Source organism: Cygnus atratus, chromosome 2 (genome assembly GCF_013377495.2).
Source record: "Cygnus atratus isolate AKBS03 ecotype Queensland, Australia chromosome 2, CAtr_DNAZoo_HiC_assembly, whole genome shotgun sequence".
NCBI lineage: Eukaryota > Metazoa > Chordata > Aves > Anseriformes > Anatidae > Cygnus > Cygnus atratus.
The window spans coordinates 98041921-98186099 of record NC_066363.1 but is presented as its reverse complement, the minus strand read 5'-3'; the positions used below and the strand labels follow the sequence as shown (position 1 = coordinate 98186099).

The window sequence follows — 144179 nt, the reverse complement described above, 5'->3', positions numbered from 1 at the left end:
ACATTTTACGATACTGATTCACATATCTAGGCCCTACTTGAGTGAGTAATCCTATTGGCTTCATGAGCATGAGCAGAACATTGGCCTCAACGACAGGAGCAGAAAAACGCTGCCAGAAGAGTAATGGGATCAGATCCTAAAACATCTAGTGATGAGTTATCATTAAAAATAAAAATATGAATGCTTTTTTTGAAAAGGAATTGCAAATTTCTGTGATCCAAAAAGTGGGTTGAAAAACACATATAGCACTCAGGTAGATTCGGTTTCTGATAGGCCAGAAATTCCATAAGAACAGCATCATTTACTCCACTGCCTTTGCAAAAACAGCATGAAATCTTGGCTTACCTCTCTTTTTATTTTTTTTTTGCCTAATTTCAAGTGTACCAGACCTCCCTACGATGTCGAGGTTCACTCGATGCTTCACTATCATCAAATATTGGGGTGTCTCTGATCTCTCCTGCAAATGTATTTCTCTTAAAAAAAAAAAAAAAACTGTTAAAATGCACCAACAGATTGAAACTCAATCACAGGGACCTTCACAACAAACATAAACAGCTCCTCCTGAGGCTCACACATCACTGGTCCTAGCTTGCATCTGTCCTGCCGCTCTCCATTTTATTTCTCCATGCTGCCGCCTGCACTTTTCAACTTCTTCTATCTGTCGCCGAGCCCCTCACTCAGAGACTGCTGAAATCCTTGGGAGCCCATCCAATACCTGCCGTGGGCTTTGGACCCCGCCGCTCAAGTTCTGCCCTGCAAGCACTTAAGGCTTCCCGTGAGGTGCCGAACAACCCCATTAACTAATCTTGTTAAAAATATTACTTGCCAGCCAGCCTTTGAGCCGTTGTGCCTATCGTATAAACGTGTATTTCTCTTACAAACATTCCTGGAAAGACAATCTGGAGATAAGCTGGAGCTGTCTTTTACAAGTTGCTTGTCCTGTTGAAACAATTAGCTTGAAAAGGCAGACTTTAAAAGATGAGGGGTTTGTGCCCGTGAAAGAAAAGCAGTGGCTTCAAAAGGGTGTGATTTATACGAAAGGGAAAAAAATAAAAGGAAGCAGAACAGTTAGGCTCAGTGAGTTTCCATCCTGTAGTTTCCTGATTTTGGTGGGCTACGAAAGACTGCGGCCAGGCTCTATAGAGAGTGCACATTTTAACTCAGGCTCACTAAAGACTGACACGGCAGTCACGAAAGTTCAATTTATGTCTTTCCTCTTCCAAAAAAACAAGCAGCTCGTACGGCACCGTATTTTTTGGTGAGAGACAAATAAGGCAACTGTTATTGCAGGACGTTTAAAATAGATAATACCCCATTTGGAAACCAAGATGAAGTACCCTTCTATCTGGCATAGCCCTGAAACATTTATAGAAAGCCTTTTAATGGAGATTTAGTGCATATATAATAATAACACAGAATTTGATACCCTCTAGGAAAAAACTGCCCAGTGCTCCCTTAACAACCACAATTACCGCACAACTTGTTATACCTAAAGTTAATAAACTGGAATTAAGGTTATGAATAAACTTTATTAACCAGCAGGAGCTGGTGTCTTCTCCCCCTTGTGACTGTCCTACAAGCACTGAAGCCCCTACATTTATCCCTTGTTTTACCTTGCCTGGGGCACGCAGCCAGCCCCCGAAAGCTCTGGCAGTGACTGAAGTGCACTGGGACCGAGCCAAAAAAATAGTAATAATAATAATAAAGTGAAAGGGAATAAAATGGTGTAAGGTAGAATAAAGTGGAATGGAATGGAATGGAATGGAATGGAATGGAATAAATAAAATTAAAATGAAGTTAAATTTAAAATAAAGCAAAACAAAATAAAAAATTAAAGTAGAGTAAAACAAAATAAAAATTAAAATTAAAATAACAAAAGTAAAGTAAAATAAATAAAATTAGAATAGAATAAAATAAAAATAAATAAATAAAAACAAAATAAAGATAATAAAATAAAATAAATAAAATTAAAATAAATTAAAATAAATTAAAAAAAATAAAATAAAAGCAAATAAAAGCAAATAAAATAAAATAAAATAAAATAAAATAAAATAAAATAAAATAAAATAAAATAAAATATAAAATAAAGCAAAACAAAACAAAAAAGGGATTTCTTCTGGCACCCAGCGCTCATCAGCACTTCCCCGGAGCCCCCGGAGGCGAGGAGGGGCGGCCGGGGGCCGGGGCCGGGTGGCTGCGCGCAGCCGAGCGGCGCGGGCGACACCGTGTGGCCGCCTTTGGCAGCGCCCCGCGGGGCTCCGGGGGGCTCGGGGGGAGAACTTTGCCTCTTCGCTGCCTTTCAGGCAGCAGCAGAGGAGAGAGGGAGGCTTGCAGGTGCCCCTTGAGGGCAAGGTGGGCGAGTCGGGGAGAAGTTGGCCGTCTTCTCCCCGCAGAGAAGCCCCGTTTTGGAAACGAGTCGCTCTGGCGAGCGGGAGGACAATAGCACGGCACGGCGCGCTGTGCCGGTGCTGTTTCTGGGTCAGCGTGCTCGTGGGGAGATGGCTTTATTTAGGCAGGGTAGGTGATGATGAGATATCAGTTGTTGGGCCAACAGAATTACAGCGCATGTGGTTTGGGCCTCCGCAAGCCTGTCCTCAATTATTTTTGTTTACTTTGGTGCTGCCCCAAGTCTTTCAGATAGTGTGTCTTCACTCATGTTTTTCTTCTGTCAGGAACAGGCATAAGAACCCAAAAGCCAGGCCTCCTCTGACAGCGCATCCCTGTGCCAAAAAGGCTGAAGCCATTGCAACCGCTGTCAGAAACGAGCTTTCAGCAGGCCCCTGCAAGCCAAGTCAGCGAAATAAAAACAATCCTTCCATTCGTTGCCCCCCAAAAACGCCCGTAAGCTTTGATCTGCCGGCAGGGAAGGCCCAGGTGGAAAGGGAGGGCTGTGGAGTTGTGACCTCAGCTAATGGACCTCCCGCTTCGGAAGCGGTGTAGTACCGCAACCTGCTCTCCCCAGAGGTATTGAATAAACAAACGTGAAATAGTAAAAAGCTTTGTAGCATAGCTGCTCTCACAGGTAGAGGAGGAGGCTGTATGCTTCTTGCTCGTCAGGGTACGTCAAATTGGAGGTATACATAAACATTTTGTGCCTGACGGTGAGTCTCGGGTTAGCCTTTCCCCCTGCTGAACACCATTGGGACATTTCAGGGTTTTGAACACAGGTTTTTTGCACTGTTTTAGCTTCTGTAGGATTGCTGAGGTGTCTGTGTGACCTGAAAAATACGACATGAGATGCAGAAGAATATCTTCCCAAAGAATTGGCTGGTTGCCAGGTGGGATAGTCACAAACATCTGAAATAGCATTAGGAAAGCAGGTTTAGGACACTTTAACCCACCCACGTATCATTTTTATTTATTTATTTGTTATACCTTTATTACGTACAGATGCTGAAATAAATGGATGTTAAATGAGACGTCTGGGACCTTTCATGCATCCTTGGTACAGAGCTGACAAGAATAAAGGTGGAAGACCACCCAAAATCAGGCAGTATTTTCATTGGGGCAAGTGCAAATCAATAGTTGCAGTGGTGGTTGCTGCACCTCTGTGTTCATGCTCAAAGACATTAACATAGATTTTGCCTTGCCAGGTTCATAACCTGTTGCCATTAACCCCGAATGGACCTGGTGGAAGGAGTGTACCCAGTCCTTGGACATCCAAAAGTCACCTCCAGTGGTGGACACCAGAACGTTGTCCAACTCCTGCCGCAGTTGGATCAAACAAAGCACCCAGTGTCCATCAGACTGCTCTATTCCCTCTCTGCTGTTTGACAAGATTTAAGGACAGAAAGGAAGTTGATTTCACTCCAGCGAAATGTATGTTCAGATGACAGATCACAAAATCAGAAACAAGGTCACAAAATAGAAAAATAATGAAGATTATTTATAGGTATGGCCTTTCAGAGCAGAGCTCTTCACTCAAGATACAATGTCTAGGTATATAATGGGAAAGCCATCTCATCTTCAGTTCAGTGTAGAGAAACTATTGAAGTATCTTCTCAAGAAACATGGCTTTCTTCCTGGCTCACCCCTCAATCTAAGGAAATATCTTGAATGTGATCTTAAATCAACAGATACACGGAAAAGAGACCATTCTTAAGCCTCCTAGGAGCCACTGCACCCTTCTTCTCCTCCTCCCTGTGGTTCTCTTTAAAGCAAGAACTATCTGGGGCTAGGAATAATGCAACTACAGCTTTATTTCTGTGGCCCCAGGGAAAAGAGACTTCTTTTTTTCTGAGCCAGTTCAGTTTCACCTGAGGTCCTGTTCACTCCTCCTGCAACATAAATGGATTAAGAGGCTTCTCAGACCTCCTTCACGAATAACACTTTTTCAGCTAGTTGCAGTATTTCATAATCATGTGTCTTAAAAATTAATGATTATATATCAAACCTACACATATATAATTTAACATAAATGATAACACCATAGTTAGCAGCCTGCCTCCAGCATATCAAAGAAGCCAAGCATGACACAAAGAGAGGTTGAACACTGAAGGCTGGAATAGATATCTTAATGTCAAACACAGTTTATTTGTGGGGGAACTTTTAAAACACCTATGCTATGCATGTGTTAAAAGCACATTTGTCATTAATCTCTGAAAACTGGTGCCCACTAGCCTGTGCTACATCTCCTTTTTCTCCTCTGCCATACAGAAAGATTGTAGAGCTAGGATTGCCTCAGCTCTTTGGAAAGGGATTGGTGAAAGCCAGGGAAAAAGACGAGTACTACAAATACTGATGTAGCATCAACACCCAATACCTTTGGTATCGCACACGAAATCACACTGCTACTGTGATATCAGTACCTCACTGCCCCCATGTTATTCTCCATTTCAATGGGCAGTGTGGGAAGAAAGACCACAGAATACGTTCCTGTATAAAGGGCTTGCAAAAGTGTTTTTCTCAGTTCACTGAGAAGATCTCTGAGGAATTGCCCCAGCAGGTCAGTGCCTTCAGAGTGTTAGAGCAACCCTTTCATTTCAGTAACTGTTCCTCTCCTCTCTCTCTGTCTGCCTAAATTTGTGTTCTGGGCTTGAAACAATACCACCATGCATGTGAGTTTTCAGACAATCTGAATGATGAAATCAGCTCCCTATTGATGGATTTGTGGTGAAAAAAATCCTTGATGAGATATGTGCACTTTAGCTCTATCCTTGCCTCAAAGCAGCCAGTTGGTAGTGTGCAAAGTTATCACAATGCAGCTATGTCACTTAATGGCTTACACTGGTCATACAATCCCATTGTTAAGAAACATCTCGATGTACTCATCAAAGGGAGAGCTGCCTATCTCTCCATTAAAAAAAAATCCTAAATGTACACAATGCATTGTAAAAAATTACCAACAAGACATCTAACTCATGACACAGGCTGAACACTAAGTGGGAGAAGATGATTTTAGGAGCTAGTAAAACAGAGTGGAGAAAATATTAGAGCAAGGAGCCTTCCAGGAACCTGGCAAGTCTGTTGTTTTATCCCATTCCCACAGAAGGAGCCTCAGGTGTGACACCTCCTCTGTCAACCCTAAGTGGACATCTTCATGTAAGGAAGTCCCCCAGCTAAAGAAGTCTGTCACCTACAGAGAACTGCATCAGTGAAAGCCAACATACTAAACCTAACTGAAGACTAAATGAAGGCTGGATGACTAAATGAAGGCTGGTTCAGACCACAGAATTACCAACATACAGTTAATACCTCTTGTTTTCTGCACTGGCTTGAGCTTTATTTTATTATTATTATTATTATTATTATTATTATTATTATTATTATTATTATTATCACATTCAAATACCATGTATTCCAAAAGAGTCAAAAATATGAGCAATTATGCCATCTCAGGAAGGAAAAGTCATACACTGTGTCTTGCCAGGTACAAATGAAACCAGTATTGAATTTAACAGAATACAAAGGCAGTCTTAGTTCTATGGATGAGAAAAGTTTTACCAGTTCTCACTCATCTGAGCATTTGGTTTCATATAATTAAACATCCCAAAAGGAGGAAAAAAAAAAAGAAAAGAAAAAAAAAAGGCCTTTGTCACAGTGACAGTTAAGCCCTGACTTAAAACCTTAACCTCAAGTGTGTTCATAGCTGAAAATCCAATCTGGATGACATTTTGTCTTTAACACATGCTATCATAACCTCAAATTAAAGGCAGCACTTACATTGCACCAGGTTAAATCACACACACTTTGGAAACTTTGGCATGTAAAGGAAGCATGGGGCAACATAAAGATGGTGTCAGAACACATTTTCAGCCTTCTTTTCTTGATATCTTGAATTTTACTCAGACCTTCAAGGCTATATACTTTTCATGGCTTAATTTCTGTATTTCCCTAAGGCACTGATGCATATTTACCTGCTAACTATAATAATTCCTTTGAAACTAAATAATTTATAATAGGCATATTATGATCTTTTCAGATTTGTTGTGATCTAATCAGCAAGCACATATTTAGGAAATCTAAAATCCTTTCGGGGCTTTTACTTTGAGACAGGCTAATGCACAATGCATAAACACAAATTCATAATAGTTCACATTTTGGTAAGGTGATCCATTCTCCAAAGCCAGCAAATACATATAATAAAGTTAATTGAGCATTAGCCACTTTTCAAACCTTAATTGCTTAAAAAAAAAAAAAAAGTTTGCAGAAGTGTTTTTGTATATCAAAGACGTTCAAACTGCAGACAAAGAAATGGGATTGGTCAGGTCTGACTGGATTGTCACGTAGGCATGATTTTGAGTTTATACATTTAAGTCAGAATCTAAATGTGTCTTAAAGAAATGATATTTTTACCCCGTTGATGGCCAGACTTCAGGAGTTTGATCACCACATCATGGACCAAAACAAGTTTTCAGTAGTTTAATCATTTTTCCTGTGGGTTGTGTGAACTCTCAAGTAACTCTCAGCCTAGTTCAATGCACCTTTGTTAGCACAACGTCATGACACAAGTCACTACACCACACCATTTCTGCTCAGAAGAGGCTTTCTATAGCAGTACTGTACCAGCCTGAAAGTGCCTTGTTCCTGCTAAGGGATTAGTGCTGATAAATAAGTTACAATAGTAGGGAAAGTAGGAGACAAGTTGGAAAATTTGCTAAAGTAGTAATATGGCAGTTCGATATGATGAATGGCTATATTCATTTCTTTTATGTCATAGGATACAGATTTCATACTTCAGTGGATGAACCTAAGATGTGACTAGTATGAGTCAGAGAAACTTTGTGACTACAATGAGCATGCTTATTACTGTTTACAAAAATAATAAAAAAAAAATTTCTCCCAACATTACCTAGTAAAAACATTTTCTTCCACCAACATTTCATAATTAATCAAAGCTCATACTGTGTACCACCTTACCTTAAACCTCCACTTGCAAAGATCAGCTAATTTGTCTGGCAGTCGTACCATTTTTTGTATATAAACTTGTAATTGTAATGACCACAAGCTGAAGCTTGAAAATGTGAGCACTGCAGACTAAGATGACAGCAGGTAGGTCAAATGAACTCAAATCTTTTAATTCTTTAAAACATCTGTAAACTTTTGGACATTGTCCTCCTTACCACCTTAATCCAAATCATTCTTTTAAAACTCTTCTTCTCAAAACAAACACGTACACAGCACATTATTTATTACTTAATAATTACATTATTATTAGAACAAGAATTTCACACACAAAGGCAGTTGATAAGGTAGATATTTCTCATGACACCAACCAAGTTCTTGGTGAATATTTCCCTTATGTAATGAAGGTTAAATCACTTGGTCAACATGTTGAATTTTAAAAATTAACCAAAAAAAAAAAAATCCTATTTAGTGTTTTGATTTTCCAGAGCTTTAGTGCAAGTGATATATTTTGCCCGTTTAAACCACACTCCATAAAACAGAAGAAAAAACTAAAGCCTTTTCCTTTTTGAAAGCATCTCAGCAGTTACACCATCCCGGACTTCCTTATGAATTAAGCTCCCCCTGGTTGGTTCATCCCTGAGACACCATCCTTAACAAGAATAAAGCAGTGTAGGGAAGGTAGGCAGATTTTGATGCAATGTAAAATTATATGATACTCTTCTGGACTATACCAACACTTAAGTTTTGGGACCGTTGTGAAGAAAATGGGAGAAGAAGAAAAGGATGAGGAAGTAAAAGAAGAGGACTGTGACATGATGGGTTGGGGAGAATAATTTGGAAAAATAAGGAATGCTCCAAGACCTTCACCTATAGCTCCACTCTGATTACCTAGATTTCATGTGTAGACATTGGTTACGGGTGCCTCAGCTTGTGGATGTCTACCTTGAAGTATTTCCTAACATCTCAAGTAAATAAACCATATATCAGGCAAAGGGCCTATCTCTAGTGGTATTAGATCATCCTTTGCTTAAAGCAAAAGACCTTACTCCTCTTGACACTGATAATTTTTCCTGTTTTTTTTTTTCAGTAGGTAGCAACAAGGGCCTCATTAAACCCTAATCCACATGAATTGAAACTTAGATGGACTTTGGGTAAATCCTTCAGAGACAAAATTAAAGAGAGATAGGTAGATAAAGAGAGACATAAAAGCATCTCTTTGTCTGGAATTTGAACTTTCATTATAGACGGATACTTCCAGGCTAAGCGCATAAGCAAATGTCCTCCTCCCCTCATTCTTCTGCGCAGCCCCATGGGACAGGGCATAGCCTAACCTTACTCCAATTTCTCTGTTTTCAACTGCTGAGGGACAGTGAACAGATCAGGAAGCCTGTTATTCCAAATCTGAAATTCCAAGTGCATTACTTGTTCAAATTAAGCCATGTGATACTGTTTTAGTTCATTGATTTGACAACTGTGACATTTAAAACAATGTTTCTGATACAGAAACTGCTGGAAAAGTAAATGAAAAATGTCCCAAAAGCAAACGGTTGTGGAAAGTAAGCACAGCTGGGCCTTAATTCTTTAATAAATTGGAATGAATATTCCCAGAACAGATTTTCAGTATTTAGCCATGTTTTTAAATTGCAAGACTCCTGAACTTGCATGACACCTGGAAAACATACCATCCTTTCTCTCTCCCCAAACTGAGTATTTTAAGAACTTTTCTTGTCTAAGTGGAAAAAAAAAAAAAAAAAGCCTGTAAATTCAAGCATGATTATTCCTATTTTAAGCATAATGTTTAAAGATACAATATGCAGAACTTTGAAATAATTTAGGCATCTAATGGTACAAATATTTATTTACTGAGATTTCCCATAATATCAAAGCAAGTTAAAAGACACCCAAAGGTACCTTTTAAAATGCTATTGATTATCTACTTGCATCTCTAAGAGTCTAGAAAAGATTTTCAAAATCTATGTCATCTTTCCAAGGCCACATGGGGGTCATAGGCAGAGAAGAGCAATAGAAACACCTAAACCACCAATCCTTAGTCCTAGACAAGCTCTTGTAGGATGGGATTTTAGTTCATTCAGCTCTGAATTAATTTTTAATACTGAATGTATCCATGTCTACAGCAACATATAGAGACTTCACAGGAATCAAAGTGTCAGAAAGAAAACAATAGCAAGGAGACACAGATGGGGTGCCCTGGCAAGGCTAGTATTTTGCTCCCTGAGGTAATTTGCATGTATTTACTTACTAATTCAGACTCTATTCCACCCACCTTCTCCACTCCTTTTACTTGTTGCATTAGATGATTAATATTTTTTTTCTCTCTCTCTGTTTTGACCACTTTCCTCCCCATACTTCCCCAGAGTTCTTCACCCGCTTCCCTTCATGTGTTTTCATTCCTCCTAGGTGAAAGAAGAGATTGGCATAGGTTTTTGCACTCTCCCTGCACAATTTGTTGGCCATTCTGTTCTGTCTTCCCCGCTCATCCATGAGGAGTTGAAAAGGGCAGAACCCAAGCAGCACGAAATGGGAGTGAGACTTGTAAAGACAATGAAACGAAATGAACAGACATAGGTAAAATAATCCTAAACCAATGACAGCTCTCTTTATTGTAAAAACCGAGATGATAAAACAGATAGTAAAACTCTTAATCGCCTCTTTACCACACTGTGCAAGGCTGCTGTCATCAGGGTCCTGCAGTCAAACTGTGGCTAGGCTGAGAAGTTTTTTTAGAGTTTCATTCCTCATCTGCAGATTTCAGGAACAAAAGGATTGTTCCTAGGAGAGGAAGTTAAAATTTAAATTGTCCAATTTCTTCCTTAGGCTGGCATAAATCAGAAGTATCAATTGAGTTAGGCTGGTTGGAAAAAGCTCAAAATCTGACCTGCAATCTTTAAAAGAAAATGCATTTCTATTGTACATTACTAGAAAATTAATTTTTGTTGCCTCCATAAGATGACCATAGGCACGGAAGAGAAAATAAAAAGGAACAAAATATTAGATTTATTTCAACGTACTGCACTAGGTCGCGTGGTCTCTTCTTGGAGCATCAATCCATCATCAGTCCAAAAATAAGATCCTCCAAGGCTGCAACAGTCTCCAGCTTTAAAGGAATCCCAAAACTGTGGCCAGAAGCCAAGGGTCTCAACAGCTGACCAGGAATAAAGGGCAGGTTTCCACCACAAACCTGTCAAACCTGAAACATTTCGATGAAGCATTTCAGGTTAAACTAATTTCCCCTTTCTCAGTTTTGTCCTGGCTTCCCTCTGCTGTAGCGATGCCAGAAGATTTCTGCAAGTGAAGAACAGGAAAGCTTGAACCAAAACTTTCCAGTTTTAGATGCAGATGATCTGAGAAGCTATGTCAGAATCTGGCCTGAGTGGGGTTCCAGCTCTTCATTTGCCATTTATAATTTTTTCCCTTGCATTTATTTCAAAAACACAATCTTTCTCCTCTTTTAGTCTTGGATACATTTCATGAACTCAATCCCGACTACCACTCCTGCTGATGCTGACTGCCACTCCATCTATTTCTAAATTAAGGCTAAGAGTAAACTGTAGCATATCTGAGCCAGGCTGGGATGTGAGGGATGAGAGGGATACTGGCAGTAAAGAAGTGACAAGTCAGAGATTTAGGCTCTATACTCATTTTCAGTTTGGGGCAGACCACTCTTTGCCCTTTACCGACAGAAGAGGAGCAAAGTCATCCCTCTCCCTGCCACTCCACAACACAGGATCAGGGGAAGGAGAAGGTATTTGCATGCAGCATCCGTCCACCCTACAGATCCTGGAGCCCACACCACTCCATCCCAGTAAGAGCTCCCCTGGGAGCACAGGGGCTCCAGGCTGCAGCCGTATGTCTGACAGAGCTGGCACGCAAACTGGGATGGATTTGAAACATCTCCTTCTAACACAGGAGAAAAACAGATTAAAACAAATGGGCAACAAGATGGCTAATAGTGCTGGTACAGTCCCTGGCAATAGCAGCTGTAATAGAGTCAGCCTTGCAGCGAGCTGTGGAGTGCTGATGTTACTTTATTCTTAGTAATGATCAGTGTTAACTAACATTTGTCTGCTGAGTGCCTACAGGTCCTTGTCAAGGATCAGGCCCTCACCAAGCCTGGCTCTGAATTCAACCCAATAAAAAGCTGCTGTCCTCAAAGCTTGAAATTGAAGCACCAGTCAGAAAACAGTAAGTGAATTCTGCAGAGAAACAGGTGGACCCCAGGGTAACAATGAGACAAATGTGTGATGACATGGCCTGAAAGTGGCCAAGCAGTTACATGCAAGAGGATAAGAAATGCAGCTAGTTCTGTTAATTTGAAGAGTCCCTTGGACAGTCTATCCAAGTTAAAGTTGCCAGGTCTTTTGATGCTGTTTCAGAGTTCAAGTCCCCCTCCCGGTACACAGCTGTCATGGAGGCGGGGAGGAGGTGGCCTCGCTCTGGAGGTGATGTGAAGTGAATGTGGGAGCAGCAATGTTGATACCTAAGGCTAGCTCTTGGCACACAGTCCATTTGAACTGCATCTTCTAGAAGCCAAACCCAACTTCCCAGGCAGCTAACAAAGGGGATTCATCTTCTGTGCAAACTGGATGCTGCCAAATGCCCACCGCAAACTGAGCAACCGGTCCCTTCCACAGGCGTGTGCTCTTCTGGAAATAGGAATGGCTTCACTGTCTCTGCTGACCAGCTCTGTACCGAAACAGGAAGGGCTCCATACGTGTAATAGGAGCTCAGAGACCACGGTAATGAGTACAGTATAAAAAATGATGGATAGGTGGATGGATAGATATCTCTTTATCATTTCACTGAGCCATCCAGTTTCCCCAGGCACAGAGTACACCCTGGAGATTTGGTTTTAAGGCAAAGAAAGCTTTACACGATGGATTGAGTGTTGTGTAAATATGTAAATAAAGAATAGCTCTTTAATTTTTTATGAGGAGTGCATTTTAAAGCCTTGCTTTGGCCTCCTTACTCAGGCAAAATTGCCACCTGAGAAAATGCCAGTCATACCTGAACAAACATAACTACCATCTGCAAATAAAACATCTGTATTTTAAATTAGCTAATGAAAAAATATTTGGATAATATTAAGAAAGTAAACTTGTACTGAGCATCAGACAAAAAATTCCTGGGGTATGAAGTGCATTAGACTAGGACGACTCCCTTAATAGGCCAAATGCTGCATGCTCACATGCTCAAATCCCAAATAAACAGGCTTTGCACGGGGAAGCCAAGGGGGTTCAGAGGCAAGCAGAGTGTCAGAGCTGCCCTACCACCACGCATGACATGTCTCGAGGCAGTCTGCACAGCGGCATGCAGGGGTGACACCATATAGGGATGAGCTTTTCAGCAACAAGTATGGCACCTAGGCATCCTGAAGATGCTGGGCCCTTGATATGCCTACTGGGCAGGAGTGTCAAGGAAGCCTGAGATGGGATTTTAGCAAGCAAGCTCCTGGACTGGAAGCTGCAGTGCCATGCCAAGTTGGAGGGCTAGTCGCTCCACGCACAGCACTGCCTGCCCTGGCTGCACGGAGGTGCCAGCATGCTCCTGCCTGCCCATCTTCCCCCATCCTGGAGGGATGAAACCAGGGAGGGAAGGGAGTCCCATAAAGCAATAAGCAACCCATTGCCAACAAGTTATGTGAAGAGTGGCTAAGGCAAAGCAATGGACACAACTGGGAACAATCCTGAGCTGGTAGGAGCACTGACAAGATGGTCGTCTCCTAATAGCTCTATTCGCCCTCCAGTGTTTTCAGCAAGATGTGAGAAGTTTCACTGACTGATCACCATCATTCAGAGGAAACCCTTTAAAAAATAAAAATAAAATAAAATAAAAAAATGCGCTCTGATTCTGCTTGCATTATTTGAGAAAAAATCTCAGACCTGTTTTTCTGCAAAAAGTGCAAGGGTAAATATCACCCACTAGGAGCGACTCTGCCATTAAAAACATCCTTGTTTTGTTCATACCACCAAAGACACAGTGTTCTGCCTAAGTAAAGGTCACAAAACAGCAGAAATTTGAATGCTTCTCTCAACATCCCAAGAATTTTCATACAGAGCCTGTAGCCCAACCAATAAACACATATACATACATACGTACAGATAGATGTTTGCACACATGCATGTATATAATGAAGGAGGGAATGTTTCCGTTAATAAAGTGACCTTGTTGTGTGGTGCCACTGTTTAAGAAAGGGGTTATTAATGAAGCCAGCAGAAGTGCAGCCATGTTTGTTAAGGCAGTGAAAACACCCTTTTCCTCTTTTTTTTTTTTTTTCAGCTGAACTGAAACCCGAACACATGATCCACACTCTTGCAGTGTTTAGGTGTAAATAACACTTGGTGTGTACAAAGCTCCCCCTTTCATATTCATTACTGTCATAGCTTTGAAAGGGAAAAAGCAGAGGTCATTTATTAGAGGTTACTTTTCATGCAAAACACCCTGTGGTTGCTGTCATTCAGAACTACTTAGTCTACGCCCTCAGTCATCTATTAGCAGGGCTTCAGGTCATAACCTTTAGTGGCATTTGGAATTCCAGAACCTCTGATTAGTGCAGGATTTACATATCCTTCAGTAAAAAATGCTCAGCTATAGAAATGCATGAAGTGTTGTAAATTTGTTTGGCCTTTTGTCTGGAATACATATGAACTCTGCATTCAAAGTAGGGTGCATTAAACTATATTTGTTATGGCTCCTCTATTAACGTGGCATCAGTTAACCCATTAAAGACAAACTGCCATTTCAACATGGACTCGTAATTGAACACAAAGAAGAGGTGGATGCTGGTGCAATTAATAGGTTCAGGTTACATGAGCAACTGCTAGCACTTCTTTAGGCCTGTTATCTTTTTCTCAAAGAAGTAGCCATGCCAGTACCAAGTTTGATTTAATAGGCTCTGCTGGGATCCATATCATGAAATTTTACTGGAAGGTGAGAGAATACTACCGAGTCGTTACCTCAGCAGATGGTAGTAAGGTGCAACCCATCATGCACCTTTTGGGTTTCAGTAGCACAGAAACATCATTCATTTCCCATACAGGATCAATAGAACTTATTTTTTTGTTGCTGGAATTTGGAAATAAAGCCAAATTACACTGTTCTTCTAACAGAAATGCCATTAACAAGCATTAGCATGACTAATTGGTTGATTTAGTTCAGCAGCAAGGATTTGTCAAAGTTAAAAAAAAAAAAAAAGCTAAGATAGTTTCCCAGATATTCAAGTACTTGGGGCGTTCTTCTGTATTCTCAGGTATTTCAAGGAAAACATTTTTAAAGGGGAATAACATTCACAGTGTGTGACTAGAATCAGTCATTTGTGTATTTGAGAAGACCTCAAGTGAACTGAAGTTCTCTAAGTCATACACAGTGACAGAGCATCTATGTTTTCTTCAGGCAGTGTTGTGACTCTCTTATCTGGATATGAATTCCAATAGTGATAACAAAAGTGGTAGTCTGCTGCAGGGGGGGCTCCTCTATACCATCAAAGAGCTTCACCAGGCTGTCCGACCTTTGAGTTGAATTAAATGACACCCAGAAAACTGTTTAGCCTATGGTCTTCCTGCTGAGGTAATTAATTAGGATAAAAGTGAGGGCTAATACACAGCGACTAGAATACCTATCAGAGATATTTCCACATGTATATTTTGACTTTCGGTGCTTATATGTCCCCTCTCACTAAAGCTTGAGAATTTTTTGCATTAATTTTCAATTATATATACTTAGGGTCTACCTCTTTACACTAAATCAGTGCGTGAGCATTTATATAGGCTGGTGAACAACTTTGGCCCATGATTTCTCCTAATGTACAATCCAATTAAGAGGTGGCATGGTTAACTAAGAAAAAAAAAAGTGAAAAGAGATGAGAAGCCAGGAGACAGGCAATCTCAACATATAACAAGCCAGTGGTTAATGGTTTGAAGCATTACTTTGCACCTACAATTAGTCTCAAAGTCCTGTGTTCAAACAGCAACCTCAGCCACCTCCCTGCCAAATCCAGCATTATTTCTGGACAACTCAATGTTTCATAAATTTAGATGCAAGTGGAAATCCTCAATGTCCTGCAAATATCAAAGTAACACAGTCTGGGATGATGCTCCCTGCATGGACTGAGCTTTGGCAGACTGATCTATGATCAACAACGAGGCCTTCAACTCTGCAAGTGTATGACGTGTCTTAACATACTGCCAGTTGTCCAGTTCTGTAGGTACTCTTTGACCTTCCTGCAGCAAGTTGAGAACATCTGAATGACCTGGTCTTCTGAGTATAAAACTTGACTTTTGATGTCAAGGTTGCACATTGTTTCACGTGAAGGTTGCAGTCCTGGAGGACAGAGGTCAAGTATCTAAATGTATCTTCTAGTTTGACTTAAACTCAGTCATAAAAGGCAGAAAGACTCCACATTTAGATGATTGCTGCAGTGACTCAGAATCAGCCCACCTTCCAGCTCAACAGAAGGACACATCTCACCTTTAAATTGGCAGTGGTGGGGAAAGACTGTCAACACATGAAATGTGCCTGAGGTGACAGCAAACTAGAGGATTTTACTTCAAGAGAGTATTTCAAGGCACCAGAGGGGCTGGAACTGAGGGCACAGATTTGGACATGCCTCAGAAAGAAAACATGACCCTTTCAGAGAATGGTTATGGTTACAAAGGACCTGTAGTGACCATCTGCTCCAACCACCCTGCTCAAGCAGGGACACCTAGGGCAAGTTACCCAGGACCCTGTCCAGATGGTTTTTGAAGATCTCCAAGGAGGGAGATTCCACATGCCCTCTTTGGCTCCGTCTTTCTTACCACAGACAATCAACACCTTTTCAATCGTAAGATACTTCAGGAATCTTATCTGTAACCAGAAGCAGGCCAAAATAGCTATGTAGGAAATGTCATTGTCCTGCAGCATCAGGTCTGACATGGCTACCTTGATTGATGTGGCTTCATAAGTTCCCAGGTTATCAAACTCATCTGGGTGGAATCACATATGCCCCATCTTATTTTACTTTTCATATATCCAACTGAAAAAACAGAAGAAAGGCAGATAGTTTTCTGTTCTGCACAATCAGAAAAGGGTATGACAAAGCCAACAATCACATGCACTCAGGAGCAAAGCTGAGGACATTTCCAATGGGAAACTGAGGTGTAGAATGATCAACCACAGGATACCTCCAGACTGAAAATAGCATCAAGGGTCTAGCCATGTCTCCCATTCATTTTTGAAAGCCTGAAATGCTTCAGGTTCTCCAACACTGTAGTCAGAATTCATAGGAGGCAGGACACTGCCAGGTGAACATTTTTTCTGGTACACCTGACACGGGGAGAGCCTCAAATGCACAATCTCTGCCGCTCTCATCCAGATGTGGCACTGCCCCCGCACACATGAATACCTAGAGTAAACACATTAAAAGTGCATCAGTAGATGTTAAGGTTTTTCTCTAGGGACACAGATGAGAGCTGATTTTCTGTGCTTTCATGAGATTTTGGAAAAAAATTCATCAGTCATCCCCCAATGATAAAAGAAGCTTCATGCATGGGACAATGCTCACCACCCGCAGAATAAGAGCCCTGGGGGACATATCAAGGGTAGGGGAGGATTAATAATGGGAAACAATGAAAAGTAATAAAGAATAGAGAGTAAGAAGCAGTAAAAGACGTGGAGGCATGGGATCAAAGCAGTAAAACCACTTTGAAAGCAAACTCTTTCTCACATGGCTAGCTGAAAAGAACAGATGGCATACGGACACCCCTTGACTTATATAGCTGTTTGTCAGCATAAGTAAGAAGGCTAGCCTACAGATACCCCTGAGCCTGATGATTTCTGGCTGCCTGTGGCCCATGCGTTTATTCAAAGTTCAAACGGGCAAAGGGAGCAGCACCCCAAAACAGAGATCTTTTTTGGTGATATGAAGAATGCGGACTGGAATGACACCACAAATTCTGCTCCACAGAGGTCAGTGATGGAAAAGATGGCTAGCTCCAATAATTTGTAAGGGAATTTGTTTTCTTGTACTTGTTCAGCAATTAATCCTCATTCATCAAAGTTTTTGCACTAATTTTAGACCATTGGACACCAACTGATCTCCAGCCCACCTTTAGTTAACCTGGAACAAAAATATCTTGCTAAAATGAGCCTCAAGAAAACCGTCTGTTTACACAAAAATCAGAGAATGCTCTGTCATCAACTTCAGCATGAGAACACTTAATCCAATGTTGCACAGTTATAAATTTTATAAAAAATACAAATTTAATTTAGGTATTATTCTATTAAGATAAACACAGTGATCTCTTCCTCAGGTAAATCCTCTACCCTTCAACTATTTTTCTCAAATCCTAGTTATATAAAACTACAAAAATCATGAGAATATTTTATACTGAGCATGAAGTGCTGCTGTGGAGGCCAGAACTGCAAAGAGTTGCCTCCAGTTCACTACCATGTCCTATCAGCTACACATTTGTGGTGTACAGGACACCTACTGGGATTTAGTTAGATGAGGAGTTTTTAGCTTCTTATGGAACAGTAATGTGGATCAAATACTCTCATCTAAACAAATAGAAATATATAGAATTAATTACAACTCCAGCCAACTTTCTACCATAAGTGAAAGTGTTGTGTTCATATATACTAATACACATTTATCCATATACGTGCAGATTTTGGTGGATTACTCTGATTGCTTGCCTTACAGCTGCAGCATTTTCACTCTGTTTAAGAACGCTGTGACCTTCCCCTGTATAACAGACTATGAATGCAAGAGCAGAAGATGCTTCCATATGTTCTCCCCTGTGCTTTTCCCTCCTCTGCTTCAGCACTCCCCCACATCCTGACACTTGCTCAGACACAAAGGCCTGATTTTTTCCTACTTCACAGGTTAGCTCAGTTTATTACACCACCATTCCTCAAAATTCACCACCGCTGTCTACGTCTGTACTACCTCCGCACTACAGCGCCTTCAAATCTAACTGTGCTCTGTCTTAGGTGGTTGTGCACTGACCTTATCAACTTGCCTCGGAACAATAATTATAAACAGCTATTTAAACCCCGGATTTATTTAAAAAATGAAGTGATCAAGTGAGCACAGCATGACCAGGGCTCAGGAAACCTGTTTTTTTATGCTTGACTCTCTCACTGACTGGGTATTAAGACTTCAGGCAAGTTACTGAGTTTCTCTTCAGTGCTCAGGCATGTCTCTCTTTAAACTTCACAGTCTCAGAGACAAGGACTGGCTTTTACTCCACATTTGTAAAGCGAGTGACACAGTAAGGCCTTGTCAGCAGCTGAGATCTGTAGCTATTATGGTAATACCGCAAGCACTGTTAACATTTTATAATCAAATACTGTACTGCAAATGTATTTAGCACCCGATAGCCAAATAACGTAATAGGTCCCTGCCACATAATCAAGGTTAGATTTCACTTAAAACAATAACACTAAAGGAGGCATTCGAGTATGGAAGCTGGGGCAGGCACGAGGTACAGCTTCTCTGATATTTTGCAGGCTTACTCAATCATTTCCCACCTGCCATCTGAGCTGCCATGGTTTGACTCAGTTGCCCTCCCAGCAGACCAGCAAGCACATGCATTTAGCAGTGTTGCAACCAGCAGCAGCTAATGATCTGCGGGGATGATTAGCACAGTGCATGGGTAGCAAGAGTACTTCTGCCTCAAAGAGGCATTGTGTAGGAATATCCTTGCTCAGGAGGTGGCTGAGAGTGAAGTTGCTCAACATGCTGGGTTCAGGTGGGACCCTGCTGGTGCCCCCTGCAAGGAGGAGGTTGCAGGAGCTGCACCCGCTGACCCCACCACAACACTGAAACCTGCAGCAGAGAGGAAGGAGGGGACAAACGCCAAGTGCCTGATTTCTTAGGAAGGTGTATTTGTACTCTGTAGGCACGCGCATATATTGCTGAGCATGGTTGGGGTCTAAACAGTTCGTGTGTGCTGATTTTTGCACTTGACTCAAGCTGTTTGGTTCACTTTTGACATATCTTAGCCAAATTTTTTTAACACTATCATGTGACACAAAGTAAAAAAAAATCCCTGTTGAGCTGTCTCTATCAGAAGTGTCTGCAACCCTCTGAACTTTCCCAGTAAAACACCCATGAGAAACACAATAATGCCATTTTTAGGCATTGTCTCATTTTCCAGTTGTTGGTAATGGACACACTGTGCCTTAGCTTGTAATGATACAGCTCTCCATGTGTATAGGTCTCTGTTCTTTCCAAGTGACATCTATGCCAAAGTAGGTCTTTTTTTTTTTTTTTCCTACAGCTGAAAAAAATCTATTAATAAGACACTTAGCTGAAACTTATTTTATCTCAAAGAGGTGAGAAGAATTATTGCAAAAAATCCCATAAATATAATGGTGATTTTTAATAATTTTAAAATATTAAAGAAGCATTTGATTTATAAGGAAAATCAAATAGTAATAATAGTAATAATAATAATAATAATAATAATAATAGCGACAACAACAACAACAGCAACCTATTCTGCACTGGCTTCGGTCTTTCTGTATCATAAATTCCTTAAATTTCTTTTAGCTGTAGATATGGCTCAGTGAAATATCTTCTGAAGCTTCTTGGGGGAAAGAATCCAGCAAATCCAGCCAGAACAATCTATTTACATACTGGATATGTGCAATTCAGTGCTGCAGGGACTGAGACTGCCTGGTGAAGACTAAGAGAAAACCTCTAGTCTAACATGTTGCCATAAATGACCATCTGAAGGCTTTTCCAGAGAGCAATCCTTGATAACAGAGCTGAGACAGTGGGTGGCATTTCCAAACCGGGAGATGTCATGGTCTCATCTCGATGGACTCCAGCAACATGCGGTTGATGGGAGAATGCCCTGGAGTCATTACTGAGTCATTACTGGGTCACATGTGACTGTCTTAAATTCTACCAGTAATAAACTGGTAATGAACCTCAAAAGATATAATGAAGTCATTTTTGCTGTGCCCTACACTCCCCGCTGTCCCAGACTGCATGTCAAATGTTCCTTGGCTGGAAGCTTTCTATGAACCAGAGTCGTTTTGAAGGTCTGCTACCCACCAAACCTCCTTTTCTGCCTAATGGCAACACACACAGCTACCATATTTGAGCAAACAGACAGATGCTGTGCTGTGCTTATGCCTCCTTGTTTCACTACTCACAAAAGCAAAGCATACCAAGAAAAAAAAATCCACCCCCTATTCAAAAAAACAAAACAAAAAAAAATCAATGCCCAGGAATTGTCACCTTTTGTTTTCCCATTATTATACCCATCACAATATGAGTGACTGGGAGGTGAGGATGGGAGAAGAAGGAGGAGCAAATATTTCAAAAGCTCCTGGCCAAGCTGTCTGGAAGACATCTCATACCTGGGAGGGACAACATTCATGTATGAACAGCTACTTAATCCCTGTACCCACAGAAAATTGGAAAAGACTCTAAAGACTGAGGCCTTTCTGTTGGTTCCTATTGAAAGCCCCTGTTTTGGCAACCAGCCAAGTGAGCCTAAGTTGATATATATCAATTCCTTTTTACCTTGCCCCTCTCTCCACTCCCTCATCACCAGTTTAAACTGGGAAACAGTCAAATGTTTTTCTTAGGCCCGCAAGTCTAATTCTCTGTAGCTGGGTAAGGTGTGGGTTGTTTTGTTGTTGTTTTTTTTTGTTTTGGTTTGGTTTTTTTGTTTTTTTTTTTCAGTTGAAAATGCCTAGTTATGTGTAACATATGGACCTTGTAAAGGTGTCTATGTATTAAAAGTAAAACAGAAAAATGAAAGAATGAAGTTTATTATTTTGTACAGTGAAGTGGACACTCTGTATGGCTGATTCTTGAGTTAAATGAGTTTTCCAATAAAATGTTTAGTCTTTCATTGAACAATTATTTTAAATACTTTGCCACCAAGAAAGTAAGGCAGTGTAAGTTTTATGAACATATTTTTTTTTCCTTTCACGGAAACATTTGCTTGACTGATCCCTTATAGTTCCAGAAACAAATATGAGTGCATTTGCTTAAAATAACAAAACCACACACAATACTTAACTCATTAGGATGATTTAGCAGTGGTTCAGTATTTCTCTTGGCTGAGTGCTCTGGATGAAATCCCATGTATACAGTCTTGTATTTTACACCCCTACTTTTACTTCAGGTTATACAGTAATCTCTGTCAGACACCATGCCCCAAGTAGTATAAAAAGATAGCTGCTTATGGAATGTTCCTGTCAAAAGGGCATGTGCAAAAGAGATTTTTAAAATTAAACTTGTTTAATGCATTATACTTTATGAGTGTTGGAGCAGAGAATTAACTGAGATAGTAAACCCATATTGCCCACCACTTAGAAGATAAACACAGTTGCTGAGCAAAGGCTACATTCACAACGATTTGGCAAAAATTTGTCTCAGTTCTAGAAAATCTGCATCAGGCTGTCCTCTTTTCATGACTAACACGTGTAGAAATAAAATCTCTGAAACAAAAATTTAGTTAAAAGAAATCTCATAAAATATATTAGTACAATCTCTATGAGTATTCCTCTATACCAGACTTTTATTGGCTTCCCTATTTATATGCCAAAATAATCCTTTGTGAGATTTCTCTTTAAATATCTTGAAGTTGTGCACCTCTGGTTGGTGGCACTCATTCTTAGTATCCCTGCAGTACGAAGGCAGTTGATGATAGCCTAAGTATCATGTATTGAGTGTTGCTCCCCAAGATTTTCTATCTAAAAGTCACCTAATGCAATAGTGTGACCCCATTCTCAGCTACCAACTGCTCAAGACCTGCTCAAGGTACTAATATGTGACTTTGTCTTGGGAAAGGTGACAGAACCTCATCCTAAAGAGGAACATGTCCCATCCCACCATTCTTCCCCAGATATGTTTCTTGTTGGCTTCATTAGAACTACAGGGGACCTTCTAATTTTTCTGGTCACATTTTATTGTCCTTTGATTATTAGACATTACTCTGCTTTTGTCTGTTTTGTTACTGTTGTTGTTGGTTGGTTTCGCTATTTCAATAAATAAAATGTAATAAAAAAATGGCCAAGGATGAGATATGTGTTGAAAATCAATTTATCCTTTTGTCAAAGTAATTTCTAGCTGGGGATGGTAATTTCTTTGTTCAGAGCAGATATAGGACTATTGTCTTGGCCTTCTAAATTGGTACGCCATACCCCATGCTGCCTGCAAGTATCAGTATGGAGCTATGCACAGTAGATGCTGAATATACTATGTAATGGAGGTGTCCCTGTCTAACAAAAACTAACTTTTTTTTTTTTTTAATGGAAGAGAAATAATGAGACAACCGCACGGCATTTTAGTCCACATTTCTCTATTTCCTTCCCATAAAAGGTCTCAAAGAAATGCAAAGCACCATTGAAGAGTTCAAAGACATACCTCAGAATGTGACTGCACATTCAAGGCATACTGACATATTCAAGACTGGATAGCTCTATTGGAGAAAAAGAGAGAGAGAGAGAAGAAAGAAAAGGCTCAGCATACAAAATACAATACACAATATCTGGTTCTACTGTGTGAGACTCACTGCATTCATTTTGCTCACTGAGAAAACTGGGTCCCAGAGTATAACACATACAATAAATCTACCCCATTTTTCCATAGGAGCTGATTTCTAGAGAAGCTAAAAATTACTTGGTGTAAATGATGCAGAGGCTGATGTAGCTGAATTTATAAATTAGGTTGAAAAGTTTGACATGCTGAATTAGATTATACCATATAATGCATCACTAAGTAATTGATATGTACATTATGTGCAAAGAAAGCCCCGCTAACTCAAGTGTAACTTTTTTTTCATTATTGTGTAACTCGGCCATCGGTTCATTGTCAGTTGAACAAATCTTCAAAAGGAGATTTAGTCCTTTATTAGCTGAATAAAAATACAATTTTCTTATATCCTGGTATTCAAAAATAAAATAAAATAAAGAATAAAGATTTAAAAAATAGAAAATAAATAGAAATGCATCAGAACATTTAAAGACCTTTTCGGAGATCTCATTTTTAGGGGAGTTTTCCCTATATTCATTCAAGAAATGTAAAAGTCCAGATGAAAGATGTGCAATACCAGCAGCAATTGGAGAGGTGATTAGGAATGGACAGGAATGGGGAATGTACGATTTCCCCAGTTAAAAGAAAACATCGTAACATAGAGTTCACAGGGAGGTTCTGGGAGCAGAAGAGAAATTTAAAAAATCCTACTGAAAAGACATCTCAGTTTTATACTAGCTGCTTGGTACACTTCAAGTCTTCCACTGATGATCTGCATTTATTTCAGGGAGATGAGAGCATTTCCCTCTGCAATTACTAGAATATCTGCCCTGATCCAATGCTGATTACAGCACAGGGTCTTAAATCTCTGTAATCTGTCTGAAATGTTATTAAATATTAGATTTCAGTGTGATTTGTTTTCTTATCACTTTACTTGTAACTTTACTGCCATTCACCGCCAAGAGACCTTGAACTGGAGGCTGCTGCTTTAATCTCAATTTGTTATACTAAAATGCAAAATTAAAGAAAAATGAAGAAAGTTGAATATTACCAAGGAATGTGATTGATAACATTGTGTCATTTTTGAGTTTTAATATTATAAACTGAATTTTATGATACTCTACCCTAATAGTGACGTATTTAACATTTTAAGACTGGATATAATAATTTTATGGGGCAAAATGGGTATTGTTAGAAGATTATACAGTAGTACTTTGTCAAATCCTTGTATATTAAATACCAAAACACTATGATAAAATAATGGTAAGAGTCTGACTTCTTCTCAGAGAAGTAAGATAATCCGTCCTTATGCCTCATCTCTGCTTTAAGATCTCCTAAAGGTCTCTGGTCAGCAAGAATTGCAGTGTGCAGCATGTGCCACCATACCTTGGTGCACGGGGGTAATGGACAGTTAGCATTTATGACATCCTGGCTGTTTTAATTTGAAAATGCAAAGTAGGGACATTTTTATATCCTGACAAATTCTACTTTGCTTCCAGGCAATTCCAGTTTGATATATACCCAAAGGACGTATACTAAAGGGAACAGAAATGAGCATGCTTTCAAATAGTACAGGAGCAACCAGGAATGGATCATTTTGTTTTTCTTTATGTATTTGACCATTTCTCAAAAGAAGCATCCTTTCTTCCGTATCACCAGCCAGGCTCCAACTTTCCTACCTCCAAGTTATTCCAATGCATTTCTGGCATGCTGCTGATAATGATGCTTGTTGATTTGTATCATATTTTATTCTGGTGTCCTCCTTCCCCAACCACCATCTACCTTTCTCTCATCCCACCCTTAAACTCTGGAGATCTTGAAATATAAAGGAATTTAAAAATCTTAAACATCCAAATCTGTGTTTAGAGTGAGCAACCTCACTAGAGTGCAGTACGATATCAAGCTGATTATAACATTGGTACACGTGTGTCATGGTCAAGGATGGTGAGGTCCAGAATGGCAACAAAAAATTTTATACATGTATATAGAGGCTTGAAGTAGAAATGCCACAGATTTTTATTTATATAGGTCTCTTTGGAGAGGTAAAGACTGTGAATTCACAAAAATTCAACATTTCAGACCTGTCAAACGAAAAGCGTCAAATAATTGAGGTCTGGGGGAATTTTCAAATCCATTTTAACTATAATAATAATAATAGTTTTTTACTTTGTCTATCCTTAAGTGTGAAAAGACAATCTAGCTACATCTGATGTTCACAAACGGGTTAATTTTAGAGTTGACTGCTCTAGAAAGCGTTACAGTTTTGCCGAACAAGCTCTGGTGCCAGTGATGTAGCACTCCAAGCATGATAATTTATTGCTTAAGTTTGTCATCTCCTACTGGTGAGATCCAGGGAGGAAGTTCTTTCCTTAAACCCTCTTCAGCAAATGCAAGTTCTTACCAGGTGGGTGATTTCCAAGGATTCCCATCCTTGACAAATACCCTAACACCTCCACTGGCTTTATTCTGCTCCCTCCCTGGTTTTTGTGCACTTAAACACATAAAGGGAAACACTTCATTTTAGTCTGTCAGGGATATGATTTTTTTTTATTGTATTCTAAGTTCTAGAGAATCACAGGACAGGAAAACTTCAAAGTAAAATTTAGAGAAATTCAGGGATGCTTATCTATAGGAAGAAAAGTTAGTAGAAGTAGAAGAGTAGTTGGTTTGTTGTATCCAGTTTAAACCTACTAAAAACCTTAGCAAGTATTAAGGACAAACTTCAACCAGGACAGCCTGAGGAAACTAAAATATATTCTCCCTCCACCCATGGGGGATCCTGGGAAGAAATGTCACAACTGTCTCCCAAATTCTGCCTACAACATAATTCCTAAGACATTAGTTTCAAAAAAGCATCTATAATTCAGCCTACAACATTATCCCAGGACTCAGTACAGAATAGAAAAAATATTTAAAATATGCCAGTTTTGTTCGAAGTGAAAGAAAATTCCCTTAAAAATACTTTCAAAACAGAAATTAACAGAAATTACAAAATCAAAAATCTGTCCACATTTATGGAATGAGATGTGAAGTAAAACCTATCTGATCATACTGAAGGAGTATGTGCAGTTTTGTAATGCACAGCAAGGAAATGATGCTGGCAAATTTTCTGTTTTTTGTTGTTGTTGTTTGTTTTGGTTTGGTTTGGTTTTTGTTTTGTTTTGTTTCAGAAAACAAATACCAAAAAAAAAAAAAAAAGAAAGAAAAGTGCGGGTGGAAAAATGAACGGAAAGAGAAGTGCTAGCTTGCAGGGCTCTCTCTAATTCCACCTTTGGAGCTGCCGGCAAACATAAAGAGATGCAACAGTGAGGGAGTGAATGGTTACAGCTATTAGGAGTCACATATTTCACATCGGGCTGACATCCCAGCAGAGCTGCAACAGCCCACAGGTAGCAGCCCTTGGCAGGCACGGCCAAGCTTTGCTGTGCTGATGCCATGGAGCTGCTCCACAGACAGGATGGAGCAGCAGTCCGGAGCCCCTGGACTGGGCTGGGGACAGCATCATGCTGGATTGCACCCTCTCCGCCCAGCATAAGGGCACTGCAGCAAAAGGAAGAGGACTCAGTGTGCAGGACACAGTGGGTTGCTCTGCTAGGAGTGACACTTTCTGACAGATGATTGCTGGGACTTGGCTCACTTCTCTATCAAAATTTATTTATTTATTTATTTTTAATCCACCTAATACATTAGGTAGAATTCTAGCAAAAAATCTGATTGCTTTCCAGCCACATTTCAGCAAAAAGCCCAAACAGCCAAGAGGCTGTCCCCGAGCCCTAGTACCCCAGCAATAATTTCAGGGAACATTTTTATGTTATGAGACAGTTGTGGCACAATGCAGTCATGGTGTTTGGACTTGTCAAAACAAACAAACCATGCTCAGTGAAATTTGTTGCACAAAAGAGCTGAACAAATTACGGGGTAGAAGCAAATGTGGCCACACCATCAGCATTCAAGACCTGAAGGAAAGAGTGGAAACTTTCAGGGTCTGAATGCAAGAGTGGGAAAGCTAATTGAGCACAAATGAAAGGATCTATTACGGCTGAAAGAATAAGTGAGAGTACAGGCAGGACAATACTCTCATTTATGATTCAAATATCCACAGATAGCGTGGAGTACAGCTTTAAACACAATTTACAGCCTTGATTACAAATGACTATGTGCATCAACTTGGAAGGAATGCAAAGACCATGAGCGAGAGAAAGAGCCTGCCTTGTCTAAAAGGAAAGAAAAGGGGATAAGTGAAGGCAGAACTCGGCTGGACAGTCAGAAGCAATTGGAATGTGCAGAATTATGAAATAGCGCTTTTAGAAACCTGAAGATGAACTGATTAGTGGGCAAGAAGGCCCACATTTAAAATAACTGAATTGCCCAGTGATAAGATTATAAAGGGAGATTTATGCTAGATGATAGCAGCGAGATCAGGGGAAAGGGAGTAGCGTTCTATCCCTGTGTCTTCCAAAAGCAAGATATAAAAATATGAATGCGGTAAAAATAATAAGTGCTGGAAGTGAAGAGCAAGGACGGGCTCCTATTTTTATAGAAAGCAGCAGCAGCTTTTTCCCCGAGCCTACAGGAGACCCAAAACTGGTCTCAAACCACGCGAATTATAAATTTCTTTCTACCCAAAAGCTGCCTGTATCCTCACTGTACATTTTTTTAATTCTTAAGCTGTGTGTCCTTAAGCAATTTAACATTTATTCTGTTAAATTGACAATTGCTTTTTTCAAAGATCTTGAAAATTCTAAAAATCTTACAAAATCTCTGGCATAACTTGGGCTGTGTAGCAAGCAATTAATAACAGCTTCTCATGGATGGACACTTGCACAAAACGTAGTGCACCTTCAGGTTGCACAGGTTGTATTTTATCATGCTTTCTATCCTATATCCACCTCAAGCTCCCAAGGATATTACATACCAAAACAGCTAGCGATATTCAGAAAAAAAGCCATCATCTCACCACCGGTCACAACTTCCCAATTCTCCCAGAGCCTGCCTGAAATCAGAAACTCACAAAAAGGCAACTGGTGGGAGCTACAGTTTGGCTACAAGGAGGTATGAACAAGCAGAAGCTAACAGCTGGCTCAATCTGTGACTTGCAGAACATCAGTTCCTGAGCACTCAGCCCTGGGACTAGCTATATGATAAGGATAAGGATGCATTTATCTCCAGGTGGCCCTAAAACGCTCTTTCTTCCATATGGAAACTGCTCACTCAAAGTGGCCTGTGCATCCCTGACTGGTAGGCTTAATTATCAGCAGTGCACCACATGCTCAGGAGTAATACCCAAATTTAAGAAGCCTCCGTTCCCAGTGTAATGTGCAGTAGCCCCTCAACTAAATAACTTCAAGGAACTATACACTGCAACATCCCAAACATCTCTTGCTGAAGACACATCAGAATTGTTTTCTAAAACTCACAGGTAGTGAGAATGATGAAATGTCAGGAACTGCCTCTCCTCCCCTAACTGAGAGCCACGTTCTTCATGATTACGTGCATGGGAGGCTATGACTGTGCAACAAGGAGGAAGGAAAGGAAAGGCATCTGGATGACTAATTCAAGTCTATGGAGACCTCATCTGTGAGCCCGAAAAGTAACCACACGAAAGATAAAACCAAGGTCTCCTCTGCTTTCCTCATCATAACCACTCATTGCAGAGCCAAACAATGCTGGGGCGAGTGTGTGTATTTTTACTTCTTTTGTAAGGGCTCAGCTGGCACCTTAAGCAAGGCAGTTAACATGAATAGCCAAGCACAGTACCATTTCCCCACAATTATTCATTTTTAAGGACATTGTTTTTTAAAAGAAAAGAGAATGAAAGCATGTGCTCCCAGTCTCAGATTGGGTGTGGAAGAAAATAATGGCCACACACTGCTATACAATTAGGTCTGTCTTGGAAAGGAATTATACTGATGTTTTTCTAAGCAATGCCAGGTAGTTTATTCACCAAATAATGAGACACTAAATGGATCTAAAGATTCTTGGCAACTGGTAAGTGCTTACCTTGGACTCCCTATTCCTCCCTTCAAGAAATGGTTTGCTTTTCCCAAGAGTTTCCTTAAGTAGCTCCTCAGCTGTGATTAAAAACAAATAACAGTGGACTGAAGGTTGGTTAAGTTATACTTGTTTAATGATACAGCTCAGGGAACTGTGAATACACATGAGATGTCTCTCATTGATTTAGTAAACAGCTTAAGCTATCGGACAACCTTGTTTTCAAAGTCCATAATTCCCTTAAAAAAATAAAAACAACACCTGTTGTGGTTAAATTGATCTCTGACCAAAAACCTATTAAAAAAAAATCTACATTTTTAGCAAGAACAACAAAAATGTACAATAGTTTTTAACTACACTGCAGGGGAAAGAAATGATCCCAAAAGGAGGCGCATTTCTGGGATCACAAGGCAGGGTTCTCCATAGCTCCGTGTAGAGAACCATGGGAGTCAGGCTCCCACATGTCTTTGAAGGCGAGCAAGACAAGCAAGACAAACCATATCTCAACAGACTTATAGCAGCCTCCCTGCTCCATATCGACTGCGAAGCAGATCTGCTCCATGGAGCAAGAAGAGGGACTTGAGTAGTCCCAGCTCCAACACCTGCCCAAGCCCAAGTGCCAGTCAAGGGCAAAGCTGGGTCAGGTAGTCTGCAGGCACTCCCGGAGTTGTCCTGCGCACTCAGAAAGAGCCCCAGGCTCAGAGAAACATCAGCTGAAGCCTGCTATTAATCACCAGGAAACTGGATGTATCCCAACCTGGCTGTCCCCTTGTACATCCCACTGCTCTGTGCTGCTCTGTCTTTGAAAACTGGAAAGAAAGTGCTCTAGCTCCAAACAAAACTAACCTGAAAACAGTGCACCTCGTATATGTGTGTACACAAAGCAACATATTGAATAAACCTGGGGCTGCCAGGGACTGCTGATGTGGGCTTCTTTGTTTTCTTGGTTGCTGCACATTAACACCTGCATTGGGCCCTCGTGGAGCAGGGTTGAAGCCAAGGTGGAGTCAAGCACTAGCTCCGGAGAGACAATAGCAGCTGAATGTACTGCAGGGGAAAGGCCTCACAGAAATACTTTCATAAATGCCATTTCATAAAGGCCAGCAGATAGTAAATCAATTAGCCAATGACTTTTACTTCTCTTTCTCTTTGTTAATTTAGAGGGCAAAGCACATGATAAAATAAATTAATGATGTAAAAAAAATGCTGTGAATAATTCTTTGCATATGCTTTCTCTTACAAATATTTGGTAGTTAAAATTAGTACTGCTTTGGTCATCTCTGCCCAAAGACCTCTCCCATAGTCATTTCAAGAGATAACTATTCACAGCCAGCAATTCAAAATGTCGTTTATGTGAATACAAATTTATACCTATGTAAAATCCTACATCTCAAGTACAACTGTTTAAGAGTCATCTTCTAGAACATTCTGCATAACACTAAACATGCTGAGCATTGCAAGGCTTCTCAAGAAGAGCTAATTACAATGCTCAAATTAATAGTTGAAGAAAATCTTGAAGCAATGGCTCTGTTGTCATTTAAATATGTGACTACTGTCTTTATAACGTGCAAAGCATTACAACCATTTATATATGCTCCGAGTGATACATCACCAATCTGAACTTAGAGTTTTCCCTTCTTTTGTTCTGGGTTTATAACCTTGCTATATTATCTTCCATAACTCTATAGCTTGCTAATGCATAATTCAAGCCTCTTATTGACAAAAAGTGGCAGAAAGAAAGAATATTTCAATGACACTTTCCCACGCAGATAGTATTGCTTTTACTTCAACTGTTATCATTTCCATATTAAAGCCAAATCTTTTAAGATATATTAAGTATCATTTTCCTTGCTTCCTTGCAGTCGATTCACTGGGACATCTACACCTGTTTACCTCCATCTTCCCAGAATACTGTATTGCAAGTTTTTTTTTCTTTTTCTTTTTAAGATGGGTTTCTTGCTAAAAGAACAAACTTTGGCTAAAACACGATGAGTTAATGTATGACATCAGCTGCATGCTGATCTCTTGATTTAACTAGAGCTTGGCTTCAGAACTGGTGTCACTGTTTCCTCAGATGTGTGTAGGCAGCAGGATCATCGTGTGATCATTCTTCAGTCCTTGTTCTAATTCCTTCCCTTTGCAAAATAAGTATGGAGATAGGCATAGTTTGAATTTCCGTGCGTCACTGACTGGAGGTCAACTTTGTTGATCTATCCTCACATACAGCTATGCAACATGCAAAAATCCCACTTGTGCTGGTGCAGTTGCTTCAAATGCACACAGGAGGGAAGAAGAAGACAGTTTGACCTTTTTCCACATTGGAGAAGGATGGTGAGAACACCAAGGGCTTTTAGTCTTTACTTTGCATTCTTCCAACAGTACGAAAAGTGACAAAGACTTGTAGTCAGGCAGAATAATTAGAAACAACCATTAAAGGCTCTACAGAAACAGTGAAGTATCAAACTGAGCAGGTTAAGATTGGTGAGCTCTTGTGCCTCCACAGACCCTCAGCTCAATATCCTCTTGTCAGAGCATCTTTAGGACATATAAAAAGGACATAACATCTTTCTTTACAGACTGCTGTAGGGCAGGGGGCAGCTAGAGAGAGAGCCTTTGTGGGGAAAGAGCCTCATCACACCCTTTGTGTATTCCCTGCTGTCTGAGGCTCTACATACTGTGCAAGGACCTGTGAGGCTCCTCCACAGCTATCCTACATGTCTACATCTACCTGAGCTATGAAATACTGCTCTCTCCCATCCAAATTGCCCTTGTAGGCAGCCTGGACTCAGTCTGAAGCCAGACCACCTGCCCTTGTGACAAGCAACGTCCATGACCCAGCCAGCATTATTTGTTTGCTATCTTGGTTGCTGTAAGAGCAGAAGCTAAGGACAGACTGAGTGAAACCAGGTGTGCCAGGGCCCATCCACATAGCTGGTAATGCTTTTAGAGCACTGCATTCATCCCCTACGCATTGCACTTCATTTCTCAAAGCAGCAAGACATTTGCCTTAAAGGCAGCTTAAAGGCATTCAAGCAGGTAAGTAAGGTGGGCAGAAGGTGAGTTTGCCCTCAAGCCCAGCTCAGTCACTTCTGCACGGCAACCTACATGCAGCTATACAGCACCTAGCACAGACGGACACCTACCTAAAAGGCCCTTTATCTAATAATGGAAACTGCCATCTTACAAAGGAAATTATTCTGCCAAAAGTAGTAAGAATAATCATCAGAGGGGTCCCTGCAAGACACCTGTACTCCCTGGAGCCACATCTACCAAACGAGCTTCAGTATCACTGTGGCCAAATCAACAATTAACCGAGTTTACAGCCATGATGTTTCTTCCCATGACACGTAACTCCTGCAAGTTCAAATTCCTGAAGCACTACAGCCTTTGCTACAACCAAAATAATTCTCTAAACTTATGAGCTTGTCTTCTTCTAAAAGCTCACAAAGTCTTAATAAAGACTCACTTTCGGCAAAATACTCAGAAAATACAACCCAGGAAGCAAAATTCAAGCGGGTTTAATGGTGTCTCCAGCTGTGTCTCATTTTAAAGTCGCTGTTTATTTAACAGAACCAATGCAAAGAAGAAAGAACCCAGTTACCAAATAATTTAGTGTCATGCTCAGAAAAAGTAGCAGTTTAGGACAGCAACATTTGCTGCTGCTTGAACTATTCCCCTTCTCCTCGCCTCACCTTTAAAGCCATGTAATTTCTCACGTCTTGTGCTCACGAAGGAGAAAAAAATAAAAATGACTTCAGTAACTTTGCAGGGAATTCCTTAGATGTTCCTAACCCTGGATGCACTAAAACTTCCAGCAGCAGTGTAGGAAACGGAGTAGACCATAACCAGTGTGCTGGGAAGTAAATCATCAGCCTCTCCCGCATTAGGTGAAAAGCCTATGTCATTTCTGACACCTGCTCACTATCTGTCCTTCCTGCTACCCTGAACCCTGCAACTGGCAAATTGCTTTGTCAAACATCACGTACAACGCTGAGCAAAGAAACAGATCTATAAAATCATCCATCAGATTATTTTCAGCAATAACAAATGGTGAATTCGCTGGAATTTCCCTTGGGTCTGCTTGGATTTAACCCTAGTGCTGCGGTCAGCCTTGCTCAGGAAGTTCCCACAGGCTTCCTGCATGTCACTCCTGCCCATGAATGACCTCCAGATAAACGCTAGGGAACCCTTATGCTTGCAGAGGGTGAACACAAACTTGCCAAGAGCCTCTCCACAAATCACTGGCCAGAGTCTCAGTTAGTCATCACACATAGGGTCCTCCAAGGAGAGTTGGTACATATCCCCAGCTCAGGAGCTCGGGGCTGCTGGCTCCTGTCAAAGCAGGGATGGTGAGCAACCAAGGACCAAGCACCTCAGCAAATTTCCACATAATTCCTCCTTCTAATTAGCAAATTTCCACAAGTCCTCCACTGCAAAGGGCCCTAGAGCCTTTCTAGTAAACCTACCACTCCAATGTACCTAAGAAGTGCTTAATAATGCATCTGCACCAGGCTTCCTTCAGACTGACTCCGCAATAATGCACTCCAGGTATGCTCTATTTGAAAAGAAAATTATAAGAGGAAGAAAACAATAATTCCCATACTTGTGGCCCGTTTTTGAGCCTTATTTGGAGCACAGCCACACAACTGCTCTGCCATTTGGCAGTAGGGGGGGAGAGGAAACCCCTGGCAGAGGGGAAGAGACTCTCAGCAAGCCCCTGATGTGGGTTCCTTGTCGACAGAAAATTCCCACCGCTCCTCTGGAGGTGTCACCTCCTCCATCATGCAAGCAGCCACGTATGGCTGTGCTCTCTGTGGGGGAAGGAGAGGAACGTGTGAAAAAGGCAACGCTGGGGAAGCAGCAGGCAGCAAAACAGGCATCATTTAACAGTCCTATATCACAACAGTCCCCTAGGCAAGCTGACTGAAGTGACCTCCCATCCCTGGCTCCCTCTTGGAAGAGCAGACACAGTTTTCCTGCAGAAATCAGCACTGCTCTCCTGAAAGCTCATGCTAGAAGCAGGAAATGATGGAGTTTGCGACCTATCGTCACCAAGGGAGATTCCTAGCAGAAGCATGTTTTCTGGAGCACCACTCCAGTACTCTGTTGGCGAGCCACGGGTCTCAGGAAACAGCAGTGGCTCCTTAACTGTCGCAGGCAAGGCACAACATAGCTGTGTCTTAGAAAAGAAAGCTGGATCCTGGCAGTAAAATGAACTGCAGGGCCAGTGCCCCTTTTCTTTTATGTCATACCAGAACAAAGAATACTTAGAATATATATATATATATATATTTTTTTTTTCTCTTGGAAAAATCTTCTAAGATCCCTGTAATACTTAGGATGATGATGATGAAATAAGCCACAGATTTTCACTTATAGAAGGGGAACGTGGGCACCTCACATTTTCTAAACTCTTGAAAGTAACTCACCTTTGTAGATAACACTGATGACATAGGAACAAACAAATCAAGCCATCCATACCAATCTTACATGCACCAGAACTGAAGTTTGTGATAGAAAGGATTTCAGAGAGAGACAAGTGTTTGAAGCCATCTTAATATTGGGTACTTTTTATTAGCTTTGAGCATCCCCAGCTCTTTTATCTAGCATACTATGAGGCATCTTTAAATATGTTATGTTAGAGAATGCTATCTCAATGTACCCTCTAGCAACCTCAAAGGATTGCTGCAGTTCAGCATCTGCTTAAAACACTATGCCTTCTTGCCTTCCTTTTTTTTTTTTCCTTTTTTTTTTTTTTTATTTTCTGCTTGAGGCTAGTCAGAGTCTGCTTGTTTCTTGAAAAGAGCAATAAGCTTTTCAAAACCCCCTGGATATTGCACCCTTCAGCCCAGCCTCAACTACTCGTAATTACAGTCCTAACTGTGGTTCACCTACCAGTCAAGAGAATAAAGATCCAAAAAGGCATTCCCTTATTTTCTGTCATTCAAGCTCACGCCACTAAAGTTTTGCAGAATAACTCACCGAGTTTAAATTTCGTGAGTAATTTCTGAAGACCCATATCCACCACTCTTTTATTTCTCACACTGTTGACTGCAACATTTTCGGCAACTTTTGCACTCAGAAGACTTTGGTGATTCTCCTATGAAACTCTTGTTGCACTCCTGGCTTCTCCTTAGTCCCACCCTCAGTCTTGCCTTTCTCAGATTTTGCCTTCCATCTACTTACGTGAACTTCAGAGGGTCAAAAGTTAGCCCCCTATTTTCACATGCCTTCTCCATTTCTTCTTCCCATAGCCATGAAGGCGACATCCACCTCGGTATTCAAACCTACAAAGCTGGGTCATGCTCATGCTCTCGATCCCTTACCCCAAGCTAAAACCAAATGATCTAGTTTTGTGCCTGCTTCCTACCCCCAACATGTCATCCTTTCCTATCCCTCTCAGTAGAAGTGCCCCTCATTTTGACTAGTAATAGGTGATCATTTTGGAAACAATACTCATTTAGAACACCATAACTACACAAACAATTTTGTTTGCTTGGTTTTTCTCCCATCTATGCTTTGCCCTTTGCCTCCAGCTAAAGGCAACTTCAGGGGAGGATTAGGGTTGGGTTTTAATTCCTCTTTCTCCCCTCCCCCCCCCCCCAAAAAAAAAAAGTAGCACAAATGAAGATCAAGAAAAGAAATTTAGATGTCACTATAGATAAAATTGTAACAATTACAGCCTACCTCAAGACAGCTAAGGTTGTCAACAGATGGTTAAAATGCTTCTCAAGAATGCCAGCATACCCACAGCCCCACAGAAAGCAGCTAACAGAGGAGTACACCTACGCTTTCAATGATTTTTCAATTGTTTTATGCCCTAGCTGTTCCAGAAACAATCATAATTTATAATTAATGAAAAACTAAAGTTGAAGGAATTTTTTATGTATATTAACATATTCTGTTTCCTTTTAGTTTCTCTCTAAACATCGGGATCAAGTACACGCTTGTTTACCTCCATGATCCCAGTGAATCCACTAAAGCTTTGCATCAGAGCATTGGGTTGCACTGAAATATGTGACTGTCGGACACAGCAAAAGAGAATGGAGAAAGCATGAGGGGAAAAAGACTTTGTACAACTCAGTGCTTTGCATGAAACTGCTGGCTTAAAGTTCTGGCTTGCAGAGTGAGCGGGAAATTTGATTTGACATGAAATGCAACCTTTCCTCCTTTTAACCCAACATACTTTATATAGCAGGAAACTAATAAAGAAGTTACCTCTTGCTTCGTTACAGGTCTTCTACCGTGGACTGATTGTTGAAGCAGAAATCCCAAAATGTGCCAATGAATTCTAGCAATCCTGTTGGAGCTGCTGAGGTATACTCTAAGTAGCTTAACACAGGAATACAGCAAGGGAAGAGAACAAAAAAAAACCCTACCAGCTTGGTCATGAACCCATTAAGTATGAAACCAGGCAAACAGGAGGATGCATTCCCATTAGAAGGACATGATTTCATACACAGTGGCTCAAAATGTCATGCATACTCTGAAGTGTCGAGCATGCCAAACAGACATGCGCTCCAAGACACACAGCACCAGGAGACGGCAACGTGTTTAGAGATCATCCTGAACCCGCATGATGTCAAAGCGTGGAAATCACTCAAGTAACAGATTTTCAACCGACAGTTAATAGCAGAAGAGTTTTTTTTTGCACAAATGGAAGATGCTATCTTCCCGAGGATGATTTTCTTAACTAGCTGTTTGCATGTAAGCAGTCTTCTAGAGTATGGGGGTGGCAATTTATGCTTAGTCTTTTCACTAAGTGCTTTAAGTGGTTTTCAAATACAAAACTAAAACTGTTTTGGCTCATCCGTTTTCCATTTTGCACTATGTAATGATTTATTCATAATATTTTTGACAGAAAGAACTTCAGGAATGCAAACAGAATTATCACAATGCGGTAGCTGATTATCTCCACAGAAGAAGTTTCTCCAAGTTTGACTTTCAGATAGCGCAGGTCATATGGGATAGAAAAAGATTATTGCGAAGAGGTCTTTCTTCTGCACTTTAGCTATAATGAAATATACAAAACCAGAAAGAGAGTGAGAGAAAGTGAGAGAGAGAGATGGCAGATACACTGAGAATCTACAGTGTAGATAATCAAACCCTTTATTGTCTAAGTTACATTAGACTTGCAACACCATAAAAACCTGTTAAGAAGAAGAAACAGTAGATTGGTAGAGGTAGTAGAAAGTCCCTGTAACAGTCATAAAAGGGCTTTTACAGGAGTGTGTCATGCCAAAAAACTTATCACGTTGTTTAAAGGAGCTGATCAAAGCCCATTGACTAAATAAATAAGGAACACAACTCAATTTAAATACTAAAGCCTAACTAAAATAACAAATCAATACAATACAACAATAAAGAAGAAAAAAGAAATCATGGGATTCATTTCTGAAAACAGATGGTCTTTAAGGTTGGCTTTCTCCCACCCACTCTTATTTCTTGCTTAATTAAGTGAAAATCTCATTTCTGTGCTATACACAGCATATAATTATTTAAACTGATTTCCCCTACTGTTGTTCTTCGTGTAGCTAAATTATGATTGTAAACTTTGCTGATTAGTACCCTGGTAATGGCAGTGACAGCACTAGCTTCTCTGTCAGATATTTGGAAGAAAAGCTCCAGAAAGAAGCTTTTGGCTCTAAATATTAACTAAGATCTTCTGTATCAGCTCAAAAAAAAATATTGAAAAAAATGAAAGAAAAATTACAAATGTACACTACACTTTCGTGCCATTTTGGGTACACAAGAGTTTTTAATAACTAAAACACAAACAAATAGGCTAAGCAACTAGCTTTGTGCATTCCTGAACTCTCACTCATGAAGAATATGATTCAGAAAAGCAACAAAAAAAACAAAAACAAACAAAAAAAAGAAAGCTAGTGCAAACCCAAAATGATAATCATTAAGCAACACAGCAAAATATTTCTTTTTTTTTTTTTTTTTTTGGTGTACAATGGAATGTGTCTATGCGACCTCCCTCGAAATAACTTCACAGAACAGTTAATTGCAGTCACTTTTAAGCATTTGCACAGACATTCCTAACTACACCAAGACTTACAGAGAACTCTGGTATACATCTGGTGTAATAGTATAAGGAAAAACTAGTTAAAAAATACATAAGAAAGTTAATTTGCATTGTTGCAAGTGTTGCAAAGTAACAAAAACTGTCAAGTAATTAAAAACAAGTAACAAGTAGTATCCAGAACCAATTACTGACTAGATTGTTTTAAAAAAGACCCCCCCAACCAGAACTGTTAGAACAGAAAGATCAAGCTTTTTTTTGTTTTGTTTTTTAAACAAATCTTTGTGTCAGAAGCCCTACAAAAACAGCACTATTCCATTATTGTATTAAGTAAACTGTTGCTCTCACCTGTATTAAAGGTTAGCATCATTTCTGTACATGTAAAATTATTGCTTTTTTGAAAAATATATTTAGCATGCTAGTTTTTTTTTTTTAATCCATTTCCTGCCTTTACAAAATGTTACAATTAAAAAAAAAGAAAAAAACTAGTAAAGCTTTTGCAAAAATTTTCACAGAACATTTTCTTTCAAGGCAGCAGTAACTTTTGATAATGCATAAAATTATATGTGCAAAATCTGAAACTCTCAGAAATATTACCATCACACATAGTGTCACAGCAATAAGAAAAGAAAATATTTATATCTGTGGAATACATTTTTAATTGCTTACACTGCATGGTTTAACAACCTGTTATGTGCCACAACCCCACCTTGAAAACTTGCAGTTAAAGAGTTACTGTAGAAGAGGTATATAAAGCTTTTTTTTTCTTTTTTTTCCTAACACCACCAGTGATCACCAAGTACAAGACATGACACATTATATGAACATTAACCTGCCACCACAAAAGAAGGTATTCATCTTCTCGAAGAGTCACCAGGCCCAGGGAGGACCAGTAGCTGGCCTGCTGGACAAAACGCAGGAGCCTACGGTGCCTTCATCAGGGCCAAGGTACTCCATGCCACCTTCTCCGTTAGAAACATACAGATCAGTGGCGTTAGACAGCTGAGCGCTTGTTGTTTTTTTTTAATTTTTATTTTTTTAACATGAAGACTTCCTTTGTGATCAGGTCGAAGAAAGTAGCCCTGTTACAAAAAAGGTCCTGAGAGTAAAACACAGAAGCCTGTTTTTCTTAGTGTTCAACTAGCTTTTCATTTCCAAAGCAGAATAGAAGCTTTTCTGTGGAAGTGTTTCAATTTCCATATTCACATACTATTAATGGTGCACAGTCAAGAACAAGAGCACTAGAAATGCAAGTGGTCCCCAAACTGTAATGAAACAAACCATTGCAGAGTGACGGTCTTTCTCTTTAGTTCCTTTAATCCTTCATCAAGCATTGCTTTCTCAGCACCGAATGCCACCTTTTCCCTGCACCCCCCCTTCTTCCTCTCTCTCTCTCTCTCTCTCTTTTTTAATTTGCTTTTCAGCATGACAGGCAGTGGCAGTTTCATTAATTAATACTTCTCCAGCCCTCAAATCCACTGCTGTTTTTCAAATGTATCAAATAGTCATTGTGAGCATCAGGGAGGTTTTTGTTACAGTGCTTAACTTCTTCATGCTGTCCAAATCACATAAAGTTTAATTTTTCCAGTGTCTCAAACTTCTCTTGATTAATATAGATGCCTTGTGCTGCCACAGTGCTTGCCAACTCCGCTGTTTATTATAAAGGAAATAAGGAACCATGGGACTGATTAGTACGTCAATTTATATATATCTCGCGGAGCATCTTCATTTATTTTAAAATGATTAACAGCGCGGCGGCACCCCCCTCCTAGCGGAGCGCAGCGCCGTTCCCAATCCCACACGGTGGTGACAAGCAAGGGGATGCTTCGCAGGGATGCTCCACTGCCGGCATCGCGGGGGGCTGCCCCACAGGGCAGGGGCTGCAGTCGAAGGGCAGCCAGGGCGCGGGCTCCTCCGCCGGGGCTCTAGGTTCCCTTCCGGAGAGGCAGCGTGTGGGCGACGTCAGCGCTGGTGTGGTCTCTCCCCTGTAAGAAGGAGAGAGGGAAAAGCTCATTCTCACCTCCTCGCCTTATCCTCTCGCGCCTGCGTCGCTGCTCCCGCTCGAAATGCGTCCAGCGAGCCCTTCTGGCGCTCGTTACCTCGAATTAGCATCACGCGTGTTCGCTTGTTTGGGCCCCTGCAAGGTCTCTGACGGACCAGAAGAGCAAGTGATAGCGTCTGATGGAGCAATGCAGAAACAGTTAAGGACATGGAGGGAAGGAGGCCTCCAAAATGAGGAATTTTGTGCTAGCCAAGAGGGATTCAGAGCTAGACCAGAGTTTCAAAAGGGCTGAAGTTGGAGGTCAGAGAGGCCACTCGGTGAAGGAAAACTGAATTCTTGTGCAGGTCTGTCAAAAGCTAAGAAGGCTTTTTCTTCCCCTTGTCATCTTCCTTTTAGGTTTTTTAGCCAATTTTCATGAATAATTACCACGTGGAAAAAATAGAAGGGATATTCTGAAAATCAAGTGAAATTAAAGATAACATCATGAATAAGTGGGAGCCTGCAGCTCCTGAGAAAAGCTTTAAAATGACATTTAGAACATCACTGTCGGAACAATGCAGTTTACAATCCTGATCCTAAAACAACATGGCAAGATTAATCTTACATAAATGCATTATCCTTAAGCTAAAGTCTTGATGAAGTGAAACAGACCATTTTAAATTAATGCAACATAAAATACGGCACCCATGTAAAATCCAAGCAAGTTTCAAGCTGTGCCTATGGCAGCCCTAGAAATAGCTAAAGAAAGCCCAGCTCTGGTTGACATAATGTATTAAGTGCATCTCTTTTGTTAATAGATTTAGAAAGCTCCTAATTAAACCTGGACCGAGATTCATGACATTTACCAGTCAAAGTTTGGTTTAAGTCGGAAAGATTTGCAACAAAATTAAAGAAAAAAAAAGCTGCTGTACAGACCGCAGTATATTTGAAATGTAGGAAACAGTAACTGAATGAGAGATGTGATAAAACTTCCCTAGTTGGATGCTGAATTTCCTGCAGTAAACTAAGAAAGATGCTTTACATTTTTGCACGGCTACATCATGCCTGAGAGACAGAACCACAGTTCCGAGAGGAGGCATTCATCATTAAAACATCTCGTATCGAACCAGCTCCCCGTACACGGGGGAGCACGGCAGGCTTCCTCCCAGCCGGGGGAGGAGAAGAGGGGAGGGCGGGCGTCTCGCCCCAGTTTCCCTGGGTAAGAACCAAAAAAAGGCAGTAATTCAGGGTGCTTCTTTGGGACAGCTATCCGGTGGGGTGCCAGCAGTGGCTGCTTGCCCTGTGGGTCCAGGCACCACCCGCCCACAGACCATGCAGCATCAGGGGCATGTGAAAGGGAAGATTTTTCTTCTTTCCACCCAACAGGGATCCACAGAGGGGGAGAGGGCTGGGGATGTTCCCCCGTTGGCCACTTTAGCATCGGAGAACTCCTCCTCCTCCACAGGGAGGCAGGTTTTCCTGCAGTGGCACTAGTGAGAGGGAGAGCTGAAGTCTACAGAGCTTGGTTGAAATGCAGCGTTAGCAAATGCGAGTGTGTGGTTTCTGCCTGGAGAATACCAGCGAAAGGAGGACAAAGAAAGCCTCCCAGAAATGGCCTCCCCATAGCGGAGGAGGCTGCAGGTGGGTGGAGGCAAAGGATGTTTCCCTGGGCAGGAGGCTTTGTGTCTGCAAAAGCACACCCAGTGGCTCACCCTATAGGCACCCAAGGAAGTAGAAGGTTCCTCCCCATTTCACCCATTCACAGTAGGGCCAAGGGCGGGTTTTCCAGCAAATCAAACACTACCCCTAAGCCTTTGGTTTTGTGATATGCTTGCATGCACATCAGTTTTTGAACCATCTGATACACAGCTGGATTGAATTCTTCCTGAACTGCAAAATTTACCATTTTAAAAAGTAAGCTTTCGTCACTTCCAGAACTTTAGAAGGAAAAAAAAAAAAAAAGAAGAAAAAAAAGCCCTTTTTGTGTAGATGAAACCTATAGCTTCCATGCCAGAAGCTGTTTTAATTTTGAATTCTGGGGCGTTACACCAGTTAACTAGAAAAAGGAAAAATTAGTCTGTGCACATTTTAATATATTGGGGACAGCTGATCACATGACATGCCATTGAAATAAATTGCAATAATCAGTTTGGAGCATGGACACCTTTTCAGTTTGCTGGCAAGGGGAAAATGCGGAGACAAGACCTACAGCTGCTAATCCTGTCTATAATGCTCCGAAACTGATGGATAGCTAACACATGCATATTACTCGGATTCCAGTACAGCAGCCTCCATGATTCCTTGATTGTTTGCATTATAATCTCCATATGTATGAACGAGACAAATTAGGTTGCCATTTATTTGTTCATTATCTATTATTTTGATTAATGGAATTCTTGTTCTCAGAATAACTATTTAAAAATAACATTTGCAATAATGAGGACTGAACTATTAATCATGATCTTTAGAAGAAACTCCACACGGAACTGGGACAAGACATTTCATATGAACAAATGTCATAAATAGGACTTCTAACAGACAGTGCCAAAATTTCAGATCCAAATAAAAACACCAAGCCAATGGTTTAAATAACTTTTTTTTTTTTTCTTTTTTGCTCCTCCCCTTCTCCCTCCAGCTGCTTTACTGTAGGTGGACTATAAACACACTGGAGGTAACATGTCCCCAGCAAAGGGATCCCAGGTCCCTTTGCAACACAGATTTTTTTCTTGATGGGTTCTTCCAGTCATCCACATTCTGACTACTCACATCATTATCTCAAGGTTGAGCACTAAAAGAAATATTTTTAAATAGTCATAGCAGAGAAAGCTAAACCTCATGGACTCCTCAATGAAGGTGTTATGCTCCTGTGATTCAGAATCTGCTGCACACACCTCTTTTCCATGAACAACGTCCAAAAAGTGTAGTGTCTGTAGTTCTTTCACAGAAAAGGAGGGTCATTGCCTTCTGGCACGTGGAAAGCTTCAGCCAGAAATATCCGTGATACCAACGATTCCCTTTTTTTCCCTAGCTGGTAGCTTTCGCTTGATTTTCTATGAGTAAAAGGATGCTTTTCTGCAGAGGGCGACGGTTAGAGTTTTGGGGGTTTTGCTTGCTTCTCTTGAATAAAAAGCAAATCTGTAGAGAGAACTATGGATGTACAGATGTACTAGAGTGTCTTCGGCTCCAGCACTGTAAATATGCTTCACATATATATATAGGCTCTTAATTAGACAGAACTCTTGTTGCTACTCAGTAAATTATGCCTTCGAAAAATCCAATTACTTGTCCTTTAAAATTTTTAGAGCATATTTTTTGACTTGTCACTGATAAATCATATTTTTAAAGTGGGCCACATTTGTATATGCTTTTAAAAATACAACAGGTGATGTTAAATATGAGGCATGTGCATTAGACACTGCCACCAATGCTGTTACCATTTTGCATGAGCAGGCTACAGGTCAATCCTTGTGCCACTGAATGCACTTGGGAATTGCGCTACTGGCTCCAACGTCACAGAATCAGGCAGTTCCTCTGAAACAACCCCAAGCTTTAGGAGACCTTTGCTTCAAGAGCTGCAGCCCCTTTGAGATTCACACTGGTGCAGGGACCCTTCAAAAAGGGAGCCAGCTTTTGTCTTGCTATGTCTAAGCGACTGGAGTGTGCTTCCGGAATTCATGCTTACTAAATCAGGTCTTTGGATGCTGCTTAGTGTATTCCAAATTAAGATACATATTCATAGTGGATAAGCAAGCTTAATTATGGATATATTGGGATATTTAGCATTTATAAGAATATTCAGAATATTCAGTATGTTTAATATGGCAGCATTTCAAGAGAATCTGCATGACTTTGCACAGATTGTATTGACTTGGGGTATATAATAAGCATTTTTTGACCTTTAGACAAAGAAGACTAAGAAATATTCTAGAGTTCAAGAGAAATTCATCTGATGGATTTTTTTAAGCATTCAGGTAGAAGAGAACACAGAAAACAATGTTATGAAAGAAGTATAAACAAAATGTAGGAAACAAGGTATTTATTTCATTGGTGCTAATGCCAAAGCATGAAATGCAGCCTAATGCTATTATCATCAAAATCGTGTGTGTGTGGAATTCTTCACACACTCCTATAGGTGGCCTGCTTTGCAGTACTGCTGCACACCTGCATCTCCTGTTAGCAGTTCATTACCCTGACGTAGGTTTCCTATTTGGACACCTAAATATAGATTTAGCTGGCTCATTTTTGAAAAAGCTTGGCTGCAGACCCTATTTTTAACATGCAGGAATTAAAATTATTCTCTGAGAAAACTGCTATATAATGCAGCACCATTGTAAGCTACTATGCTGGGGAATTTTAAAAGCCCTACATAACCTTCTTTTATAAAGGAAACCTTTAGAGATGATCTTCCATGACTACTGAAGGGAATGGGGGAACTGCGAAATACTAATGTTAATATTTTCACTCTTTAGCAGACTACTTCAGGGAAGATATTTTACCTGTGAGGAGGAAACATTATGTAAAGCGAATCGTTTCCACTTAACATAAAAAAAAAAATCCTTCTAAAGCTACTGTACGTGCTAACTATTGTTTCTTGCTCAGAGCATGTGCATGGCACTTCTGTAACTTGAACTGACTTTACACTGTAAACTCTCAAGAATAGATCTGTCCCCAATTAAAATGAAATGAAGACAGAGTGACAATGTTTAAAGTGGGAAATAGTAACATTTCCAGAGCGCTGCAGGCATTGTTCTTGGTGCGAGAGCTACTCTCTGTGCTTCTAAAGGTCCCTGCAGCTGCAGGTAGAAATGAATGTATTCCCTTGCTAAAACCCAGGGACCGTGCAGGTGGAGGCTTCTGCGGGAGTGCAAAGCCTGCTTGTGATGAGAACAAGGAAAACAGCAGACAACTGAATAATCCTAACTGACACAGACACCGACAAACTGAGACACAGGCTGATACTGAAGAACAAACAAGACAAAAGAAAGGAAGATATCGCCTGGAAAAGCGATCATACTACAGCTTCTGTGGGAGAAATACTGATTGGGAAGAGACAAAACGATTCACGAGCCGAACCTCTACCCAGTATTCTGCTGTATTGAAAGATGCTGTAATTTAATCAAATACTTTGAAGACAGATTGACATGGACTGTTGTCTGCAACAGCAAACTACATTTGCTGTGGAAGAAGTTAGTCAATAAATTGTGGTGTGGCAGTAGTTTACAAAGACAAGATTATGAGTAAATTTATTGTGCAGTAATACAACCCAAATTACAAAAAGAGTCCATCTGAGCTGCCACAGCATTTTTGGGGTAGATATGACCACTTCAGAAGTTTTCGGAAATGTATTTCCAACTTTGACCTTATATTGTCTTTTAGAGGAAAAAAAAAAGGCAAAAACCAACCAACCAACCAAAAAGAAAAACAAAACAGAACACTGCCTTCAGAACTCAATTTCAACTACATATGAGATAAACCGTGAGCATGAAAAGATGAAAGAGCATTTTCAAGGTGCTTAGGTTTATTAAATCTAGATCATTAAAATGATGAGAACCAAAGAATAGTTGAGCTAGTTTGCAGAGCTGCAGTTTTTCTCCCCGGCATATACTTTTCCTAAGATGGATGTCCTTGCACAATTTGGTTAGGTAAACATCAAAGAGGGCATTTTCAACTAGTTCTCCCATTAGAGCAGAATTTTGCTGTTACTGTCCCACAAAACCAAAAAAAACACTACCCAGAACAACATGAAGTGCTACATCATCTTGAAAACTTTATGAGGAGAGTTGCTGGCCACTCCTACAACCTAACCCCAGGTCAGATAATTCCTGTGGCAGAGGATGAACTCCCAGAGTAGCCTCCAGGGCAGAAAGAAGCAAGCACAACAGAGAAGATGCCAAGGGTCTCCACGAGGGGTGCAGCACGTGAACTAAGCAACGTGGTGAGGATGCTTACTGAATAAGTAGAAACAGCTCCTAAACTTCATGAAGGTGGGACTGATATTAAGCTGCGTTCTTTAAGCACAGCAAAAATCATCTGCAATTGCTTAGTAAGATATGGGAGGGCAGTATGTAAAACTTTTATGTAGTAAAAATTATATTAAAAATATGGATGAAAGCAGAAGGAGTGAATGATGCTGGAGGCAGCTCCAAAATGAAAGAAAATTGCCCATGAGAAGATATGCCCTGAAACCCACCTGCCAAGCTTGACCATGGAGTAGCAAGGTCCACCTTCCTAGGTGTGACAGTAGTCTCCAAAGATACAGGCCATATGAAATTTCAGCTTAATGGTTTTCTACATCACAGCTGTGTCACGTATAATTCAGAGTGCTGAGAAGCATTTGTTAAGACAGGAAACACTAGTCTAGAAAGAGGAAAGCGCACTAACTTGCAGAGTCCACAGGAACTGGAAGATGAGCCTTTCAGAGACTAGGTAGTGGATATTATGGTATGAAGACTCTTCAGAAAAATACAGACTAAGCGTTAATTGCACTGCTGCAGCAGAAAACATATTAGTTGTAAAAGCAAACTATTTGTAAGAATTCTTTAAATACCATCTCACTACTACATATCATTGTGCATTAGCATTATCTATCCCACCCACTCCCCAGTAAGTCAGTAACATGTTTAATTAAACACTAACTACCTGGTCTACAATTAACTGACTCTCTATATAACAGACTTTGATAAAATGTTTAAAAAAATTAAGAGCTAAATATCAAGCAACACCATTATTATTTATACATGTTATAAACCAGTCAGTGCTTTACTGATGAGTATCACTGCGCAACTTTTCCCCAGCTACCACATTAAAAACCAAACATCCAATTAATTGTAAAACATACTTGTTTTGGGGCATCTGCGGAGGTGGTGTGAACTTCAGTACCTCGGAGTCCATTAGACTCAAATACCACTGTGGGAACAAGGGGGCTTGTTAACAGATGAACATTCAAGCTTCGTTAGTGTGTGTACATTATTTGAGACCATTACAGATTAACCACGTTCAAAAAAAGACACCAGCTACTAGCCTGTGGCCGGAAAATACCAATTTACCGTAACACTTACTGTAAGAGAGTGTGCTAATGGCAGCCTAGGGCCACTGCCCTTTTTAATTCAGACTTCAGCGCTGAAGAAAGCAATCACTGACAACATTAATTATCAGACTATGTGTAAAGGGACCCTCTTCTTGCATTACTTACCATTTGGCCTCTGTCATTTTGCATCAGACTGGCTTATGTATGCATCATTCACACTTTTCAGAAAGAGCCCGCTAGTCTCACTGTCTCGTGCAATGCTCAGGAGGTAACGACACTGGTGGCTTTCGCCTCCCCCAGTCTCAACAACAGACTGTGCCAGGTTAAAAACGGCTGGTAGGGATTTCTGATTTTAGGACTGACCAACCGGTCTGAGGAAAATCTCGTTTCCTGCAAAAACGGTCCTGTCAACAGCAATGATGAGGCAAAACAAAGCCTTATGTTCTGCTGAAAGGGGTACTTTGATTTCAATTTGTGCTGGTGGCAACAGAATTCATTAGCATATTCATTTCTGAGTACCCTACTCTCTAATTAAAATAAAACATTTGCAAACAGACTTATCTTAAATGCATTGCAATTTTATGGAGTTTGGGTGGGGATCAGGTAAGCAATATCCGGAGAACAAGAGCAATAGTCGTAAAAATAAAAAACCTGTGTATTAGATTTAGGTATTTGAATTACTGAGGTTAACGTGGTACGTGAAACATAATTCTTGGCATTTTGTCAGCCGGATCTGAAAGAAGGCAAGCAGGAAAGGGAGAAAGCAAGAGCAAGTGTGAAAATATACCTGTGTGGGACCTCTGATGAGTCCTGAGGTGACTGGGTTGGTTAAAGCATTTTCCACATTCCCTGCAGACGCAGTCTCCTTGGCGTGTTTGTGTCCTAAGCATCCCTGTAGTTGATAGGGAGGAAGGGAGGGAGAGAGGGAGGAAGGGAGGGGGTGGTGGGGAGAGGAGAGAAGAAAGTTGAGAAGAAAACATTATGCCAGAAGAAAACATCATTAGTATGTCTAATGTGTCATTATGTGAGGCTACCTTCAGGCCCTGGATGACAACTGTCAGCCTTCATCTAGGCACTGGCTGACAGGCCAGGCACACACAGGACTGCAAGAATGCATAAATTACATTGAATTAAAAAATGCTCCCCATGATGTGCCCGCACCAGGACTGGCATGTCAGGTGTGCGCTTTTCAGAGCAGCTGGATCCACTTTTCAGCCATCACCCAGCTTTGTCAAGCAGTACATCAGGCAAATCAAAGTGACTCCAGCGTGGCGGAGACAAGTCACATGGATAATAGGAAGTGAGTAGGACCAGAGCCCGACTGTCCCCCCCGGGCGGCAATACCTCAGAGACAAATGCAGAGTGAGTGGAGCCATCACAAACTGATCAAACCTTTAGCCCCTGCCTACCTGCCTGCCGGTGCTGCTTTGACCCCGGAGCTCGGAGGCACAGACGAAAGACATCTGTGAATGAAAGTGTCATTCCGGACATTTTGAGCTAGTCGCGGCGCAGCAGCCTTCCTCCAGCCCTCGGTAAACATGTTTTCTAGGCCATTAGCATTTGTGGAAAACCGCTCAAACCTCTCCTTTTTCTCCAAAGGTCAGTTTACAGTATCAGACTTAAAGGGCTGGTCTTTGTCTTTTTGCTGCTGATCAAAAAAGACACATTTGACTTTTATTGGGCTTTTTTAAAAAAAATAATATGGCCGAACATCATCTTTTCTATTTTGGTAAAACGCCCTCCTCAGAAGGGAAGAGTTGATGTTTTCATTTGCCACTGGAGTACTTTGGCTTTTAAAGAAATTCTCATGGGGTTGTCAGCGGAAGTGAAGTTTCAGCTTTTCTTTTCTTTTTTTTCCTCCTATTATAGCATTTTAAATGAATAAAATTGTGAACAAAAAAGTGTCATGGAAAAAAAGATATTGAAAATCAAGTGCAGGGTGCCAGAGGGCTCATCCAAAATACAGACTGCTGTACCTCAAAGTGAATGGAAAAGGAGATGGGCTACCACTTCCTCTGCTTGTATGGCACCAAGTGTCCTATGATGATTTTTACCACAATATAGATTGTGAAGAAAAGTCTGGCTACAAAAAAAAAAAAAAAGGGGGGAGGGGGAACAAAACCAAAAACACACCCTAAAATCCTACGGCTGATTTCTCATTTCATAACAGCACCTCCTGCAGATGGCAGCACAGCCTATATTATATAACTGAACATTCATCTCCAACAAGTTCCTGGCACTCAAATACAAGATCATGATTTAGGGCCAAATCCAGATCACACACACACACAAACACACACACAAAATCACATCAGGTTCAATGGGAGCTTCACAGTTAATGAGACGGATTTGCCTCATGAGGTAGCAAAGGTTAAAGCGGATTTCCTGATATGTTACCAACATTTCCCCCTCACCGGCCAGAGCTACAGCTGCAAGCTCGAGACCAAAGCTAAATGAAGTGCAAGGAGGGACCAGAAGCAGCGCTTGCTGGACCACTGCCCCAAGCAGCAGCCTGCAGAGACAGGCTGGGCTCTGCTGCCAGGAGAGCCCAGGAGGCTTGGGCTTCTTGGATGGCTTTCTGCCACCTCTTGGAAGCCCTGAATCCCTCCATACCCCAGGCCTCCTTTCTAGGAAAGATGAGTACACTCTTCTTCAACTCCTTTTTGTGATGCTGTGCTCTCTGGGAAGCAGGAAATGGCTTTTCTGCTACCAAAGACAGCCAGAACCATCCTATCCTGTTGTTTACAACAACACGAACAACCACCACAAGAGCCCAGAGGCCTTCAGGACAGTGAGGCTATTTCCTACTCCGTCCACACATGCTGCACATACGCCCTAGCGAGCACAGCTCACTCAGCATCACAGGACACCACTGCCCCAGCCAAGGAACCTGCACACCTCAACCCCAGCAGGACAGGGGAGATGGGGCAGCCTCAAGCCAGGTCCTAGAGAGACTCGCATTAATGGCAGGCTCTGAACCAAGCCCCAAAGTTGTCACAGCACTCGTCGTAGGCCCAATCTCACGGCCTGCGTGGAAGTGCTGTTCCCAGCCGCATCTTGTGCTTTGAGGAGGGAAGGCTGAGAATCGCTGTGTGTGTAATGCTAAAAGCATACAAATGCGGAGGAGAATGGGTTAGCACTTTCATCCAACCCCTCCCTGGCACTGATGTTATGGCAGTTATTTAAAAAAATAGGTGGAAAAAAGTGGATGGCTTCCAGGTATGTTTGCCGTTGTATTTCTGAAGGAGCGTGTAAGGCTTTTGATTCCTCTGAGCTTTGTGCTATGGGCGTCGCTGTTGCAAGGTAATGCCCCCCTGAGCCATCACGCAGGACACAGGAGGGTGAACAAAAAAGGGTGGATGACTGCAGGTGCTGGCAAATCCAGGTAGCTGGAGATGACCACCTGAATGGGGGCTCCTGTGAAAACAGTATTCAAAGTTGGCCTCAAAGGAGCCCCAGGGAAAGAGCGCATCTGCTGCCATAACCCATCCTTTCCTAATACCACAATTCATGTAAATACCATGAGCAAAACAAATAACTATTATATGTAACAATGAGATTTTCCCTGCGAGCATTTGGGAAGTTTGGGCAGTGCTAAACGAACCTAGCCTAAGTGCATAAAGCTTTGCATTTGCAGCTGCATCACAACAGCACGTACAACTTTCCAAGGGCATGCTGGAATAAACACAAATGTAAAAGGAAGGATCCCAGAAATAAACCCAGCCACTATAAGGGAAGTTAAACCCTGCACAACCATGCACTAAAATATTCTAATATGGTCCAAGATGTGGGTATATTAGCACCAAACACCCAAGTAAAGTTTATCAGGAACATTCAATTGGGAAAAAACGTGACAAATAGCATATCTAAGTGGGATTTCTGGTCGTCGTTTATGTCATGATTGCCCTATTCACATTGCCATATGAAGACTTAATTGTATGATGCATACTGACAGAGGGCTCAGTCTAGGACCATGTGTTATTTCAGACAAGGTTCATTTAGCTTCCTCTATTTGCAGTTGGTAGGATCTTGTTCCTTTTGCCTGCAGCAGCTTTTTATTTTACTGCTATGAAAAACAGCCATCATGCCAATTGGTTCAAAGAACCATCAACAACTTGGAAGTTGTATATAAAATGAAGACAAGCTACACTAAAAAAAAAAAAAAGTTTCAAGTTCTGAAAACTTGATTGCTGTAAAACACTTGGAATGAAAGAAGAGATTTCAAAGCAGAGATAGGCACTAAATAACTTCCAGTTAAAGTGTCTCTGGAAATCACTGCCCAGCAAAAACATTTTGGCAATAAAATCCCTATTTAAAAAACAAAACAAAACAAAACAAAACAAACAACAAAAAAAAACAGGTAAATGGAGACCTCTTTGGAAATCCTGCCCTTATTTTATTGTGCCCCAGTGTTCCACATGGGTTTCATGATAGTTTCAATAAGCTTCATGATAGTTACAATAATTACACAGCCTCTAACCACCTGCTGAATGATCAATAGTAATAAAAGTCATCTCTTATGCAGCATTACAGTTTACCTGATTAAAAGCAACAACAGAGGCTGAAAGGTACACCTCATGAGCTATTTCAGACAGATTTTGCCTCTGTCTTCTCCAACAGACCTTCCACAAAGACCTGACTGAACATCATGGCTCCTTTCATGCCTCACAGCTGCCAGAGCAGTCAACTTGCATACACCTTCTGGGACCTAGACCACAACTTAAGACCGCTGGCTTCTGAATGTCCTGTCATCCCCCTTACAAAGTGGGGTCACAGGCTCCATTTCACACACTTCTTTGATGAAACAGAGAGCATTATGTCAGGTGAGCATATAATTTCCAGCTATTTCCAGTTGTAGGAGTAAAGGTGAGAAACAAGTACTTTTTGTATGTGAAAGTCAGTTCTTGCACAGCTTCTACTAACAGAAGTGCTTAAAAAATTGAATGGTTTACAAAGGGCAAAAGCAGGGACTGTGGTTCCCGTTCTCCACCCCCACACACCCACCTCAAGAGTAATAAATCAGTGTGATTTTCAGTTTCCACTGAGGCAAACTAATTTTGGCAGATAGTCAGAAGAGTATGGTTTCAAATGCAAATGCACAGGTTTTTTATCCTCTTCCTCCCCCCCCCAGCCTTTTTTTTTTTAAATGTGGCAGTACTTTTTTAGTCCTTAAACTTTAAACTCGTTATTTGAACAGCAGCCTTTCCAGCTTATGTGAATTAGCAGACACATATTCAGCTATACCTCTTTTTAATTATAAACTAACAAATAGATCAAAAGAATCGTTTGAAAAATACTATAGTATTTTTTGATATGGACAAGGAGATCTTTAGACTTTTGTCAAGAAAGACAAAGGACACTGACAAGTGATTACCCCTCTGTTGTTGGAAGACTTGCTTGCAGAAAAAATTGAACAAAACCTCCAAAATAACATCACAGATAAGCCCCAGAGGATGTTTATTTTGCCCGAAGCAAAAAGATTATGATGTTTGCCAGCACCAGCATATCAGTGGGATCATAGTGTGACAGCACATCTGTGTAACTCTAGCCTGCTTGAAGGGAGGGGACGAAGCAACAGGAATACTCCAGGTGGAACCAACTACATTTAACCTGTGACAGAAATGTCACACAGTGCATGAGGGGGGATGCTGCAATGTTAAACATCGGTAAACAAGTCTATTCAAGCCTATCCAGAAATGATAGAACAATGAATTTATAATCCCAACAGCTAAAAGGAGAAGGAGGAAACTGCAAAACAACGCGCTGTGGCTCAAAATGAAGAAGGAGCAAGCAAGCCACGTCCCCAGCTGTGGAAGGGCTTATGAAATCTTACCCGCATGATCCAGGACAGGGCTGTTGGCACCACAGGTTTGGTACAACGAAGCGAGGTCCTTTGGAATGTATGTTTTAAAGATATTTAAAATGTCCAAACGTTTCTCATGCCCGTCTGATCCCGGATCCTGTTTGCTGGAGTGTAAAGCCGAAGAAATTCCTGCTGCGCTAGGCTGGGGCTGCATCAGTGGACTTGCTCGTGCCACAGCTGTGCAGTTTGCCAATGTCCTCATCTCATTACCAGCCTTTATGTGAGACTCCCTCTGAGGCACCGATGGCTCTTCGTGTTTAGTGTACTGCTCGCTTTTGCACAGGGGATGATACTGTGGTGGTGGGTTGAATTTGGCCTTCACGGAATCAGATGCACAGTGCTTACCTGAAGGGACAAAACCAGTACTTCCTTGGGGGACCACATACTTTTCCACCTGTTTACTGTTGCTGGACTGCGTGCTAGGCCTGGATATGACTGTCTGAGTAGGCGTTACACTTCTGCTATATGCTCCCATTTGCATAAGTTTGGAATTTGCTTCATATTTATTTTTCAGCGGAGGCGGTTGTGCTGCTATGCTGTATTGCTCCTGGGAATGGTTTAATTTGGGCTGTCTGTACCCATCAAGACCTGATAAGCGTGGACCACAGTGGCCAAACGCATGGCTGTCCTTTGACTGATGCACACTCCCAGACTTAGCAGTCATCCCAACAGGAAGAGAGCTGCTTTTGGACCCTGGCAATGCACTTGGCACTTGAGTGCGTGTAAATCTGGCAACGGGCAAAGGCTGGCATTCCTTACCCCCGAGAACGGGAGGGGGGCCGGTACGCCCACTCCTTGCCAGAAAAACCAGGTTGTTTTTAATACTCTTGAATCCATTCTGTTGAACCCAAGGGGGGACCATCGAGTTACAGCTGACTTTGTGCAAAACTCTTTTGTGCATCCACAGGACTTCAGGGTAGTAGGTCTTGTGACTGCAGAAAGGACATGGGTAGATAATTAAAGCAGCCTGCAAGGATGTATTCAAATTTTTATTGCATGAATTATCCCTTGTTGATTTTTCACTCAAATCAAGTGGAACTGCCTCGTGAGCTTCTGCACCTTTTTCTGTTAGAGGATGATCCCTGTGTAAGTCTAGCAAATTTTCTCTAGAGCGACTAGCTTGCACTTCAAGTGACGTTTTCAAGTCCATGACCGTGTTTGAAGATGTCTGGCCCACACCCGAAACAAAGCCAGCAAAGTGACTGGAGCAAGAAAGCCCTTGGCTGTGGTGAAATGCTGGCATCTTTATGTCCACAGAACCTTTCAGATCGTGGTATTTCGAAAAGGGCTCCTTGATGACACTCTCCAGTGCTGACACCAAAGCTGGAATCTCTGGCTTAGATTCATTGGTCTCGTTTTCTCTGGTGTTGCGGCTTCCCAGCTTCGGAATTTCCTCCAACTGAGATGTTACCATAGGGGTTTCCTCTTCAGAAAAATTGCAGTGGTATGGCTTTTCATCTGAATGGGACAAACAAAAAATGTAATTGTCCTTTTGTGTAAAAAGAAGCACAACAGACGAAACAACATTAGATAATACAGTATAATAGATGGAAAAAAAGGCAAACTTTGGTATTAGTATTGTAATGACATACTACAAACTAAATGTACTGTATAAGCAAGAAAATCATGGAATAAGACACAACAGTTCAATTTATTTTTAAAGATCACTGTAAAGTCTGGATAAACTCTCAAATGTTCATAACATTTTGAAGAAAGAACAATTCAATAATATACCCATGTTAAAATTCTGGGACTGTGAGAAAGATAAACAAATATGCAGCCATTTAATGCTTTAACAAAAGCAAAGATAATGGAGCCAGATAAGACTGACCTAGTTAAAGGTCTGTCAGCGTTTCCATTACAAGCCCCTTTTTTTTCCAAAGGGTTTATAACTCAGCAATAAAAATTGGCTCCACACTGAAACCAAGCATATAAGCAGATACAGCATACAGAATAAATTGCTCACTTAAGAAAGACTTTTGCAGTGGCCCAATATAAAAGATGAGTTATGAAGAACGTAAATTTTGAATTTTTTGTCCGTTAGTTTAAAGCAGATACATTTTTATTTTAACATACATTTATGTTTGAGTCAAACTTTAGGTAAATTTTATGACTGCTCAGTCCACTGAGAGATAAGGAATTCAACATTTTCAGCCACTGAGATTACAGAATTCAAACCAGACTCTCAGTTCTTCCCAGTTTCTTCTTTGCTTCTCGGCTCTTCAGAGCAAATTTATCTAACACATGTCCTGGAAAGGGAACATACTGGGCAGTAATTAAAGCAGTTTAGGGGGGAACAGAAGAGTATGATTTGTTTTGCTCGGAGCACGCTACCTCCACCCGCTCTCACAACGCTCCTCTCTCAGAGCTGCTGATAAAGTCGTTGAATCCCTCCAAATCAGTTCATAAATCAATTCCAGAGAGATTTTCATCACAGCAGTAATGCTTACTTCACTGAATCCATTTAACATGTAACTGAATTGAATCATCTGACAAACTTTCAGTTTCAATTAACATGCAGTTAATGAGCCACTGCCAGGCAAGTGTAAGGAGCCTATGCTCCATCTAAAATGTCACCAGTCCAAAGCGATCACCATATCCGGAGGAGTGGTGAGAATGGGAAAGGAGTGAACTGCTCTATCGCTGCATATCCTCTCCCATCAACTCAGAAAAGGCAGTGCTTCAGAAAATCAAGTGCTGTTCCTTAGCAGGTTGCAGTGCCACAGGCATTTTTCTAAACAGCACAATGGAAGTACGGCTTCAGCTGGAGTCTCACTGCAAATAAAGTCCCTTTAACCTCGTCTTCAATTCAAGCCAAATAAATAAATAAATCGTAAGGTTTTGTTTAATTTGAGGTAATTAGGTTAAAAATAACCCACAGATTTGCAGTCCTGCAGGGCTGAGTGCTCACTCTGCTAAGATCATTTTCCTTTCAACCCCTCTAAGGGAATAAAGTCAGGAAAAAAAATACAAGGAGAAAAAAAAAAACATAACCCCCAAACTTGTTTTTCCTGTGTTACAGGGGGCAAAGCTTTGGGAAAGCACATGCCCAGCACTACTGGCTAAATTTACAGTTTGAAACAAAGACACTGCATGCAGCAGTGAAATCTGACACTGCACATCTGTGTTATTTTCAAAGCACATCTGTCAAAGCCCAAAATATTTGTGCTCTTAAATAAGATTTTAAGGCTTCCCTTTACGATCACAAGGAGCGGGTCCTTTGATCATCGTAGTAAATAATGAAGGAAAGCAAAAACAAATCATTCAATCGCGGCAGTAACTCCGTGGGGGCTGAACCAACCTCCTGGCTAAGCCAAGCCCAGCGCAGGGAGCAGGGGAGGTGGTGAGAACCCCCAGCCCCGCTCTCGGGCCTGGTCCCTGTGGCCACGATGACCGAGCCCTTCCACAGGGGCCAGCAGATCCTGGGGAGCTCTGCCTACTCCTGGCACCCTTTGGGTGTCCCTGGCTTCGTCAAAAACCCACAGAGACTGCCATTTCAGCCGAACTGACTGAGGCGAGCTGATGATGAGGTGGGGAGGCAGTTTGGTTTGGGCATGGACTTGAAAGGAGGAGGAGGAGGAGGAGGTGGAGGAGGAAGCAGCAGACAGAGCAACTGTGGGTATATAGCCTGGGAGATGGCTACAGTTCTTTTAGCCCCCTCGGGTTACTGCAGTCACCAAAGCAAAAGGTGGAAACTGCAGCACAGAATAAATGTGAAAACGCCGGGAGGCAGTGATGAGGTAACTCTGGGCACTGCCTGTAATCACCACAGCGCTGAAGTCAGATGCTGCCAGTGTAACGTATGAGAATTTGTAAGGTTATTACAAAACACGGCTCCTAACGCCTTGTAGTAGCTTCCTGCTCCATTCAGTTCCTCTGATGTCTTACACAAGCAGTACCAAACATACCAGGAATAATTTTAACAGCTTACTTCGGGAGCCTCAATAGCACTATTAATTGCTCAAGCTGCACTTCTAGCAATAAATAAAAATGAAAAATAAAAATACACACTAAACAAACACAGCCTTACCTGTCTTCCCTAAGCTCTGCACATACTTTCCACCTGCAGGCCAAATCACACTTTTCCCCAACAGCACAAACACAGCCTAAACTTCTCCCTAACCCCTTCCTGCCCTCCCCAGGACCCGACACCACAGACACCCATCAGGCCAAAAGGCTGCCCCTTTGTATCCCCCGTGCCCCTTTGTATCCCCCTGGTGTGCTGGGCAGCCCCAGCTGGATGCCAGCAGGCAGCAAAAGCCAGGGGGAGAAAGAGGATGCCAGGAAAGGGAAGAGGAGCCAGCACGCAACCCAGTGATATCGTCAGAGCCTTTTTAGAAAAATAGATTAAATTTATTTCTGCCTGCTCCCAGCCGCTTGCCCCAGCTGAAAAGGGGTACTATCAATCCTTTTAAATCACTGGTATAAAATATTGCTCTAACCAGTGCAGTGCAGGCATTACTGTCACCAGAAACTTTCGAGATTTTATTATGGCCAGGTCAAAGCAAAAAGCCATGAATGGGATGCCTTTTGCGTGATCTCCAGGGACTATAACTCACGTTCCCCATTGAAAGACTTCTTGGCAAAGCACTCTCTCACTGTCTTCCCTTCAGTCCCTGTCATCTTCTCATTTTTGTCTCAATTCCTTTGTTTCTTCCCCAAAACTGCAGTTTACCACTTATACTTGAGAGTGAGAAAGGTCCTTTTACCACAGCCCTTAAGTGTTACAGGTTTTGGATGTTGTAGACACCTGGCCAACAGTTGAAGCGGAGGAATTTCGTGAAGTGCTCAGGATGGAGCTGGCTTCTGATGCCACCTCATGCCTCCTGTTTGGACTTGGCTTCAGGTATCGGTGTTCTTAAATTAGATTTTAAGGCTTCTCTTTGGGATTTTTTGGACATAGCTTCAGAGACCCCAGGAAAGCAAAGCAGGACACAACACTCAACTATATGGGAAGCCCAGGTCTAGAAATACAAGAACACTTGGGGATTCAACCACTTCTTCAGAAATATATCTAACTGCTACCCCTTAGTCATGTACCTTACACAGGCAGATGAAAACAGCTCCCCTTCCCCACACGTAACCCCCTTCTCTCCTCCTCCCTCTCACATGCACAAACTCCACTTATTTCCTCCCAGCTCTGTTCTCCACAAAACCAAAATTCAGAACGGGCCGCACAGCTGTTTTAATTCATGAGGCTTCCTATAAAGTAAACCAGGCTACAAGCCTGAGGACAATGAAACCGTGATTTCTATTCAGAAGAGCAGAATTGTCGAGAAATCGGCCCCTTTTCTGGCTAGCATTGCAACACTAGGAGTTGAAGGGAAAGGAGCAGATGTGGTGTGTTTGATTTTCAGTAAACATTTGATAGTGATTTGCACTTTTGAATGCTCTGGCTTGATTTGAAAACTGACCGAAAATAAATTACGATAAAAGCAAAGGACAACATTGGAAGAAGGTGCAATATTGCAAAGATCTATATTAGCTCCTATTTCACTTGGTATTTTCCTTAATGATCCAAAAGAGACTCTAGACAGCATGCTAACTTAGGTCTCCAGGAAATATCTCATTTGGAGGAGCTGCAAAAATAATGGGGACAAGGAAGTAATGCACAGGGACTTGAAAAGAATAGAAACACAGTCTGAAAATAATCAAATTGGATTCATTCTGGGGAAGAAGAAAAAAAAAGGCAAGCTAAGACAAGTGAAGGGAAACGATCCAAAAACCCATGCAGTGGGAGGGCGAAATCTGGGAAGGAGCAATGCTGAATATAACAGATGTTACAGTAGACAAAAAGTTAAATATGAGTGTACTAGGTGAGGTTCTTCAGCTTAGCTTTCACAAATAAAAGCATGTTATTAAAAAAAAAAAAAAAAAAGAAGCTAAAACTACTCCTCTAAAAAAGAGGCACAATGGCCATACCAGTTGCATCATTATATATGCATTAAATATAATATAAACACCAGTCATGGGCAATATGCAAAAGCCTGCAATAAGTACCACACAATGACATGGCAGGGGAAAAAGGCAAAAAGCAGTTCTGCAGCACAGATTTGAGGCATTTTACCCTGTGAAAGGAAGGTCCAACAAAAATACACCACGCACCCAGAATATCAAGTATGGACAAGTTTGAAGGAGTTTCAAAGAATCGCGACAGAAAAGTTACTGACTACAAAATAAAGATGAAGAGTTAAACGTCTCCAGCCTCGCTGGCGGAAGACAGCAAGGTGACAGGCCAATGCCTGCAGGCTCCTGAGGAGTGCCAGGTTCCCAAAGAGAATTATGTCATCCTGAGCACTGGAGTGTATCACAACAATAAGATATAATCGCACACAGGAAAACTCACAATGAACAGAAAAAAAAAATCCCAATTATGTGTATGTGCAGCTTGTAGAATAAATGTCAAGGGAAGAGTGGAATGTGAAACTTACACAGACAAAACGCTGCTTATGCATGATAAAATTCAATCCTTTTCATGGGGAGACAGAAAGCATGACTTACTCCTGCCCTTCACTCTACCCACACAGCAACCCCGAACTTCTCGTAAGCTAAATCCACATACTACAGCTGCATTGTAGACGCATGCCAAACCCAGCCTTTTCATACTAAATCCCTACGTGCTTAGCCAAGGAAAGGACTTGTGAAAAATTCACTGGTCAGCCTCTGATCCTGTTTAAGTCGGTTGATCCTCCAAGCGTGGGTTGGGCTGTTCAGAGAGACCTGTTATCTGTTTTGCAGAGGATGATTTGTCTTACGCTGATGATGCCGTCTCTTCAAGTTCATGTCCTCTACACACTATGCGTCACCTCCTCCGCTTTCTGCCCCAGCTGCATCACACAGCAGAACCCCAACGTGATGCTAAATAGGTTGCGAGGCAAGAGACAACTCCTGGATATCTCTCAGGTTTCCCTACAGCACAAGGCCACTTGCTGGAATGAGATACTGGGAAGAAAAAGTTATTTTGCTTTGATATGAGAGCCAGCTTCTCACCTGCAAAGCTCAACTAGCTTTATATGTTGTTAGACGTTTTTAGATGCAGCTGCAACAGCTCCTCAGTAATTCACAAAAACAGATGAACACGGTTAGATTGGAATACTCAATACTGTATGACAGGGCATGCTTGCAGATAAGAGGGTAATAGTGAAGGGAAGAAAGCACATGATCAGCTAATATCCCTGCTTCCTCTTGAACTAATTTTAGAACAACAGGGAGTGTTTTTGGCTAAGGTTTGAGGTTTTCAACAAGGCATAAACCCAACATAACTCTTGAGATTCAGATGTTGACCAGTAGAGGTGGTTTATCAGTCTGCTAACTCACCTCACCCCGCAGTGATTTCACTGCAGTTATGCCGGGGGGAAAGTGGAGTAACGCAGCCCTGAACCAGAGCCCAGCAGCACACAGAAGAAACAAGTCCCAGACTCTCCAAGAAGTCCTGAGTTTCCCAGTCATCTGGTCACAAATGAGAAGTTTGTTTCTGTTTAATAGTACGCTGTTTCTCCTTATTGCTCTTCAGCAGTTTTCTTTTCTTTTTGTGGCTAGATGTTGTGGACTTACTTTTCCCTTTCTGATCTATTAGTGTGTGTTTGTAACAGCTTATACATCCTTAGCAAATGAACCCAGATAATGGGAATGCCTGATTTCTCTTGATAATGAGATACCATTTTTAGCATACTGATCAGACTAGCTGCCCTTTGTTTTAGCTTGTGTTCATGGTCTCTGTTTCTCCCTTCACCTACCTAAATCTTAAGAGTTCCTAAAATGAACTCTCATTTATTTTTTAATCACATGGCCAACAATTTCAGGACAAGGACGCATGATGGTGACTGCCAACTTTCAACCAAATACTTCCTAAAGATGGATGTAGATGACAAAAAAGCATCATCTCACAAGTACAGAGAGAAGAACTGCAGTTTTGTATTACTGGTTTGGGGAGTGGGGCCAGGGAGGGGAAATTATTATGTGAGCAAGGCAATTTTAAGCCTTTAGGAACCTTACAGTAACATTTTTTTTTTCTTTTCACTCTTTTGTTCCCAAGCAGCACTATCATGGTTTCCATATTGTGTAAATGACTAACACTTGGAGCCCTAAACTCAACATGTATTATAACTGTTATGTTCCTTGCACATTTGTTTTCAGGCTTCCCTGTTCCTTCTCTGTTCCAGGAACAACAGCTTTTGGAGTTATTCCGAAGGCCAGCTTGTTTTATTTTACTATTTTTACACTCTACAGCTTCTAATTTTACCTGCATGTCACTTTTTATCCTCACTGTCCAACACCTAAAATATCACGCTGCCCGAGTTCTCCAGAAACCACGTCCCCAGCGTGCAAACAGCCAAAGGGCCCTTTATGCTGCTCACTTCTTCACAGCAGAACTGCGAGACATTCCACGAGATGAATGAGAAAAATGCCAGCCCAATCCGCCCCTCATAACACTCTTGATTCTCCATTTGACTAATCTCTCCTGCATTGTCTGGGAGGACACCTGCTGCTTGTGAAAACAAAACCCACTGAGCTCTTACAATCTGGGCAGCAGAAAACATGAATAGGCGACCATCAGACTAATTCAATAAAGTTTGTTCAGTCCCGGACTTCACATGTTGATTTTTTAGATTATTTTAGGTCGTTATTATTATTATCACTGATACTGACTGCATTAGTTTTGCATTTTGGAAAGAATGTGAAAGGTCACTGAGCTGATCAGAAAAATAACACAAAAATTTTAGTTGATTAAATTTGAAACTTAACCTTTTAATATGAGTGAAATCTGAGTCTGAGAACAGTTACGGTAAAGCACACAAAAGACCCCTTCTACGAGGTATTCCCTAGCTCAGTAAAATTACAAATTCCTTTGCACAGCAGAAATGCTTTAGAGTTATGTCACACTTCAAGGATCAGGTTTTTTTTTTTTTCCTTTTCTTTTTTAAAGGGGCTTGAAACCATCTTCCATCCACACAGCTACAGATGCAAATGTCAGCAGGTTTACTGCAACTTCAAGCACTATCAGAGAATATGCACCAACAAAGTAACTGAGGAATTAAATGGGAAAGGGTATCAGGTCCAAAGGTTGTCTGCAGCAGATGTTGTTAGGTACTGGAGGCACCAAAAAAAAAAAAAAAGCATGAAAGTTTACAGTGAACTTTTTCTTTCCAGCTACTTGTATACAATTTTTCATCAAAGAATATTTGGCTCTGTTATATAGGGTACTGATGCTACAAACCTTTCAAAGGCCAACTGATTGCAAGAGCAGCTCCATGTGCAAATTACTCCACTTTTCCTTTGCATAATATCTTCCTATCACCCTCAGCTTCACACAGGTGCTCATCCAGCGCTACAAGCTTTGTGCTGAAGCCCAAACACAAACTCTCTTCTAGCACCAGGTACTTTGGGACCTCTCCCTGGTATCGGCCTCCCAAGGATCAACACGGGCTTTTATCTGAGGGTGAGGGAGAGAAAGCATCTGCAGTAGAGTGTATAGTGAAATAAAAGGGGGTGTATAGTGAAATAAAAATAAAAGTGTATAGTGAAATAAAAAGCCCAGCAGTAAGGGAGAAGTCCCACTAAACAACCTGTATGTACCTGCAGGCAAAGCTGCAGCCCTTGTTATCAGAGTATTTCCAAGTGCCTTTTTCACCCTTCATCCACACCAGCTTGACATAGGGGTAGTTTACACTTCAGAAGAAAGCCTGTCCTTTAAATGCAGAGCCATGGGGAGGCTTCAAAGAGCTGCCAAGCCTCACACAGCAAGGCTGCAACTCACATCACTGCTGCATCCTTCTCACATCCCCAGCAGAGCCCCGGGACATGCCGTGCGTGTGTGGCCACCTCGACTGTCACCAGGGGCAGGAATACAGTAGGGGGGCTGGCATTGTGCTGCTGGTACCACCTGCAAGCCCCTGAGCAGGGCACTGTGCCCCATGGCCCCGCTTTGTCCTGCGAGCACCAGGTGTATCTCATCTCCTCATCACCCATCAGGCCGCTGCAGCTACAGCCAGGCAAAGCACGGCGCTGGGAAATTGAAGTGAATGGTCCATGTTGCACAAAGCCTTCTCACCGCTGCCTCCATGCCACAAACCTTCAAACTGGCTTTTCTCCTTGGAGGAAACTTCGTACACAAGTACACACACTCTACAGGTACCTTAAAGGAGGCTGTAGCGAGGTGGGGGTTGGTCTGTTCTCCCACGTGCCTGGTGACAGGACGAGGGGGCATGGGCTAAAGTTACACCAGGGGAGGTTTAGGTTGCATATTAGGAAGAACTTCTTTACTGAAAGGGTTGTTAGGCATTGGAATGGGCTGCCCAGGGAAGCGGTTCAGTCACCATCCCTGGAGGTCTTTAAAAGACGTTTAGACGTAGAGCTTAGTGATATGGCTTAGTGGAGGACTTGTTAGTGTTAGGTCAGAGGTTGGACTCTGTGATCTTGGAGGTCTCTTCCAACCTAGACGATTCTGTGATTCAGTCCCACTTGCAGAAGGGCAAACCAGGGATTGAACCTGAGTGATAGCACCACAAGGGTTTAATAAGTACAGGTACCTTCACAGTCATTTCACCTGGATCTTGAGGGGGTGGTAAGCACTTATCTACACATTTTGAGTAAAAGAGAGAGAGAGAAATGAATACTTACACAGCACCAGTGCAAAACACTTGCAGGGACAGCATGCCAAAAATGAAAACTACAATTTGGCATTGCCTTACATGTTGCTGATCATAATGTACTTAAAGAAAATTATGGGATATAAAACCCTTGGAATGCTCTGCAAAATTAGGAAGTGATTAGGCCAGATGATACCAATTTGACTGTAACAGAGCTTTGTCGTAATTCCAGGCTTAATAGCAACGCTGTATGAACTGGTCCAAAACCTAAATGCAGTACTTCCAGGGCGCACTGTAGCTGCTGGGCATTTCATTGTGTGTGGCCCTGCTTGTTAACTTTGGTGCAGGTAGAAGGGGGAAGAAAAAAGGGCATAAGACTATTAACACAGCAGGATACATAATTAAATTTGAGAGGGTTAGATTTGTGTGGGGGTGTTGTTTTTTTATTATTATGCACAGAAAGAAGCCCAAATGGCTTTGATGCAAAAAAACTACTTGCAGAGGAGATGGAAAATTATGACTCAGATTTTTTTTTTCTTTTTTAAGCAAGTGGCAGCCTGCCTGTACAGCCACTCCAAACACGGAACGACACAGCTGTAAATCTTTCTCGAGATTTTCCCTTTCGTTCCAACAGTCAGACATGCCACAATGTCTGCTCCAGAGCGTCTTCTTGACCACCACCTGTTCCTCTTCCTTCAAGTGTATTAAGGAAAAAGGCTTTCCAGGCCAGGACTGTGGGCTGGCAGCTACACCATACAGCTTAACATTCCTCAGCCAATATTTCATTTCTCCTATCATTTGTTAAGCATGGCTAACATATTGCCATACATCATAAAACTCGTTACTAGAGCTGCTCAGTCTAAAAGCAGAGGGTACAGCTGTGCTGCAGGCCAGCCTTCTGCAGAAGTACCTCAGCTGCAGCCAACAAGCCCAATGTGGTAACAGAGGTAGCACAGCTATGGAAACACAGAGCTCCTTCTGCATGAGCTAACTTACCTTGTTTCTCATACTCACGGCCATGCTACCATGCTGGTTCCTATGTTCACCGACTTAAAGGCAGTCAGGGATCTCTACTCTGCACGTCAGTCATGTCAAATGCAGAGGAAAAAGGACTTAGGAGCCAGACTGCTGGAGCCAGGCTTTCCCCACCACCGCGGGGGGAACGACATGGCAGGGCAGGCGAGCGTGGGACACAGTTTCCTCCAGTGAGGCTCAGCAGCAGGAAGGCTCCAAGCTATTGATGGATCAATCAAAAGTTGTTTTTAACAGTTCTGCTGTGGATGAACCAAGGGAACCAGAGCAACCAGGGATGACGTGGCTGCAGCCACAAGGGCAGCCAATGATGTACATATGGACTGCAGCGACTGCAACACCCTTCACTGGGAACGGGGTTCAAGCCACCAAACGTGTCATACACGTGCCATAAAACCCGCGGCTTTGTGCCAAAGGCCTTGAAAACAGGCTCGAGGCCCTGCCTGCTGGACCCAGCTGCCTCTGCTGAGCCTCCACCACACCAATGGTGGCATTTGCTCCAGTTGACCTCATATGGCAGCGATATTCACAGTCTGGTTAATTGCTAGGTAAGTAGCATTTCGTTTCCCTTTCCCTTTCTATCCAGTATCCTCCCTTGCTCTTTTGTGCGGGAACAGAGGAAATGGTCACAATAACTATGGGAGGCATTTCCAACAAAGTAAATGGCCTTTCAGAACAGGCTTGAAACAACTCTGTGACAGCCTTGCAGAGATCACTAAAGACATCAGTCATTTACTGGCAACTTCCATAATCCCCCTGAAGAGCTAATAGACAAAGAACCCTGCAACCTACCACCACGAACAAGAACGCAGAAAAGGCACTTGTTTGCGGCTGAACAGTGCTCTTAAAGGAATTTGGGGTTTTAATTTTTTGCTGGCACTTTTTCTTTTATACCGAGAGGTAAATTTTAGAGCTCACTGGAGCACCAAAATCCTTAGCTGACTTAAATTCTTGCTTTTTAAAGTATTTGTAATTTGCAAAATGAGTAATAAAACATATTTCTCAAGATGTAATCTAAAAGATGCAAGAAATTCCAGCATCTATTCATCTCTGCTGTGTAGGCTTCCCATTTTAAGAAAGAGGAAGCCCTCTGTTTGGGGAGGAAGTCAGATGAGAGTCATCCCACGGTGCATAATGTAGATCAGAAAGGTCAGGAGACAAGGGGATGTCTCAAAGATGTATTGAAAAAAAAGAACTGTCTGTAAATGTGTTTTATTCAATCTTTCAAATAATAGAAACATTGTTATGGTAAAGGAGGAAGGGGTGAGAAATCAAATCTATTAGAAAAAAAGGAATAGCAACACATCGCATTTAAAATAAGCTTCATAGACAACTAGCTAGTAATTCTGCACCTGTGAGTCATGATTATTTATAACATACTCTCATTTTAATAAATAAAGGATTGTGTTAAAATGCTAAAATGTTAAATACTAGAATTAACTATTGCATATAGTGCATAGGAAGCTTCCCAACTTTTCCAATTAGTACCAAGGCTTACGCTTCAAATGCAGAAGCAAAAGAAATGCTGAAAAACACTGCCACAGGCTGGCTTAATTTGGAATTTCTCCTTCTCAAAAGGATTAGGAAAAGGCACACACATACACACAACCAGAAGGGCTGGAAAGTACTTCAGCTTTCCTACCTCTTCCCAGCCCTTGTGCTGTTACGTACGTTACAAGAGAGCAGGAAAGTACATTCGAGGGCAATTTGCAATCTTGGTTTGATTGAAAAAGAGCTTCTTCATGAGCATCTGCAGCAGCCAGCAAACACCATTTTGGGTGAGAGGCCTTGTTAACCTCACTGCTGCCTTTCGCCTCCATATTGAGAGCAAGCCCATACAAAGCAGCATGAAAAATCCCTGTGCCTGCCTCAGGATTAACAAAAGGAGATTTTAAAATTTTCATCATCAGCTACTGAAATGAGGTGTCCTTAAATAGAAAGACACTTGCCATCTCAGTGCAAAACCCTTTTCCTCTGACTTGAAAAACTGGAGCGATGCAGGAACATCCCACCAAGAACAGGGAAAAAGATGCATTGTTTCTTGTGTGAGAGCTGGGGTCTGGTATATTTTTGCAGAAGCAGTACTGACACCTTTCCTCCTGAGGAGCTTCGGTGTTAATTATTCCCCTGTGTTCAGGTCTTAACAGGGAACTGATTTTTTTTGAACTTCAGGAGGGCCATCTGCTCTCCCAGCAGCACACGGTGGGTCAGAGGAACTCCAGCAGGGTTAACCAGTGTACTGGGGAGGGTTGAGGGGAACAGGGGTAACCAAACCACCTCCCAGCCCCAATGCCTGAGAGGGGTATCAGCCGCAGGCTTTGTTGTTACACACATAACTCCACCAAAAAAAAGGATTAAGTTACCAAAAAAGAGCTCCTCAGATCACCCACATCACTTACGTACCATTTATTCATATCCTCCTATTACAAAAGATGAGACACTCCCTATCCCAGCCCTCTGACTCCTTAGAACTGCTTCCAGTCAACAGAAATAAAACTCTCCCGAAGAATAGTGGGCTTAAGAAACACATCTGGTTAATTCAGATTCTCAAATAGCAGAAAACCATACTGAGAAACAGCTGTTTGTTCAGCCAGGTATTTCCAAAAAGAGAGGTAAACAATTGCACAGCTACCCCCCCCCCCAACATCACACCAAGAAATACCACCATAATCACTGAAGCATAGACAGAGTTTAAACAGATGTCAGAAAAATGAAGTGTTTGGCAAATCCTCCTCAGAGTCATTCACTAAGATATATTTAATCCATGAGTTAGTTCAGCTGCTACGCACAAGGTTCAGGTGGTTAACTGTGCCTTTGTGGCACAGACGTCGCATCAAACTGACTTCAGATTTCATTTCCTGAGTCAAAAGAGGAAAATAGCAACTCAAAGCAGTCACAAGAGAGGTGGTGTGGTTAATGGCATTACCTACCCACACCAAATAAGACGCACAGTTAAATCATTACAACTCTGGTGGACTTCACCTTGGTGCGCTCCCTCTGCATGAAGTTAAAATGCTGCACTATGTGTTTTTCTTTATTTGCAGCACCTTACATTTCACAAACATACTACCGTAGCTTCTGTGTCCCGAAGAGCACAGCTAAACAGGACTTTTATATTCAAAGGAAAAAGGAGAGAAAAAAAAAAAAAAAAGTAGCGTTGTCAGTGACATTCCAGGGCCCGGCCGCCGCATGGTGGCGCCGCCGCCCAGCGGATGAGCCCCGCCGCCGCCTCGGCGCGGCCTAGCGCTGAGGCCTTTACAGTAACGTGCTGTTTGTTGTGTGTTGGGCTTCGGCCTTCTGCTCCAAAACAGTACCAAGCAGCACCAAAAGGAGCCCAAACAAAACAAAACACGGGTGACAGCAGCACTCCTGCAACATGTCCACCACCCCCTCCTCACTGCTAACCCAGTGCCTGAGGAGATCTGCCACCAAAACACAGCTTGGTGACCCGAGGCACCACGAGCTGCCCATGATCTCCATTGGGTCCTCTGCCCAGAAAACAACTCGAAGCAAGCATAACAAGGAATAAAACAAGCATAAAAAGGGATTTATCCCACAGAAGCATCCCCCAGGGACAACACTGCCCCACAAGGTGCAGCTCTCAGCAAGGTTCCTCCCCACCACACCTTCTGCTTAGGGCAGCACCACCTCCATGCAGAGGTTGAGCTACATGGACAGAGGTAGCTGGACTAGGGATATGTGTGTAGCACCTGCAGACAGGTGATATGGAAGTTCCTCACTCTCCCAAAATGGGAGAGAGCAGCTGGACCGAGAGCAGGCAGCCAACAGCTCTGAGAGCTTCCCATGACACCTTCCACCAACCAACAACTTGGGAAAATCATCCTCTCTCTACCCTGAGGAAGTCTCTGAACAGAGCTTCCCTGCTGTCCATTGACAATACATATCTTTATATCTCTGCGTCATGGGACTCAAGTCATTTAATGATAAAGTGTGTGTCACTGTGGGGTGGAGGTTGTGCATCTCCATACTTCAAACCAGCAGAAGATGATGCTTCTGTGTGGCTACAGAAGACAGCGGTATTCCGACATGTTCAACAATGATAAGCAAAACTCACCCTGGGTGAACATGAATGCAACCACCACAAGCACAAAAAGTATAAAAGCCTTCTTGTAGATGAAGACATGTCTGGTCGAGTGACTTGGGGTGTGATTAAAGAAACAATAAGGACAGGAAATACAGAGCCTTGATGGTTTTTCTTACATAATATGCTATATTATACTGTCCCCCCTCTCCTCCCCCTTTTTAAAAAATAAACTACAACTCCCTTGAAATAAATAACCATAATAGACTAATACAAGTTACTTTAATAAGAAACAACATTCACAAAAAAAAAAAAAACTCATATACAGAGGTTTTGACTTTTGTCCATTGCTCCTGCTACATAGAAGGATCTCAGTCAAAACAGGCTGAAGTTTGTGCAGTCAGCAGCAGAATGAGGTAATGCCAATCTGTATCTCTCTTTTCAGAGTCAGTCTTGATGTATGGTAATCAGCCCACGTGCATCTCTCTGCATGAAAGTATCGCCTGAACTTTTCTATCAGACACTCAGGAAAATATAAAAGTGTGGGGGAAGAAAATATAAAGACCTCACAAGTGTAAAACTTTTGCCTGCAGAGAGCAATTGAAATTGAAAGAGCATTCTTACAGATTAAAAAGGTAAAAGTGCTGTAAGAGGGGGAGAAGCTTCACTTACAAACAATTAACAGGGAAGTAAAACAACGAGCAGTAACGCATACAAGAAAACATATATATGAAAATAGCATCCAATATTCGCCACAAGGTCATTTCTGACTGCTGTTTTATAGTTAGATGAAGACAAGCTAAGATGCAGCAGCAACACATTATTAAATTGGAAATATTTGCAGAGGGCATGTAAAAAAAATCCTTCAATTTTTGCCAAAGCTAACAACGAAAAAATTACGCTTTTATGTTTGGTATTCAACTTCAAGTCTAAAACAAAGACCAGGAATAGAATAAATGGAGCCAACTCTTTATTCTCAGCAGAAATAAATAAATAAATAAAGGATTTAGGGAGCAGTTTCTGATTCAAAGTCCTAGGTTTGTTAATGCAATTAAGGATTTGGGGTAGTCTTTTTTTTTAAAAAAAAAAAATTTATTGCTTTAGCATTAAAGCATGCTTCATATGCTTTAATTAATACGGCATAGCTTTCAGACGAGTGAGTATATATCATTATATTCTGAAAACGTGGAAATGATACCTGTCGCTAGGCACCCAAGTGCACTTGGTACTTTGATTGGCATCTGTTTTCCATTTTAGCTTATTGAGGAATGAGAGCAAACCAAGCACTCTTCCTTAATGCTACACTCTGCATTTGAGTATTCAGGATCTGAGAAGAACAGTAGCAAATACTAAACATGCAGTTTAAGGATGTTTTATGAAAGTTTAACTTAAAAAAGAGGTGCTTCCGAGCTGAGTTCTTAAAAAAAAAAAAAAAAAAAAAAAAAAAAAAAAAAAAAAAAAAACTTTAAACATGTAGGTTTAATTTATTTAATAATTCTTTCATTATTTCAGAATGAATGTTTCCCTCAAAAAGTCAGAATATAAATGAGCACTAACCTTACAAGGGACTTTCCAAGGCTGTCTTACGTATTTGTTGATGAAATACAGACTTTCCCAAGGTCAATGTCTACAATTCACATGCACACACACTTTTTGTTTGTTTATTTGTGAGAGAGAGGGGGGGGGGGGGAGAGAGAGAGAGAGAGAGAGTCTTTAAAGCCTTCTTTTGTCTACTGTTAAAGAACTGTTAAAGATTCTACACTAAAAGTTACCTCTTTCCACCTTGTTTGGGGTTTGCAAGCAGGTTTTTCCTTGGGACTGCATCATTAGTACAGGCTCTGTATTTAATTGGTTGATATTTCAGACCATAACTGTGAAACCCACCCTCCACGGCAGCCATGCAGAATTCAGCACAAGTGCCTTCTGCAGACTACGAAGTTGAGTCAACCTTTGAATCTCTTTTGAGCTCCCATGAAAGGGCTTTCCTCTAATGATTTCCTGCCTTGTCATTCCTGTTTGAATTTTCCTAGCTATCTTTCTGTATTATCCAGCCTGTGGAAAAGCTAGTTACAGCTTGTTTTGCCTTAGTCAAAACCATAAAGGTGCCTTTTGGAGCTTTTGCCTCTACATCCTTCCACCACCTTGAGAATACATCCTTCTTGCTACTCAGCAATAATCTTTCTCAGTAATTTTGTCGTGCTCCACTCTCTGCTCCATAAGAAAAATGTATCACAGAGGACGGATGGTTTCGCAGTTAAAGGCATCCAAAGACATTCCAAGTTACAGTTTTCAGTTTTACCACATGCTTTTTTACCATAAATGACCACGAGATAGTTCTTCAGTCCCTCTGAGATTAAAGTCATCTGTACTCTAGAACAAGAGTACTCTTACACAGAAGTAAGAGCATCTCCTAACTCCAGCTAAGTTAGATTTGTCCTCTGTCTGACTAAACTCTCCACGTAGTCTCTAGCCTAAGTTCAGTTGTGGTTCCTTGTGCCCATCTGCCCTGGTCAGGACAGGAAACTTAAGTTGGTGCACTGCCAGTTTTCAAAGACGTAATGCAGTGAGAACAGCATTACTAATTGCAACTTCTCAGCAAATCCAAATCCAAATCTTCATTTACTACAACGGGGTATTTGGATCAGAGCCTGTAGACTGGTTATTCCTTCTTTCACTCAAGTTAACTCTTGCAGTGAAGCTCTAGGTAAGTACATAAGACAAAATAGTCCCAGTCATTATGAAAAAGAAGTTTAAAATAAACAGCACTTTACATGCCCATCGCCTTTCTCCTCCCCCCAACATCTCTCCACACCACTTTTCTTTTTTTTTTTTCCAACTTCTTCATTTTTTCAATGCTTTGTATTTGTGCTTATGGTAAGTAGAAAAACATCCTTTAGGCAATAACTCTTTCCTAAAAAAATTCAATCTCCCTCCACCTAAACATAAAATTCAGACTTCAATTAAACTGCCAGGAATTTAACGTAGCGGAATTTTACTGGTGCTTGCACCGTGCTAGATACTTTCTTGTTGCTTAGTGTTGGACATCAAAGTGAAGTAAAGTTTTATCCTGGAAATCTTCTCAGCAGAAACAAAGCAGTTAAAACTAAGGAGTACTTTTAACATTGTGGTAAAATAAAATCCCTTGTTTTCAAACAAGTCTAAAGTGCAAGTACCAGGTGAGCTCTTCTAAAAAAAAAAAAAAAAAACCCTCTGTATTGTTTACCTTAAAATTCATCGTTACTGCAGTGTTGCAGTCCTGTATTTACACTGAGCAGTGCCCTTAAAAATGGAGCTGAATTTTTTATGCATATCCTATTTCAGTTTGAAATTGATCTCCTAACTGTATTGGTCACAAGCTTAACCTGTAGTGTTAAGAATATAAAACTTTTTAAAAAAAAAAAAAAAAAAACAAAAAAAAACAGAAATTGTTTCTGTGTCATCTAATTATCCAGGTTACTATCTGAGTCATCTTGTTACTAGGTAGAAGAGAGAAAAACAACAAAGCAATACTTTGTGTAACAACATTGCTGAATCACAAGAAATTAATTATTTTCTGTGGAAAGCAGTGGTTTAAAAATTATAATATCACCCTTATAAAAACAGTATTTTTAAAAATGCATATTGGGATCTTAGACTCATTTTAAGGAGCTTTCATGAAATTGTTCTAACCTTCATTGCAAAAATAAATGTAATGTATCAGCATTAACTCAGTTAAAGTTGCTTCCAAATTACAGACTGACATGCTTAATAATTCAAGGAGATTTGTGAAGAGCGTGTCTATTTCTCTGCCAGTCTTCTCAACCCCAAATCCTTACTGGTTTTGTTTTCTGCATCCTGCAGTCTTTATGCAAGAGACGGCTGCACCCTCAAAATGGAGAGCCACCACTGAATAAGTCTCACCTCTCTTTCAAACAGCCTTGCAGGTTTTCCACTCCTCCAAACCTAGAAACACGCTATCAACAGCCTCTGCTACTGTGAGTGCTTTGTGGAGAGTTGGGTGCCAACCTGCCTCTTTTACCAAGCTCCTTCCCGCATCTAAGAGGATCTAAGAAATCCCTTATTTGGTGTGGTCTGTCCTCTAAGACATGGAGACTGGGGGGTGATAATGGGTCAATACAGTCTAAAGATAGATCAGCCTGCCCTAACAACTTAATAGCTTGTTACAGGGAGATGTAGCACTTCGTAAGGCAAACAACAACCCAGCTCCTGAGAGATGCTGGCTCCCAATTGCTGGGAGTGGCACCCCCCAGCTTGGCCAAACAAACAAGAAAAGAGAACCACAAATGGTGTGCATCATTTTACTACTGAGTGCTAAGCCAGGCTTAGAGCTGATGACATATCTGCATAGCCCAGATGCAAAACTCTCGTTTAGCAGGTGATGCTGGTCAGAGACGGAAAGGATAAATCACCTCTGCCTACTCAGCCACTGCGCTTGTACTCCAACAGGCTGGCCAGCGGTTTGCTGGAAACGGATGCCAGCTCCACCACATCTCCTCCTCATCAATTTAAAAGCTGTTGGTTGGTCTGACAGCTCTTGCCCTTTCCCTTGCTGAACTGCAGCACTGGATCATCTGCTTGGCAGACTGTCTTCACCCAGCCTTAACCTATGTGCCTACCGAGCACTGCCAAAGAGCCCTGACACCGCACTACAGCCTCAGGATACATGGTTTGGAAGAACGCAAAAGCTCGACCTGCTTAATTAGTTAATTCCTCAGAAGGAGTTCATTCCAGGGAACATCTGCTCTTCCAGGGAGCTAAGTTTTATTGGAAGAGGCAAAATAGTGCCAAATCCACAGTATCCATAGGACTGACATTTTTACATAAAACTCGCGTGACAGTTACAATAAAGGCCTTTGTCTTAAAACAATCTTGTCGTAGCCCATCAGCACAAGACCCCTGAGAAGCCCCACCTCTCCTGTCAGAGGCTGCTAAATCAGGACCCTTAATGCACGCCATTTTCAGATTAGTAAAATCTGCAAGTTTATATTTTGCAGGGAAAAAATGATAAAGGATAGGTTATTGCAGGCATATCTTAATTTATATATATATATGTATGTGTATATATATATATATATATAAGAAAAATGTTAGTACTGCTAGGACACTGCAGGGATTGGATTCCAATCCATTTCTACGTTAAAAAAAAAAAAAAAAAAGATAATTTGGGCCTGATAAGAAATAACCAAAATTGCTATGTTGCTTCCCCTGTGAGCAAAACAAGCCAGGAATAGAAACATATGAGCCACTGCCCCAAGTGCTACAATGGTACTTGGAGGTGCATCAGACTGTGCTGAGCGGCGAAGCATCTCTGAAGCACTATACCTTGGATTACAACTTATAATTCAGAAATCTCCCAGTGACCCCATTATCAGCATAGCATAGAGAAGCAGACTGGAACGTGTGTTAGGATGGCAATGACTATTCAGGGAGCTTTAATCAGAAGGAATTTAACTGAACAAACAGCCATGGCTCCCAGAGAAGGGCTGAGTACTTTCAAAAAAAAAAAAAAAAAAACTGAAAGTAGTTGACCGTATGCTTTAGAACAATAAGATAGAATTATTACACTAAAACCCTCTAATTAATGCATGCAACAGAAGCTGTGATTTTAAAACCCTAATCTCCCTGTCATTTCAGTTTTTAAGAAATAGTAAGAAGCACCCATCTGCTCAAGCTGCCACAGGAGGCCCAAAGTTCTGTTCTCACACCAGTTTTGCGCCGGATGTCTCAATAAATTTACTGCTTATTTACATCAGCCAAAATGGAGGAGAAAGCTGCTGATCTCGTAAGTTTGCCCTCCTGCAAAAATGACTAAAATGCATTTTGCTGTTACACACACCACTTTTTCCACCCCTAAGAGCAGGGGCTTGTCTCCCCCCTCCCCAAAAGAAAACCCATAGGGCATTTTGAAAATCCTGACAGATGTTTAATTACAGAGGCACTAGCAGGCATTATTTTGATAAGGTCAAACACAGAACAACTCTAGCTGATGACCAAATGGCTTAAGTGTCTGCTGTACTCCTAGCGAAGCAAAAACTTCGCTAATCCACATTTTGTTAATTCAAACACCTAATAATTCACATACAAGCAAAAAACTGCTTGTAGTGCAACACTTCTGAATAACCATTTAATAGCAGGAATCCGTAGTGCTATCTCATGTTACCAGGGGACATATTACAAAATACACCAAATAGCAGTCAGCACTGTGTTATGAAATATCAAACCAAACTCTTAGTCTCAACATCTAAGAACAAAGTACCTTTTGTAATGCATTTTTTCCCCCCCCGCACTTATTAATTCATGAAGTTCATTCATTTAAATAGGTCCTTTAGTCACTGATGTAAATGAACAGGGTTCCACAGTACGTCAGTGGGTTTTGTGGCAGGGACAGAATAGAGATGGCACTGCCTTCTCCGCTGTTATTTCCAGTTGCTTCTTAGAAATTTCTCACTGATTCCCTGGAAGTTCTCACGCTAGGTTCCAATTCAAAAGCTTTCTTTTATTCAGAAAGCTAGAAAATCCTATTTTGACTTATTAAAAAAAAAAAAAAAAGGCAGACAAAATACAGACACCTGGACGTGTGACTAAAATTTCTTGGATTTGACTCTGAATGAGGCAGGACCTGCCCCTTCTTTGCTGAGTCAAATTCAGTAGCAATTAGCCTTTATACATTATTCACCTTCACAGCTGAAAGCGAGGCATAGGCGCTTTGCAGTGTTTTTGCATTGTGTACTGAGCATGCACAAACATGCAATATTTTACTAACAGATTTAAGCATGCCTCAAAGCACATTGTTCTGACAGCGCCTGGGTCTCCGTCATCACTCTCATAACTATCAATGATTCTGGTTAATTTTACAATCGCAAGAGGTACAAGCCTCCATCTGGTTAGTCTACATATTACTGCGGAGCTGGAATCACACTGATCAACAAAATATGTTAGCCTGTAAGGCTCTGTTAAGGTGGACCGGTGAGTGGAGAACAGCCATTCTTTAAATTACACTGACGACCCACCACGACTACAGCAGCTTGCTGCAGAGAGGCGACTGGCACTGTAGAGCTCCCTGGTAAGGAAAGGCAGCCGGAGCAAAACTCAGGTGTTCCGGCTGAATTGCTCGGCCACACATCACGTTTAGTCTCCTGCATGTCTATGGTGTACACGGCAAAACCCCACCCCACATTTTTCCCTGGAAAAAAGGCAGAAGCTGAGGGAAGAGATTTCCTGGTTTAATGCCTATGACTGAAGAGACCTCGTAAAAGCACATGAGGCAGGGTTTCCAAATGCTTTTTGTTCCCCGCTTGTGCAAACACCAAGGGCAACAGCTCCCTCGCCCACAACAGAGAAGCAGCGTAGCTGTTACTACAACACAAGCCACCACCACGCCCGTCACCCGTCCCTCACAGAGAAGGATGCCTCACCAAGCAGGCGAGGATCAGACTTAGAGACCAGCCATAGTGTCACCGTGGGGTACCCCAAGCCAAGAGTCCCAAGGCCATATCCATGCCAGGAGCCAAAGTCAGACACCACAGGACCATCAGTATGGATGGAGATACCCTGACAAGGCTGCCATTTCTGTTGTTGCAGTCAAAACCTCCTCCCTCTACAGAAGACCAAGCTGAAGTGCCACCTGACTGACAGTTGTATCTGCACCAGGGATCCTTCCCACCAGACCTACACCAACCATAGGGTGACCACTCTGTAAAACCTAACAGACAATGCTGCTGGCAGGGCCTGCAATGCAGGCCACACCAAGGCCTCCTGTGAAAGAGGTGTTTCCTACTCATTCTCCAGCTGGGGTTTACTTTTGGCTCTTGCCATGGTCTGGGACTTTCCCCCCCTCACTTCTCTCTTCCTGTACAGGCCCCAGTGTTGATTCCTCCCAAGTCTGGCTGAATTTTACTCCTATCTTCTGAACACACCCTTTATGTGAACTCCTGGTGAACAGCATATTCAAACGCAGAAATAAGCGTATATCTGTACCTACAGCACATCCTCAAACCAATTAGTAAACACGCAAATCACTGTTTGTAAGCACTGTACTCCATAAGCAAAACAAATGCAAAACTGAGCATTTTCTAATTCTCGACTTCAGAAAACACTTCTCCAGTAGGACACAGAGTAAACAGATCTAAATGCACTTAAAACTTCTTATTCTGTAGTGCTGTATTTGCATCTAAGGCACAGCCTACGTAATGTGGGATTATACAATGAAACTCCCTTATGCATACCGGTAAGAAGCAAAACACCTCAACCCTTCAACTGTTTCAGTCCATTTTTTGTATTCATCTACCACAGAAACAGGCCATGAGCAAAAGAAAAGAACGCCTTTTTTCTCTGCTTTTGTTGAAGACAACTCCCCATAGATAACTCCTTGGCTGACACCATCAGCCATAGTAGAGGATCTCCCAACCATGTTTTATCTCATTTACCTAATATCGTTCTAAGTATGTAAAACAAGAATCCTGTTATGATCCTGCTGAAGTCACTGGTGAAAGAACTGCTAATCTCAAAGGAAGAAGAACTGGTCTGAAGAATATGAATAGATAAGTAAATTCAGAGCCTCTCTCAGCTCTGGACAGCTGCAGTTTTTAAAAACCCAGTGGCTCCATAGCATAAGCAGGTTATAAAACTCAGAAAAAGGAATTAATAAAAATGACCAAGGGTCACCCATAGTCTGTCAATCACTGTATCGTTTACAGTTCATACAACAGTAAAAAGGCATGAATGTTGTCAGTGCTGTACATTGGCTACTCTGAGATCTATCATGAATAATTGATAGAAGTTATCCATTTGAGTCCCAGCCTATTATTCAAAACTCTGAAACTGCCGTTCACCAACAGCAAAGAGCACTCCAGATGAAGGATGGAGGGGTACTATAGGGAACTATTTTCAACGATGCAAGCGGTGATGAGGTAATGAAGATTATCTGAAGACAAAAGCTGGATTTTTCTGAGACCCGAGGCACTACCCTGTGATACAGCAAACAGTGTTTCATGCACAGTTGACTGTCAAGAAAGAAATACACCAACTAAATCTGAACTTGAGGCTTCAGTCTTAAATCTCTTAAAAAGCTTGGTTGTTTGAGTTGAGGTCTGAAAAGTGCATTTGACTCACATTCCCTTACATATTTTTGCATTGAGCACCTAGTATGTGTCTTCCTGATAAAGTGACTTTGACCCACAGTCAAAGAATAAAAAGAGCCTTACCATCACGGGGCAATGTTTTGATGATACCTTTTAAATAGGTAATAAAAAGGAAGAGCTATATTTACAAACTAAAACGGATGCCCAAGGAACTAAAATGTGCAAAATGACATACACCATATGAAACCTGAAATAGCTGTTATCCAAGTAACTTACTCCACTGACGGCATTAATTCCAATGTAAGCAAATGGCAGGACACCTTTGAAACTAGAAGCAAGGTTCATATGCCAAATAGGAATCTGTTAACCACTAACATACCTATTAAGTTGCAAGATATGATAATTTACAGTTCACTGACTGCACTGAAAAATTACCATCTTGGGCTCTAAATACGTACTACAGGGTACAAAACAGCTCATATTTTCATCTCAGATTTAAGAAGGTCAAACTCACTGAGCCTTCTTTGTTTGCTTTATAATGTCAGAATAATCCTTTACTACAATGACCGCCTGAGACATTGAATGGGATTGTCTAAAAACAGCAGCTCTGTTTAATTCTTACAGCAGCAGCTAATCAGCGGTGTTCGAACAAGCCATGATGTAGTTACATCCTTTGACGAGCAACACCTGAAGCACCTTCCTTATCTTCATACATCCCAGAACACAGTAGAAATGTAACATTTTTTCCCATTAAATATGAAAGGCAGGTAGTAGAAAGAAAGATTCCTCCACAAATTCAGGGACATCAGAGCACCCTGCTCTTAATTCCCTTTGCTGAAACAAAGGCCCTGTCTAGACACCAGCCTTAAGGCTCTCTCTTTGCATATACGGGAGGGTAGAGTATATTGAAAGTGCAAGGATTGTCAAAAAACCTGTTTGGGCTTTAGCAAATTAGTATTATGTATTGTGTAGACAGAAAAATTTCCAAGTTCATGTCCAACAGAAGAAAAAAAAATAACACTCCAGTCCTTTTGAAAAACCTCAACCTTTCCATACCGATAGCCATCTTTCCAATTCAGCCTGTTAGGAAATCAGGCCTGAAGAATTCTTTGTTCAAATCTCCACTTTTTCGTAGCAGGAGACAAATTCTGTTTATTTTGATTGAGTTTTGGAACCTCCATACTTTGGTCTTTTGGATTTCCAAACTCTGTATCACTGGTATCATACTTGACTTCTTACAACCACCCACTCATCATTCTCATCAGCTCTGTGGTGCCACTTTTTGACCAGAAACAAATTAACATTTTGCCTTAATGAAACAACAGCACGCCTTTTCTTACATTTCATGTAAATAGCAAAAGACAATCCCACTCCCATTTCACTTTAGAATATTTTTCTCACGCCAAGCTCTGGTGTGTAGTGGTCAGGTCCCCTGTGACTGTCAACACCTTCAGCGTGGACAGTCAGTGGTTACTTTTGATGGAGCAAATCCTCATTACTCCACTCCCAAGGCTTACAGCTACGGACAGCGAGTAAAGTGGGTGACACGGGTCTGAAACTGAAGAGACTGAACAGTTTTCACCAAGAAATCTTCAGTTGAATTGGCTGAGTCGGTGGTATGGTGGAAGAGTGGTGAGAGAGAAGACAGAGGGGGAAACAGATTTGATTACATACAAAGAATGTATCACTAACATAACTCTGCAGCTTCCACATCGTTCCTTAGCTAGTTCCAAGGTCGAAAGACCAGTACAATATTTGATGTGGATAGGCAAACAGCAACATTTAGTAAATCAATTATGAGGATTAGCTTTGCCTTACATCTGAGCAAAACACAAGATCTAAAGCCCAAATGAACTTCATAATGTAAGAAAAAACTAATTGCACTTTAAAGAAACCCCTGTAAAATTACCGCACAATCAGAAGGCAGTCATTTATTAATACATAATGATCATATATTTCTGTTCTTTTTAGTTAAGCTTAGATCTGAAATATGAGCCTTATATGGAAAGAAGCTTTGATGACAGCCATTTATTTGGGAAAGCTTTACCAGCCTTTTTGTTTCACACAAATGATTTGAATGTTTAAAGCATTTAAAGAATTTCATATCTAAGTATTAATAAAGAGATGTTGTCTTTTCCATCTTTTATGTTTTTATTAAGCTTTTAATAAAAGTGCAGCTGCTGACTTATGAGCAACTCAAAACTTATATACAAGCAGGCAGCCATTTCCACAATCTGCCAAGTAGCACATTTCCATAAATAACAAAGAATACAGGGTCATGATATCAGCTGTTCAGAAATTTTTACAAAGTCACAATGCCTCTAATTTTGCAGTAACCATTTGCTGGATTGTGTTATTTATGGCTTGAAATTGAATTTAGAAATGCGTTCACTAAGATATCACTGAACTTTAAACGTTCCCAATTTATCAGCTTTCTCTCCACTGCCTTCTTACTACATTTCCACATGCCTTTGTCCATACTGAGTACAGTGGATGAGAACAGGCCACAAGCTTGGTGGACAATGGTTTGTGAACATCCAGGTCTGCTTCCATGCATTTGTATGTACACACTGCATCCACATTGGGTTATTTGTCCACATACGTGGTCAGATGTACTGTTACTTGTCTCTTCAGACACACAACATTAATTAATTGCATGGCACATCACCTTTAGATAATTAGACACAGCTGTACGTTTGAAAATAGTAACACAGTGGGGAATCCTGCAGGAAGATTTTGGTCATAAACACTTTCGTGGTTCTCAGATATACCATTATCTACTCCTTAAATCTCTGTTTTGATCGCTGTTCAAAGCTGTTTTTTTTTGTTTGTTTGTTTTACTTTTTCTCTTGGGGACTTTGCCAAGCATTCCACTTAAAAACAATTTGGTGGCATTGCCACTCTGCTTCTGATAGAAAGAAAATATATAGAGATGATACTGGGAAAATGCAAACTATTTCCTTTAAAAGAACCAAGGAAAAAGAAAAAAAATAGTATTTTGAACTGACAGAGCTGATGGACAGTAAGGGGTTATTAAAATTTTCTTTTAAATAGCATGTGAAATAATGCAATTCAATCTTCATTTTCTCTGGGAACAAATCCCCCTCCCTGCCCCCAACGCTGACAATTTGTCCATGAAGAGACAGGATGCTGCACAAGCATTTAAAAAAAAAAAAGCATCTCAGATCTGGTCAATTCATCTTCTTTCACATACATAAAAGTGTCAAAATCCATTCTAAGATAACATAGCTTGTAAATCTCTTTACCTCATGATTCAGGTGACTAGAAAATTTCCATGTTACGTTTGTTCATAACAATTACGAGACTATTCTTGTTATTTCCTATCTGAAAATACAAACAAGTCAGCTCTCAGACACCTTGTAAGAATGATTTGGTTTGTTTTGTTGCATTGGAGGGCAATGTTTTAGTTTCAAGTTCAGCATAATCAGGTGATTTCTCTCTTGATGGCTTCTGGAGTACAGATACAGAAGTGCTGCGATAATACACATAACTCCGGAAAACAGAGAAGAGATCTGCCCTTTAATTTTGATTCACGATCTATGATTTTTTTTCCTTTTTTCCTTCCTTTTTTATTATTATTTTTTTAAACTGCTACTAACACTAACTGTATTTCTGGCCTTCTGCATCAAGCGAACTCCAAGCTACTGGATGATTTCCTAAGCGGGATTACCTGTGTTTCTTCAGTCCCTACTAGCCACTTTCAGTTGCACCTGTGACAATTTAACTGAGCTGGCTATCAATGACAAGCAACCTAATGTGAGGAAATAGCAGATAGATTTAAGCTGTCTCAGAAGTAAAGCATGTGGAGAAAACATAACTTTGGAATGGGGTTTATTTTTCATCTGAAATTCGTAAGAACGTCTAATTCCTGAAAAAGAACAGAAAATCTAAGCTATCCTAAAAACTTCCGCCTTTTGTTGAGAGTGTTGTTTTTCTATTCAACTTTTGCTGAGGTACAGTCACAGTGCAGAATATAATTAACTCCTGAGTAAGGAAATAATGGGAAAATGGTTTCCCTTCCATTCTCAGGAGAAGCCTTTTGGGGGTGGGGGGAGTGGGAGAGTCAAAACAGAACAGCACCACAGCTTAAAGTAAAAGAGAGGCATAATTAAGCTTTTATACAACATCTGTATGACATTTGCACATGCACTCACTTCCAGTGAAGAGACAGACTTCAAAACTAATGGAGAACATCCCAACTCCCCGCATGCAGGAAGAATTCCGTAGCCTTCCCAGCTCCGCCTTCAGGATTGTAAAATAGGAGGATCAGCAAAAAAGCCTAATTTGTCTTAAATGGCTTTCACTGTTGTTTTTGGCCAGGTAGTGTTATGAAGTTCTTAAACAGGTCTATCATACTGCTCCATGTACTAAGAGACTTACGTACGTAGAGACTACTGGAAAACAATTGCTACAGAATAAACCTCATCATCTTCTGCTTGTTCTACACAGTAATTGGTTCCAGGGTCAACACTGCCATGCTGCAACAAAAGACTATAGCTTAAGGGTAAGGAATAAACAGCAGTAGTTAATGGAAGTTCTGGTACTACGTAACTGTCACTGAAATTAAAGGAAAAACAGAAAATAAAATATTCTGTATTAGCAAAACTGATTACGAACCCAGCATTCAACCTTAGCTGTCCACAGACTAATTTCACTCAAAGAAAGAAATGCAGCTAAAAAAAAACTTGAAGTGTCTGAAACAAGCAAATAACACTGCTGATGCATTATGATCTTGAAACTGGTTTGACAAACACAGTACTTGCCATCAGTGCAAACTTATTTGTGTTAAAATACAGGCAAAGAAAGGTATCTGGAATTACAGTATCATTTGTAAAATAACCATTATTAGGGGTAAGGCATCTTTGTTCAAAGGACCACATGGGATTGCTCGACTGAATCTAAACATCTGGGGCAAGTTATGTATCTGGCTTTAGTGCCTTTGAAATGACATGCTACATTTAAGCCAAGATGTCTAGCCACATCACTTTTAACAGTCATGTTTTCAAAGTCCATTACTTTATCATTTTTAATCTTCCCACTCAATGACACGTTCAATTAAAAAAATGCTTATTCTATTCCCCCACACACCAGGAAAATGAAACAGATGGAGAATTGCAAATGTCTTCTTTCAAAGTGTTTTCCCAAACCTAGCGATTACCACACGACACTCAAGCACTCAGATGAAAAAGTACAAAATAATATAGGCACCCTTACGATTCACAACGTGAAACAATAAGATACAGAACATATCAAAATGCAACCCCTCATTTATACACTTTGCTGTTATCGCTTCTTTTTCTTTTAGTTTCTGTTGTTCTCAGGACCTAAGAGAAACTTGTATCTGTTTTTCTTTCACCTGTTTTGCCTCCTCACCCTGTCTTGAGCACTGGGATTGCTCTTGCAGCGTTGTGGCAGCTGCTCTGCTAAACCTCCTGTGCTGACAAACCTCCCGCCCAACACAGCCAGGATTATGCTCGTCTGCAGCCTTCCCTGGTACTCCACTTTCTCTGTGTTCACTCAATCATTTCCTTCCCTTAAACAACTCTGATTTTTTGCCTGCCAACAGTGTCTTCACAGCCTAATTCCTCGCAGCGTGCCAACCTCCCCAGCACGTGCTGGTCCAGGGCCGGGCTGTCCTCGTGGCCCTCCTTCCATTAGCAAGCTAATGCCGTGACACCACTTACGCAAACATAAAATGCTTACCTCCAGCTTACTTCCTTATGCCATCGATTCACCCTTTTTTCAAGGCTCTACATAAGGCTCACATTTGCTACAATTCCTCTGCAAACCTACGGTTAATGGCTGACAAGAGCAAACTGAAATGGTTAACATGGGAATTTCTGTAAGAGAGCAAAAAGTAAATGCTCAGCGGTGTCCATGGCCACTCCACCAGGCTCAGACAGGTGCTTTCCACGAGGTCTCCTACATTCCTCAGTTTCACTGTCCAGCCTAAATTCAAACCCACCTCTTTGATACAAACTCTTCTACTCCTCCTTTTCAGAAACCCCAAAGCACTGCTCATGTGGTCCACAACTGTGTGACCACCACAGCTAGCTGGATCGAGGGAAATGCCCCCAAACAGGTCCCACCTATGCTGTCACAATGGCAAGCAGCGTTCTGCCCTAAAGCTGCATCCCTCAAGGTGCTGCCAGGACACCCGGCTCCTCACAACTCCCACTGAAGCCCAACATACGCAGGCAGCGCTGTGGAGATAAGGTGGGAAATGGCACTCCTGTCTTACTCATGCTTCAAACTGTCAACAAAAGAAATTTAGATTGGTTATCTTACAGCATATATGTTGTGTGGTACTTCTGATACCGTAAATCAGACCAAATATATTCACGTTAGAAAGCAAATTCCCAGATAGGGCAATTATTGCAGAAGACCGCATTTTGGGCTTGTACTTTTGCATGCCCTCTGTTACCTGCCACTGCAATGATCCCTGGAGGACGTCTGTTTAGAAGTATTAATGAGCTCCCAGAATAAGCTGTTTATAATACTTGGATGCATTCCTACCAGAAACCCACCAGCCTTTTCCCACCTATATACATTACTCTATAGATGTTATACACAAAGATACTTCCTGAATTTTTGCCTTGCCTTTCTCAGATCTTTTTCAGCCTGATAGAGTTTTTAATTACATTACATTTTGGAGCCATTGCAGACTTCACCTCCCTAGGTATCATAGCTCCTTCCTTTTGGCTTCTGCAGGTTTCAAAAGAAAGTTGCAAAACTGGACTTTGAGTAAATACTCTACACAGAGTACCTCCCATGATGCATTGGTTCAGTGAATTAAGTATTTCGACTTACTGAATATATCCTAAGAGATTTTAAGTCTTGCTCTAATACAACCAACCAAGAAAGGTCAGTCTAGCAGAAAATTTTACTGCACATAAAAATTTCATTATGCATTAATAACATCTAATTTCTGAGTGTTAATGTTAGGCACTTGCATGCTGATAACATCAGAGATTAAAAAACTAACAACTCCATTTGCAAAATAAAGTGATTATGTTTGAATTATAACTAATATGCCATGTCTGTGTGTATAAATTAATGCAAACAAAAACCAACACCCTGTATTTCCCACACAAATAACAGTACGGAGGCTCCCTTGTCAAACGTATTTAGCACGACAGTAGCAAATACGTGATTCTCACTGACGTGCACCCATTTTGTTGTCCCAGAGTGATCCAAGTAAAAATTAACTTTTTCCTGTTACAACTTTACTTGCTGTTCCGTGTTTGACAATTTTTTCTAAGGCTTCTCCAGGCTTCAGAAGTACCTAAGGTTAAGTCATTTCTGGGAAACTGGTGTGCGTGTGGATATAGTCATGTATAAGGACAAGAAACTTCTGCAAAGTATTAGAAGGGGTTTAGAATTAATGTGTTCCATGTGCAGTGTAAGCTGTACTTCCTGAATGCTCTTTTAAGGAAAGAGAAAGATCTTGCTTCATTATCTAGTAAAAAAAGGCTTCACTACCTACTGAGTATAGGCTTAGTCACAGAAAATTGAACATACCTTTGGTCCACTGATGGTACAAACTTGACAAAATATGTAAAAGGCAAAGCCAAAATGCAGCATCTGCTCCATGCACCTTGGGGAACAGAGGGGATGGGAAGAGAAGACGCCATTTACACCCCACTACGATCCTGATTCTTATGATACATTGCACTCTTTCACCATGATGACACTTGCTCACAACCGCTATCGTTAAAACACACATAAATGTTCCAAGGAGGGGAAAAAAGTTATGTTTAGACTCGAGGTTCATGTTTCTGAAAGAACCTGTGTATTTCCCTCGTGGCTGTGTTTTTTCCCCCAAAATATTTAGTTTTTGCTGACAGCAGCTTGCCTCAAATGCTATTTAAGCAGTAAGACATCACAAGACATATGCTATTCTGAGATAACACACACCTCTAAAGTACTGTTAGGTGTAGCTGATGCCTTCAACTGCCTGATGAATTTGTTATCTCAAAGAAACACAAGGTTTGGGAGTGTCTTGTATTACAGATTAAATCCAAATTTAGTATTAAAGTTTGTGGGTTTAATTTTCATTTATTTTTTAAGTGTTCTTCTATCCCTTTAGGAAAAAAAAGGGAGATCTTCTTTGGAGTAACCACCCCTAACTTACGGCTCCAAACAAAACTAAAATTACAGCTGTGATATGACAACCAAATCATTTTAACGGCTGTTTGTTTTTCTGTTATTTGAAGTAACACAGATAAGGAAGTAATATTTGAAGTTTGAGACAACCAACCTGGGAAACAAATTTCTAAAAGGCAGGAGGACAAATCTTCCCCAACACGCCCTGTGAAGAATACATGATCCTGGCAAAGAGGAGCATCTCATGCTCTACATCCATGATGAAATCCATTCCAAGCACTGAAAATAATGTCTAAAAACAGGTTGCAAAATATGGCAGAGTGGTAGTCACAGACCAAGCATAAGAAGAATCCTAAAGTCTCATACAAAGACTAGTTCCTACACACTGAAAATAATCAGTATAATTACAAATTGAAAGACTTCCTCCACAGTTTCCATGAAATTCACTATATGCTTTTCCTCTCTCACCAAATCCATGTTTGCCACTGATACATCTTACAGGCAATCAAGAACAAACTGAGAATAAAAAAAAGTTACTGATGCTCTCTCTCTCTGTCAAGGGTCCCCTTGACTGCAGCTAAGTTGCTCTAGACTTTTACCAGTATGACCGATGCCACGGCCAGGTCCATTCAGGTTCATCCAGTGCCTGAATGAGACTACTGGTGTAAAACAAACCAACCCACCCCATCCACAGAGGCACACTGAGAGCATCCACTGCCAAACCTAGTATCTTACAGAAGAAAACCTGACTCTCAGTTTAAGATGGATCAACAGCAAACTGTGAACCATAACACGAAGAGCAGCAAAAAGATCTAACATCAAAGATATCTACACAAATCCCCTGTTAGAGGCCATTTACAGATCAGAAAAATCCCATTCAATATAGCCCCGGTGCTACCAAAATATTTGGAAATCGGATTAAAACCATTACCATTGTAATTTGCATCATTCAAATCTTGTTTTACTAGCAGGGGGAGAGGAGTCCTGCTCACTAATCAGAAACTGCTAAAAAATAAAAGCACTGCACAAAGTGGTTTTATGACTATAAATGTCACAGAGTAATATTTCATGTGCTATAGCTTGATGTAGTAGAAACAATCCAATACTAAGAACTACCAGAATTGCTATACTGGCTTTTAAAGGGCAGCAAGGTTAGGGTAGGCATAAAGGAGTGAGGTTTCTGAGGAAGCTTCGTAACTTACTGCGCAGCTGCATTCAAACGTAGAAGTCGTATTTGCAGATGTTCATAATACTTGCTGAAGAAGAGCTAAAAGCCTGCTATGAAAACTGGACCCACTGTGCAAATGAATTAAACATAAAGGGAGATATTTCTGAATGCACAAACTAAAGCCAACATTGCTAATAGCTTTCCACACCCATGATTTTTTTATTTTTATTTTATTTTTATTTTTTTACATGCTAGCAGTGGATGTTGGAATGGATGTTGGCAGTTCAGAAAGGATTCAGCAGACACCAGCAGTCCTTAAAGCAGCTGTTGTGACACTTCTAAAAGCTACGGTAGAAGTATGAATAACTAATCTTGCTTTGGGCACCTTACGCAAGCTTCAGGGCAAAGTATATCCTACTATCACCTACCTTTAAGAAACCACATTCACCTCCTTGCTTCATGACAGATAAAACAAAGGCTGGGTAAACCTATCTTTCTCTTAGCATCTTGGTATAAATTTGTTTCTGAGTTGAGCCATGTTTTGGTTGCTCATGTCACATACCTACAGCTACAATAAACTGCCTAAACAACATGCCAGTCGTGCTGCATCAAAATACCACACCTAAAATTCTTCAGTACTTCTACAACAAGACCCCCACTGAAACATTTGCAAAGAACAAAAACAGTGCAACAGCTGGATTAGTAAATTCAAAATGTGGAAAAAAAGTTCACTCTCAGCAACAACAAAGACCATTTCTGGCAGGAGACGTGGTGCATTTACTGAGGGATCATCTCAAGCTCAGCCAGCAAGCCTTAGTTCTGACTTGAGCTGACTGCATTATCTGTTCCCAATCACCCTGCCCCGCTGCACAAGGAACTTGAATTACTGTTCAACACTTGCGCTGGCCACCCACATTACATCAGACTGAGTAAAACAGGACCTAGTAACAAGGAACACAGTGGAAATTACCCAAGATGCCTACAGGGCAATCGTTAAACGTTCTTTAGTTAGTAATGATGTCAGGGTAATATATAGCATTAAAGGGTACAGACTGCATTATCACAAAGCATTGCTGCCCTGTTCCAATCAATCACTTTTTGCATGAGCTTCTTGGAGCACAGCTCCCTCCATGAGCCTAAAATAAAGGGCTAAACAACTTCACATTTATGAAGTACATATGCCAAGGAAGGTTTTTAACCACATCTCTAGATGTCCTATGGCTCTTCTCTCTTTCTCTCTCCTTGACACACACTTCAGTGATTCTGGCCATCCGTTTCCTTGAGATGATCAGCATAATTTCTATTTTATTCTCTTCTCTCAGTTCTTCTTCCAGTTCACATAGTCCCCCAGTTAAAGATGACAAATGAAAGCTATTGCTGATGGCAGCACCACAGGAAGATATTCACACACAGACTTCCACTGCGGTCCCAAGGAATGTACTAGAGTCCAAAGGGGAGAGGAAAGGCAATAAAGTGCTGCTGTGGATATACACATGGGCCCGTACTGATCAAAAATGATGCTTAAACCTGCAGTGCTTTGCAAAGAAATTTCAGATCATAAGACCTACCATACCACATGTGGCTTTCCTATATGCATCAGAATTGACTACCTGCATTACGGCAAAGTAGATACAAAAGAGAAGTTTCTGAATGGTATTATTAGGCACGGTGAATGGAGGTGATTTAGCCCTGATCCACCTAATTGGTTCTAAGGAACAACCTGAACTTTGCTAAAAGCCTACACCATACCCAATGAACCTTACTTCTGCAAGCACAGGGTGCTTGCCTCTGCCTGACTTCCCCGATGTTCTGAATCATCAACCTGCTGTACTTGAAAGTCCCAGCATTAACAACCCAAACAATTAGTTTGGGTTGGAAAGTTGAGGAAGTTTTATATTCCAACAACCACTCCCTGGCAATGCCAAAATTAACTAGGCGAAGTGCATAATCACAACAAAATGTTACCTTCATGGTATGGATCTAACAGCAGCCACTGACACTGTTCTGTCTTGAAACTGTTTAATTTCTAGGGCAGTAGTTACCAGTTGTCCACCACAGAGACACTCTCCAATTTGTTGTAGACTTATTCTGCAGAATAAATATGCTAAATAACTTCAGCATACTTAAGATTGTACACACAGAACAAGATCTTCATTTGGAAGTAAAATGTCATAACAGGACTGCCTTCGGTGGCATTAAACTGATTTAGAGTAAGTGAGAATCTGGCATGAGAAGTATCTAAAGTGTAATTATTTGATTATGATATATAGCAAAAATACTTGATTTTTCAATAGTGGAGAGGATTTCCCTTGTATACAGAGGAAATGTTTTTCATATAAGCAGAGCAAGGAAGTTCTGGTATTGGATCCTGGCAGCTGCATTTCACGCACTCAGTTTTCCAACAGAATATATTTACCAGAACTCTCTCTCTTTATTCTTTGGTTTCTCTCCAGAGTTAATATACATTTTTATTTGTCAATTTTCACTTGCTTAGCTGCCTTATTCTTACTGTTCCTCTCCTCCCCCAAATTACACTCTCGCCATTTTACTGGAAAACAAGAGGAACTCTGGACAGTTTTTACTTCTTGTTTATTTTAAATCAAATGCCTTGCAAGAGTATGCACTGCCTTTTGTTTTGTACATGAAAATCATCCTGCAGTCACCCACCTCAGCCCTTGATGCCATAAAGCCTTTCCAGCTTCAGCCAAGGATGCCCAACACCTTGGCCCTGCTTTGTAAGATTCAAACCCTGATGCTGTTCCACATTCCTCTCAGTCTTGCCTCCTCTTCCAAACCTCCACCAAAACACAGCTCCCTTCAGCATGGTCGCCCCACTGCAAAGCTGACCTTCCTGATCTTCTCTGCCTCTCTTCACCCTGTTTTCTCTCCTCGCTGCCCTCACTCCCATCTCTCATCTTACCCTTCCATTGAGCTCATCTTCTCCTGAGCAAGTCCCACCAAACCACTGGCAATTTCTGATGCAAGAAAAATGTGGCTGCATGCTGGATTTTTGTTTTTCTTTTGGTATTCTGTGCTTTCCAGCCATTTGCGTCCATCTTATCTTTTCAGACTAGGAACTCCTTGAACCTGTAACTGTATTTGTACAGGGCTTTGCGCAGTGGTTTTTCTTTGCAATCAGTCCCTTCCTGCATTAGCCAGCGTAATAAAAACAGCATGTGTTGAGAAAGAATGAATCAGTTTCTCCTTAAAGCATTTCAAAAATCCGGAGGAGTCTGACAGCGGAGAAAAAAAAAAGGAAAGAAGAGGCAGAGAGAAAGAAAACAAAATGGAGGTGATTTCCACTGAAAGCAGCATCCAGTCTAAGGTGTAACCTTAGACTCCTTTCACTTGCTTCCCTCCTTGGTAAGCTCAGACTAGAACAAGCAGCATTTGTCTCCTTTATTCCTATATAACATTCCTGGTTTTGGTACTGATTTTCTTCTCCTCCTAGATTAATTTTAACATTTTTTTTCCTGCCCAATTATTAAATGGTGCTTTAATGCAAAAAAAAGTAGCTTTATGATATTCTCTTCCTTTCCCAAGATCTAGACTTCAGTATCAGGGACCTGCTCTGTTACTACGTGTTTGCTGAGCACCAAGTGGTATTTAAATTGTTTTCACTTCTTTTCTTCATCTTCCCACCTGTCAAAGGCAAAATTATACTTCCTTCTTCATTTCAGGACTGAAATAGTTTATAGTGCCTAGTGTAAGAAACTGTAACACCCCAATTGCTAAATGCACCATGACAATGTCGGTGCCCATGTTAAGCCTTAAAAATACTAACCACTGAATGCACACATATGTACATGCACACAGACTGAACTATTTCTTTAGCACAGCAAATACTACATTTTAGGTGAGAAACTGTTAAATATATATATATTTCTCCTTCCACTTCTATCGATGTACAAGTCCCCCTCAGTCATAACCATGGGATTCTTCTAATTAAAAAAATCAAAATCATAAAAGAGCCCTCAAACTGGGGAAGTGCTAAGCAAGAACTTGCAGGTGGCTCAAAAAGCTTCAGATTCATCTGAGTGGAAATTCAGGTACAGTTTGCTAGTGGTCTGAATGCCAAATAAAAATGAAGACTCATCTGGGGCAGGGAGATCTCAAAAATATTCAGTCTGCTCTTTACAGACAGTCTGTGCTCTGGGGCACCTTTTCCCATGTGGCTGTCATACGAAGCACACCTACATCATGCATATGACAACTTTGTATGGCAGGTATCACACACTACTCCACCTATGTGACATGTGAAAATGATTACTTTTCTACCCCCCTTACAGTAAGACAGAAAGCAGTTTGTAACAAGCCAGCTTCCCCCTGGCAACTGATAAGCTGGGTCTGCAAACACTGCTCTCATGCCTGAGAAATCATTATGTTACTCTACATACACAGCAGAGACAAATTACTGATGTGTTAAGAGTAAAGAAGTGGCTGCCCTAGAGGCTCTCAATGCCATTTCACATGCAAGGTGCATTTCTTTCTTTTCTCCCAATAAGCCCTATCACTATTCCCCAGCTCTAGTCACCCTGAGCCTCAACGTCTGCTGGCCCTAAGAGACCACGGAGGTACTCAGCCAGCTTCCCCGCTGCAAGAGGCTGGGCAAGCCACCTACCACCGAGCGTGTCAACAGGGCTACTGAGATTATTAAGGGTTAAATGCACAAAGAGGTACATTCAAGTGAAACACGACCAGAACATTCACTACCTGGTAGTATTGAGCCCCTTTTCTAACCTTGCATAACAAAGCAATTTGTCAAAATATCAAATGGGGGGGGAGATATGAAAGTAAAAAAAATACATATATTATTTAAAATAATCTTACGAGTAACACAAGATTTTGCTGACCGCAGTCTGAGTAAAAATAATACCAGAGCAGGCATGTCAGGAAGAGGAACTGAGAGTACGGTTTGCCCACCTCTGCTGGGGGCGGCTGCCGTCTGGAGCACTGGAGCTCTGCTCTCGCCAGAAAAGGTTCACCAGCAAGAATAACTAAAACGAGCCACAGCAGCAGAGAGCAAACCACAGCACTTCTAGGACAAAACAGACTTGAAGGCCACATCAGAATACCTGATTTTAACGGGAGCATACACAAGGGTGGAATTTGGCCTATATTCTGTAGACCTTATGTTTCTGTTAGTAGAGGAGGAAAAGAAAGCCTCTTGAGTTAAAACAGCAATTTGCATAAGAGTAAAACTAATCCTACAGCGTGCTGGACAGAAGGACAACAGTCCCCTAGGAAACTATGTAAGGGCAGTCTCAGTAAACATGATACCCAAAAGAGAAAACTGAGAAACTTAAGTCTCGAATCTTGACCTACTGAAAACAAACAAAAAACACCTTTCTTTTTAATTAGAAAGTCTTTGTCACTTGTTAAATATAAAAATGCAGCAGCCACCCTCTCACCTAATCAATGCAAAACACATCCCTGTTCCAAGTTGCTCCTTTATTTAGGCCGATCAGTTTGCTGCTTCTTTAATGTTCAGCAAAATAGATAAGAACCCACTTGGCACCCAAAGAAACGAGTTTCCTGGTGTTGTTTAGAGACAGTGGTTAATCCAGTCACCTTAATTCCTGTGAGAGAAATTGCTGTGCAACTTAAACTCTCACCTTTCACTCATGAGACAAAGGCTGAGCTTGAACTGAGGTAAGAACTGGGACAGAGAAAGAGGTGAGACAGCTCCTCTTGTTAAAAATAAAGCACTGAATAGGGAGAGCATAGAAGAACAACCTTACTGTTTGAATATCGTGTGAAAAGTGTTCCAGTGTTTTCAGCCCGTCTCCAGAGAGATGGTTTTCCATCACAGCGGTTTCCGTAAGGGCACTGGTACATTACACAGGTAAAACATGGCAGCCCCATTTAACTCCAGACGAAGCTGCAGCTTTGTAACTACATTTTGTGTCAACTGCATGGAGGTGTTTCAGGCAGCAGCTGAAGGATTTTCACACAAAGTAACTACACTCCCATAAACAACTTTTTTAAAAGACCCAAATCCAACAAACAGTAAATGGGAAAGACAAATTTTGAAATTTTTAAATGTGCAAGTAATCACAGTGAAAATATTTCTCAACTTGTCACTAGGACTTTTTGGAGTTGTGCAATAGAGAAAAAAGCATTAACAAAGAAGGGGGTGGGGGGTGGAGATGATTTCCTAGTTTAATTTAAATTTCTGTTCTACTGTGCATCCAATTTGTCCATGGAAGACTTGATCTAAGTTGTAGCAAAATCAAGTTTAGGACACTTCCTGTAAGTTTTAAGGACAGACAGGTGGGTTTCATCCCCTTCCATCCTCCCAGTTTCAGTCCTTTGGCTCTCTCTTCCCTCTAAGCTTACACTTTGCAAGCCACATTGTCAAGCAGTGCCAGCCCCAACTTCAGCTGTCGTACAACCCTGAAAATTTTATGAAAGAAGCTTAATGACACAAAATATATCTAAAACTGCTTTATGAAAAATGTATAATTAATACACGATCCTGGCAAATGTTGCTTTGCTGTTGCAGGGTCTGTAGCCACTGGAGAAGTCACATTATAAAAAATCCACCCAAAAGCATAGCTAAATAAGTATATCCACCCTCTTCTACAATGGTGCAGATTACTTCATCAGAGATGGTCTTGAAAATGAGCTTAATTCTACAGATAACATTATTCTTCAGAAAAAAATAAGGAACAAAACCAGGAGGAATATATTAATGCTTACCAAGCAAAACAAAGAAACAAAAAAACACACAAGGCTAGTAAGGAAAGAATGGTTAATCTCACGTATCTAAAGAGCGTGTTATAAAACAAATAATGGTGAACAACAAAAATCAGAAGAAGAAAAAAAAGATACGAAAGTGCTTAATAGTGTTCTTTCAAATATTTACTTTGCTGCTATTTGGAGAATAATTTGTTCCATTTAGTAGTGTTGGGCTCAAAGGACCGCTTTAACCCGGAGAGATTAATTATAGCCCTTGCAGTTATAAACACAAGTTTGGGAAGCAAAGCAGAAGGGAGAGGAGAGAAACGACTCTCATGCTGGCGATTAACGAGTTTACGCACTTTGGGGCGACACCATGCAAGCTGCACCCTTACCACACCTGCACGCTAAAGGCAAGATAAGGTGCTGGGTGTCCATAAATTGGGGTAAAATAGCTCCTTAGATGTGCAGGGAGGACACCCCGTCCCTAAGGTAACAGTAGAGGTGACTGTTGCTACAGGTAACTAAGATACTTCTCAGGAGTCCTTCGTTGACCCAAGTTTACCTGTACCTTCTGAACGTGTCCTCAGATCTCATTTTTATTACTTACACCAGCAACAATGAAATTGCCACGCTGAGACAAGGAGCGATGCACCTCCTGCCTGCTCCCTTTGCTCACGACATGGGGATAGGGACCACAGGTCCCAGCAGCCCAGAGAGAGCAGGGCCAGCCATCAGCCATCTTACCTAACGAGGGGTCAGCTGCTCCCTCCTCCGAGCTCTCCTCGGCCCCTTCCTCCCCCAAGCCAGAGGTGGCCGAGTCCTCCGGGGCGGACGCGGAGCCGGGCGTGCTGGGCCCGCTGACAGAGCCCGAGTCCCCTTCCTCGCTGCTGGAGCCATAGCGGTCGGGCTGGGCGGCCGTCCCGCCCTCGCGGCAGCTCCTCCGCTCCTTGCGGTGCACCCGGGAGTGCAGCACCATTTGGTGGTAGGTGCGGAAGACCTTGCCGCACTCAAAGCACTCAGTGGACTTGTTCTGGGTGGCTCGCCTGCCCTGCCGCGAGGAGGGACGGTAATCCAGGTTGCCCTGGGTGAGCGGGCAGCTCTCCCCTGGCGGGGCGCTGCTGGTCTTCTCCAGGCGCCCGCTGGGACAGCTCTTCTTCTTGGGGTTGCTGGAGGAGCTGGGCAAATCCTGCTCCCGCTTGCGCTTTTCCTGGTTGACAAGGATGTACTCCCTCTTATCCTTGTCGTAAGTCACGTCCGCGTCCGCCAGGGCCTCATCCCACCCCACATACTTCACATACTCGGAGGGCTCTACTACTTTTCCTTTGGTGGCCAGCTGCCAAGCTTGGTAGCTACTGACTGGATCCAGCTCGGCTACTCTTTTTCCAGTCTGTCCCCTTGTAACTCTATCCAGCCCTACAGATGGCCTTAGATTGAGACACTGCAAGAAAAACTGCTTTGTTACTGAGGGGCTCAGGCTCCCGTCAATTAAGCCCTCGGCTTTATCCCCGGCGCTGCTCCGCTGAGCCCGGTAGTGAACAGCATTATGCGCTTTTAGGCTTTCCATGTTTGTAAACAGATTTCCACACTTGGTGCAGACTTCGTACAAAGACAGGCCCGTCACAATCGTTTCCTCCTGTATCACGTCATTGATAGTGGCTATGAGCTCCAGCTCATTTTTCAGTTTGTTTTTGTTCCCAGTCTTCGGGCCATGCGACTTCATGTGGTTTTTGAGAAACCAGGGCTCTTTGAATCTTCTGCCACAAATGTGGCAGCCGTGATCAAACGAGCCCCTGTGCTTTTTCATGTGAGCTTTCAGGAACCAGGTCTGACTGAAGGCCTGGCCGCAAACTTCGCAAGGAAACTCGCCGGCGCTCAGCTCGCTCTTGCAGTTCTCAGTGTAGGCCTCCCCATTCGGGACCTGAGCGGTTATATGGTCCTTCTCTACGTGGTTTAACAACGTCTCCTCCCTCAAGGTCATGTAGCTACACAGCCTGCACTTGAAAGGTTTGTGGACCTGGTGCAGGTGCTGCTCCAGTTCCTTCTTCCTTTCGAATTTGCTTTTGCAGAAGGTGCATGGGTAAGCAGTTAGCTTGCCATCCTCCTCGGCGGGCGCCACCTCTGCGACCTCCTTCTTGCTGCTTCTCAACAAGATCTTGCTGCTGTCTACCTGAGCAGTGCCATTCAAGATCCTGTTGCAGGCAGATGTACTTTTGGTGGGACTAGTGCAGCCGCCGAGACCCTCCGAAACACCCATCTCACCCAGCTGCGCCTCTCCCATCTCCACCTCGTGTCCCTGACTTAAAGTGCCTGTCCTGTGACTACGAATGTGGATCTTCAGGTTGCCCTTTTGGGAAGCTCTGTGATCACAGTAAGGACATTTGTAGGGCTTCTCACCCGTGTGCTTCCTCATGTGCTGCGATAATGAGCTCTGAAAAGGGAAACTTTTACCACAGATGCAGCAGCTGTGGCACATGGTCTTGTCAGCATCCATGTCGTTCTTGCTCAGCTTGCCTGGGCTGGAGGACCTCCGTAACTCCATTTCTGCGCCTCTGCCACAATCCATCTGTATTACTGCAACATTGGGTGAGAGGGGTAGGAGGACAAAAGCATGTCCGGCAGCAGAGGAGTGCTGGACCGCATTTTCAATCATACGGTTCTGCAGGGAGACGTTTTATAGCTTCATTCTCAGGGTAACATTTCTCCTTGCAGCTGCTCAAGAGAGCCCAAAGCACCGATTTATCTCTGTGTGTTCTGTAAGTGGATTGGATAGATCACCTGAAACAAGAATAAAATCATGTAAACATACAAAAATCATGTAAGTAGGCTCTTTAAATATATTTAAACCTATTAATATTTTGACTTCAACAGTTTCTGTCACTCACACCAACATTCAAAAGCATACTATACGAAAATTTATTTCACCAAAAAGCAGCAGCTTCTCTTTTCACTGATATTCTAGACTTCAATGGCAAGTATTCAAAGGATCATTAATAAACAAAATCCAAAAAGGAGCAACCGTGAAAAAAAAATTCATTTCCATACACTGACATCACATCGTCTTAAAGAAACACAAACTTTAAAAATATTTTTGTTTTAAAACCAAGCAAAAGCAACTAAAAATACACCTTAAATGAGGAAAACATTTCTTGAGGGGGTTATTACACTTTAAATCTGTGGCTTTTCCATCATGTGTAATTTCATGTAAAATACTAACTTGCCAAAGATAAAAGGCTTTCCTAGAGACTTTAGCAAATATCATATTCCTGCTGGCAACTGCATTACTTTGCGTCTCAGACAGTTCTGCTGTGCTTGATGTGGCATGCACAGAGCAGGCGCAGAGACTGCATACGCTCACTACTTTGATTAAAGAGAAAACAAGCATGCAGAGTCTGACAAAACATTCTGTATAACTAGAAGTTATCTCCTGATGGACAACAAGGAAGAAAACTCCAAGTGTAATATTTAGTCTCCATCTTAACAAAGTAAACTGATAATGTGCTTAGGTATAAACTCATCTTAAAAGTGGGTGATTTATGTCAGCAAGACATACAGGAAACCACAAGAATACCCACCTCAATGAAGAAGAATCTTAACCATAAACAAACAAAGTGAGAAGCAACTTTGATTAACAAACCAGATTAATAAAAGTTTAAAAGTATTTGTATCTTGCCACAATAAATTACAAGGGTCATTATCTGCCTCAGCAACGCAAGATACAATGCACCAGCAATTCTCTACCTTGCATATACCAAAAATCAATGGTTAGATTTTAATAGATGGCTTCTTTTTCAATTACCACAACTGTAAAACAAAAATCTCCCCCCTTTCCTATGCTCATTAAGTACTACAAACAGCACACAACTAGATCAAAGAATACTGCATTCTCCAATAAACAGAACTGAACTATTATTGCATTTAGAAAACATCAGCATCTTAAGATTTAGCTAAAAATCCACAGAATCATAATAAGACTGTATATTCACACATCCATCACTTGATATCTATGACTCAAAAAATAAAGTTGCAGATACTGAGGTTTCTCATTGTATTCACCTGTGTCTCTCCAATATGTAAGCGAGTACAGTTTAACCACATCACCAGCATAAGCATAACAAAAAGCAAGGTAAAACTGATGCAATGTTCATCTCAGTTACACGTTATAGAATAATTTCATTATGTTTACATTAATCTAGACCTCCTATTTGCTACAAAACCATTCATTGCTGTGTTTGATTTTCTGCATATCTATTATCTGTACAGCACATTAAGAGCTATCTACTACATCTACCCAAATAACCTTTTTCTCAGAGAGCTGATAGTAATATCTAAAACAGATGTATTACAAATGCAATCTCATTTCTTGAATGAAGACTGTATGACTGAATGAAGACTGAACGAAGACTGTATGACTAACATATTAGCCTTTGGGAGGTACAAAAATAAAAATAAAAATCACATCAGATCACAAATTCAGAAGTCCTTAGAAGCATGAAGTTACAAATAAGAGTATCTAAATTAATCCCTGAAATTTGTTACTTAAAACCAAGTTAAGGGGCAGCCTCACAACAAACATCCTGAGTGGCAGCCACTAGAAGTTGTTGCTGTACCAGATGGTACAAACAGCAAATAAAAAATGTGCTTTCCACTGCATATTGATGGATGGAACAACTCGAAGTAACATCTTCATTTTTTTGACCCATAATCCAAGTCTGCCGAGTAGCAACCCACATTGTCTCATAATCAAAGACTTGACCTAAAATGTATTAAACAATAAAAAGAAACGGCAAAGTAATATTTTTTTTTGCATTTAACACTACAGTATACTTGAACAAGCAGCAGCTGCTTCTGAAATGTTCTGCACCATTGTAGAGCAGGGAAAAAAAAAAGCCAGTAAGCCCTGGGGACAGATCGTTCTGGGTATTTTAGATACTGTTTTCTACATTCTACATTTTCTGTACTTTACACCAGTGAGTATACTGCTTAACTGTAAGCTTGTACAGTACTTTTAAACAAAAAATGTGGGTCCCAATTTAATTCAACTTTCTATAGTGTTTCCTGTCCGAAAGTTCAAAAGAGTTTTAAGAGCCAAACTTAGACGAGAATGTTGCAAGCAGCAGTTCAGGCACATATAAATCCCAAGCTTTAGAGTCCCTTTGTTTACTTGGCTACAGCTTTCCTATGCTTAGTCCTGACACATTTCACTTTAATTATTCATAGCATTTTCATTAATGAAGCTTCATTACGAAAATGAGGATATGAAGAAAGCATTACTTATGAGAGAGATCCAGCCACTCACGGGAGATTCCCCATGCCCTATATTCAATTAGGCCTGAGGGGGAAAAATAAGTCTGAGCTAAAAAATAAATAAATAAACACCAAATGATTTCATTAATCTAAAATACTTAATGGAAATGTATCATTTTCACCATAATATTCCAAGAAAAATGGTTCAGCTTTGTTACTTTAGCTTGGCCTGCACACTGCAATTTATAACTTAAGGAGTTGAAATAAAGTATTTCTGGTTTTGAACTGTTTGCATTCATACGCATTTAAAGCCAGCAGAATTTCAAGTCTGATCTTCCACAGATAGAAATTCCTGGGGGAGGATGAATGTTCACCAAATCCAAGTCTTCTTTACGCAGTACGTGTAGGCCTGCTTTAGGCTTTGGCAAATTGACTGACAGCCATCCCGCAGCAGCTCACAACTCCCTCCTCGCATCCTTTGAGTGCCACTTACAAGTAATTCTCTTAGAGGGGCTCTTCGCACAACAAAGCTAGCATTCATTGGAAGGGAAACAAGCAGCAAATACTAAATAAGAATGACAACTTTGAAAACTGCTTCCATTCCGGAGACTGAACATACAAAACAAGGAAAACAACAACAAAATTCTAACAACTTTAGCTTAGTAACTTCCACCTTAGTTATCAGACAACTATTTCAACATCAAAAATGGCACAAGAGATGGCAGATGTCACCTAGTAAACCAAACCACACTGTTCAGTCCTTTGCAGCAAGTAAATTTTGCCATGTCTTTTTTTGTTTCCTTCTGGCTGACTGCGAAGATAAAGATATTTGGACATAATTATGAATTTGGAAGTATTCTGAAATAATACTCTTTCAGCACACATGGAATCTGGCCACCTCCAGCTACCCTAAGGCTACTAAAACTGCATGAAGTAAGTAATTTCAGGTGGTAGCTGGTAACCTTTCATCACTTTGGTCCAAGTTCAGCCTGCAGTTCCTCAGCTCGGGGTTGTCACACACAATTCAGAGCAGAGTTGCATCAAGCCTGCAGATTTCTCTCAGGCTGCCAAGGTATGGAGATCCCTACAGGCACAAGCCGTAAGGAAATGTAAATGGATTCTATTTCAAACATTTAGGCTTCAAAACGTCTAACAAGCTCCGATTTTAAAAAGCAACCTTGGAAAGCTTTTGGCTTGAGGGAAAAGGCATTTGGCCAAAGCCAACCTGCTGCCACCTGGGAGTCCCAGTATCACTCAGCTTCCCCAGGAGACCATCAGACCCTGCCAGTACTGCAGCAGGTACACTCAGCTGTATTGCCCTTGTGGCTGGTCCGAGACCTTCACATTACTTGTAAAGTGAGGCAGACAGGTAAAAGTGCAGGGAGCAATGGTTTAAATAAAACGGAAGCACTCTGCAATACCTGATACTCTTTATGCCACTTGTACATTCTGGAAGAGGATGAGATAGGCTGTGCCCCCGCAGCTGGCTACACAAACCCCTCTTAAATCCTTTTTGTGCCACTCAGAAAAAATACAACACAAGAGATACCACACTGAAAACGTAACTGCAAATTCATTTCTGTCATATACTTGCATAAAAATATCTTGTTCAGCGTAGACAGAAGAAAACTTAGGATAAAATTATCCCCGTTCCAGCATTCAGAAAACTATAAACTCTTTGTTTTCCCTCAATTTAACTTGACTTTAAAAATTATATTGCATGGGCTGGAGTGGCAAGATGAGAGAACTCTTCAATAGGTAATAAACAAGAATATACAATTTAGGAAGCCTCGCAAACCTTTTCAAATAGCAACATGTATATTTTGAAATCAAATGCTTTCAGTTTGGGTGTAAATATTTCAAGTCACATCTGAAAGATAAATGCACTGTAGAAATATTGCTCTTCTCATCTCCAAGAGGCTTGAATATGCACTCCAATCACTCCATCATGCTCCTCTGCCAAAAGGAACAGTGACTTAAAAAAAAACAACACACACATCATTGTGAGGTGTGATCTTGTGGAAGAAAATATCTTGCTGAAATTCTTTCTAGATGATGCAATGATATTTCAGGCAGACATCTAGGTGAATTTGAGAAAGTTGTATCTTTCAAAGAACGGCAGCCTGGAGACCAACTCTCTCCAGATTTGAGGAGGCTCAGATTGCCCCCAAGTCAGAGAGACTTTGCTGTTCACAGTAAGACACTAGAAGACAGCTAAGTGGAAAAAAAGAGCTGATGAAAGGTTTTACAACTGCCTTGCAAGCCTTCACACTCACTGAATTGCAGACACCTTTCTTCCCCTCCACATCTTCTCCTCAAGCTCCAGAGCCACTGCTCTCCACATACGCGCACCTTATTGTATCCGAGTGCCCTCTTCCTCTCCTTGGGGGGGCACCTGGCTCCTTCTCAACACCCGGGGTCTCTGGTCCACAGCCTTGATCAAAGACCTGATCCTGACATCCTTGTTTAGGCTCCCATCCTACTGAGATAACTCTCATGGACCACATCACTTGTCTTTTAGACCCTTTACTGCATTGAGCTGGTAACACCTTTTATACTCTACCAGAGGGTAGAAGAGTGAGTATGTCTTGAAATAATCAGCCCACCCTTAAGTTTACAGAAAATCCTGATGTCCACTGACCTGGGGAATAAACTTGCCATTAGGTAAACACAACATAGCTCTGAACTGATTTTTTTGAGAGTAATCCAAACTAATCCAGAAAAAAAAAAGTTATCAGAAAATCCAGAGCCAGTTATGGAAGATGATTCAAATGTACTCAATTACACACAGTCATCTTAACAACAGACCTCCTGAAGTTTGTTTAAGCCTGCCAAAACTGACACTAGGACTGGAAAGTGAAAATAAAAAGCTCCTGGAAAAATGCAGAATTTCTATTAGCCTAAGTTTATTTCAGCTAATGTTTTAGAAAATCCTTAAGCAGCATTTTGCAATACTTTTTTGTTTAATCATTTTAAACCAGCCTCTCTCTGCAATGGAGGAAGCTGCTCCCATTTGAGAAGTTTGCCATTTGAACAGTGAAACATTATTTTGAGCTTCTCTGACTACATTGTACGTTTTTGTGTCTTTCTCCCTCCATGAGCTAATGACATTTTGCAGCAGGCTCCAGACCGGCAGCCAGGGCTGGGAAAGCAGAGTCCGGCCTTTCTGCACCGATGCCACACCCTTAGCAGGGGAACGAATCCACTGGAATAGAGATAAAAAACACCAAGGCTGAAAAAACTCGAGGTATGCATCTGCAGGGAGATGACCTCTCTCGAAACCAAGCCAGCAAGACAATAGGAACAGCATAACCCAGTTTTTTGGTCGGTCCTACAGAAGCAGTTCAGGAGCGCGGGGGGCAGGGGAGGGATTGCTCTGCGCTGCTCCGGGGTTTGTGGAGAAACACAGAGCTGTCACCCACTCAGTACATATTTTGTGTTTTAGTGTACTGTGCGTGTTTGTCTTCTGGAGACAAAGCAATGTGCTTTATTAGTTACACTGTAGTATTACGAGCAAGGAATTAAAATATATCATTAACATCCAGGACAAGCTTTATCTTACTAGCAAAACAAAGGGGCCATTCTCTGAACAAATTGAGGGGGAAAATCCCATAATGACAATGAAGAGTTCCTCTCCCTAAAAACGGCGCTGTACAAGATTAACAATTACGGGCTTATATCCTACAGACTGGGTTTGCGAATAGCTGCATGAAGTGATGCATTCACTATTGGGAGAGTAAGTACCATTGATGACAAGGCCTTGGGGCTTCTGCTGTTCTCAGACCAATCAATAATCCATTATGAACAAACTACATTTCCACTCTAATATGAAGAAATGAATAAAAGGGAACCAGTATCAGCAGTACTTTCATGGAACGAAAACAACAACGCAGAAATCACAAAATGCCACCATCACAAGGCTTAATCTAGTGGTGATATGTAACACTGACACAACCACCCACAATAACGCTTTATTTTAAAGCAGTTGTAGAAGACCACCACATTCTAGTCCAAAATAAAAAGCTTATTTTAAAGGCAAGATTCTTTCAAGACTACTTACTCTGGCTGCAGGACAAAACAAAAAAGCAACATTAATCTTGCAAGGCAAGGAGAAGAAAATGAACCAACTTCATTCAAATATCTATCAGTTTGTTTCAAACTATTTTCTAATGCAACGTAAATAAGAACTTCTAATTAGAAATAACTGTCCAAATGTGACTGGTCAACCATAACAAGACTTTATTGCAGCAGCTGTGTTACCATCCAGACAAGAAGCCCTTAAATTGTTGTTCTCCCATTGTTATGGTCACATTCAATAATACAACAAAGAAGGGATCCATTTAAATAGCAAAACCATAGCAAACTTCAGCATCCTCAAATTCCTACCTAGATTTCTCAACAGAGCATCAGAAGGTAGGGAGAGGTGAAAAGCTCCCCTGAAAAATGACAAATAAAGAATTAAAAAAAAAAAAAAAAGTAAAAATGAAGGAAAAAAGTTACTGATTTTTGATGGCGTAACAGTAAATTAGATCCAAAGGAAACACTGAGACCAATATTATTAATGTATAAGGCAGTCTATGTCCTTTTTCTGAAATATAAAGACTAGTAGTTAAAGTTGACCTTGCAGGGTAGGGGGCTGGGGGGAATGAATACACAATGTGATTATTGATCAGCCCTAGAAAAGCCAAGAACTGAACTAGTGCAGATGTGATTTTTTCTTTTCCTAGGGTCATTAATGATATATGTTGGAAAGTCAAAAGCTTTTATTTCAACATGCTGCAATACCATTGCTAATTCTGAATATGAGTCTCATTTTAAATTAGAGCAAATCTTAACAAAATAAAAATAAAAATTAATGAATCCATTGTACTTTAATTTAAAATAATGTTCTGTTATTTGGCCACATACAGCCAAGTGAGTTAGTTTAGCATCTGTGTATTTTCAAGTACTAAAAATTAAAAAGTTGAAGAAACATTCACAATTCTGACAGTATCAAAATAAACACAAGGCATTTCCAAATACAAGCAAAGTCACCTCAATACTGTATATTACCTCCTTATTCAAATCGATGGCATTGATGCTGTCCATTCATGCACGTCCATGGAGATGCACACATGTATGTGTAGCACAGTACTTTCCCAGCATCCAACAGTGCTTTTATATTTAATGATCTTGTTAGGGTTTCCACCGCAAACCAATTTGCAGGGAGTTGCAACATGGCCATTTTAAATCTGCAGCATGGGGGCTGATTTCCAACTGTATAGGCAGGGCATTTTCCTGCCAATATGCTCCATTATGTTCTGCTCAGTTTCTATCTTAAAATGGGGGATAAAAAAAATACCTGCTTTTATTTGCAGCATCATGACAAGAAAATATTTACTTTTATTATATTTACATTATCTGCAGAAGAATGGGGACTGGATCATCAGCTGGCATAACCTGCTGGTACACCACACACACACACCTCCTTTCTCCCTCTTTCATCTGCCCCATCAATGCAAGCCCCATACAAGCCACATCCCCAGCTGCTGTAAGCGCACACAGTGCCATGAGATCAATTTATATCAAATGAGAAGCCACACCATTAGCTAAAATTGGAATGCCTTAGTGCTGTGTAAATCAAGTCTTGAATGCAAGAAAAACATGTGTGTAATTAAAAGTAAACATGCTGAATTGTGGATTTCCTACCCCAGCAAAAGTACATGAAGAACACTGTCCTAAGTGCCCCAGTTCGTCCCTCTCACAATTACACCAACAAGGCACAAACTCGAGTGCTTTAGAACATGCATACAGCACTGGAATGGCTTATCCACAGCAGACCTTGAATGCAAAAAAGCTGTGTTTTTAATACACAGCAAATTTATTAGCTACAGCTAGGTGTTCAGCAGGTCAATGGGAGGTAAAGATTATTTCTACGGTACATGGCTATGAAATAGGCTGTGTGGAGAATTAAGAAATTCAAGGTAATAAATCGTTCTCTCTTATACCTAATCTATCCTACTGCTCAAATTACTACAGTAAAATCATTACCTTATAAATATAAGTGTTGCCAAGCGTTAACCTGTTAACAGATTTAGAATTACAGCACTGTTATTTGATTAACTATTAAAGCCTTAGTGTAATAAAAAAAATAATAATTCTGAACACCAGTAAGTTGTTTGCTTACTTTTTCCCCCTGCAGAGTATTATCTCTTTTCAAAGTCCCATTTTCAAGAGAGCTTAAAATAAAAAAAAGAAAAAAACAACACCCACAAAACCAACACAGAAGTACAGAGAAATGGGGGGCAGGGGAAGGAGAAGAACTGTGCCCTGAAATACAAGGAGGGATAATTATATGCAGTAAGCCATAAAAGCATTCTGTTAAACATTACCTTTGGAGGTAGCACAGCTTAGCTCTGCAAAGTGACACAAAGCTCACAAAACACACAACACTGAAAACTCATTTTCAGTTGTTGGGTTACTTTTTTTTTATAGATAGTATTTTCCTGTAAGCTCTTGCAAAGCACTAAACAGAATTGACTAGCTCTATTTTAGGAAGCTTTCTTAAACGTTTAAGAACTTAAGCAGGTAATTAAGACGTTCAATCACGGTTTTTCCATTCTCTGCAACATTTCCGAATGTCAAGCACGCAGACTATGCCCACACCAGAACACAGACACTGCATCAGAGATCCCAAACCAGTGAAGCTGGAGTCTGGCTCGTACCAGCTGAGACTCAGGACCCACTGTGTTACTGAAACTGCACACAGCTTTGGCTCAGCAAAACCACCCCCAACACAGAAGGAGACAGCACTGAAGGCAAATCTGCCTTCAGATATCCAGTGCCTTGGAAATATTTTGATTTCATTTTCTTTTCACTAACGTACACAGTACCACTGAAGATCACTTAATCCACAATTTGTGATGATGAGTTTATTTAAGACTTGGTAATAAGCCAGAAGGTTGCTGGTAGTTTAACTGAGAGCTCCCATGTTTCTACATTCAACAGCAGTTTTAAAGGCCAGAAGATGTCTGCTGTTGTTTCACTACTCCATAAATTCATTTTAGAGAGTTTTCTGTAGTTCTCATTGTTAAGATCTGCTTCCATTATGTATGTGATAAATCCAACCGTGAAATACACTGAGCCTTGCACTGGCCTGTCACTGTCAGCACAGGAAAGGAAACAGGTACAGCTAGCATAACAAAAGCAATGTTACCATAAAACATGAGTTGACTTACACAGCAGGGTAACTATTTTTCCCCTCTTTTTACTATTTCATTTTTTAAACACAAAGGGAAGAAAGCAATAGCCCCGTATACCAAATGAATACAAAGCACGAGATGACTTTTTCTGGATTTCAAAGCTCCCAGCCAGGAGAAGAGAAACTGAACCCAAAATCAAATCTTTCAGCTGTCAGTTGGCCAGGCTTATTTTGGTCTGAAGTGCTGAACTATCTCTGTGGAACATCACTGCAATGTATCACACAGAGACAACCAGATTCCACGCGTTGCTTATAAATATGATTTCAAGGCCCATTTTACCAACCCTGTTAACTTTGCTCTCATTACTGCACAATGTAAGGCATGCTTCAGATTTTGGCAGGTCAGTACATTGTGGATATCATAAGATAAACCCTGACAACTCTGTTCAGGGCTACTCCACCTTCCTTACATAAATAGGTACAGATACCTCCCCTTACCTTGCCATTTAATCAAAGACTATGAATCACTGGGCCAATCCCTCACATACAACACGTGTAATTTTCCCCAAAATCCAGACAGATAATGATTTACCCAAGCGCAGTGAGTGATTCCATGTTGCATCCTACATGAAAGAAAAGGGCCCAGATGGACATCCATCCCCCAAACCAACTCTGACCTCACTGCTAGCCTTCTCTGGCCAGCTTTTTCGGCAGCAGTGTGAACAGGAAGGCAGACCACTGCCCTAACATCAGAGAAAAGCAAAGGAACAAAAACCACCCCTAACTCAGGAAGTCTCATGCAACCCTTGTGTGCAAATGCTGAGGAACTACTGGGAAGGAAGGAAAGGAAGGAAGGAAAGGAAGGAAAACACAAACAACCAAAACCAAAAATCTGAAATTATCACTCAAAATATAGCAAGCAAACAAGCCTGCGGGGGGGGGGGGGGGGGGGGGGGGTGAAGAGGTCTACTGCACAGGCTGTTACTAGTTTGCTTGCTTTTAGATACACTACAACTTCCAAGACAGATCTATTGACTGCTAAAACAAACATGAACCACACACACCCTAAGGCACACAAAACATGAATTTGTTTGCATCTCTAGATATTATAGTTAGACTTTATCCTTTGAAACAACTGCGGCTACTTAACACACAGCCACAAACAACCTCTGTGACAGAGAAGAAGTCAACCTAATGTTATCCCTACACATGCTTCACTTCGCCTTCCACCTCAGTGTATGCCCACACCATCTCACCACCCTCACACACACCAAACTTTGGTGGCACTGACCTCCTTAATTCCCCTCTCCCACCCAGCTCCACCCAGCCTTCGTCACCTGCAATGCCTCCAAGCCTGAGCTATCCACGTGCGCCGCCTGCCTGGCCTGGCTGTCAAATCGCTTCTGGATCATCTGCATGCAGCTTCCACGCTCTTTACCTCTCCCAAGCCACCACCGTCCTGCTGACATAGTTTAAAGGTCACTTTTCCCCACCTCTCTCTTTCTGTCTGCTCAGCCTTCAGCCTCTGCTTTCTCAGTTCTCCTTAGCACTTCTGCTTCTTCCAGAAGTACCTCCTCCTCCTCTCTCTTTCAAACCTGTTCGGGCCCTTTATGACTAATTCTTCCATTTGGGCTCTCCCTCTCTTACACAGCTTCAGTCCTGGCTCACTGGCTATCCATTTGCAAGTTCATTTCAGCCTCCACAATCAGGGCCTCCAGGCACACAGCCTCCTTCCTTACCTTTCTTTCGCCTTTTGCCATCTTCCTTCGTTTCCCCTTTCACAAACTCCTCTCTGTGGGTGCTGTCCCCCAGCGAATTCCCTGCCAGCCATTTCAAACTCAGTATTTAAAAACTCACTGGACATCTCCCCTTTGTTCCTCCTCTATTACTGTTCAGGACAGTAATGAGTGGAGAAACTCCCCACATTCATCGCTGCCTTGTTCTACCTCTTCTGAACATATGAGGCCTTTGGAATCCTTCTTGTCCCTTCTGTCCTCTTCCCCAGAAAATGCCCATTCTCCAGGCATTTCTGCCTTCAGTTATACAGCAGACCCTCCAGCCACCCAGCTCATAACTTGTTCCCCTCTGGTCTATTCAAGTAACACTGCTACTAACAGCATCATGCCCTCCGAAATAACAAGGGATGCCAAAACCCAGGTCAAATGTCTTGTGTCATTCATCCCACATTCAAGTGTCATTCATCTCCTTCAGGGACCTCCACAGTCCTGCCCTATTTTCTTTTGCGTGGGCAGTGATTCACTTTCCCTAATGTATCTTTTGTATCCTTTCCCCTTGTATGACCTTGTGTTTCAACACTGCATTTAGAACCAGTTTTCCCATTATTTTTTATTTGTCCTTAAAAACATATTCCATAAATGATTCAAATTTATTTTCCAAAATGAAATCCATCACTCGGTTTTGTTTATTTCCCTGAATGCGTAATACGTACAGTATATATTACATGTTTTAATTGGTGTGTATATTCCTCAAGGCAGGGACTTGAAATCTTTTATACATACTCTTTTATACACTTTTATACAGTGCCAAGTGTTCTTACTTCAAATAATTTCTAAGAGCAAATCATCACTACAAAGTCAAGCTTCATCTTTCAAAGAGTCAAAGTCTCTCTTTCATCAACAGGCACAGCTAAAAGAAGAGAAACAAGGATTCGTTCCCGTGACCCCCAAAAGTAAACTAATCCCCTCTGTTGCCTACCCGGAATTCATCTCTTATTGAGCCTCCATTGACCATCAGGTACTAAAGAAACAAGCAAAGCATAAATAAAGAGTCACTGCTCTTAGCTATTCCTTCCACACTTACATGGCTCTCTCTGCCAAACTTCATGGCTCTTCTGTCTCTCCTAAGTTATCCAGGCTGATGTGAAACAACTGACGCTGTCCTTAAGCATGCTACTAGCCACCTCTCGCAGGGAGTTCAAACCTCCATCCTCATTGCCTGAGACACAAGTTTCCAGCCAGTATCACCCATTTACATGGTAACAACAACAACAAGCAAGAAGCATCATAACAAACACCTTTCAAGTGCCCCCTACCACAAAAGGAAACACTTTTCTCTCCACTTCTTCAATTCACAAGCAACTGGAAGAAAAGGTGGGTTTTGCAGGATATCAAATTAAGACCTAAGATGCCCAGCAGCGACTCTCACATCAGCAAGGTGATTCTTCTTACAGGCGTTAGTCTTTTTCTATAACTGGGACTACAGCTCTGATCTAAAAGCTTTCCAGAACAAGTTAACTCCAGCACGTACACGCTGATTCATATTACACATTTCGCTGTTCTGCAAGTACAAATACTCCTTTACTCTTTCAGGCAATGCTTAGATGCATCGATTTTCCATCCGAGAAGCACAGTGTAACTGTGACTCTTCAACTCCGAGAGTAGAATTTGAGCCACGCTGCTAAATCCTTAAACCTGTTACACAACAAATAAGCATGGATTACTGCACGACTGACTCATTGCGGGATGTTTGGGGATTCTGTTCCTAACACACAAATGCAGTTTGTCTTAGCCACATACGTACAGACCATCCTCCTACTTTCTGCTACATATCTTTTGATCATTTCCACTTTTCTGCGTGTCACATTTATTACTCACCTATTCCTTCTTAATATACATGCACGCCTTAGTGCTAAATAATTATGATGTAACAGCACAGTATTATACTTGCTCTGTATATGAATGACTGCTTGCACTACAGTTACTTGACACTTCTTACTATCAGAACAAACCATTTATAGCTATACATAATCTCTAGTACTCCATGGCTACTTTACTTTCAGTGCTGAACACAGAGCATACCAATAAAAAGGGAGCAATCTCCACTGAAATGAAGAGGTTTTTATATCAGTAGAAATACCAAGCGAAACTACAGAAAATGCCTGACTAAAAGCACATTTTTAGGTAGATGTAATCTAATTTTGGCAAGTCTACAATAGTCAGCTACAATATTTGCTAATACTTTGTAGAGGATTTTGGATTTTAGCAGGTTTAGATAAGCACTCCCGTATTTACTTCCTTAGGTAATGGGTACTTTTATCAAAGTCACTGCTTACAATCTGAAGAGAAGATTTCCTTGCAAGAAATTAAAAAAAAAAAGTTAGTCTTAAAACTTAACTAATGATAAAAAGCAAAACAAAACACATTCTTGATGGAAAAATATATATACTATTATTACTACTATGTACAAGGTCACAAGTATAGTACCTTATCTAATATCATTTGTTTTCTAAACATAAAGAAGCTTCTTAACATGTATCAGGCTTTTAATCAAGTAGGGCAATTCGTTCTGACATCACACTCTTAAAATACAGCTTTACTACTAAATGCTATATTTCATTCCTCATTCTATTACACTTCTCTACTGATAGGCTTTTGAGTACCTCCTGAACTTCCCACGTGTGATTAATTCAATTAACACATGAAGCCAAGGTGTCACTTAAAAACAGTATCCAGAAAACAAGGTACATTTAAAACCTGCACAAAAAGTACAATAAAGATTATGATTATAGTACTGCCAACTCAAAGCACTAAACCTCATGAGTCAAGCACTCAAATATCATGAGATACCCAAAGACTTAGGAGAGGTTTTTAAATATAATATAGCTGTGGATTCTTTTATTTGCCTTTTGAGCTTTTACAGTACACTCAGTCAAATCTCAAGCTTCTTCCAACAACCGTGAAGCATAGGAATTTACTTCCGTGTTTTGGATGCTTACATCTTTTGTTTTGCAGTCACCAGGCTGCAGAAAAAGCGCCTTTGGGAAACAATCCCCATCCCTTCTATTGACAAAATCATAAGTAGAAACATGACAACTGAAGTAGACAGACATGGTATCCCTTTCTCCATCCATTTCACCTTTAAAACCCTCCTCAGAAGGCTACAGCAGCTCTCCTATAAGCATCTAATGCTGGGTGACAGAATAATCCCTCCACGTATTCAGTCAGTAGAGGTCAGATGTACAAAGCATACATAGCTCCCACTTACTTCATAAGATTTGTGTCAAAAAAGCCTAAGAATACAAACTATTTTATTTTTGTTTGGGGAAAAAGAAGAAAAAAAAGTACTTGATTTAGGTATTGAATGTAAGTTCAATATAAGTTCATAAATATTTTCTTCCTTAATGCTTTTGACTAGACTTAACAAAATTAAGAACAGTAAAGATAAAGTACGGTGTTAAAAATATCTTAATTTGAAGAGTTCATATAACCAAGAAAAATTAAAGATACTCAATGACAGACATCCAGTGCCACATTCTCCCTGGCCCCAGCCACTTCTCCTGCAGGATACAAGTCCTTTGTCGTATCTGCCAAGTGCCTTGCAGTGCAAATGCAGCACAAACATAGCAAAACCTTGAAAGATAATAAATATACCTTGATCTCTCAGAATCTCTCTCATAAACTATAACCAGGAATATAAGTAGAATAGATGGTAATAATACCATCAGAAGACAGGACATCACTAAGAGTGACTAAGGGTGACATGACACTAAGATAAACCCCACGGTGTCTCACTGGGTTTATCATTTGCAAAACTTGTTTCTCGTAGGTACAGCTAAAGGCAGCTGTAGTATCTGCTAGTGCCACAGCCAGTGAGAGGGAAAGGATTTGGTTGTTTAGACCCATATTACTACGTATCCTGTGAAAGAGAAGTCAGCAGGCCAACTCACTGAGATGCACCAATGATGTTAGAAAAGAAATGCTTGGACTAGCATCTATTTGATCATTTTATTGGCTAGCAATATTACCTTGGAATAGCATCTATTTCATCATCTTATTCACTAGCAATATCAACAATTTAAAACTTATGCAGATGAGGTTGCTGACTATAGACCCAAGGTACAAATGAGTGCTGATCTCATGCTGCTACCTTTGTGCCTCCAAGATGACTGTGTGGCCAGAGGCCCAGCCTATGGAGCGGTGTATGGCCAGCCCAAATGCTGCTCCAGCCCTTCAGCAGCTGCTAGCGACAGCCAGGTACTTCAGGTCTACAGCCAACAAGTGGCAGCCCCCTAGCTGCACCCATTTTCTCACTCAAATGTGCCTACAAAAGGCCTCACACAAGGTCATGTTCAAGGGGTGGCCCTGGGGCAGCACTGTACCTCTTGCACGAGGGAAGTCTTCTCTGGGATCCTCTTCCTGACAGTTTTATATAGCTCTTTTATTCCACGAGGACCTCTCACCTCAGGGCTGGCAAGAAAGATTGCCAGCTCACAGGAGATTTAGGCACACTCAAAGCTGTTTTTGTTACAAGCTATGAGTCAAACTCCGATCCAAGTCACATGGGTGTCAGTCCGGCTTTACTGCACTGACTTCAGCGCAGTCACTGCACGCTTAGGCCCGCACGAGAAAGGAGATGTCAGCCCTTCGCTTTTAAGTACCAGGCTACCATTTTATCTCCCTCACACTTCTGGAATTGCTTCCTCTCACATCAGCGGAGTGCAAAACTTCTTTTTAAGCCCAGACTAAGGCCACTATCTGTAGATCAGCTGGAAAGCAAGGCACCTGAGGTTTTAAGAAAGCTCTCAATTTGCTTAGCACCACCACCACCTGACCGATTCAAACGATGAACAGAAGGAAATGGACAACCTCATGCAAGAATAACCTATTGAGGGCTAAGAAACCAAAAAGACAGACACAACCTTTAGCTTAGGAAGTCACTAAACTGAAAACTGGTCAAAAGTGTTAGAGTACCCCAGGAGGGCTTGTCACCAAAGGCTCGTCCCATTATCTCATGCTCCTTCCCCAAGCATCGGACACAGAGCACTGTCAAAGGGAGGATGCTGCAGAACATGAACCTTCATCCTGAGCCAGTTCAGACCTTCTGATGTTCTCATGGCTATTAATACCAAATCTTAACCCATCTGCTGCTGCACAAGAAAAGGCTGTAGGACTCCCTGTGCTGATATCTTACAGCCCAGCCACCTCCAGTTTAAGGGTGGGGAAGTTGCTTTTATGTGACCGCAGAATTTCAGGCCAAGCCTTATCTTTAACAGCGAGCTGCAAAACAGCAAGTGCTGCAGCCACCCAGCACACGCTGAGCATCTCCGGCGGCACGGTGGGAACACACCTACCCAAGGTGAAGCTGACTCCATTCCCCTCCTTTTTATGAACATACATGAGAGGTCAACAGTCTCCAGGAAAGCTGACACCACCACTTCCAACCTGGGAAGACAAACGGCACTGGTTCCCCAGAACATAAACTGCTCTGAAAAGCAAGCATACCTCCTCCCACCGTGGATGCTACCTGGTGTGTGTCTGTGTCACAGCTTCCCATCACACAGCAGCACCGACTGCTTCGTTGCTGCAAGCCAGATACCACTGCAGCTACATAAAAGAGGCAAACTAGTTACGTCTCAGTCAGATGGACTCAGTGACAAACCCAAGCCAAGTGTCTTCTAGCCGAAGGGGAGGAGCAAAAATCAAGAAAAAAAACATACATAATTAATCGCATGGATTTTGCTTGCTTAAGCAACGTAATTTGAAAAGATGTAAATTTTAAAGGGCTTCAATACCCAACACCATCCAATTTCTTGAGTGAATGGTGTACTGCTAGGAAGAAACAGAGGACACTATTAGTGTATTTACCAACACACAGCAACCTCCAGAGCTTTCACTGCAAGACCAGAAGTTTCTCTGTTTGATACAGTGAAACTCATCTGTAGAGATTTTGTGGCTTACAAGCATTTGATTTCACTTTCCAGCAACAATACAGCCATCATATAAGAAATACCATCATATGAAATTTTACTTATTTTCTAAGAGTCACTTGGTAGCTGTTAATGAAGGCAAACTGGTAGGGAAATACTTCCAAAAGAAAGTAATGACCAGATGTGTATCAGTGCCATGAGGTCTAATTTAACTGAATAACAACTTTAAATCATTAAAAAAGAGTCAGACACATCTATTGTCTACATGCACCTGAGCAGTCATTTTAAAACATTTCTCCTAACCAAGAATATACACAAACATAGATATACACTTGAAAAAGTAGTTTAGGAACCATGAAATATATGGAAATAACTGAATAAGAAAAACAGTAATACTTTTATAGTCTTCCCCATTTAAATCTCGAATTGTACTCGGTAACTTCTATTAACCTCTCTTTACAGCTTTTTCAGAGTTTATAATGCTTCCTGCAACCTAAAATACAACAAACTGTAGAGATGTCATAAAGTTACAGACGTGCATTTTAATTACCATAAGTTAATAATGTTTGTCATCTCTATTAGCATTGTAAATTAAAGCAACACATGCAAATTCTGGGATTTGCTTGCAATAGTTTATACGCTTTACTGCCACACCTATGTGTTAGCAGCTCATTATGGCAGTGAGTTATGCCAATACTGAGCTGTTGCTAGGCTATGTGATACTGCATTACAACTCCTTGGATTGCAAAAACATCAATTTATATTCCAGCTTAGTTTTAACTGCACAGCGGGTGACTTCAAGAAAAGACTCACTTATTGATATTATTAGATTAATGGCTTTCACAAACCTAAAGTGAACTATGTTTCTGTATGCATTAAATAATCGGAAAGCGCAACTGAAAGAGCAGTTTGTATCACCTTACATTTCCTTATAAGGTCTCTGCAACCCAAAAATATTTAAACTACTACCATAGCCCTTTGTGACATAAACATACCGAATACCAAAGCATAAAACCACAACATATCTTCAACACAGTGCAGAAATACAGAAATTAAAAGCTACTTCATTTGTAAATGCTTCCTTATTAGAAGAATGTTTATTGCTTCACTGGTTCATATTCCCATGTCTCCAGCCTATTGTTCAAATAAGCAAAACAACATCTACGCATTTTATAATTAAGTTATCTCCACGTTATTGTTATTGTTCTTCACTGGTGAAAGCCCTAAAGGAAGAAATGCAGCTGTTCAGGCATTGAAGGCACTCCTCATTTAAAGTACCTCACAAAACAAGGGAGAACAAAGACTGAAGCCAAAAGTTGGTCTCATTCATTCAGCACAATAAAATCTTTCCAGGGAGATTCTCCACAATGACGAAATAGAAACACTTACAAAACCAGAGTTCTTCACCCAAGAATTCTAGTGCCCACAGGCAGCTTTCCTCAGAGCATTATAATTATTTTTACCGAATCACTTATCTGAAGAAACGTGATCAATAACTGATAAACTATGTACAAGGTTTTAATTATTCTGCTAGTGCCTTCGCATCAAGTTTGTTGTTCTAACATTTTTTTTTCAGCTGGCCAAGAAAAGCAAACATGTGTCAAGATCAGGAAGAAATGGTTCTTGCTTCATCTCAATTCCAGTTCTGGGCAACAAGAAGGAGAAAAAAAAAAAAACACAACAAAACAGCCATTTAAACAGGAAATTGGCTTGATATAACTGAATTCAGCTTTTCCATGAATGGAGAAGCAACATGCAGCAAATCTGCTTGCTGCTGATGCTCATTTCATCACTGAAGGGAAAAAAAAAACGACAAACACAAACAACACACAAGATCAACCCACACCTCAGATTCGGTCTCTAGAGTAGATCTGCAAGGAGTTGCTGGTTTAACAAAGCTGTTCTTCAATGAAGCATATGAGATGTAGACTGCAGAGTAAAGAAGTTGCTTTCCTAAAAATAGTGTTTGTTTCTAATACTGACTCTCATATACAAAGCATTTCTAAGACTGACAATAATCAAGGACAAGTGCTGCCAGTTCACCATTCATACAAACTAGCAGAGCTAGAGAAATTGCAAGCACTCTGTGGCTTTACTTTGGCTGATCTAGAACTTAACTGCTATACTAGTGTGCTTTTGTTTGTTTGTTTGTTTGTTTTAAATACTTTTTATTGGAATACAAAGCCATTTTATGGCATACATTGATCATATCTGTTACTAAGATTAACAGAGCATGCACCATCATGAGGACAGTTCGTCAAAATTTGAGCCTCTATAGTAGTGATTCACAAAAAAAAAAAACAAAAAAAAAACTTTTTCTAAAAATGGCATCATCACTACAACACAAAAACAGCCACATGAGATGATGCCCCCAACCACAGAAGGCGCAAAGTAATACAGAAGCAGGCTACAGCATCCTCGTCTGAAAAGTTGTCTTTCTAACTTCATGCTCTTAGTAGCTCTCTTATGCCATAAGGCATATGTCGCAACCTCTTCATTACTTAGTCTGAGACGTAATGTTTTACTCTGATAACATCTCGGTACAGTGAGTTCCCTAGATCAAATGTCTTTGAGAGGTCAGCTCATTCTTGCATCCAGCCACACGAAGACATTTCTTTCTTCTACATATTTTGTGACCCAGCCTGATATTTTTACTTAAGCATCACTCTAACTCCACAAACTATTATTATGCAGGTTCACCACAGAATATTGGTAAAATAAAGTTTCACCTCAGCCTGATCCTTTTTATTAAGGAAAACTTGTTTTTCTTTCTCCATTTGACATGAAAGAGATATTGTCAGTTTTATAATACAGCATATTTCATATATTTTTATATGTATTCAGGTGTACAACAATTAGACAAAAACAAGAACTGTAAATTGAAAATTTCAAAGTAGCCAAAGAGAGTTAGGCACCTAATTTTGGAGATTCCCTTGGAAATACCAGCTGTGTTTTTATGTATCTTCTCATATGCTTTTTTTTTTTTTGTATTAGGAGTAATCAGCCAGTTTAGTGTAAAGTACTTAAGAATGCACACCTAGAAAGGAAAAAAAAAAAATCTCTCTTGTACAGAGAAGGAATGAAAAAAGGAGAGGGGAGGGGTGTTATAGAGCAAGTTTTTGAAGGAAGTAACATTTTGTCCATCTTTTAGTGTAGGTTTTAGCACACTTAACTGCTACTTGAAGATGCCCCATTTTGTCTGAAGAACAAGCCAAAAAACACCTGAAACCATTAAACTTCCAGATATTACCTAGAATGTCTATTTTAAAGGACACACAGTGTTTAAAATTTAATAGCAACAAAGCATTTTATATTGTCTGAGGAAATCTAGGATGTTCTGAACCTCATGGTTTGTCCACACGCTAAGGCAGTATTACAGGATCTATTTTAAAACTGCTATTTTATGAACATACTTTTCTAAAAGATGGAGTCATACCATTTCCACATGTTCTGTTGTATACTGCCTGAATACAAATATCTGATGCACATAAATTAGTGTCCTGAAGTGCCCTGCATTAGCAAAAGCCTCATCCATCTCCTCATTCCATATAAAACCATTTACTGCTCTGAATGGTCAAGTCAGCATTTCGTAATTACAACTCTAAATTAAGGCTTTTGTGTTGTTATTCTCCAGGAAAACTTGCACCTACGTTTTACAATTAGAGAAAAAATATCAGAACACATCTTCACAAAAGTTTATGAATGAATCCATTGTGACAATGACGAAACATGCAGAAAGCCAAAATCTCTTGTATTTCGCCATTGCTTTTTTCCCCTTCTACAGAAACAAAAGTTGACCTTAAAATGATTTTCCTTTCTGAAACGGAATGCAGAGAGTGGGCTGTGCTGTAAATGCAGGCTTTTCAGACATTTTTAAAAAGCTATTAGAGAACTGAACAAAAAAGAAACTTAAGTCATTAACTGAAACTTTACACAAGCCCCAATTCTGCAAACACGCAACTGAGTAGCTCCACACACATAAATAATCTGATTAAGTCCAGTGGGGCTGCTTGTATTTTCAAAGCTACTCATACATATTAAGTGTTAGTAGAATCATGTCACAGTAAATTTAACAAAAACTAAAATCAGAGATTTCAGTGTGATACTTCAAGATTTCTTCCAGAAGGTAGTACTAAAACACTTTATCAAATTCTATTCATCTACTCTAAGTAAAAAGCACAGTATTTAAAGTTATTTAACATTAAAGCTGAAGTTTTCAAAATGATGTGCAAATATTTTCTGAACAGTTAATTGGCTCTGGAGATATTAATTAGGTTACTAATTTAGGCAAATACTTTTCAAGTCTCAGGTATCTCTATAAACCGTCATGTTTAAGTGCTTAACAAGGAGAGCCTGCTTTTCAAAGTGCTTATTACTGCAATTCCCGTTGACTGCAATGGGATTTCTAAGTACTCAGCTCTTCTGAGTAAGGGAATACTTAATACCAGGACACAGGACTGCCAATTTAGACATCTTTAATTAGGTCATCCAGATTTTACAGTTTTTGTCTGAATAAGTAATTTGAGCATTGTTCTAGAGATGGTAAACCAACACACATGAAAAATGAGGAATTGTCACAGTGAAATAAAAAGCACGCTCCCTTTCAAAGAATTGTATGAAAGGCTGCCAACAGAAGACCAGAGCTTTGATCTTCTTTTTAAACAATAGCTAACACAGAGGATACAGTGGCAAAAATAATCTTAACCCTCAAAATATATTCAACCAACATGACAAGATGCCTGTGCTTTCCCAACGAGCATTAAGTAGAGGATGACCTCACCTGAGAAGTCCTTTAATCCTTCCAGCATTACTTTGTCTAAGCATATAGCAAAAACCTCTCCATCATACTTCTCCCTGTATCTGTGGATGGCATTCTCTACGACTTGGAAGCAATAAGCTGCAGTTCATTTTTTAAATGTAAAATCAATACTATTAAGTGGGAATGTTTTGTGTTATTTTTTCCCTTTGTATGAATGCTTGTAAACATTATTGAAACATTTCTCTTCTGCTATCTTGTATAATGTCAGTGTTCGCTCTTTCAAGTTTTTCCTTTATTTTTGCTGCATCTCCACTTTTAGAACCTGCTTCCAGACTCATTTGGGAGGCATTTAGTCACAGCAACGTTGTAAAATCATTTCTTTGGGATGCTCACTCAGTGCTGTGTTAAACAAACACACAACACACCAAATATATATAAATCAACACTTTCCAATACTTTTATTGATTTTTCTTCCCCTCAATTTTAGGGTATCAGTGAGTTGGCTCCCAAATAAAACTGATGCTGGAAAGCTGTCAGAAAACTATTTGTAATTTACAAAGTGCTGAGAATGCTTATGGTTTAATTTACAAATATTACCTGCCACCAATACTTCAGTCCTTTCAACCACTTGTTTACCCGTGTAACACACCCATGACTGAAAGACCAATAGAGGACTGATAATCACCAAACACAAACTGTCCATCTATAGTATTGATCGGCAGTGTTTTGCATTTGCAATAGTTTGAGTGAGTAACAATCCCTTGGCAGCACCACCACCACGCTGACAGAACGAGAAACCGGCTGGCGTTCGTGCAACGTCATGTCACTAGATACCGTGTCCATCAAAAGCTGACAGTTTGGCAGATCAGGCGCTCTCTGCCATAATGTCATAATGACTTCAGTTCTTTTCTCCACAGCACCCAAAGGCTGCGATTTCATCAGCTATCCAAGTCTCTCCTCTTCAAGAAGAGGACTCTGCATCTTTTACATTCCTGACAGTTCTACGTATTTCCTTGAAGCTTCCTAGCAGGCATAATGAGAACACCAAGAAACACAAAGCTGTTACCACTTCCCTTGTAATCTGTACAAATAACCACCTGCTGATGGAGGAAAGCAAGGGCAGCTGTGGGCATCTAGGCCTGAACTGAAGAACAAGTGTGTGTCACTCCATGAAGTCAACAAGACACAGTCAGCAAACAAGAGATACTCAGGTGTTTCCTCACAGTTATTCAGATGTTGCAACAGGGGCAACTATCATGTCATCCTACACTTGAAATGAAATTGCTGTCTGAGTTTTGGCAGAAAAATGTTAAGAGGTCTGGTTTCACTGCACCATTACTTTTTAGCTCCTCTTCCTTTGCCACCTCCCAACTCTCTAAAATTCTCTCTGCTTGCCAAGAAAATCATTTAAAATGTTTTACATAGTCTTGAATAATGTAATTTGAATCTTTTTCTTTAAAACTGAATGAGTGGAACAAGAAAAAAAAAAAAAAACTTTTTTTCTGATAGAGAACAGACACTCAGAATTGAGAAATCAAACACATGTTTCTGTACGTAATTTCTGTTTTCAACAGGAAACATTTTCTTCTTGTAAAGCATGGCAGCTAAACCTACACTTCTGGTAAAGTGTAGGTAGAAAAACCCAGCCACCTGACAGTGAAGACAGGGGGCGAGGAGGAAGTGTTTCCATCAGAAGACTTCAAAGCTCTCCTCAACTCGAACAAAACCATCTGAACATATCCAGCAGAGGTGAGCCACCACTTCCACACCATACCCCTGCCTTCTTCTCCTTCCCAGGAGCTATGGCATGAAGGTCCCCATATCACTACTTCCTCCTCTGCCCCACATTGTGATCTGCCGTGACAAACTAAGACACAACACAGTGAGGGACAGTGGCTCTCTTACATGGGATTTGGTTGCCCAAGGAGCCTGACCCGCTGGACTTACAAGGATGGATAAGAAATCCTTATAGTATGAGGCACACAATCTCTAGACACAATTCAAGGACAGCCTGCACCAAAATCTACTGATTTTGAGTCACTTCAAATGCCTTCTAGGTTGCACAACTGCACAGAGTAAGAAAATCCTATACACAGAGTAAAAAAAGAATAAAAAGAAAAAAAAAGCCACACACTTATATTCAAGTTATATTAAAAAAACACCCACCAATTTCTCAGCCACCTAATAGCTTTTAGAAATGAAATAACTAGAAACAATCCTAAAGAAAAGTTTATATAAACTACCTAGCATACACCAATCCAAGTGATTGTTATATAAATACAGAATGATTACATTTTAATCCTGTCTTAAAAGACAGATCTTGCTAATCTGAAGAAGTAGGCAAACTCCTTTTGTTATGCTGTAATACGGCTCCAAATTATTGAATCGGTAAGATAATGAACTGTATGAGCTGGCTCATACACACAGATGCCCTGCTACACTACGGGATGCCTCACCAGCCAATGCCACCGGAGTCCCAGTGTCAGTAACCAGAGGAAGAGTAACAAGCACGGGACAACCCAGTCTGACTGCACTCTGGTAATTGCATCAACTTGGCCTTACCACACTTGAGCATACTTGCTAATTGCTACATCCCAGCCAAATCCTCTCCTCCTCCCCCTTGTGAAGTTACATAGAACACCTCGTGTGTTAATGAAATCTCTCAGCAGATACAGTCTTCACAGACATGGGTGTCAAAACCACAAAAGAAACAATGTGGATAGATTAGGAAAAACAAACAAACAAAAACCTCTTAATATTGATTCAGCTATTTCATACAATCTCTTTCCTGAAAGGACGACTAAAACAGGCTGAAGAACCAACCCAGCCCAGGACCTCTGGGAAGGTCATCTGTCCGCCAACAGCCATGGTAAGGCATCATTTCTGTGCCCAAGCGCGTACACCATAGCAGTTAGAAAAAATACGAACAGACAAACGAAAACCACACGCTTCTACTTTTGACTGGGTAAGAGGGTGTTTTTTTTATTCTCTGAAGATGACCTTGGTGTTTGAACTTTACTTTCAATCCCAGAACATTTTCTCCTTTTACATAATGAGGAATATTTCCTGTTCATGTGTCTCTAAAGTGATCTAGTGAGTATATCAGCCTTGCTTATGAGCTTAGCATTTGCACATTCCTACTCAGACCACAGAGCTAAGTAAACCCCCTCATCAATGAAAAAGTAGCAAGGTTTGGGTATAACAAGTGTACTTGACACTGTAGTGAGTACTCCTTTGCAAACATTACACCACCATTTTGGATTAACCAAAACCTTTTTTATTAGCAAATATGTCTTCCTTCACCTGGAACCGTATAAAACAAACATGTCATTAAAACAAATAGACTCCCCAGAGGTAAAGCCAACATTGATACATCATTTCCTAACATTTATGCTGTTTTCAGGAAGAAGAGTAGTTGCTCTTCTTAAAAAAGTAATTCTCCCTGATTAATTTGTCTTGGAGTCTTCCAACTAACTGCACACCAGAGAAGAGTCTTATCTGCAGTGACACCTGCAGTGACTCCCTCTAAGAGCATATGCAAGCCGGCACTGTCAAAACACGCTTCTTAAAATGATACCAGAGGGAAATTTTTGGCCAAAAGACATCCGTATAGGGGTTGCAGCACAAGAGCTCAGGGTGTGGAATGGGGTGGCTTGACAGCGGTGTGCTTCCCTGCTCAACCCCTCGTGCTGCCACGATGGGACACAAGGAGCAAGGGGGAAAATCTTACCCAGGTGGTTAGCAGGGAGATCATTTAAATCGTTGCCTGTCTCATTTACTCATGTCAACATTTTAGCTTTCCTGAATCTTTTTTTTCCCACTTTCTCCTCATTGCTTTTAGAAAAACAGACGACAAAACCCACTCCTGCCTGTGACTTGGTTTCCCAACTCCACACCTGTTGCAGGAGCACATTCCCAGCCTGCAGGTCCCCAGCCCAGACCTGAGCCCCGACCAGCATCATGTACATAACCATGCCTTTAACTTGGACAGGCATAAACCGCTCCGGCAGCTGCTGTCTTGAAGCTGACAGTGTCTCTGAGGATAATTGCAATGCTATCATTTGGGCTGCCTGAGACTCTTCTGACTGAGCATAAATTACAGCTGACTTGGGGAAGAGCACCAAGCGCCTGAGCGCCCTGGAAAAACGCAGCCAGCAGGGAGCTGCAAAAGTTCAGACACTTCATAGATCTGGAAACTACATCTGAGCTTCAACTGCTAAGCACAGCACTCGGGGCACTATGGACTTGTGGCATTTCCAGGAGGATTCTCAATCCGTAAACTAATGGCTGGGTTATGTTGATACGCAAACATAGCATCTCCATGCAGTAAACAGCCAAACTGTTTTCCCTGAAATGTAAGGTACATTACCTGTGTTTTTACCCTTGTTATGAGCATTTCAAATAAAGGCAGCGTTTCTCCTCTTATATAAACGGAGCAATTATTTGAGCTCTAAATTTAGGCAACAGTGAATCGTTAATTGCCTCTGAAACTAACCCCCCAGTTGTACAGACTGACCCACACGAGCAACTCTTTGCCATCAGTTCAATAGGTTTCCAAGTGGCCACTAGCATCTGCCTAGATGGATCAGCTTGCCAGATCAAGGACGGGTGTTAAATTACAAGCTTTGTACTCATGGCAAGTATGTTGGTTTAAAAAAAAAAAAAAAAAAAAAGTAAATCCATTTTAATATTGGCAGCACAGCAACCCCACAGAAAAACTTCAAAACATATTTAAATTTTGAGCTTACTCTAATATTAGTTTAAAATATCAAATCAATAACATCCTTTAATGTTTAACCAAACGGCTACATTTGTCCCTGGTTAAACTCTGCCAACACTGGAAATGAACCAGAGATTAATTTGGTTCAATGAATTTGGCTTTTAACCTAGACAATAAAATTTACTTGTATAAAAGCTCAAATCCCAACTGGCAATGTAAGGATGCCTTAGGGTACACTCTGGTTATTGCCAGCACCACATATCCACCTTTCTAGCTTTAGAATAAATCTTGTGACCTTTTTTTTCCATGTGTGTAAGCATAGTATATGCCTATATTCCAAACAATGAACGTGCAAGGGTTAATAATACGGTCCTTGCTAATGTATAACCTCAGAAGTATAGAGGATTAGCAACAACCTACTTCCGCAAAACCAGAAGGGAGGGGAGGGAGGGGGGATCATTTGCTCTTTACCAAGATAAGAAAAGCAGAAATACTGAAAAACTGCTGTATTCTTAAGTGACTGTTAATAAAGTTGCATTCTTGCCTTTGCCATTAAATGTATCACACACTGCTATTCTGTCAAGAAAGTGTATTTTCTTAAACAACACTTAGCCAGGCATCTTTTGGCATATTTGAGGAAGTAAAGAAAACAGAACCTCTGTATCAGCCTAAAGATGTCATAACAACAATAACATTGCGTTCATTTTCCCCTTACTTACCAAGCCACATGCCACTTTGCCCTTAACAATGGACCTGTAGTTTAAACAAAGACATTCACAGGACTCACATGTGCATGTCCCGTACATGCAGAGCACCAACTTAGCCAGACTTGCACCCCCGAAACCTCCACTTCAGTGGGTAGTGATGGCAATTCATCACAGAGAACTGAGTCCACCAGGATGAACAGGAGGCAGGGGGACAAAAACGCATCACAATGTGCTGTCACAAAGATGAAGTGTTCTACATGATGCTGCGCTACCAAGGAGGCATTTTTACCTACAGGGCTATAGGTACTATGTTTGCCTGGTTTAAAATAGGTTGCCAGCATCAATAACAGAAGTGAAAACAACAATTTCACATTTTTCAAATCACTACCTGGTACCACCAGCACTTGGTTTTGTCTCCAAAAGAAATGCCACGCTTAGAATGAGTAATAACACCAGTCAGCGGGGCCAGACTGGGAAACCATTGCTAACACTGGTAAACTCTTACTCATGAGAAAGTGTCTCTGAGGTCAGCGAGACTCCTCAGATGAGTAATAAGCGCTCACTGATGTCAGGAAAGATTATTCAGTGAGGGCTTTGAAGATTTTATTTTGTATCAGTGCATGTGTGTGTCTGTGTGCACACACACAGGAGCGTATGAGACTACACAAAAGCAATGAATTCATCACCAGCCTACACAGCAGGTTGGGTTACCAAGAAAAACAGTCAGAAAATGAGACAAACGACCCTGTTCTGTGACCCAGAGGGAGTTGGTGTAGGCTGTATCTACCTGTGCTAGGACTAAACATGACTCAGGAAGAACAGGGGTTGAAGTAAAGCACAGAGGCACAGGAGATACTCCATTAGCGTCTCTCCCTCTGTTAGCTGATTCTCCTTCCATCCTGCTACACTTTCTATGCCACAGCGCATATTTAGCATGCTGAATACCAACCTCTGGTCTCACGTATGCTGACGTAAGTTTAAATTAATGTGACTGAAGCCAGGGGAGAAACCCCAGTGAAATTCAAAGTGTTAGTCTCCAGGGGCCAAAATGATACAAGTTCCTAAAGCGAAGGAATTTGTATCATTTTCTAACCAGCATACCCAAGAAACTACAAAGCCATTTACATGTCCATGGGATATGGCACCACTTTACTCCCAGCTGCACTGCACTGCTCAGAAAACACATAAATGTGAGCTTTGTATCTCTGCATATTCACTATGCCATACAGCTCTTACTGATAAGCTGCATGACCAAAACCAAAGCATTGACACTGCTGTTTGAAAAAGCAGAGCATCTTTGCACTAAGGGGAAAGTTGCATAAACAATACCTTACCCCACGGGCAAGCATTGCACCCATACGAAGATATCCATGCTACGTGTCATGCCAAACTTTTTCCTTTGTGGTTGCTCTCATCTTACTTGACTTTTCTCTGTCATTTTGTCACTACTACCCCACTGATACAAAGTGGGCTAGCGTACAGATGAACCACCTTTGTTTTTCCTGGTCCCTAACCTCTGGGACAAACCAGGCGTGCTGGCATTACTCCCATTTCTGGGCCCCCGCAGAGTTTTCCTGGAAGCTTTGGGAAGAACTGGATGTGGCCCATGGTCCCTGCACAGACACCAGCCAGGTTTTTGGAGGAGAGGAAAAATGCAGTGTTTCCAGAGCATGAACACACAGGCAGCAGCATTCGCTACCAGAAAGACTGTTGGCAAATTATTGCTACATATTGTGTATACGCATTCAAATGCCAGCTGGGGATCAAATGCTGAAGTTGGCTTCCCCTTTCTCTAGTAAAACGCACAGTAAATTTAATTCTAATAACTTATTATTGTGAAGAGGGCTATGATAATTAACTGACATTTATTAGCATTTAACTTGACAGCAGATATGCTTTGAGGAATTTTAATGACTCATTAATGGATCCATACAACCACATGTACACAAATAAGATACAATCGAGCCCAGGGACTGATTCTTACTGTGTGTTCGTACACATCCTGGGAACAACAGAAACAGATAATCACTGCTACTGGGTGCCACCGTATGACAATAGTTATAATTATAATGCCCTGATAAATCATCATCTTTTGTAAGCCTAAACCACTGAGTTTGTGTCAGATAAAAACAAATGCCTGGCATGTTTCCACACACCTTTACCTGATCATCATGCTGTGGTTTGATTTATAGAATGACTGTTAGCAAGAAGAACTATCAAAACTAGAGAAGCTTGGAAGAAGAAAGTGCTGTGTGTCTTCATTTTAACCCCCTTAAAATGCTCAAACCATTAGGTTATTACTCCTTTCTAACAGATCGGAAACATTATATCCAGCACATTCTTTGTAAAAGTAATCAGAGTTGAAGTCATAGCAGTAAAGGCCACATCTAGAAAATGTGCACTTTCATCAGATTCATAAGTATTCACAAAAAAGATGAGGTATGAACAACAGGCTTCAATACATATATATATTTTTAATGGCTGATTTTGCTGGCACGCATCTTTCACAAACCTAGCTAGTTCCAACAAATTCTCTTCGTTCTCAGGAATTTCTTGGTTTCTTTTCTTTAAGTTTGCTGCCAGTGCTAAATATCGATTAGGCTTGGGTGCCTGTCAGCAGCCCGCCCGCCGCCCTCCCAGCCAACACCCCACGTTCCCAGCATAGCCCCATTCTTCTCGTGGTCCCCTTGCAACACTCGGATCGCTCCTGTCCTCATCCTGAACACAAACCTGCTCCACTTCATATTCCTCCCGCAAAAACCTCACATGCTCAGCATGCCACGTCCACCCACTCATCCCAAGTCCCTGCCACATTTGGGTTCTAAACGTCGGCACCAGATCAAGTTCAGAAGTGCGCAGCAGCCAGGAGACAGGGATCACAGAGCAAAGCAGGTCTGGGGGACACAGAGGCAGGAGAAGGATAGACGACGAGCAGTGCAATGGGAACCAATTCCTAAGTCCCTTAAAGTAGCTGTGCAAAAGAAAACTCCAGCTACTTCTCGCACAGGCAGGCACACATGCTTGGCCAGCCACCTCCCCTTCTGCTTAAGAACTCCTCTCCTCACCCCCTACAATTATTTGCACTGTAATTCTTCCCAGGACACCCCTGGTGACAGAGCAGGACCACCCAGTGCTAGGCACTGCACGAACACCAGACATCTCCTACACGGCTCTTCACATGCCCTGCCTCCTTCCCATGCGGCTGCAGGATGGTGGAGGCAACCAGGCAGGCCAGTGCCAAGGGAAATAAAGAAGATTTCAGTCAGACCATTTTAAGTCATCCCAGGCAGTGACATCCAGTGACTCTGGACTGGAGGGGCTCCAGTCGTCACCTTATCCTCTCTGCTTACAAAGAAAAAACATCACCAAGGGGCAGTGATACTTCTACTACCGTAACACAAATAAACACAGATTCGTGCTATGAAGATTTCTGAGGAAACAAATAATACCGAAACTCATCTACAGAAACCAAGTGTCCATAGGCATGGGAGAAAGTGGTTCTCCACCACTCCAGTCTTCCTGGACATCCATGGATCCTCCTGAAACACCCTTCCCTCTACCTCTTCTCCCCCCGCTCCCCCCCCTTATTTCTGTAGTTTTGTTGTATACCCCTTTTCCTTCAAGGTTGTGTTCAGATCCTCACAGCTGGTTTTCTGTTTTCCTTACGCTCTTAGAGCAGATGCTGCCCGTACCACCTCCAGTTTCTCTACAGAAACCAACGCTGATGCCAGTTGTGAAATGGTTGAGAGATCTTTACAAGTCAACCAGCTACTCCTTGCACAGCTCTGCTGTCCCAAACACAAGGTATAACCTTGTGGGTAGAATCCCACAAGAAGTAACTTTGTGCATCTATTCCTCAGCAAAGTTCTCTGAGTGGCTGTAAGACTCCATGAGAAAACTAAGTTACACCAGTTAAAACCCATCAGACTCCCATGTCATGCAAATAAAGCAGAGGTAACTGTATAAAGAGCATTTTTATTACTCTTCAAAATCACTTCTCATACATTTTTTTCCACATTCATGTACCCCTATGCCTACATAGATATCTTATTTTTTTAAACAGATTACTGAGAAAATTAAAACTGAAAACTTCAGTTTGGATATTAGAATGACAAAGTGGGATCTCAGCCCTACTGTTCTCTTCTCCAAAACGTAAAGTATACTCAACAAAGCAGACTGAAATGGTTTTGTAAGAACAATATCAATCTGTTTCACGTCTAGCATCTTCTTTGCTGTCAGACTTGCACTTCTGATCACCATGTCCTTTTTTCTTAAATGTTGGAAAGCGTTTAAGACAGTGTGTGTCCTCCATGGGTAGGACAAAGGGCATAGACTCCCCTGAGTCATGTTTTCTTCCTTGTGTAAGGGAAATACCAGTCCAGATGGCCATGTTCCCAACCCTACCAGCAGGAATGCTGGAAGGTCCCTACTTGCTGCAGAGTAACCTATGCTGGTCGGCACAAGGACCTGGAAGACAGAGGCCTTGAAGCAAACTTCAGACAAACTTCTTGACCCTGCCATTGCCCTGTACCCCTCATCCTTGACCATGTTCACCATGCTTTCTCTCCGATCTCCCATCCTCTCGGAGCACAATACTCTCACACAGACCCAGAAGAGCCATATTAAGAGAATAACCATCTGCCTTTCTCTCCAGGCCAGAAATACAAGCCTTGGCGAGTCACACCACCAATCTTCTCCAATGCCCGAGATCTAGCTGTAAAGTTATGGAAGTCTTCATCTGTCATCTGACTCCATTTCACTCAGCAAGTATTGATAAGCCAATAAATGTCACTAGGTTATCTCAAGCTTAACACCAGGACACTGTAGCAAAGGGTGTGAAGGCCACAGAACCTCCCAAGCTAGATAGCATTGATAAGATTAATATCTAAAGGACTCCATCACAGCTCTCATTTTTTAGGAAGTCTCTGAGGGAATGCTCTGGTTTGCAGTTTTCTGCTTAGCTCAGAGGCGAACATGTGACCTGCAACATACAGGTGGCAGCTACAACATTTTGTTACACAGGAAAGCAGTTTGTTTGCAAGTTAGAATAGGACAGAAAACAAGTCATCAATCTATTGCACACTGCAGCTCCTGTGCCATCTCAGAATGACTGAGGCTGGCAGGGACCTCTGGATGCCATCTGGTCCAGCTCCCTGCTCAAGCAAGACCAGAGCAGGTTACCCAGGACCATGTCCAGGCAGCTTTTGAGTAACTCCAAGGAGGGACTAATCTTATCTTTACCGCTGTTCAAAAAGGGGGAAGGCCAGTGATCACTACAGGGTGTCCACAACTTAACTATCCCACGATCATGCCTCATCCTCCTACATCACATATATTATCATGACTTATAAAGTGCCCTAGGTTCTTCACTGAAGCAACAAGGAACATAACAACAAACATTTCATTTATTAAATTTACTGGTTTTTCAAGTCCAGCTCTTAATAGCCTGCAAGGTTCATCGACTGCCTTAGTATCTTAGCTTTGTTTTTCAGACCCTAAACAAGCCAAGTCACCACTTTACAACACCCAGGTGCCTTGGAAACCCACTTCAGAACACCAAAATCTGGGCAACACACTCCAGAAGACACTTTCGAGCTCCAGACGCTTGGCTTTTAAGCATGTGAAACTGAAATGAAACATTAGCAATCCTAGCCTTTTGCACTGCTTACTTTTGTGATAGAAATACATGGTGACCTATAATCCCTAATCAACCTAGAAAATAACTGACTGATAAACCAATCTGCTTGTAACCCCATTAACAGATTCTGGCTTCAGTATCAACAGGGTAATTTGCTAAGACTATTTTTAATCCCAACTGCTAAACCATTAATCCCACAATTTCCACATAGTATTTTCCCCTCTAAATTCACCCAAGGTTACCAAAACTTTTGCAATTCATCAGAAAAGTAGATAAACAAATAACATTTGCAAATGCACACATACCAGCATTGGAGCACTGAGAGACTCCGATTACCAGCTTTATCCCTTTAAAGCCATTACTTTCTAATTGGAAGGAGTCATTCAGAAGCAAAGCTGTGTGCCTGGCATGTCACTTGACACCTGGTATGTACCACTCATGATAACACGAACTCTCTAATATGTTTGCTACAAGGAGAAGAAGTGAATTATTTCCTCCTATCATCAATAGTCATTGCTCTTTCTACTAAAATCAGTTCAGATTTAATGGGATGAGGGTTAACAACATAAACTGTAATGTTTTCTCAAACCGGCATTAGAAGATTCTCCAAGTATCATTATTAATGTCAATATAAATTATGCATTGAAGATCACAGCATTCATTACAGAGGTAAAATTCAGCTGGGGGAAAAGTAAGAAAAAGACAAACAGAGCAAGCCTAATTGAAGTATGTATTTATAGATTTCTTGCAGCATTTCTCAGCATTGATGAAAACACTTCTCTAAAGTGCTCTTAAAATAAGCTTTCACAGAGTTGTTTAAAACAGTATCAAGAAAGTATTGTGTTAATCAACTAAAGGTACAGTTATACACAGGATGTCGCAAAGGAGCTGACGTGATAATTTACAAGACTGGTAGTTTATTCAAGAATACGTTAACGTGATAGCACAACAATCTGGAAGACAGACCCTTGGTTTCATGCAAGCAGCTACATACTGGAAGAAAAGCTACATTTAATGTTGGAAGGGTAGTGTTTAATGCTCCTTTCAACTTCTGTAAATTACAACGTTAGACATTTCTAATTGTTATAAATTAGTATTCAAACACCACGTTCAAACTGGAAGAAGCTTAGCAGTTTTTTGGTACTATTATAAACACTTTGCACAAACAAGTTAATAACCTTGTTGAAATATTTTTGTATTCCAAGGTTAAAAGAAACGGCTTTAGGAGACAGATGGTGAGCAACTGGTATCTCACCGAGGAGCACCAATGAGTTTTGAAAGTTCTCACACAACACACTGAGTGCAGCTAACTGCATATCTCGGTGCTCCCCAGTAGAGCCTGAACTCCTGAAGCCCCAGAGATGTCCATACCTATGACTGCACAGAGAAAGAAAGTTTGAAAAAACAACCACTAGGGGCTTGAAATCCAAAGGGAAAATAAATGACCTCGTTTCCCTAATTGCACGGTTTAAGTCAATCCTTCAGCTGCCTGATTCATCATGGTTTTATCATACTTGTGGCTGCCGATACTGGTACCAGCACACCAATGTGGATGCCTCACAGTCTACTGCAAGGGAAGACAGAGCGCATCTACTAAAACTGGCAAATAAGCAACTTCTGTGAGACTGTACGGGGGGGGGGGGGGGGGGGGGGGGAGTCTTTCCAAGCACATCCTCAGCTATCAAAGGAGCAGCTCTAGTTTCAGCCAGCAGAGTAACACTTTGCCCCGCAATTCTTTACAGCATGTCGTGCCACAGGCTATTGTTCGTAACTCTTCCCGCAAATCATTTCAACATTCAGAGCTCAACTATTTCTTAAGAAGTTATTTCAGGAGGAAAAAAAAAAAATCACTTACTCATGAACCTGGTATCATTATAACAATGAGGCAAAATAGCAAAAGACATAGTTACATTGCACAACTTTAAATGCATCATTTATTGTACTAGATATGAGAAAAAGAACAGTCTAAACGCTAAAACAAGTCAGAGCATAAATGCAACTTGTTGCCAGTTCAGACAATATGGGTTAAATACTACCACATGGTGACTGAACACACACTGCCCTTTAAAAAAAAAAAAGGATAATTTCTTTCCCCAACCTATTGTTAATGAATAAACATTATTTTTAAAACTAGACTACAGTTATGACTAAAGCACTTGTGAGCACCTCTGTTTCTACCAGTCTATTTCCTGAAAATGAATGCCACTTCACTGATCACCATCTTGTTAAAAAAAATAAAATTAAAAAAAAAATACTTCTGAGGCAACTTTATCACTGCAACAAACCAACATGAACATTTCCGCACAGCGTGAAAATAGCAGCAAGCCAACTCACTGTTCTTCCTTTATTCTACCTGATGGAAAAGAAAAGCATGTGTGTGTTTGGAATACATTAAAACTCACTGACATATGATCTGATTTTCAGCAAAACACTCCAAACCGGAACTACCCGATGCACAGAGCTCTCGTTTTCTCTGCATCCCTCTGTAATGTACTGAAACATGCAGTTTTGTCAGACTCCCAACCAAAAAAAAAAAAAAAAAAAAAACCAAAGCAAACATGTATGAAACAACACACAGTGTAGATGGAGCGGATGCTGTTGGGTTTGAAAACTGTCTGCCTACCCCGGGTGCTGAGTATTTGTTTTTATCATTTCAGTATAAACTAAACATGTCAGAATGCTAAAAATAGCCACAAATTGTAATTACATGTGCTTTGTAGTTTCTATTTTACTTTGAAAAGAAGATTAAAAGCTAGATCATTTTAGAAACTGTCCTTAAAGATTTGGGGAGCCACAAAATTATCCTGCTTTGCAATTTGGAGTAGACTGCTGGAACACATTTTCTCCAAGACGTAAATATGACAGCCATAGCATGGGGAGGCAAGCTCCCAACGCCGGATGGCGAGACAGTAAGCAAGAAAATGGAGAAGAGCAAACAAAGAAAAAAGTAATTTCTTAGAGATTCTAAGAGTGCCCTGATTACTGATGTAATGCTATAAGCTTTAATTAGGAGCTAAGTGCTGTGTGCTAAATTCATCCCCACACACAGCCCTGTATATTCAGCCCAACTCTACTAAAGTTACCTTGGCTTTACGACAGTTGTGCAACAGCAATGCCTGGCCTATGGCTTCCGCCACTGCCTATAATGAAACGTGGATTTTGTGGAACAAGTGTTAAGCTACACAATGACCTGCTGATACGAATTGAACTCCTTTCCAAAAGCAATCGTTTCAATGAACGATGAGCAAAAGGGAATTTTAATAAGTCATCCAAATGTAAGCAACTGTGAATCCCCAGTAAAAGCCTCTGTGCTTCCATACCGTAAGGTTTACAGCAGCTCAGCGCACCATCTTCATTAACAAACCTGAACGTTAGACTTCATCACCACAAAAATAGCTGCCTTCCCAGTGCCCCTGCACCACATGCTATTCACAACGTTAGCACACGACTCAGGAGCAGTAAACAAACGTATTATCTCACAGTAGCCAAGTGCTACTGCTATAAAATACCTGCTAGAACTTATTAGGCAATAAATAGTTTGGCTGCAACTTAAGAGATACAAGCACTGTCCATCCATGCGCTAATTTAACCTCCAAACATATGCTTAATTCCCTGAGTCTGTTTGCATAAGAAGTGTTGCCGTAATACAGTTTCTGGAATGCAAAGAGAAACTGCTAACATGAAACATGTAACAGCGTTGATGCGGCTCTACAGATAACCAAGATGTAAACAACATCAAAAAATGAATAATCAACGTTGAGCAATCATTGCATCAAAAAAAAAAAAAAACAACAAAAAACACCACACAACACAAAGCTCAACAGCTTCAAATAGCAAAGCAGGTTCAGCAGATCAAGAGACAGAACATTTGCTGACTAACAGTTGGGTAATGAAAGTAAACATTTGCAATGAAGTCATCATCCTAATGAAAGCTATGGCAATGGTAACTACCTGGACCATAACCCACTAGCATGTTTTAACGCAGGCTCCCTACCATAACATTTACTAGAATCGCTTCTGCTGGGAAAGGAAAGGAAGTCTCACTTACTTCTCATGTACAAGTTACAAACAAGAAAGCTGCCATTCGTTATGTACTAACTCCAAAGCACTGTGCGGGTGATGCCCCCCCAGTTACTGTGCAGTTACAGGGGGTAACCGAAAATCAGAATTTTGCCTTAAGTGACTGAGTCATAACAGCTTTATCCTAGCACTGAAACGTATAAACATTCGCAGCATGTAAGATGTCTGCTTTCAAAAACGCAATGTTGCTCCAAGGTTCAAATATTTATGTTGCAGATATCTAATCAAATAAATGTGACTTTTTTTTTTTTTGGCTGCTTTCTTGCAATGCTGTGATTAATTATCCAGATGAAGTTTATGGCTACGGAGAAAAAGAATAATAAGAAAAAAAGAACACCAAAGTAAGTTTTAGCTGATTAAGCATCAATATTCTTAAGGATTTCAGGCTCTGCTATTGAAATACAGAAACTCTAATTCCACCCTGAGAAACCCTCATGCAACTCCCAGTAGTCAAAGGGAGTGGCAAGCATGCTCATTAGGGGACAGCACTGCGCCCACAAGCAGCAAGTCAATTTATGGGGAGGTTGTACATGCTCTTACCCAACAGAGGAACACCACATAATCAGGAAAAACAGCAGTCCATTTCCTCAACTTCTCTTTCTGTGCAAAAATCTAGTGCCCATTCAGGCTTAAAAGGTGTGTATCTACAAAGTCATACTTGTGTCTCAAAAATTTAAACAGGCACATTTTACTTGTAAATTTAGCGAGCTCAGACAAGTTACTTCCTGTAAAATGCAATCACTTTGTATTTCAGCTTTCTATTTTGATGACTTTAAGAAACAAGACAGTCAAACCCAGCCTTCCAGTTTGAGTATTCATATGCAGACTTTGTCACTGGTCTCACAAAGGCTTACGCGTTTGCTCTTTCTGCAGACAGTGTGCACTCCCAAAGAAGTCACAGAAGTACTTGGTTAAGCATGAATTTAGGCATTTTCAGAAGCGAGGTCTTTCAAAGTTGTTACTGATTTGACTGGATTTGGACCGCGCTAAATATAGAATCCACCCCTCGCTAGGTAAGATCTCAAGGTAAAGCCCACCAGGCAGTATCACAGGTAACAACAGGTAGCTGTTGAAGTCACCTGCACGTAAAGCCCTTAAAAACAAACCCAAATAAGTAGACCACCCAAAGTTTGCAGCAGTTCGTGACTACATCGTTCATCCAGCTACGCTGTTCTGGGCTGTCCCCTATGGCATCAGCTACGCAAGCACCCACATCAAGGCGCGTTTTAAAGCGTATTCAGATTTTCAGTCAGTTGAAGAAAACGTCCCTGCTTCCTGAGCAGACGTGTAAAACATCAAGTCTTAAACATCTTTGTGTGCTAAAATGAAGGGTGACTGCACTTATTGGCAGTTGGACAGGCAGAGGTTCAGAGGATGGCACAACCCTTTTCACCTTTCCGATGAGTACTTTTGTGCTGATAATTGGCATTATTAAATCTCAGTGACAGCACGATACTATGACCAACTATAAAAACATATGATGAGCCTGATTTTTAAAGCAAAGACATTAGTCACTGTCACAGGAAAACTTTAATCTCCGAAAGTTAAATGTCACCTCCTCGCTCCATCCCAGCCAGCGACACTGTTACTGAGGTCACTGGCAAGTAACAATAGGTAGCTTTCATCTTAGTGATGTAAACTGTTTTCTTTTCTGTGATGTGCAGAGAAATAGCTGCACATATTTACGGAGGGACGGCATGCAGCTCTGGATGCATATTGTTTTAGTCGCGGCCAGCAATTGACCTCATGCTGCGCCTAGATAGGAGCCATGTTCACAAACACCACTCCCTTCTTTAAGCATGTTTTGGATAACCTGTTACATCATTCCCTGCTTTAAAACAATGTTATTCCCACTGCTGCTTAATATAATATTTCCTTTTTTTTTTTTTTCCCCTCCTTTTGTATTATCCCTACATATTCAACTAACAGTTTGGGGGCCTCAGGGGGGTGGTAAATAATGCCCTATTGTTCACACAGGCCACACAATACTAACTAGGTACCCCTCCTACGTCACTGGGCTTTAAAGGTACTGGAGACTTGACAATGAGGCCCAGACAAGAATTATCAGTGAGATCTGAGCAGTATTTCACACCAGGCACCGGTAACGGCGTGCACAGTGCCCGTCACACGAAGTGAACCAGCCCTCCGCAAAATCACTTGGCGACACAGAGCTCACTCACGATGGCTATGGAGGTTACTCCTGTGAAACTGAAGATGTCCCCTTGAACAACCCAACCGTAGGGCTCCTTACGCCACAGGTGTTCCCGCACAACTTCGGCCGCCAGCTTCACAGGGCAGAAAGCTCCCTAAAATCCCAGTGATCATCCCTGGCAGGTCCAGGTGTGCAGGGAGGGGACAGCCAACATTGGGTTTGTAGAGACAGAGCCAAAGGATGCATTGGTGGAAAACAAAGCGGCAGCACTCACCGCTCTTCCATGCCAGTCACCACACCTCGTTGCATGAGCAAAACTCCCCAAACGCTCCCCACCTTGATGAAAACCTTGCTCCAAACGCTGCTTTTCCGCAAAAACACCCAAGACCTCTTGCAATACAGTTATTCCCGACCTGCTGCCCCCCAGCAGCAGCAAGCCTGAGGAGCTTGGGGGGCTGCCCGGAGGGAGCACAGCTGCGATCCCTGACCTCACACGCATGCGTGTGCACACACCTGCCTTGGTGCAGCACCCACATCCCCGCACGCACGCACACACCTGCACCTAAAACTCTGCTTTTTTTTTTTTGGGGGGGGGCAACCAAAGGATGGTTGCCAAGCCGAGTTAATGAAAAACCCTCTCGCTGCTAACTCATTTAGCGCAGCGAGCGTGAAATACAGCCGGTGGCACAGCGCCAATGCGCGGGGGGGACCCTCGCTGCGGGCCCGGGGGGGGGGGTGGTGTCGGCAGGGTACTTCTGCATTCACTTCCCCAAAACAAATAATGTTATATATATATATATTTATTTATATATACATATATATATATAATAAAATAAAATAAAAAACCAACAATCCCCCCGTCCTCCTTTTCCTCCTCCTCCCGTTTGCAGGGCGCCTGGATGCAAATAACGAGGCCGGGCGGAGGATGCGCCGGGGGCTGAAGGCAGCGCCGCACCTCGCCACGCCCGGACCACCCCCCCCCCAAAATCCTGCCCCCAAATCCCCCCCAGCGGGGCCGGGCGGGGCCGGGGGCGGGCTCGGGGCTCTCAGGAGCCGCCCCGGCGGGGTGGGGACCGCGGGCGGGCGGGGACCGGGCGGTGTCCCCCCTTCTCCTTGTCCCCCCCCCACTCCGGGCTGCCTCCGCCCCCGGCCGTGACACCCCCGGCGCCCCTCCCCGCCGAGGGAACTTGGGCTCCCCGGAGGGGGGAGGCAGTCCGGGGCGGGCGGGGAGGAAGAGGAGGAGGAAAGAGTCCAGTCTCTCCCCAAAAAGGGACTTTGACCTTACGCTGCTCCCCCTCGCCCCCCCCCCCCCCCCCGATTTGCATGTTTTTGTCACAGGTCAGGTTATGGATGCTGCCGACCCGCGTTAATTTATGAACTCATCAGCCTAATTTCATTATTTAATCATGCGGCCGGCAATCGCGTTTCCTTAAGAAAGGCCTGACCTATTTTTGGCTGGAGATAAACGATCATGTTAACAGATGTTAATCTTGTAATCTGTTTTTCCTGTAAGCACTCCGCATACCCGGGTTTCAGACATTAAAAAATAAAAAATAATAAAAAAAAAAAATCTTTCCCAAACGACCTGACGTCACGATTCGGTTCTTGTAAAAAATAAATAATCTCGCAATGGTTTCAAAGACATTAAATCTTTTTCACTTTATAAATGCTGATTTGTTCTGCCTCAGCTCCCACAGGCTTTTATTTGCATTTCAAATTCCACAGGTTACACCAGTCGCCTTTTCAGAAAACGTAAACCAACAATAAGGCAGCAAAAGGGGGTGGGGGGGCGGGGAGGGGAGCCGTGCATCTGGATTAAATAAAGAGCAGAATTAATGTTTTCCAAAGTAGCCCCAGCAAATTTTACATTCGCACGTCGAGCGCCCATAGCCGCAACGCGGGGACCGGGCTCGGGACGCACAATGCGCATTGCCCCGAAGATCCCTGCCTGCTGCCGGCAGCTGTATTAAAGGTTCCTGATAAATAAACGGCGCCGGCTCCGACCCGACGCTTTCCAGCTTCGAATACGCGGTTCGGCCACGGCAGTTAATTGCGGGGGTTAGCTGCTTTTTCGAGCAAAAAAAGGAAAAAAAAAAAAAAAAAAAAGGCTGGCTGTCATTCCCCACAAGCCTCCGCACACGTACCCGCCCGCTTTAATCCCCCACCTTGGTCGCCCGGAACAAAGTTTACCCATAGAAAACTTTCCCTAAACTTGCCCGGGTGCTTAATTCGCATTAGGCTCGCAACTCCGCCGGATGCTAATGAGCACCGAAGATAGGAGCGGGGGGAGGGAGGACGAGGAGGAGGAGGAGGAAAGCTTTTATAGCACAAAATGTCTGGAACTGCATTATTTCTATTCTTCTTGCCTCTCAAGCCACCCCCCCCACACTTTTCTTTTTTTTTTTTTTCTTGCCATCCACATCAAATCCCCCCACCCCACCCGGGCTGTTTTCTCCCTTCTCCTGGAAAGGATCGCTCCGGGAACACCGTCCTTCGAGCCCTTCTCGCCGTCTATGCGGGAGGAATTGTTTTCTCTCCCCACCCACCCCCAACTTCCTTTGATAAACTGTGCACTTCTTTAATGGGGAGCACTCACTTATCTGCCAGCAACTGCGAGCAACTCGGGAACAAGGGCGCAATACGAGGCGTTTTTACGCGCACGCCGAGCCACCACCATCGGGAAAATAATAATAATAAGAGTAAGAAAGGCGAAGAAAACACTCAATAATTTAAGCGGCTCCTCGGGCTCGGAGCCCCATCACCCACCTTCATTAGCCGCAGCGTTTTACTTTCAGGGAAGGCAATTTGCTCTTTGTCTCTTAACGGGCTAACACGGCGCTCAGCGCCCCCCTCCCGAGCGTGCAAAGCCCCCACGGAGCCCCCTGCCCCCCCCCAGCGGCCACACCGGTCCCCGACACCCCAAAAGTTCCCATTTTGGACCCGAGGGACTGCAAGCGGGGATGGGGGGGGGGGACACCCCAACCCCACGCGTGCAAGCCGGGGGGGGGGGCGAACTTTTCCCCCAGGGGCGCTGCCCCCCACCCCCGGGGGACCCTCCCTCACCTCCTCCTCGGCCGCTTTCCTCCGCGGGGAAGCCCCCCCGCCGCCCTGAAGGTGAAGCCGAGCGCCGCATGCGAGCGGCGGCGGCGAGGAGCTGCACATGATCCGCCGAGCGGCTCCACGGGGGCGGCCCCCGGCCCCCGCCGGCCCCCGCCGGCCCCCGCCGCGCCCCGCGCCCGCGGACCGCCCCCGCGCACCGCCCGCGCCCGTGCCGGGGGGGAGAGGGGGGCGCCGGGGGGGGGGGGCTGCCGCGGACCCGCTTCCCACGGCCCTCCCTCCGCCCGGCAAGGTGCGGGGCTGCCCCAGATGCATTTTCAGGAGAAACTTTGCTTTTCCCTTTTTCCCCCCCTTTTTCCCCCTTTTTTTCCTTTTTTCCCATTCTTTTTCCTTTTTTTCCCCATTTTTCCTTTTTTTTCATTTTTTCCCCTTTTTCTTTTTTTTTTTCACTTTTTTTTTCCTTTTTTATTATTTCATTTTTTTCTCTTTTCCTTTCTCTTTTTCTTCTTTTTCCTTTTTTTTTTTCATTCTTTTTATTTTTTGGGGGGGTGGGGGGGGAGCGAATGGCGCTGCTGAAACATTTACGGACCCATCGCAACGCCAAAAAGTCCTCGGCCGAGACATCAAAGCCTTGATACCGTTCAGCGGCCGCGCTGGGGAAGTTGAAAGCCCTCCGACCGAATCAATCTGCCATATGGCTCGCCCCCCCAAAAAACAAACAAACAAACAAACAAAAAACAGCACAACAACAACAACACCGCCACACGCAGACCCGCTCCTGCGCCTGAAAAAAAAAAGTTCAAGCCCAATTTCCCTGCGTGTTTGCGAAGCTCGCCTTAATCACGCCAAATATGTGTGCCATAGGCGACCGCAATATGTTTAGTCTACGGCTGGAAAACCCGAATTTAATCTGCTAAAGCTTGCTCCTAGACATCAAGAGTGGGGAGGCTTTTTTTTTTCCTTTTTTTTTTCCTTTTTTTTTTCCCTTTTTTTCTCCCTTTTTTATCCCTCCCCCCCCCCTTTTTTTCTTTTTTTTTTCTTTTTTTTTTTTTTCCTTTCTTTGTCTCGTAACGTGCGATGACGTCGAATTGACACGGAGCACTTTGGAGGAGGCTCCCCGCTTTATCACCCCCCCCCCGGTGCCGGAGCCCCCGCGCCCCCAGCCCCGCGCCCGCCTCCCTCCGGGCTCTGATTTGCGCTCCGGGACGCGAGCTGCTCCGGCACCGCTTGCAAAAAAAAAAAAAAAAAGCAGCAAAACAAGACCGGGAGGAGGGAAGGGGGGGGTTCCGAGCTCGGCCGTTTGCAGCACGGCTTGCCAGAGCCCTCGGAATAAAGAAAAGGGGCGGGGGGGGAAGGGGGGGGGGGGAGCGAGCGAGAGGGAAAGTTGGTAATGAAGGATACACGAATCATAAAATGTAAGCTATGTGTGATTAATGATCTGCACTAATTTGAATAGCAGGCGTGTTAAAGGTCATTGACAATTGTTGCTGCTTTCAGCATGAATGCCTGAGTGGGATGTATTTGGGACAATCACGTTTACTTCTAATTCACAGAAAAAAAAATAAATTACTGGACATGAGTAGCAGCTGGTCAAAATACTGAGAGGGCACCCCAAAAAAATGCTCTTCGCCTATCCCTCCAAAGCAGCTTTATTACCTTAAGGCAGTGGTTTTAATGCCTCGATGGTAAATAATATATCTGGAACGCCTGGATTTTGTTCCTTATGTATACATCAGCATCTTTCCTACATGCTTTTTCAATCCCAGGCCAAATTCTGGTCTCGGTTGCCCCAAACCTTTGGGACAATTGCAAGTTCGCTCATTCTGGATGCACCCATGTGAGGACCGAAGCAGAAGTCACCGCTCCGAGCTTCAAGAATTCACCCTGGGCACACGCGTACGACACGAGAGCGCGGATCCCCTAATCACAGTTTATATAGTAGTTCAGCATTTCTTTGCACAAAGAGTAAAAAATCCATTATAAATCAGCATTCCTGGGCAGTATTTAGAACTACAGTATTAGGCTAATAATTTCCATATGGTGAAAATTGACAAGTTAGAGCAATGAAAGGTGCATGAGACTTCCAAACTCCTCTACATAAAAATGCGATTTTCATGACCTACCCCTTTTCTTTCATAGTCTGTGTAGGTTCTCTTTGTTAGACAGTAAATTGTGAGCACACTCAACACTGCGCTTGCTGTATTGCTTGACAGAGTCCTGAAAATGCTTAATATTTTCCATATTTGCTTCCATACAGCCCAGTCTGGCACCCCTCACTCCCATAAAATGAGGGGTAGTGGGGCTACAGGGGCGAAGGGACAGGAGAGCCCGTCTGAAGCCTAGCAAGCGAGGGGCATTCCACTTTAATGGAAAGGCAATTAAAAATTCAGAAGATGCAGAGACTTTAAAAACAATCAAGAGGTATATTAATTTCACGGAAAGCCACTAGCAGAGTTCCTCTGTCCATGTAATTTTAAATAGGAGATTTTCTCACATTTCTTCTGCTGATCCCAGCACTCCTGGGTTTTGAAAGCAAACCTGGAAGAGGGGGGTAAGAATTCATGTGCCGAGAAGACGCGCAAAATGTCTTTGGCCTGACATCCTCGATGGCGTTAGACATTTCAGGTGGAGGAGACATCCTTAATTTTTGAACCATTATTAGCATGCCATTACCTCGGGTGATTAATCTGTTTGCAGACATTGTTTACCCACTTTATCTTTGCCAGAAATCTTCCAGGAGATGTCCTCCTGTTTCAAATTCTTTAAATTACAGTATTTTGTATGAGAATGTCAGTGATATTAATGGCTCAATACGCATTTTGCTATTTATAGACTCGTATGTATAATAATTCTGGCTAATGAAATACTTGGAGCAGGAAAGCATTTATTTACTTTTGCTATAGCCTAATAAATTATTTGTTCAGCGTTTGGGACTCGGCTTTCTCAAGTTAAGGAAAATGGCATTTTGATGAAAATCTGTGCAATGACTTGTCTGCATAACTTAGCCTTAGGAATGATTGGTGGAAGTTTAGATAAGAAAGGTTCCTGAGAAACACCATAATAGAATAGCGAGGAATAAAGGCCATGTCTCTAAAAGCAAAGTTGAAAGCATGTATAAATACTTCAAGGCAGGCAAACAAGCCAAGTTTGGATTACATTTTATATGTGTGTGTGTGTGTATCACATACACAGATATTTTCAGTGAAATGTAACTAGAGGAGTCAGTTTTAGCTTTCACTGGGTGCTTGCTCAGAGCTTTTGTGCTGGCAAGTATTTTTTGTTGCCACAAACCTATCTGAAATGTAGAAGATGGACAGAAATAATGCAAATCCAGGATGGCTTGAGGCTCTTGGGATTTTTTTAAGGATTCTGCTCCTCCATCTCAGGACTCAGACTAGCATTTTTCTTGGTGTCACCCTTCATATTTCTCTCTCAACCATCCCTTCTAAACGTAGCCCTTAGCTTAAGTTAGTTCTCCAGTTCTGCCAATAAAGCAATATATTTTATTTTAATCTAAACCAGAGATTTGCTTTCAAAGCCTGCTTGGGTTAAAAAAAAAAAAAAAAAAAAAAAAAAAAGCACACAAAGTCTGACAACAAATAATCTTGCACTAATCTTCTATGCTCTAAAACAGGCTTTTTCTTAGTACATTTGGAAATACAGAGGGCATGTATAGAACTTGCAAACTAGAGGGCACAGATGCCACTAATACCCATGTACATCTGCAGATCAGTGCACAGAAACACTCCCAGAGATGGTTTTTAACTAGAAAGTCAAATTTCTGACTCCAGTTACAATGGGCCCTTCTACCACTCACGTGCTTTCAAAGTTTCTGTGGGTGGCACAAATTTCTCCCTAAAACAAACTGGTTTCAATCAATAATATGCATACACTCATTGACAAAATGCATCAACTTCTCATGTGCACTGCAAAAATTTCTCTCTCTTCTTTAAATCTGTCTCTCAGTAGCTGCACGGTGTGAGGCCGATCCTGAAGTTTGTCCTATAGGAATACACCATGCTCCCGCAAAGGTTTGCGCCCTGATGTACTCTGATCTGCATGGAGTAAGGTCAAGCTCTTGTGCCCCATTAATTTGGTCACGCACTGATCCAGCAAACAGACTGCAAAATAGTTTTCCATTTGAAGAGCTGCACGTATTTCTGGATCTGAGGAATCTATTAGCACATAACCACAATAAGAGGCTTGGGCATATCTGATGACAAACTGGATGGGGTGTCAGGTTGTGGTCGTATCCTTTCTACCTTTTACTCATCATACAAGTTGTCCCATTGCTATTAGTGGAATTACTCTAATGATAAATATGACCTGCATTTGTCTCCACCATCTTATTTATGGCACATGACAAACTTTTCCTTACGGCAGAAATAATCTGGAGAACTTTCTTGAAGACGCAGCATTTTTAACTCTAATGCCTTTCATACTTGCCCCTACCATCAACACAGTTGCTAGGATATAGCCTGATTTTGATTTTTGTGCTCTGCTCCTCTCAAAACCACATTTTCTTACATCAAGCTATTTGACATTGCTTTTATAATGACATTGAAGAAGAGAGCAGAACAAGTTAATGCTGCAGAGCACAGCCCCAGCATACATGGTTATTTTAGGTTCAGGCTACACGCTGTATATAGTACCAACTTTTCCAGCCCTGGCAGTCAGATTTTCTCACCCATATGTAATTTTATAAACTACATCACGGCTTCACAGCAGGTAGGGAACCCACAAACCTGTTCTTAATTTTGAGTTAACTGAAAGAATCTCGGCAGCAGCTGGTTTCAGCATAGCTGATACAGGATTCCACAGATGTGGCCCATAATAGGTTCAGAAGTAAAAAGAACTAGGCCACAATGTCGAATTAATTTCAAGGAAGACAAATTCAATAAGGATGCCACTTTTACAGAGATTTTTAAGAGATCTTTGGGAGGGCATATTTTGGTGGCCTGGGCTTTTTCATGCTGTCTACCGATTGCAACGCTGCATTTTCTAGCAGGCTGAACCTGGCTGTTGGCGTGCTGCACGCCCTCAGAGGGGAGAAACAGGCTGTTTCTGAGTTTTTGTCCCCTCCCCCCGGCCCTCTTCTGCTCCTCCAAGCATAACTGATAGTACTGGCCTGTCTGAGTGCCTCTCGGACTGGACCAGACAAAGGGGGTGCAACAGCTAAAGACGGCCTCTGATGCACCAAACGCACCCCTCAAGCAAACCAAAGAAACTGGTTGCTAACTATAACACAAAGTGCTACTGGGCAGACCTTCACAAACATGAATTAAAGGAATAATAATAATAAAAAAAGTTTCAAAAACGTTCATTCCTGGAGTTCAGTAATGGAAATCCTTTGAACAACTTGTGTAGCAGCACAGCAAATTCATTGATGCACTGTCTTCTGCTGAGTAAAAAATCCCTCAAAAGTAAAAGTGGAACAAACCAGTCACTTGTCCTCGCTGACAAATTTTTCCTTGACATTCTGTGCAGCGGCCTAAGTGTTTGAATAATTTCGGTTTAT

At 41.5% G+C, this 144179-nt stretch overlaps 1 protein-coding gene across 2 annotated transcripts; it reads right to left on the bottom strand.

Annotated features, from left to right (window-relative positions):
- Window positions 1-36831: 36831 nt before the first annotated feature.
- ZNF516 (zinc finger protein 516) lies at window positions 36832-138809 on the bottom strand. 2 transcript variants are annotated; one of them, XM_035550558.2, is made up of 6 exons: window positions 138668-138809; window positions 94203-96233; window positions 52707-54194; window positions 47661-47765; window positions 46685-46752; window positions 36832-39850 (listed from the first exon to the last, which is right to left on the bottom strand). In XM_035550558.2, the coding sequence occupies exons 2-6, from the start codon at window positions 96106-96108 to the stop codon at window positions 39791-39793; spliced, it is 3627 nt and encodes a 1208-aa protein (XP_035406451.1). In that variant the 5' UTR covers window positions 96109-96233; window positions 138668-138809; the 3' UTR covers window positions 36832-39790. The 2 variants fall into 2 exon arrangements, with proteins under 2 accessions (XP_035406451.1, XP_035406452.1); XM_035550559.2 differs by lacking the exon at window positions 138668-138809 and adding an exon at window positions 103755-104017.
- Between the last annotated feature and the right edge of the window lie 5370 nt (window positions 138810-144179).

Excerpts from the sequence above, each read along its gene's own strand:
- ZNF516 (XM_035550558.2), bottom strand. The coding sequence starts at position 96,108 with ATGATTGAAAATGCGGTCCAGCACTCCTCTGCTGCCGGACATGCTTTT. Across the intron at positions 47,766-52,706 it reads CCCTGTCCTGGATCATGCGG|GGATGCTTAGGACACAAACA; the intron begins GTAAGATTTCAT and ends TATCAACTACAG. Across the intron at positions 46,753-47,660 it reads TCATCAGAGGTCCCACACAG|TGGTATTTGAGTCTAATGGA; the intron begins GTATATTTTCAC and ends TTGTTCCCACAG.